The 134,133-nt window shown below is 37.9% G+C and overlaps 2 protein-coding genes across 2 annotated transcripts; both read right to left on the reverse strand.

Annotated features, from left to right (window-relative positions):
* Positions 1-22,048: 22,048 nt before the first annotated feature.
* spef1 (sperm flagellar 1) lies at positions 22,049-64,101 on the reverse strand. The gene is made up of 7 exons (XM_028795592.2): positions 63,891-64,101; positions 57,232-57,343; positions 50,159-50,327; positions 49,131-49,173; positions 27,664-27,730; positions 27,355-27,457; positions 22,049-23,031 (listed from the first exon to the last, which is right to left on the reverse strand). The coding sequence occupies exons 1-7, from the start codon at positions 63,997-63,999 to the stop codon at positions 22,924-22,926; spliced, it is 711 nt and encodes a 236-aa protein (XP_028651425.1). The 5' UTR covers positions 64,000-64,101; the 3' UTR covers positions 22,049-22,923.
* Positions 64,102-72,662: 8,561 nt separating this feature from the next.
* Positions 72,663-117,357, reverse strand: adam8a (ADAM metallopeptidase domain 8a). The gene is made up of 25 exons (XM_028795593.2): positions 117,197-117,357; positions 113,709-113,812; positions 105,109-105,185; positions 104,303-104,381; positions 103,905-103,981; positions 101,129-101,315; positions 100,541-100,606; positions 98,580-98,651; positions 98,199-98,365; positions 97,185-97,266; positions 94,382-94,512; positions 91,039-91,216; positions 90,846-90,935; positions 90,284-90,479; positions 88,927-89,029; positions 85,321-85,495; positions 82,284-82,361; positions 81,491-81,575; positions 80,413-80,533; positions 79,160-79,343; positions 78,979-79,032; positions 77,694-77,750; positions 76,091-76,141; positions 74,739-74,816; positions 72,663-74,202 (listed from the first exon to the last, which is right to left on the reverse strand). Exons 1-25 carry the CDS (start codon positions 117,252-117,254, stop codon positions 74,152-74,154), a joined length of 2,601 nt encoding a protein of 866 aa, XP_028651426.2. The 5' UTR covers positions 117,255-117,357; the 3' UTR covers positions 72,663-74,151.
* Between the last annotated feature and the right edge of the window lie 16,776 nt (positions 117,358-134,133).

Here is a 134,133-nt window from a genome sequence, read left to right on the forward strand (position 1 = left end):
TAGGGGAAATTAAATTCTAAAATGCTAAGACACACCAAAATTCCAGAACCAGAAAAACAAAAGATTCAAAAAAACTAAAACAATACCAAATAAATATCAATACCTTAAGGCAAAAAAAAAAAAACCCTTTTATTTAAAACACAAGCTAACACACATTAACACACGCAATTAGCAGAGGCCAAGAGAGCTGCTTATACTGTCCTCTCAGGTGATTGCAGCACCAGATACCGCAGCATCTGAGTATAATTTATAATTAAGAGAGCTTGTCCTTAAATACATAATTGTAGGCAAGGATTAATGATAAATTAAAAATAGAAAACCAAATGAAAACAAATCACGACCAAATAGTCAGGGGAAAAGTAACAAAACCAGCAAGAAACGAACACAAGGACTGAAGCCCAAACACATTGTGCATCAAGCACTTAAACATTTTCTGCTCATCTCTCCCTCCCTCTGCACTGCCTTCCTGCCAGTTGAGTCCTTGCCCCAACTCTAAGCTCTGTAGGCCTTTGGCAGGAAGTCACCATTCAGTCCCATCAAAAGTAATTTCTGGGATAATTCCTGGAACCTCTTTCCAGGGTCACAATGCCCTTCAGAGGTTCTTGATCCATAATTTTGGACTTCTTCTTTCCTCCCTTCCTCTCTCTCTCTCTCTCTCTCTCTCTCTCTCTCTGTACCCCAACCCCAGTAGTCCCAAATGTTCTTGCACTCCTGAGCTGCCATTTGTACACAGGGCTACTGCAGGCATCTCTCAGATTGCCTGCCATCTGTAAAATGCAGCAGGATTCCACTTGTACCATGAAAGCAGATTTCTACCATTTCTTGGGCTGAGTTCTCCTGGCCTTCCATGACTCATTTTGGTGCCTTTGGAGTAATTACATCTAAAGCAAACTTTAGAAACATAAAGAGACTTCTCTTGGCCTCGGGCACCATTTACATAAATAGGCCATAGCACCTCCTGGTTACCTCCTCTTATTCACCTCCCCAGTAACCAGTCTTGCCTTCTTGGTTCAAATACTGTTAATTGACAACCTCATGTCTTTACTTGCTAGGCAAAGTCTTTTAGTATCCACCTTTATATTCTAAACACTGACACATCAATTCAGAAACAAAATGAAGGTGACGCTCAAATGTTATTGATGAAGACCTATGACAGTAAGTGCAGCAATGGCAATCTTGCAAATACTGGATGAATTAGAGATGGCATAATATGAATAAGAACTGGAATTCCAGGGTATTCTCACAAGAAGCATCAGCTTCCAGCTATTCTGGCTTGGTGTGAGCAGTTGTGGATGTCTGCGGTGGATTGTCTCTCTGCAAACCTGAACAGAATAAGCAGGTTAGAAGAATTCCATTTGAGCAAAGGCTGTTCTTTTATTCAGTTTATTTTTATTTTTTACTTGGTAAACACATGAATGTAGATCACATGCATTTCTACAATAAATTCCACATTTAATTTCTGCGAAAAATAGAAATTAGACTCCATTCTAATGTAGGAGGATGAGGAGGTTAGGAGCACGCGCTGATACAGTGCATTGCTGCACCCACCGCATGACAAACCAACTCAGGATCCCATATTAGGACCCAAGTGCAGCCATGCAATGGGTGACACCTCAACACCACACTAGTTCAGATGGAGTGGAACAGTGTGAGGTTTTTTATGGTGGCTGGAGTGCCAATTCTGCCACCAACCCCCAGGTTTTTCCCTGCAGGTTGGAGGGCCTACATGCAGGGCTGGATGCAGATTAACGTCATACCTGGGACGGAGCAATTACAGTTTAAGGGCCTTGCTCAAGGACCCAATGAAGTGGAGTCACTTTCGGCGTTTATGGGATTTGAACCGGCAACCTTCTGATTTCCAGTGCAAATCCCTAGCCTCGGAGCCTAGTGTAGACCCCACATTATTAATTGTAGACATGTTAGCGCCTAGTGGCATGGTGGCGCAGTGGTAGCGCTGCTGCCTCTCAGTTAGCAGACCTGGGTTCACTTCCCGGGTCCTCCCCGCGTGGAGTTTGCATGTTCTCCCCGTGTCTGCGTGGGTTTCCTCCCACAGTCCAAAGACATGCAGGTTAGGTGCATTGGCAATCCTAAATTGTCACTTGGTGTGTGGGGTGTGTGTGTGCCCTGCGGTGGGCTGGTGCTCTGCCCAGGATATGTTCTCTGCCTTGCGCCCTGTGTTGGCTGGGATTGCCTCCAGCAGACCTCCTAGGGGGTTGGATAATGGATGGATGTTAGCGCCTATAACCTTCTTGCTGGTTACGTGTATATCTGTGCATAATGCTGCTAATATCGAAAATGGAAGACATATTTTTTGACACAGGGCTGCAGATAATATCAGTCAAAAGAATTTTTCAGCATGTTGGATTAAACCACATCTGCCTTCAGTGTAATGTTTAGACTTCATCGTGTCTGCAAGCGTTCATTGGACTTTCTCTCTTAATCCCAGTAAAACCTTGGATTAAGTTGTGATTCGGCTTGATTATGACTTTTAAATTGTTGTAATTATCTTTCATATTAAATAGTCCTGAGACTACCAGCTCGATATGAAAAAGCCTGACTACCGTCAATCTGCCGCGCGCCGCTTGAGCCGTATGAGTGCCGGTGGGGGCGCTGCTTAATGTAGTAACTGCCTGACCAACATGCCAACTAACATTTGAAGGACAGAGCTACCTTAGGACATGCTGCCAGCTGCCGAGGACGTGTGCAGTCAGAGACATTCTGCATTTATTCAGAATTATTGGTGAGCAGGGTGCAGCCAAAATGAGGGCATACAGTAGCTAGGACAGTCCCAAATGAGGCATCATGGGTACAAATTGTTTTTTTTTAGATAAATTTTTGGGAAGGCATCACTAGAACAGCCATGTATTCCTCCATAGATATGTAATGATGACACACTCAATTGAGCAATTTTGTATTTATCAGTTACTAAATCTGCTTAATCCAGCTCAGCGGCGCCTTGGCCAGGGGTCTTTCCAGCAACATTGGGCTCAAGGCAGGACGTCCATTCCATTACAGGGCACATTTATCCATACCAGACAGTGCCCAGGATGACATGTGAACAATAAGACAGCAGCAGCAACATCCATGGCACCAACTACCAACTTAACTAATTTACGAGAAACTGGCAATTAATTTAACTCAAAGGGGTCAGAATCACGTCTGGAGGTTCTCCCCAATACTCAACTCAGTTCATTGCTTTACTGCTTTTGCACTTGACTGCAGTACAGTCGGACTTACCAGTAACGCTTCTATGTAAAATAAAACACGACAGAAATGTTTTGTATGCTGTTCAGTCTTCTCTTTCATTTGCACCAGATAAATTCCCACAGCATTTTCTCTCTTTTATTTGTGGCCATTTTGAACTGAACGTGATAGCACATGAAAAACAGATGTCATTTAGCACACTATGGGTTGCATTATAGAATCTGTTGTTTAACAAGTAAGCTTTTGTAAGTTGAGCTCCCTCGGGACGAACTAATAAAAACAAAACAGCATCTTTAGGAATACAGCATAGCAGGCGCTAACATTAGAATAGCTTTTAGAATAGCAGCAAAGACGTCTACCAGGTGAAAGGGTGTTGAATGTCAGTTAGACTAATATTGGGACAGTGAAAGGGCAGGGGTGGTGCAGCAGTGAGAATTATACTAAAAAATAAAGGCATAAGTTTGAGTGAAGGCAGTAATGCTTAGAAAAGCTGAAAGTAGACAGAAAAGAACTTGGGCGGGTGAAATCCAGGGGTGGACTACAATGAAAAGCTAAAGTGCAGTACACTTGGATCAAGGGAGGAACGGATCCCAGTCAAGATGGAAGGCTCCCACCCTGACTGTCCATAGGATTATATGGGGCAAAGAAGAAGAAAAAGAAGCATGTAGTTATGTGAAGTGAACGTATACAACAATAATGGCAGGTCCCAAACATCAGCAGTACTAACCATCGATCCACCATGTTGTCCATTAAGCAAAACTCTATACCTAATTGTGCTGCCTCAGGGATCCAGCATCTGGAGTTCATATCCCACGCCGGTTGCACATTCTCCCTGTGCTTGCGTGGCTGGTTTTCGGGATACTCTGGTTTTCCTAATAGTATGCATGTTTGTTGAACTGGGATTCTTAAACGTGTGTGAGTGGGCCCAGTGATTATCCAGATTATGCAAATAATGGCCTGTTTTTGTTATATTTTTTATTATTTTACTGTTAGGGAATCTCATGATTGTTCCTTGAATTTATTTTTCATGGGCACCACTATTTTGGAGATTCAAGTTGCTAGGATGCTTCATGTGGCCTGACATGCAAGCACTACATAACACACACAATATCATCACGGTCGCGTTAAAACTGCATCCGAACTTTGCCTTAAACTAAAGGAACGATCTTTTAGCGATATTGACTTCAAATTTAGTGTCTTCCCCCAAACCTGACGAGCGATCATTGGACTGCTGATAGATTGACCTTGTCAGAGCCTGACCATCCTTTGTAACATCCCTTAAATCACTTCCACTCAATAAATAAATATCATTCTTTATATTATTTTATGGAAAACTCCCAACTCTCTTCACAGAGATGGACTGAGGGCCCCATCCATGTCTGGTTTGTGTCTTCCACCTGATGCTGCTAGGATTGACTCCATGACTGATTGGTCAACCATGACTGTTCATTGGATTAAGCAGGTTTTAGGATGTTATATCGTGTTATCCCCAGCTTCACTCTACACATGGGAGAAGTGTAAGCCTCACCTACAACTTCTTACGAGTCCCTAACTGTTTGCCTGGGTTCGGCCTACTTCCCTCGCTCAGCCTATTCCCTAAGTGGTGGTCAGTTGACAGCTCTGCCCCTCTTTTCACCTAATTGTCCAAAACATATGGCCTCAAGTCAGATGAACAACTACAAGGTCAATCATTGACCTTTGGTCCAAGGTTCACTTATGACTCTCCTTCAGTGTGACAATGGTGTTTGTTATGGGCAATCCATGACTAGCACAGAAAACCCATTACAGCTCTCCATTCTGGTTCAGATCCTACAGAACTTCTTCCATGTTCCGAGCAGAGCTGGACACTGTGCTCTAAAGGCAGTCAATGCTTATCGTAGCAGCAACCTTATAGGATCCAACGGTAGACTGCAGAGGTGAGAGAACCTGTCGGGTTGAAGGAAGTGACCTTCAGGGTAATGCTGTCCCTCTCTTGCTTTTTAGTCTCAGGGCCCTTGATGTCCTTGAGATGCCTACTTCCATCCAGACTGCCTCTCTCATACCGTGAATTCACAAAGTATTAAGACCCCATCACTTTCTGCACACCTTATGATGTTGTAGATTAATTTTAAATTGACACATTTCCCATTTTTGCTCATCAATCTACTGTAGACTTAATAACCTAAGATGACATGCTTTTAGAAAGATTTGCAAATTTATTAAAAATCATAAATTTCTCATTTATGTATTCAGACCATTTGAGGTGACACTCCAGATGGTAGTCAGGTGCCTCCTGTTTGCTTCAACTCTCATTAAGGTGTTTCTAGAACTTGCTTGGAGTCCAACTGTGGCAAACTGAATTGATCGGACATCGTTTAGAAAGACACACATCTGTACATATGAGGTTCCACAATTCACACAGTTAGGACAAAAACCAAGCCATAAAGTCCAAGGAGCTCTCTGTAGACCTCTGTGATCAAATTGTGCTGAGGCACTGATCAGGGCAAGGATATAAAACCATTTCTAAAGCTTCGAGTGGTCCCAGTTGCACAGTGGCCTCAGTAATTGTGAAATGGAAATTGTTTGGTTTCCACCAGGTTTCTGTCCAGTCAAACTGAGTAACCAGGCAAAAAAGACCTTAGTTCAAAACCCAATGGTAACTCTAACAAAGCTTCAGATGTCCTCTGCTAAGAAGGAAGAACCCATCAGAAGGGCGAATATCTAAACAGCATGCCATTAATCAGGCGTTTATGGTTGAGTGGTTGGACGAACGCCACTCTTGAGTAAAAGGCAGATGACAGCCAGTGTGGAGTTCGCCAAATATCATTGAAAGAGCATGAGGAAAGCGATTCTCTCGTCTGATGAGATAAAAACTGAACTCTTTGGACAGAACTCCGAGCACTATGTCTAGCTAAGACCAGGCACTGCTCACCTCCTGCCTATTACCATCCTTACAGTGAAACAAGATGGTGATGTCATGCTACTGGAGACTGGTCAGAATTAAGGGAAGGACGAATGCAATCAAATACAGACAGATCTTTAAAGAGAATCTCCTCCAGAGAGCTCGCCATCTCAGCCTGGGGCGACGGTTCACTTTTGTAACATGACAATGACCAGAAGCATCCAGCCAAAGCAACACTGGAGTGGCTTTGGGACAAGTCTCTTCACACAGACAGCACTCTGGATCTGTGACATCACTGTGCAAACCACTGTGCCACCTCCTGCAATCATTAAAAGGAGTCTCAATCCAAAAGTGGTGTACTGTTATTTGTTATGTTACTTACCGCATGTGTCTCTCCCTCTCATTCCCTGGTGAAAAGACTCCGGTCTTCAGTTCAGAAGCGTAGTCCTGAGTAAATGGCCTTCCTGCTTGTGGACTACTTTAATTTTGCAGAGGTATTTATTTAACTATATTTTAGTAAAAATAAAAAAACGTGGACTGGATGACTTGACATGCGGTTTATGCAACACGAGATTTCAGGGGATTTTCAGGGATTTTTTAAATTAAGTTTGCTGTTGCCCACCATAGATACCCATTTGATTAGAAACTTGTTTTCCATGAAAAAATTAGATTAACATTTTTTATCAGCCATCTCTACAAGCCACAGTTGGTGGAGTATTCCCTTGCAGTGTACTTTTGAAAATTTTACTCTTCTTTTAATGTTTCAAATATAAAAAAACTCATTGAACATTATAAAATTGGCACACCCACATCGAGTTTTTTTAATCCTAATGAAAAAGAATGAAAAAAATCAAATCACCTGAGTAGTCTGATCGAAATGTCCTCATCATCAGCATTTTCCAGGTGTCATCAGTGTTGCTCACATGCAGCATGTTTTCATAGTAAATTTTTGGAGCTTCTTCATAAGAGATTTCATTTTTCTTTGGGTGGCACGGTGATTAGTGCAGCTTCCCTCACAACATCTTCTTTTTTTGGCTGCTCCAAATTACAGGTCACCACAGTGGATCATCAGTTTGCATCTATCCCTGTCTTTTACATCATTTTATGCCACACCAACTGCCTTCATGTCCTCCATCATCACATCCATAGACTTTCTCTTTGGCCTTCCTGTTTTCCTTTTGCCAGGTGGTTCCATCCTCCAAATTCTTTTCCCTAAGTACCCCTCATCTCTCCTCTGCATGAGCACGAACCATCCCAATCTAGCCTCTGTCACTTGGTCACCAAATTGTTGTACCTGTGTTGTCCCTCTAATATACTCATTCTTAATCCTGTCTACCCTCACTACTCTGAGCGAAAATCATGGCATGTTCAATTCTGTCTCTTCCAGTTTTGCCTCCTGTCTTATGGTTAGTGCTACCATCTCCAGACCATACAACATAGCTTGTCCCACTACCATTTTATAGACCTTCCATTTCACTCTTGCAGGTGCTCTTCTGCCACACTCCTGCCACTGTTCTTTTCCCAGTCCACCTTGCCTGCACACACTTCTTCATATCTGCCGCACTGTCCGTTGCTTCACTGTTGAGCCCACGTATTTAAATTTGTCTACCTTCATCGCCTCTGTTCCTTGCATTTACATCATTCCCCCACCTTCCCTCTCAGTCATGCAAATGTACTCCGTCTTACTCCTACGGACTTTCATTCCACTTTGGTCCAGTGCGTACCTTCGCCTCTCCATGTTTATCTCAACCTATTGTCTATTCTCACAATGTCATCCGCGAACATCATAATCCATGGAGACTCCTGTCTGACCTCACAACTCTTGTGTTAAAATCCTGGACCACAAGCTTATATGTGAAGTTTTCTCCATATCTGTCTCCTCTTTCCCCTCAACAACTCTGAACATTTTTAAAAGCCATGGTGACATGTGAGACGGGTAAAAGCAAGTGTGTAAGGGCAGGTCTATAAGATGGTAGTGAGACCAGTTATGTTACATGGTTTGGAGACGGTGGCACTGATGAAGAAACAGGAGACAGAGCTGAAGGTGGCAGAGTTAAAGATGCTAAGATTTGCATTGGGTGTGACGAGGATGGACAGTATTAGAAATGAGTATATTAGAGGGTCAGCTCAGGTTGGATGGTTGGGAGACAAAGTCAGAGAGGTGAGATTGCGTTGGTTTGGTCATGTGCAGAGGAGAGATGCTGAGTATATTGGGAGAAGGATGCTAAGGATAGAGCTGCCAGGTAAGAGGAAAAGAGGCTTAAGAGAAGGTTTATAGATGTGGTGAGAGAGGACATGCAGGTGATGGGTGTGACAGAGCAAGATACAGAGGACAGGACGATATGGAAGAAGATGATCTGCTGTGGCAACCTTTAACAGGAGCAGCCGAAAGAAGAAGATGATGAGGGCCGGTGGGTGAGAGATTGAGCCCTGCACTGAACTACTGGACATCCCTGTGCCTGTATTAAAAACACTGCACAACAAAGTTTTTTGCTTCTTGAACACTGTTGGTTGTTTCTTATAGATTATTGGGTGCTGATCACAAATATCACATCAAAATGTACCCATCACGTACCGTTTCAGAGAAATCTTGAGTTTTGTCATGATTTTTTCTTATATTTGTATCCAAACATTTTTGCTCCCGTTAGTGACTTATCAACAACGGTTTGTGCAGCCTGGACATGTCCAGCCATGGAATCAGGCCAGGTTGGAAGCTGTTCTGTGGAAGTGGACATCTGAACGAGCTTGACGCTGTTTCAGCGTGCTATAAAGGTAGCTTGCATACACTGATCCTGCTCATTTGGTTAATATAGATAGTCAGTGTGTATGTATCGTATCAGTATAGTAAAGTATAGTATCTGGAGCAACATAACAGTAAGTAAGCTTGATGTTATAGACCAGGGGTGGCGAACTCCAGGCCTGGAGGGCCGCAGTGGCTGCAGGTTTTCATTCTAACCCTTTTCCTAATCAGTGACCAGTTTTCACTGCTAATTAACTTTTTCTCCATCACTTTAATAGCCCTGTTAAAAGGGTTCATCCCTCTGAATTGATTCCTTTTTTCATTAAATGACAGCCAAGCAGAAATGAGATGTGAAACGAACTAACAGATGACCAGCTAAACTGGGGCTTCAAACGCCAACCAATTTCACTCCAATCACTTTCTTAATGAGAAGCCAATTCTTGCTGTTAATTGAACACGTTATTTAATTCCATGGTTTGTTGCGGCTCTCATTCTGCCACAGCACACATTTCGAAAACTGTTGTTTTTCTGTTCTTTCTAAGAGCACAGTCAAAATGTTTTGGTGAAGCTCGGCTATACAAAGTACTGTTTTTTCATCTGTGAATGGGACAGCCGTGCTAAAGAGTCGCGCTATTCTCGACAGAACTTGCCCCTCCATAAAAAGTTCCAGGACAGAAAAATGTGGCACATGAATCGCTTGTCGACCCGGCAAAGATATTTTTGCCTCCTCTTCACATAAAACTGGGACTCATGAAGAATTTCGTGAAAGCACTGAACAAGCATGGCAAAGGTTTTCGTTATTTAAGACAGATGTTCCCAAGAATAACTGATGCCAAGATCAAAAAGGGCATTTTTGTTGGCCCCCAGATCAGACATGTTATGAGTGACAAGCGGTTTGAAGATCTGTTAGTTGGGCTGGAAAAAATTGCCTGGAAAGCCTTCAGAGACGTTGTTGACAATTTTCTGGGCAATTACAGAGCCCCAAACTACATTCAGCTGGTAGACAAACTTCTCAAAGCATACAAGACAATGAAGTGTGACATGTCACTCAAGATTCATTTCCTCCACTCACACTTGGATTTTTTCCCCGCAAATCTCGGTGCTGTCAGTGACGAACACGGTGAAAGGTTTCACCAGGACATTGCTACGATGGAGAAACGATACCAGGGCAACTGGAATCCGTCAATGTTTGCCGACTAGTGTTGGACACTGCAACGTGATGCACCAGATATTAAATACAAAAGAAAATCAGGAGCAAAACACTTTCAATTCTGTTGAATTTAATAGCTTATGCAAAACATAAACGTGACTAGATACGTTATTGTCAGTAAACATATAAATGTCTATTTCTCAGAGTTCCTTCGTGATGCAGTAAAACCAAAACTATATTTGTGCATAGCCAGTAGGTGCCTGTCACAATCAGCAAAAACTTTTCAGGAAGCAAGAGTTTTCAAAAAAATTGTTCATTGGAATTTGTGAGTTAAGAGAATGAATGAATTCAATGTGATTTTCTGACAGTAATTCCCTCCACACCAACAATTCATAAAACATAAGAATGGTGTTTCATTAAAGTTAAAACCAGTGGCATAAAACAGAAATGGACACACTTGGCAGCAGGGGCTGCAGGTTTTCTGTTGTGTCAGTGTGCGCGAAATGGGATCACTTCGGTTACTGCAGACTGTAAAGCGCAAATTTGAACGTAGCAGTAGCATTCTCAGACCTGCTTAATTCAATTCAGGGGGCCCAGGCCCCGGCCTAAGCCCCCTCAAATATTATGTCTAGCCCCCTGCGATCCTGTACTTGAGTTTAGAAAATGGATGGGCGATTGATTGTAAAATGCATTGCCAGTCCAAGTACGTAGCTTTCGAGTGACCTTTGTTTTCCCAATTCGTTCCGCTCAGTTATATTGTAATAGCCGGTGTTCTGACAATTTGTCCTACTTTGTCGAAGTATCCTACCGTAGTTTATTTCGACACATATATCTATCGATCGTTATAATGTATAACACTAACTAAACATCCTACCGAAAGAGACACAGCCTGATGCAAAGATTTCACAAGACGGTCATTACTCGTGCATGGATACAATGGCCTGTACAAGATTAAAAGTCACACATGCAAAATATACAACTTATAAAATGTTGACAGTAAATACCTATGCAGTAAACTGTAATAAATGCATTAATGTAGTAAGGCTAAGAAAAGCATACATATTACTGAAATACAGTTGGTAAGCTTCGAGAAAAGTTGCGTAATTTTGGTCTGCGCATGCGTAGTATCAGTGAGTAGATCATTTCGATGGGTAGGATGTTTCGTTAGAACACCGGCACTGCCACTCTAGAGATGGGCGGGCTCTCGACAGGTGATTGACAGGTGTGCCGAGCTCTGTCTTCCTGGAGCCCTTGGAACTTCCTCGTTATACCTTTCAGGTCCGAGAAGGCAGGTGGCGACTCCCATGGCATTATAAATACAGCCAGGGTGACTGGGAAAAGGGACACGGACACGACGATCGGGAACACTGCGAGAGTGGAATAATCTGCCTAGTGAAGCGACTTCTTATTTTTTACAGGGCGTTTGCGAGTTTGAGTCTGCTAGAAGCCTGCTGTTAATTATTTGTTGTGGAATAAACACGCCATTATTTGGCTTAACTTCCATCTCGGTGTTCGTTACAATACGTCAAAGGCCCGGCGAGCGCATTGATTACACGTACTAATTAATCATTTATGACTGTCCGCCGTCTGAAATCCAACGTCTTCAACGTGGCTTGAATAGGAGGCAGCAGGGCAGATCTGCGCCAAAATAAACACCGGACTGAGCAAGAGGGTCACTTTAAACGGATTAGCTGTCAAGAAAGCCTGAAGGCACCCGGCGCGGATTTGTTTTTTCCTCTATTCACGAATAGGAAGATTGTCATTAGTTTGTTGGCCTCAGCGGAACTGAGACAGCTGATGCTGGAATTCATTTCCTCACTGGACCCTTTAGCTTTTTTTTTCCTCACTCAAATGCCTAAAAAGCCCATCGCTTCCATTCGAAAGGTGATCTTTACACTCTTTAACTGGCTTGTATTTCCCCAGCAGTCCTTGCGTCTTACGGTCGCTTATTATTAAAATGTTTTTGCAAAGTCTGCAGGAATAAAGTGGGTCAACAGACCAACCCTCCCAGCAAAGCAGCGTATCTCAGCGGGCTCGTAAAGGACGAACATTTTGCCGCGATGAAGAGACCGCGAGTCGGCGGACAAACTGGTTATTAGGTCGTTAGAAAAAGTGCTGCTGCTGTGGTCGCCTCTCCTTTATATTTATAGCTGCGGGCAACGGCGAAAAAATTGCTCGAGTCTGCAGAATCGTCGCTTCAGTTTAGTCCTGAACAGGAGAGGAGGGTCACGGGGGGCTGTGAAGACTCCGACCCGTGGTGTTCTTTGATTGCGCGGACATCTGGAAGATGTTGACCGCTAATGAAATTTGCAGCTAATATAAATAACCGCTTTAGCTTGCGGAGCCGCTGCAGCTGCACGCACATTTATTTCTGCTCGCCTTCCAGCTGTCTGCACGAAAATAACGCCGAAGTGCACTCGGCAATCAAACTGAAACGCGCATCGGAGGGTCAAACAAGGATGCCATTGTTAAAGGGACTTACGAAATGAAGTTTACCCTTAAAAAGGAAGCTGCTCGTCATACACAAATGCTTTCGTGGGACAGGCAGACTGCGATTATCCGGGAGTTCATTCTCAGCCGAGGGCCGTCCCGGGGGTCAGCGGCACATCAGCCCGGGCACGCGGAGCTACACAATGCCAGTCGGGGGTCCCCAGTTAACCGGGGACTAAGCTACCAGTCATCACTGCTAGCAGTTATATTTGGAGTATATTTCACATTAAATTATGATTCATGCTTGTTTAACAAAGCTTAGGGAATGCGAGTGAAGACGTGATAGGACCCGAATTCAAAGACCTCCCGTGACTGGTCAGGCTGGCTCATAGTAGTTCAAGTACAATTACTCTTGAAGAACTACTGACTCATTTTATGCATAATATCTTTTGATGTGGGCATTGTACAATGTAACAACCGTTTGAAACATGCTTGAACAAATTTCTGGGTTGTGGGACCAGAGTCCACCCTGACAGCGCTTGGTGCAAAGCAGAAGCCCACCCTGGCAGATCTCCAGTCCAGCAGTTCATCTGCATGTCTTTGGAACTTGGGAGGAAAACTCACATCAATGCAGGGAGAACATGCAGACTCCTCTCAGATAAGATTCAGACGTGAGATCTGAACCCAGCAAACATATCTGTGGCATTATCAACACTAGCCACTGCCATGCCATGACACAGTGGTACTTTATTACATTTTGAGATAGTCACAAGAAATAGGACATTACACACAACCGGGACTACATTAGAAACAACAACAATTTATTTCTTGTATAGCCTAAAATAAGACAAGGAACGCCTCAATGTGCTTTAACAGACCCTTTTCTTGACAGCCCCCCAGTCTTAACTCTCTAAGAAGATAAGAAAAAAAAAAACCTTGTAGGGAAAAAAATGGAAGATACCTTGGGAAAGGCACTTCAGACAGAGAACCTCTTCCAGGTAGGTTGGACGTGCAATAGGTTTCCAAAAAAATGGGGTAAATACAACACACAAAACAGAACACAAGTCCTCTCCACAGACCTACTGTATATGGCCAATCTACCACTGCCACCTCAGAAATACAAAATGCAAGAAAAGATGAGAGTCCTCACTAAATACAGAACATTAAGAGCGTTGAGTCAAACTATTTCAATTTCTGAGCTACGGGTCTTGGAGAAGTGAATGCTAAATGAACTACAAGCCAGCTTCATCCTGTTATTTTGAATTACTGGTTTATAACTGATGATGTGACAAGTGAATGGGCTACACAGTGTGGCGGGGACACAATCAGTGCCACCTCCAGCTGGCAATACTACTTAGATAACAGCATAGTCTATCAAGACATTAAAGATAACAGGGCAGAGGAGTGGAGAGCTCCTCCACAACTATTAGGAATTCCTCAAATTGCTATTGTGGGGGGACTCTTCAGCTTGTCTGCACACCACCGCTACTTTCATTTGAACTCTGTTAAGGATGATGATGGATAGGTCAGGACTGACATCACAGGGCATTTTGTGACTAACGCTGTGGGCGTAAGGTGACTGCCGTCATGAGGATTGTGGGTTGTAGTTACACCAATCTCACATTTTAAGGTCTGGGAATTCAGAAGCACCTGGTGGCACTAGAGGGCGCCCTTTAGGATTAGTACCAGAGCTGCTACATTTACATTTATTTGCTTAGCAGATGCTTTTATCCAAATGACTTACAGGTTCTACATGACCTCCGTGATACCTGAAGTGGTCCTTCTAGTGCACACACCTGACAGGATTCTCGTGTTGGGCCCTTAAAAGGCAGGCAGTATGGTGTAGTGGTTAAGGCTTTGAACTTCAAACCCTGAGGTTGTTTGGTTCCATTCCCGCTACTGACACTGTGTGACCCTGAGCAACTCTCTTGACCTGCTTGTGCACCAATTGGAAAACCAAAAGAAATGTAACCAATTGTACCATAAATGTTGTAAGTCACCTTGGACAAAGGCCCCAGCCAAATAAGTAAAAGTAAGACTCATTCAGCCTGAAACCCTGAAGTTGAGTGGGGTCTTGGACGAGGACTATCTAGAGAGGAAGGATAGATTATGACCAAAAAAGCTCTCATTGTTAACATAACTGGGAGGTGGGCTGTTTAATGTACATGGTGGGTAAACAGATATGCTTCCATAACTAGGGATAGGGGCTATTGTGGCAAAGAAGCCCTACAGGCTTCTTCATTTGACCTTTTTGGCCCTTTTTCTTTTAAAGGTATATTTTTCTCAAATTATATACTGTATATATATATTTATATATTGTGATGGGTGGCCGGGTCCCATGCCCGGCCGGGATGCCCCTGCTGCATATGTTCCAGGGGGAACAACCATGGACAGCTCAGTATCTCCCCTGGAACGCTTGGTGGCAGCCTCCCTGGCCGACGGTGATCCCCCAACCTCCCGCATTGCTCCATGGGAGATGGAGTCCTCCACAGCCTGGTTGGGAGCTGGGGTGGCCGCTAGGGGGTGCTGCCTGGAATCAACAGCCCGGCTGGATGAGTCTTCAGCCCCACCCGGAAGTGCAATTGGGACCAGGTGGTCAAACACCTGGAACACTTCCAGGTGGGCTATAAATGGGGGGCCAGCCACCACTACTTGACAGCCAGAATCGTGAGGAAGAGGACGAATTTGCCTGTGTGGAGTGGTGGTGCCAGAAGAAGGGTTTTTTGATTACTGTGAGTGTTTTTAGGACTGTGTATTGGCTGTGGGGTTCACGGGGAAGACGTGCCCCACAGGTGAAGAAAAATAAAAAGCCTGTGTGTTTTTACATGTGCCTCTGCATCAGTCTGTGCCGGGTCAGGTGCTCTATAGAGCCTTATTACAATAATATATATATATATATATATATATATATTTATGTTACTTACTCCATGTAGTTTCCTATAATGGCTGAGAAATTTTTAATCTGATGTTTTCAGAGAAATAGCAGAGCTGCTGATATAACAAATTACATATGTGGACCAAACAGCATCTCAACAGCAACCTTGTGTTTCACCCAACAATGCAACAAAGTGATACGGTGAAATGTCAAATTACCAATTACAGTCAAAGCTCTGACCTTTTATACCATACAGTGTATAATCAAACAACAGATAAAAAGTGACGATAAAGAATGGCAGGGTCAGCACGAGTATAACTGGGCTAACCTAGCTAGTTATAAAAGAAAATAACAGGAGGTGTAGATCATTAATAAGAGAGAAAAGGCAGGATTACAGATGAGATTTGAGCCTCATTACTGATGAAGCTTCACAGACAGCCTTAGGCAGAGAGGACTGAATCAAGGGACCAACAGTAAAGTCAACCTCTACATGAAGACATTAGTTCAGATATAAAGTGAATGCAAAAATGATGCCCAAACAATATTCCAGATTTTTTAGCTGTTGTTTTATAATATTCATTAGGATTACTATAACAATCAGTAATGGCTGTGGATTTCTCTTTTCATCATCACATAATCACAGTTTATTTGATTTTATGTCCACAGCTTCCTAGTATTGTTCCACATACCTCAGACGTGGCAACTGTTATTATGTATTTGGGGAGGTGACTGAGTTTACACCCCCACAAGCTGCTGATTTCACCAAATTACTCAGCTTTCAGATAGCTGGTATTCATTTTTTGATAAAGCAGCCTTATTAGCTGAAGGGGCATTTGTGACATATGTGGCAGTCGTGGCATTTGTTACCACCTGTGTCAATTTATATGTGTGGCACGTGGCTGGGGGTGGTACCCAGCCGGGACGCCCAGAAGGACAGAAGGAGGGCTCATGCATCCTCCGGACCGCCAGGGGGCGTCCTTATGCCTGGAGGACTTGGGACCCCCGGCACTTCCGCCACACCAGGAAGTGCTGGGGGGAAGAAGAAAATGAGACACCCGGAGTGCTTCCGGAAAGACAGCCGGCACTTCCGCCACACAGGGGCGTGTCAGGGGAAGATTGCCGGGAACCACCTGGAGCACATCCGGGTGATTATAAAAGGGGCTGCCTCCCTTCATTCAGGGCTGGAGTCGGGTGGAAGAGGACAAGGTAGGAGACTGAGTGAGAGAGGAGAAAAGGAGGCGGCCTGAAGGCTTACTGTGGACAGAGGCCTGGACTATTGGGGTGATTGGTGCTGAGGCACTGGGTTGTGTGCATATTTAGACATTGTACTTAGGGTGAATAAACGTGTGTTGGGACATTAAAATGAAGTCTGTCTGTCTGTGTCCGGGCTATTTCCCACAATATGTTACATGGAATTTTAATAATTTGAATTCATCCTGCAAAATGCAAAATTTAGTAAGTTATTGAAAAAAAATCTGTATAAACTGGCAGCATTATGTTTTTCTTTTAAATGCCATTTAAAAACAAATACCTGCTATTGCCACTTCAAAATAATGCATTGCTTTTTCAGCTATTGTCTTTCTCCCAAAGAGGCCTCATCTTTAAAAACTGGTCTTTGAGCCAGGAGATAAGAACAAGACCACCAGAGTGCAATCTGATAGGTTTGTCACCTGCAGGTAATCAGCTCACACGAGACACCATACATTGAAATATTATAACTTTCTAGATTTCAAAATATAAAACAACACGTTACTTAATTGTGGAAGATTTTGTGAAAAATATATGAAGTATATACGATGAGCATTGTATTTGATTGCCTCCTTAGTGGGGCTGCAGGTAGGTTAAGCTCATTAATGTGTATTTTGTTTTTTAATGCAACAGATATAAACAGTTTGGTGTATCACCAGTAGTCCTGGTGTTCTAGTGGCTCCATAAGACATAAAGGTTAGCTTCACCCTTAAGGAAATGCAGACTACTAACAAGCAAAATTGTTATCTTAAGTTGTTCATTTTCTCTAGTTAAAAGAGTTTTTGGGTCTAGAAATGGAGCCCTCTGTATGCCATGATCCTGTAACAGTGTGTGTTAATTGACTAGTTATGATAAACTCACAGATGTTTCCAGTCTTTAGTGATTAAGGAATGACTAAGAAGCCTTCCTGGATAACAGCTCTCCAGGAGCGGAGGTCAGAGAAGCCTCGTCTCAGCGCTGCCAAGGTATGAGCAAGCACGATTAAACAGGCAGATGTTCTTTAACAGCAACGGATGCCATTTGTGAGCTGCTCAAACATGACCAGATATTAGCAGCTTTTATCTAGACCCTCATGAAAAGAAGTCTTGTATGCACGTTTGCCATTAGTAAGATCAATATTTAGGCTGAAACAGTTTTAGTGCTGTAAATGAATGGCAATAAAAGGAATCTTGACTTTGAACACAAAATTGTTAATATGAACAAACTACATTCATGTAGGCAGGCACTGTGGCTTAACAGCTAAGGAGTTTAAATGTGTAGCCATATGGCTCACGTGTACGCTGTCGTGTGGCTCACATTGTGACACAGTGCAAGGAAATTCAATACAGCTACAAAGTGTACACTTTCAAAAATCCTAAATTAAATTACTGTACTCACAAAATTGATGCTTCCATCTGCAGAACATCTCCAGAGCCACCTGTTATTTTCCATGTCTCACGCATTAGTTATTATCTTGGCTAACCTGTAATAGCAGATGTACATTCAACAAAAAGCTCCTTCCAGTACGGAGTGAAGAGCAGTGAATAAAAATAATTTTAACTGAAAACTAATCTCCCATCCTGCAAATTTCCTTTTCTCGCTCTTGCCTTCTGGCAAATGGTACAAGACTATTGGCACTCACACCAGCAGATTCAAGGACAGTTTCTATCCACAAGTTGCAAGGTTACTGAACAGTCAATTATCAGAACAAATACTGCAGCATTAAACATCCATCCATCCATTATCCAACCCGCTATATCCTAACTACAGGGTCACGGGGGTCTGCTGGAGTCAATCCCAGCCAACACAGGGTGCAAGGCAAGAAACAAACCTTGGGCAGGGCGCCAGCCCACCACAGGGCGTGTGCACACACACACACACACACACACACACACACACACCAAGCACACACTAAGGACAATCTAGAATAGTCAATGCACCTAACCTACATGTCTTTGGACTGTGGGAGGAAACCAGAGAACCCGGAAGAAACCCACACAGACACAGGGAGAACATGCAAACTCCACGCAGGGAGGACCTGGGAAGCGAACCCAGGTCTCCTTACAGCGAGGCAGCATTAAACAACCATATGCATATATAAAAAAAAGAGAGAAAAAAAAAACTAGCAGATACGTGTTGTCCCTAATTGTATATAAGAAAAAAAAAAAGGTTAAAGGTTATTTCCACGCTAAAATGAAAGATTAAAGACACAATGCTCTGGCTGTATTGCTGTCATCAGGTGTGCAACTGAAAAAGGAAAAGGCAGGTAACGTATAGAGAAGAGCAAGGGTTAGGCCTCCTACCCACTTCACTTAGCGTGTTCAAGCCATTAAAATCAAAGACCATACAGAGCCAATTAGAGATCACTTCCCATCCCTCAATCATTGCCATACTGAGCTCTCTATCTGTGTTCTTTTGCTGGGCTTCAAAGACACTTTTCAAGGAAACTCAATAGGAGCTAAGTACATTTTTAGTCTGAGATCACACATTTCTCCAGGTCTTCATGACTGGCTAACTTTTTCATCTCTTCCTTCATCATCCCTAATGGCAGTCTTTTCTCATTGCCTTTCACCTTTTCTTTTTTCTTACCTCGCTCCCTCCTTACCCTCTGTATAGGTGGCCTACTTTTTCCTTTTCATTTGCCCATCTGATGAAGGCAATACAGAGGAAACATTGTGTCCTTAACCTTCCTTCCTTAATATTATAGAAATATCCTTTAACCTTTTTATCCTTTGCAGATGCATGATGACACAGCCGTACGCTAATGTAATTTGGTGTACATTTTATATATATTGAGTGCTATATACTATACTATACGTGAGCGTGCGACTTTATTGGTACACACACTATGTACACTTACATACACATGACAATAAAAATAACCTTTAACTTTATGCTGCCTATTCTGTAAAGCTCTAGGCCTCTCGTGTCTAGCTATATGCCTTCCTCTTCTCTTTTTCTTAAACTGAAACACGTCCATGCGACAGTTTTCTCATTTTGATTTAGCTTTGCCTTTTGATAGATCACCTGTAAAGTCAATTGAGTATTTAATGCAAGTTGTATTACAGTTGCCTTGCACCTGTGCATCCTGTAAAAGGTGTTGTATAAAATGAGGAGTAATAATAAAACCAAATTATTAGCGACCATGAAAACATTAAAGTTGGTGTAAAAATACTACAGAGTATTACCTGTGTAAGTAAAATAAAAAAACACAGACTTGTTAGTAGAGTACACGAAAATGTTTATTTAAAAATTTCACCATTAGTTCACCTTTTTCTATTAGATATTTTTGTAATATTAATAGCAAGTACAGCTACAGTGAAAAAATATTCAATTAATGAGATAGGTTTTCCTGAATATTTTTTTTTTTTAACAAAGCAGTTAAATTATATTTTTTGCTTCTAGGGCGCTATATAGGAGGAGTGGTGGCTCTGCGGCTAGGGATCTGCGCCGGCAATCAGAAGGTTGCCGATTTGAATCTTGCAAATGCCAGAAGTGACTCTACTCCGTCGGGCCATTGAGCAGGGCTCTTAACCTGCAATTGCTCTGTCCTGGGTATGACGTTAATCTGCATCCAACCCTGCAAGCAGGTCCTGCAACTAATAAGGAAAACTCAAGGGTTGGTGGCAGGATTGGCACTCCAGCCACTGTAAAAAAAAAAAACTCGCACTTTTCAAGTGTGGTGCTGAGGTGTCACCCGCTGCACTCAGGTCCCAATCCAGGTGGTTCATCATGTGGAGGGCGTATGCTCCCAAACTCTCTAAGATGCTATTAAGCACCCTAGAAGCAAAAATGCATTTTGCTACCAAGTACAAAAATACACCTTGAGCAATGCTCTTACTTATTTCTATGAACATAGAATTTTTTCTAAACATGAGCCTTTTTTCGACTAAAAAAAAAATATATATATATATATATTTTACATCTATAGAGTCAAATATCAGAGCAAGAAAATCAGAAAAGTACAGCAGGATTGTGATTGAGAATTTGATGTGCTTTCTCATGGGCACTCGGACCCCATTCTGGTAACATCAGGTACAAGGTATGAATCAGCTCTGTGCACTTGTACATACATACATGAGCATTCTTTACCAGGCCCATTTAGATTCACCATTTTCTTAGGACAGTACACAAAGAGAGCCCACATAAGTATGGGGACAGCATACAAAATATATGAGACGTGACTCATAAAAATGATGGAGACAACTGACCGTTTGTTTAAAGAGAATTCAACAACCTCCTGGCTATGTTTCAAGAGATTACAGTATTAGTCACCCATTTATCAATTCTTACATTTACTTCACTTGTTTAAGGAAGAGTCACGAGTAACAGCAGACCATCAGACCTCAAGCACTAGACTAGAAGTGTGACGGATTCTGTCTGCTCAGTAAATTAAAACAGTGGTGTTTTTTATTGTTATAGATAAATGAGTTATATGCCTAAATCTACACTGGACAACGTACTAGGGTGTTGTACCGTGTTAGCCATTATGAATGTAGTGAAAAGTCAAGCAAAAGGACACTTTTTATTGGCTAACTAAAAAGATTACAATGTGCAAGCTTTCGAGGCAACTCAGGCCCCTTCTTCAGGCAAGAAATTAGGGTTGCTTAAAGAAGGGGCCTGAGTTGCCTTGAAAGCTTGCATATTGTAATCTTTTTAGTTAGCCAATGAAAATTGTCATTTTGCTTGACTTTTCACTACACTGGACAACGTAAACACTATCTTAAGCAGAAATAGCACATAAACATAACTTACAAAATATTTCTGCTTAGTGGAACAAAATTGTTTCACAAAAAAAATAGATGACTTTCTTACTTGTTACTTGTGTGGAACCAAGCAGGATACCAACAGCGACCCCACTGAATGCAATGAAAATGTCACAAATGGTATCTCCAAGGCCCAGACCTTTAGAACATACAGTGTATAGTCAAGAGAAAGGTAAAAAGTGACGATGAAGAATGGCAGGGTCATCATGAGTACAACCAGGCCAACATAGCTAGTTATAAAAGAAAACAAAACAGATCATCAATAAAAGAGAAAAGGCAGGTTTTCAGATGAGGTTTGATCCTTATTACTGATGGAGCTTCACAGACAGCCTTAGGCAGAGAGGACTGAATCGAGAATATGTAAGAAGTCCAACTGGACCAATACTAAAGTTAACCACAACACAGTCAACCTCTACATAAGACATTAGTTGAAATATACAGTAAAGTAGCCAGTCATTTTTTTCACCCAATTTTTTTAGCTGCTGTTTCTAATGTTAATGAGGGTGACTATAATGATCAGTAATGACTGTTAACTTACCTTTTCATTATCATATAATCACAGTTTATTTCATTTTATGTCTATAGTACCTAGTATTGTTCCACATCTCAAACATGGCAAATGTTATTGTGTATTTGGGGAGGTGGTTGATTTTACACCCCCACGAGGCTGCTGATTTCACCAAATTACTCCAATTTCTAATACTTGGTATTCATTTTTGATAAAGCAGGTTTATAACCTTAAGGGGAAGTCTAACATTTTTGACATATGGGGCAATTGCAACATGTGTTACCACCTGTGTCAATATATATGTTACACTGAATTTCAATAATTGGTATTCTTCCTACAAAATAGGCATTTTTAAATAATTGGTTTTAAAGACATTTTCAGTACAGAATTAACTTCTTAAAAATAATACAGACCATTACACAGTATGGCACTAATAGAGCTGTTATATTTCGTTTTTCTACAATGATAGCTTTAAATAAACCTAATGATCTTAAGCCTGTTTACCTTCTAATATGCAGTGTTTCCTTTAGAAATTCACTAATGTGGTGAAGGCAATGGTTTGTTTGCAGTAAGGTATAGAAAATGGCCTGTCAATTATCCGTGGTAGGCCATTTGTGTATGCGGCAGGAGTCACCAGATTTGTTTTCAGCAGCAGCAGCCTGATAATTGAATCATGAGTTTATATGTGGGAAACTGAGAATACAACACATTTTTAACTCTAAAAGATAGTTGTACATGTTCTATTTAAGACTGATATAAATTCTGTGATAGAAATGTCAATAAAAAAAAGTTTTCATTCCATAGGAAAAAGTCTAAATGTAGTTTAACTAAATGGTTGCGTTAAACATAAAAAATAAAAACACGGGTCACCTGTTACAGAACAAGGTTACTATTCTTACTGTTAACAGACGACCAGATCATAAGACATTTTTACCAGTGGTATGCGAATTTGTACCATTATGTATGATTTTTAAATAATTAATTATAATACCTGGATTTCTTTTTAATCAAGAGGTTCTACAAGTAAAACCTATTTCTTACTAAGTCCTTTTAGACTTTATCAACTGAAAATGTATTACATGGGTTGGTAAAATTATTTTTGAAATGTATAGTCATTCAGTTGTCAAAACTCTATTAATTTTTCATTTTAATCGTAATTTATACTTTTCTAAGTGCCTTGTCAAATCTTCAATTCGTAGATCTTTCAGTTGCACCAGGTGCTCTAGCCGGTGTACTTTCATCTGAAGAATCTGTAAAAAAAAATATTTAAAAAATTTACAACAATGTGACCATGCAGTTGCTGTGATACTCTTCCACTTCCTTAACATGGCTAATAAAGAATATGAATAGCCAAAAGAATCCAATGTAATCCTCACCTGAAGCTGTGTTCTGAGACTTGTATTCTGCGTCAGCCTGGAGCAATTTAAAATCTTTAATTTTCAAATAAATTGAAGCAAATCTGGGTATGATTAGATGTTGGAGATCTTACAGTCTGAATGTGAAGACCAGTCTTACAAACCTTTTCATTTACCACTTTCCCACAAACAACAACAACTAGGTCCAGGTCTTTTTTCATTACAAAACAATTGACAATGTAGATGTTAAGTGTATGTGGAATACAATAAATGTAAATAATGAATATATTAAATGCTTAACCTATATGGAAGGTATGAAAAAAATACTTATTGCACTGTTTATTGATCTTTTTGTTACTTTGTTTATATTCTTATTATGCAACATTTTCTTGGCACTGTTTTATATTCTGAAAAATTACAGTTTATAATAATAGCTTTGACATTTGAACCAAAAACAAAGCAAGTGCTCACATCAAAAATGCATTGACAAGAAGATGGCACATGCTGAAATCCAAGAATGTCACTATCACCTCATTGAAGGCACACTCAGGTCAGCACAAGGTCCCACATACTGAGCAGGAACTAAACACACCAAAAAATCTCAGGGTTATATTTAGGATATTTTGAAAAACAGGTAGTGCCAATGAAACAGGAATCACCATCAGTAAAGAAATTGAAGGATGGCCCCTGTAAAAATCAGTAAGTCTATGAACAGTATTTCTATAATTCTTCATTTTCAGCAATGCTGATTTCCTTTATTTGTGTTCTCAAGGACATTTTGCACTCCTATACTACATAAAATAAATAGTTCCCATCACCTAGAAATGTTACAGGAAGGATGTTGTATTAATACTGATGTTAGCTTGATTTGTCAACTTCCTTGAAAAAGCCACAATAAATAACAAATAAAAACTGTGAAAGTCACATCTCTGTTCCTCTGCAGGGTGTAAGAAGGGAAATGAGGACACTTCAGAGGAAGATTGACCACAGCCTGGTTCAGTGATACAACTGTAATAAACTAATGCAATAAACTGAGAACTCAGCAATTTTTAAAAAAAATATTATTTCCTTGTAACAATCTCACCCAACACAGGGCGCAAGTCAGGAACAAATCCTGGGCAAGGTGCCAGCCCACCGCGGGACACACATGCACACACACACACCCACACACCAAGCACACACTAGGGACAATTTAGGATTGCCAATGCACCTAACCTGCATGTCTTTGGACTGTGGGAAGAAACTGGAAGCGAACCCAGGTCTCCCAGCAGAACCCAGCAGTGCTACCACAGCAGCTCTCTCTGTCTCTTTCTATTATATATTAATATATATATATATATATATATATATATATATAATATATATAATATATATATATATATATATATATATATATATATATATATAGAGATAGAGAGAGAGAGAGAGAGAGAGAGAGAGAGAGAGAGAGAGAGAGAGAGAGAGAGAGAGAGAGAGAGAGAGAGAGAGAGAGAGAGAGAGAGAGAGAGAGAGAGAGAGAGAGAGAGAGAGAGAGAGAGAAAACATTGGAGCAAAACATAACTATAACTTCTCTGAGCTTCTTTCTAAGTCCAGAAAAATAAAGCAATTGTATGTTTTTAATGCTAGCATTTGTTTTGGTGCAGGGTCTAAGAATTGGAGGAAAACAACCTGGCTGTAAAAAACAGTAAAAGGACTGGCTATGTGTAACTGAGAAGGAGCTGCAAGGGTGTTCAAAGGAATAGAAGAGAAGATATGGAAGAAGAGTCTAATTGGGGAAAGACAGCATGATAGGAAACTGTATTAAGTGGGCGGCAGTGGTTTGAAATTGTTCAGGATCTCTAAAGATGTGAAAATGAGGAAGTTCATGAGCCTTTTGCTCTGGTCATTCAGGCATAATTACAAGCAAACTAACACTGATGTTCAATAGAGTAAGTAGCTCTCTTGTGGGTCACTTCAGTGTGTGGTAATCCCTATATTTGTATTGTATTGTCTATCCAACCATGACGAACACTTTAAAAAAACAAATAATCTATTTTCTAATCCTACTTTTTCCTTATTCATGTTTGGGTTTAGCATTGTGTGTTTAATACAAATGAATGAAATGGGTAACTGCTTGCTAATGTCATTGGAAAGCCAGAGGTGAGGATGGAGCTCATGGCCTCGTGGTTTGCACTTCAGTTTCTAAACCATTTAGCTATGCTACATATTCAATTGTAAGACACCAATTATCTGATATTTAAGTTGCAATCTGGTGGCATTTCTTCACAAATTCATATGCAAGGTGTTTGATTGCGCCACTAACAAAGTGTTTTGGACTGTGCTACAAAACATCAAGAAAACCAAGTCCGCTCTGATAGTGAAATATTGAGAAACATTTCAAATGCCTTCTTCTCCAAAGTATCACAAAATGTGATAGCTAGGCTGGAAATTAATTTGCAAATTAGAAAATTGCTACTTGTTGGTAGATGCTTTGAGAAAATGTGTCAACTTTAATATGACACAATATGTTTGTTTGCAGCTCGGCACTAGCAGCCAAGTATGTTGGGGTTTTCTTCTTCTGGGGAGATAACTGAACAAAAATTAGAGTTAATATAGCCTAAACATGGTGGTATAAAAAGGTTATCATTTCACAGTTGGTGGAAATTTGTGCAAATAAAAGATGTATGTTATAGTCTAATCTTAGATATATTTAAGGCCATAAAAACTACTTTCTCTAATTGATATTTGCTTGTTAAATGTTTATCAACACTCAAGCACTGGTCCTTTGAAACAGAAAGAAAACCTGTCCAATGCAGCCGGCGGTGATCCTCCTATCACAACAATGCACATATGCCATACTGAGTGAAGGCTGCTTTAGGATTATGCTTTCTGTGAAACTGTCCTTTTCATGTGTAATTATAACCACAAGAATCCATCCTTCCATTCATTTCACAACACCTGCCATGTTCATTACATGGTTGTGGGGACCAATATCTATCCCAGTGGCACTAGGTACAAAAAAAGAACCAAACAAAGATATTGGTATAGTTTTGTGGTTATTTTTTTCTAGGCATAGTTCCTACTTATGCGACCATTTTACTTTCAGATACATTAATAAGACTAAAGACCTTAATAAGTATCCTAGATGGATCTAACCCACTTTAAGATAATGTGTGCAAGATCAGGCAATACCAAATAAAATGAATTAACCGAAGGCGAACAGTTCATTCATTGTTTTAAGGAGTAATAAGGTTGACTTGGAGGACTAGGTTGGGTCTGAGTCAAAATAAAAATTTAAGTATGATGGACATTTACTCTCTGATTAAAATACATGATTTAGTGATAAAGTGGCAGATTAGGAACCTCACAAATCATACACATTCATACAGTTTAAATTATGATGCACATCATATGCAAAAAAAAAAAAAGAGTAAAACAGAAAAAAAAGGGAAATGTGCAAACTGAATGCAATGAGCAGGCCAAAGACTGAAGACTCTAGAGCTGTGATGCAGTGTAAGCAAGTTTGCAGCATTACTAGGTGAGATTTCAGAGTCTTGATGAGAGCATATTTCAGGAGAAAAAAAAACAAATCTACTGTCATGTTTATTTCATCTCCTCTGCGTAAATTCTGAATACTATGTGCTAGTGCACACGGAAATTGCATGTGTTTTGAGCAAGAGGAACAGTATTCTATTATACAATCATTTAAAAACATGTTTCTGAATGTATTCATTTTAATATTAATCCAATTATAGTCTTAAAAAACAAAATAAACATTTATCATCAACATATGTATAGGCAATATTATGTTACAAAAATTTAAAACAAAGCAGGGTCACACAGTGCTGTTTCCTTGGAACTTTCAACGTAGACGATGACTCTTACTTTCATCAATGATATCAGCATGGTACTCAAGAAAAATGTTGTGTAAAATATTAAGAAATATAAACCAAATATGTTGCTACACTTCTTCTCTAAGAGCATCCTGTGTGCTTTCACATGACTTTGGATATATTATGCTGTATTTGTATAACACATTAAAACAGGGAACTTAAAAGACATGTATAATAAGGCAATACAAAAAATCAGCTTTAAGAAAAGCTTTTGACTGGCTTTTCTTCTTTAAAATATAATCACAAATGTTTATGGTGATTCACATTATTTTTAATGTTAGGGCCTTAAAAACTCCGCTTACGTTTTCATATACTTTTCATGCCATATTGATTCTTGATGACTCACCTCAACAGTTTCCTGCAGAGCTAACAATGCTTGCTCTTTTTCTTCAATTAGCAGTCGGACAGAAGGATCCAAATGATTGTTTGGCATATTACTCTGACCGGATCTAGGACAAAATTGATTTAAATCAGTGCAGTAAGGGAAAGGTGCCGATGGCAGATAAAAAATGCATGTAAGCAATTACAGAGGGGAAACAAACATCATGGATGAAATTTGGGTAATACAGATAATGTAAAATACACAAAAACAACAATATGCAATTTAAATCCAGATTCAGAAACAGTGATCCACAGATGACTTTTCAACACTTACCTATCTGGGTACTTCCAGTCATCTGGGTGTGATTGGCCTTTCTTCTGGGTTACATTTTCCCCAGTTTCTATAGAACAATAAAGTTTTAGAAGTACTATTAACCTTTAACAAGATGGCGGATTATTTTTTTCATTCATTCATTTTCTTCATTTTTTCATTTTCATTTTATTAGCATAAATTAATCTTACCATTAATGGCTGGCATTTCTGGTTACATTTAGCATTTTAAGAATGCTCTGTTAAAGCAATGGGAAATTGGTGGCAGTGTTCATTTTGACGCATACTCTGGATTCACTTCTTAAGCTTATGTTTTGTACAGCCAGAAATTTATTTTCTATTATTAAGAACCATTGCTTTGTTTTTTTAAAATAATTATAGAATATATGATGATATATTTTTGAAAACATTGCTTAGAAGAAATAATAATAAAACACACTTTTGCAGAAATTACCTTTCTGCCTAAGGTAGGACTGATATAAGAAAGTAGAACAGTTTAAAGCTAAAAGGAAAAAAAACCTAATTAACTTTAGCAAGGGATAAGATTCAACAAATTACTGCCGTAGTTTTTATTATTTTTTAAGAACAGTCATTACTCCAGAAAAATAAACAGATATTGGCCTATTTTTCTTGTACACCACAAAAATCATACATTTAAGTGATTTATGCTGGTGAGTTATTCATGCTCATATACATATACAAATCTGAGTTACCTACTTAAGATTAACTTCAAATTTGTACACTGCAGAAATTAGAAACATATAAACTGAATATTTTCTCCAGTTGTTGTTCTATATTTTTATGAAGTTGTACAATAGTATAAACTGCCTCCATTTGTTCTGCTATCAGTGCTGTCATATAAGAAGGGTGTTTGTTAAAATAACTAGATTCAGAGCACACCTACCTGTAATTATGCATTCTTTTTGTTGAAAAAAGAGAATGTGAGTAGGATATAAATGCGATTAATATAAAGGAAAGTACACCAACCATTATGGTCCTAGATTTAATCTTTCTCATCTAACAGCTAGAAAGTGTTATGTCTCAAAACAGGATTTTTACTAGGATAACACTGCATTTCAGTTTGCAGGCGCTTTATAGTTTTGTTTTTTTTTTTGTTCTTTTTAGGATACGACTCAAGACAATGAAAATTTAGGTATAGAAACTCAAAAGAAATTGAATGCAGTCCTATAACAGGAAATAGCAAGTACCCAGAAAAATACAGAAACACTTATTGTTATTTCACTCGTTTTTTTTTCCCCAGAAGCCCACCAAACCACCAGATTTTGTGACAAACCCCTAAATAAATAATTTTATTTACAACTGTTATTGTACTGTATAGGTTTTAAATAGTTCTGCTCTTTTACATTACATAAAGGAGACAATTCTGGAATACAAGATATACTTCTGCAACAGAAGGATAACAATTTCAGTGTCATTCTATTGTGGCAAGGATGAAGGTGAAAGATTTGCAACTTGAGCAGTAACTTGCTCTCTTTTGCTCAATACTGACTACCAGCCTTGCGCACACTCTCTCCCTCTCAAGCACTTTGAACAGAAAGTATCAACAATCTGTATGAGACATCAGTGGTGTTGACAAATGTATGTTGAAAAAGAAATAGGTCCTTTGAAGGTGAGTGGAGACAGTGAGACAAAGAGAAGGCATTTAATCTCATAAAGAAGTACCTAGGGGTAAATATCACAAGTAAACATAAAGCTCTTTATCAACAAAATTTCGCCGTCTGTATGTAAAAAATTAAGCAAGACTTGGATAGAAGGTCAACCCTTCATCTCACTCTAGCTGGAAGAATTAACATTGTTAAGATGAATATCCTTCCTAAGCTTCTATTTTTATTTCAAAATATTCTAATATACATCAATAAATCATTTTTTAAGCAATCAGATTCAACCATAACCTCATATATTTGGAACTCAAAACATCCACGTATCCAAAGAGCGACCCTACAAATACCTAAGGCAGAAGGTGGCATGGCTCTACCTAAATTTCAGTTTTATTACTGGGCAGCAAACATACAAGCTATAAAAACCTGGACACAAATAGATGAACATACACAGGCTTGGTCTGCAATAGAAATAAAATCTTGCAGTACTTCTTTATATTCCCTGCTTTGTGCCCCTATTAATGCAAGTTATCGCTGATATACTAATAACCCAATTGTGCTTCACTCACTCAGAATATGGAACCAATGTAGAAAGCATTTTAAGATGGAGAATCTTTTATCTGTGGCAACTCTGCATGAGAACCACCTTTTTCAACCCTCACAAACATATGCAGTTTTTAATATCTGTAAAACATTTGGGATTAAATTGCTTAGAGATCTTTATATAGACAACATCTTTGGATCCTATGAACAATTACATTCCAAAACTAACTTTCCAGCAACACATTTCTTTCACTATCTTCAAATTAGAAAATTTTGTTAAACAGAACCTGCCCGATTTTCCTCATCTCGCACCCTCCTCTATGCTGGAAAAAATATTGCTCAGTTTTGATTTCATTTCTGCAATATATAAAATTATTTTACAGTCCCTCCCTTTCAAAGATCCAAGAGGACAATGGGAAAAGGATCTCTCACTCAACATATCAACAAACAACAACATTTATTTACAGTGTATCCGAAAAGTATTCACAGCGCATCACTTTTTCCATATTTTGTTATGTTACAGCCTTATTCCAAAATGGATTAAATTCATTTTTTTCCTTAGAATTCTACATACAACACCCCATAATGACAACGTGAAAAACGTTTACTTGAGATTTTTGCAAATTTATTAAAAATAAAAAAATTGAGAAAGCACATGTACATAAGTATTCACAGCATTTGCCATGAAGCTCAAAATGGAGCTCAGGTGCATCCTGTTTCCCCTGATAATCCTTCAGATATTTCTACAGCTTAATTGGAGTCCACCTGTGGTAAATTCAGTTGATTAGACAGGATTTGGAAAGGCACACACCTGTCTATATAAGGTCCCACAGTTGACAGTTCATGTCAGAGCACAAACCAAGCATGAAGTCAAAGGAATTGTCTGTAGACCTCTGAGACAGGATTATCTCGAGGCACAAATCTGGGAAGGTTACAGAAAAATTTCTGCTGCTTTGAAGGTCCCACTGAGCACAGTGGCCTCCATCATCCGTAAGTGGAAGAAGTTTGAAACCACCAGGATTCTTCCTAGAGCCGGCCGACCATCTAAACTGAGCAATAGGGGGAGAAGGGTCTTGGTCGGGGGAAGTGACCAAGAACCCGATGGTCACTCTGTCAGAGCTCCAGAGGTCTGCAGCAATCCACCAATCAGGCCTGTATGGTAGAGTGGCCAGACGGAAGCCACTCCTTAGGAAAAGGCACATGGCAGCCCGCCTGGAGTTTGCCAAAAGCCACCTGAAGGACTCTCAGACCTTGAGAAAGAAAATTCTCTAGTCTGATGAGACAAAGATTGAACTCTTTGGTGTGAATGTCAGGCACCGCTCATCACCAGGCCAATACCATCCCTACAGTGAAGCATGGTGATGGCAGCATCATGCTGTGGGGATGTTTTTCAGCGGCAGGAACTGGGAGACTAGTCAGGATAAAGGGAAAGATGACTGCAGCAATGTACAGAGACATCCTGGATGAAAACCTGCTCCAGAGCGCTCTTGACCTCAGACTGGGGCGACAGTTCATCTTTCAGCAGGACAACAACCCTAAGCACACAGCCAAGATATCAAAGGAGTGGCTTCAGGACAACTCTGTGAATGTCTTGAGTGGCCCAGCCAGAGCCGAGACTTGAATCCGATTGAACATCTCTGGAGAGATCTTAAAATGGCTGTGCACCGACGCTTCCCATCCAACCTGATGGAGCTTGAGGGGTGCTGCAAAGAGGAATGAGTGAAACTGGCCAAGGATAGGTGTGCCAAGCTTGTGGCATCATATTTAAAAAGACTTGAGGCTGTAATTGCTGCCAAAGGTGCATCGACAAAGTATTGAGCAAAGGCTGTGAATACTTATGTACATGTGATTTCTCAGTTTTTTTATTTTTAATAAATTTGCAAAAACCTCAAGTAAACTTTTTTCACGTTGTCATTATGGGGTGTTGTGTGTAGAATTCTGAGGAAAAATATTAATTTAATCCATTTTGGAATAAGGCTGTAACATAACAAAATGTGGAAAAAGTGATGCGTTGTGAATACTTTCCGGATGCACTGTATATAGCACATTTTCATACAAAAAGTAGCTCAAAGTGCTTTACATAATGAAGAAAATAAAATAAAAATAAAAGACAAAATAAGAAATTAAAATAAGACAACATTAGTTAACATAGAAAAAGAGTAAAGTCCAATGGCCGGGGGGACAGAAAAAACAAAAAAAAACTCCAGACGGCTGCAGAAAAAAATAAAATCTGCAGGGGTTCCAGGCCACGAGACCGCCCAGTCCCCGCTGGGCATTCTACCTAACATAAATACAAAGAGGACTATTTCATTTATCAGAAAAGGAGTGGAGGGTAGCAATGCAGAGAATTTACTCTAGCTCCATATGCGCAAAGCATACAATTATTCAACCCAAAATTATATAATCGAGCACATCTGTCTCGCTTAACTGTCCAAAATGTTTCCAGAGGCAAGATCCAACTTGCGAACACTGCAATCAAGTCCCAGCCTCACTGGGTCACATGTTTTGGGCCTGCATCTAATTAACATCATTCTGGAAAAATTTTTTTAAGTGCCTTTCAGACAGCCTTGGTGTCACAATCCCACCTAACCCACTAACAGCTGTGTTTGGTGTTCTTCCAGATGGGCTTAAAGTGGAGAAGGACAAACAAACTGTGATTGCCTTCACTACACTATTGGCACGCAGACTTTTTTTGCTAAACTGGATGAATCCTAACTCTCCTCTCTTAAGTCAGTGGGTAACTGATGTTTTATACTATTTGAAACTGGAAAAAAATCAAATTCTCAGTCAGAGGATCTGTGCAGAATTTTTTCAAAACCTGGCAGGATCTAATCAATAATATTTTAGAATAAGCTCTTAAAGCACTGAGGAAATAACTCTCTTTCCATTTCTTTTTCTTCTCCATTTATCTTTATCCGCCCTATTAAACCCATCAATTTATGTATTTTTACAAACTAAGTTTTACTCCATTGGCCATGCTCTCTTTCTTAGGGGTGGGAGTTGATTTGTTTTCTATCCTATTTTTTGTAAAAATTGATCTCTTTGTATGGAATGATTACAATAAAATCAATAAAATTATAAAAAAAAAAAGAAATACCTTCACTTTCTCAGAAACACCATTAATCTATTCACATGTTTATAAAGAAAAACAACAAACAAGTGTAAAAATGGAAATGGTAGATGCTAAGATTGTATCCCAACTCCATCCAGAAGTTTACAAAGACAACTGATCACCAAAATAACACCTTTAAATTGCACTATATGGAAAATCTGAAAGTGAAATTGAGTTTTTGTTACTACTGTACTTGTGCTACAATGGGTTATTGAGCGTGGCCAGAAGTGAAAATGGGATAGGATTTAAGCTACATCATGATCAGAGGCTAACTGAGTGCAGGGTTGGAAGATGAGCTGCAACAAACCTTTAACTGGCAGAGAAAGAGAGGCCAAAGAGAGACTGAGAAGCAAGTGATAGGAAATGGGATTCGAAGAGAGCTACATATGGGACTGTGGTGCCAAAGTGAGTCAGTTACAGACAGGAATTCAAAATGTGTCAAGGTAGGCCCTGGTGGGGCAAGTAGGTGTTTTATTATTTTTCTATTTATTTTGTACTTTGTCTCTCCATGTAATTAGCCTTGTAATTATTTAATCATTGAAAAAATAATTATTACAACACATATTTATCTTTTAGTTCCTGTGTGTTGTACTGGGTGCAAAGGGCTGCCAAGAAGGACCCTTATTATACTTACTATAATTTAAAACCAAATCATGATAGTTTAAATGACCTCAATCATAAAAAAAATTAAATAAAAAAAACATGCTAAAATTGTTTTGAATATACTGTAAGTGGCTAAAAGTGAAAATGTTGCAAGGTTAAATAACTGCTTGAAATACAATTGCTTTAACATGTTGGTTTTATTTTCTTTCTATTTTCTATATATAAAAATCTAAAAATCGTGTATTATAAATTTCACATTTTTGATTACCCCGGGGAATACAAGAACAGATCGTGGATATACTAATGGGGAAGCTGCATTTCTAATCTGTTGTATATTATATTATTCTGAGTGAAGTGCAGTGTTTCTTTTCATTGTAATGTCAGTGTCCTGTCATTCTATTCATTATTAACAAGGTTAATAAAAAAATAACAGACTTATGTTCAAAAGGAAAATGTCAATATACCAAATTCTCTACCAGCATATAAAAAGTATGTATGATACCATGGCAAGCAGAGCTTCAGACAAAATTTTAAAAGACAGAGGGTTCAATGCAGTCTATGATCAGTGAAATTACAATGGAAAGCGACTTCTGCTTTATTAGAATTCCCTCTGGTGCAAAATCATTTTCTTACCCTAACCAAAATTTGGAAGCAAAACACTCAGTACTATGGAGCAATGATCAGAAGACATGGCGTTAAATTGGCTGTATGAGCCTTAAAGAAGGCAGTCATTATCAAAAGAGATTTGTGCCAGTGCTAGCTGGATTTAACTCAATTATGAGCAGCTTTTATGAATGACATTTAAATAATCAAATACATACCATTTCATTTTCTAAGCCCGCTTAATCTTGAGTAGAGTAACAGGGGACTGAAGCTTATTGCAAGGAAGGAGCAAACCATGAAAAGGGTGCCAGTCCATCGCAGGGTAAAGACACACACACAGCAGTGTCAATTAAATGTCACCAATCCACCCAACCTGCATGTCTTTGGGACTGTGGGAGGAAAGTGGAACACCCAGAGGAAACCCAAGCAGACACGGGAAAAACATGCACACTCCACATAGTTATCACTTTGCCAACATGCTGCACTAATCAAATGCAAATTATTTCATTTTGATCAGTGTAATAATGACAGTTTGTTAAAAAATAATACAATGCAGTATAAAACACTTGCTGTGTAAACTATGTTGCTGAAAAAATATGAAACATATATTTCTAATGCTGCGGTGGGTTGGCACCCTGCCCGGGACTGGTTCCTGCCTTGTGCCCTGTGTTGGCTGGGATTGGCTCCAGCAGACCCCCGTGACCCTGTGTTCAGATTCAGCGGGTTGGAAAATGGATGGATGGATATTTCTAGAGTTTTAAACAACAACTAACTCTGTATGATTCTGTTCATAATGAGTTTTAACTCATACTGCCAGACTTAGTGCATAAAGAACCAATGGATTCTCCTTCTGTCCTAACAGACAGAAATTGCCCCAAAACATTACACTATTGAAAACTGTTAGCAATTTCCTTTCACTTCCTTTTCACACTTTCCTGTCTATCTTCCTCTTTCAGGGGGTACTTGCTTCTACTTTCTACCTAACCCTGAGAACACTCGGCGTTCCACTATTGTGGACTGGTGATTACTTAAATCTGCGACTAAAGTCAACTCGATAGGCCTCAGAACATATGGTGCTACCACTAATGATTCTAATTACTAAGAAAAGCACCCAGGAAAAAAATAAATATGCAAAGACCTGGAGAAATCTGTGATCTCAGACTAAAAATGTACTTAGCTCCTTTTGAGTTTCTTTGAAAAGTGTCTTTGAAGCCCAGCAAAAGAACACAGATAGAGAGCTCAGTATGGCAATGATTGAGGGATGGGAAGTGTTCTCCAATTGGCTCTGTATGGTCTTTGATTTTAATGGCTTGAACGCACAAAGTGAAGTGGGTAGGAGGCCTAACCCTTGCTCTTCTCTATACGTTACCTGCTTTTTCCTTTTTCAGTTGCACACCTGATGACAGCAATACAGCCAGAGCATTGTGCCTTTAATCTTTCATTTTAACGTGGAAATAACCTTTAACCTTTTTTTTTCTTTATACAATTAGGGACAACACATATCTGCTGGTTTTTTTTTCTCCCTTTTTTTATATATGCATATGGTTGTTTAATGCTGCCTTGCCGTAAGGAGACCTGTGTTCGCTTCCTGGGTCCTCCCTTCATGGAGTTTTGCATGTTCTCCCTATATCTGTGTGGGTTTCTTCCGTGTTCTCTGGTTTTCCTCCCACAGTCCAAAGACATGTAGGTTAGGTGCATTGGCTATTCTAGATTGTCCTTAGTGTGTGCTTGGTGTGTGGGTGTGTGTGTGTGTACGCGCCCTGTGGTGGGCTGGCACCCTGCCCAGGGTTTGTTTCCTGCCTTGCGCCCTGTGTTAGGCTGGGATTGGCTCCAGCAGACCCCCGTGACCCTGTAGTTAGGATATAGCGGGTTGGATAATGGATGGATGGATGGAAATACCACTCCTGGAAAATATGCAATCTTCCAGAGAGTGGATTGATATGGAGGCCAAGAGATATTTTTGTTATCTTTACCAGCATCCTTAATAACATTTTTTCTGTAATCATCAGAAACTTTTATAGGGAAGGAATTCGCTCACTTTATTATTGCTTCTCTGATTGAAGTATTAATCTCTGATTACTTAATTCTTAAGAAATTGTCTAAGAAGAAGATCAGATCATGTTTTAGATAACTAATAAAAAATGTTATAAATGAGAGAAGACCATTCAGTCCAGCAAGCTTGTTTGAACAATTCAAGCAAATGTTTTAAAATGTCATCAGAGCCTCTGCTTCAACTACATAGTTTGGTAGTTTGATCTAGATTGGCTGTTGTACTTCAGTCTGCCTTTTATGAATTCCATAGATCTGGATTGTGTCACCAAGACTAAAGAAGTTGACTTTTCTAACCCATTAGAATACAATATGCACCCTTTATCCCAGGGAGGTACTTGGTTATCTTTGCTGCACAGCTTCATGAGCTGCTATGTCTTTTTTTGAAGTAGGAATCAGAATCACAGTTTATGCTTACTAAGAACAGTGGCACACTACTCTGCTTCTAGTCGGACAGCATATCAAACATAACAGTCACAATTGTTGGGTCTTGTTGACTTGAGAATGTCAAATTACATGAATAGATATTTCAGTGGGAGACAGATTATGTGACTTCCTCACAATATTTCAGGGCAGTTTAAAATTTTAAAAGAATTATGAGTTCGCTGCATTCTAATAGCCCATTAGCATGCTGTCTAGCAGCATCAGTACCTGTGCAAATACTTTCCAAGTATGGTGCGTTCAGCTGAAATCTTGGCCCTTTCTTTTTCTTTTTTTAATTCTCTCATGGCATGGCAAACACAAGACATCTGACAGGTAAGCTTTTCTTCCATTTGTGTGGTCAAAAAACACTCGCTTTTCTTCTTTTATTATTACAGCAGCATTGCATTTCCTAGTGAACACTTACTGGTTGTCAGATCTTGCACACACACAAGCCTGCCCCTGTGACTTGAGACCAGGGTGAGTAGCAGACTGGAATAACTGAGTTGCTGGGGATGCTGAACTACAAGACTGGCAGTTACAGAAGTGTGCCATGTCTGTCTCTGATTTTCTAAGATTATGCAATGAAATTTATGACTGAACATCTCTGGAAAGATCGTGTAGTTTGATGTTGGCTTATAAAAGCAGTTTCACCACTATATAATACAAAAGAATAGTTTATTTTTGGAAAAGCATTAGGTGTTTTTGTCTGTATCTACCTGGTCAGTTCCATCTACTGTTACATAACACCTATGACATATATTTTACCCTTAAAATGTTATCAATTACACTTGAGTTATTATAAGCTAAGAGTTTATCTTAAATTGATCTTCCAAATGGACAGCTCAGTTCCAAGCACTAGTTCTTTACAGCTCCAGGATCCTTGGTATGAATGTGAGTTTGGACACTGTCTGTGCAGAGTCTGCACATTTTCGTCATGTCCATGTGGGCCTCAGTACTACAGAACTCTTCCTGAAGATGTGAAAATTAGAATAATGGCCTTGTATGAGTGGTGGGTATGTGTTTATGTGGTGCCCTGCAATGGATTGGCATCTAATGCTGTCACATAGGTTCTGACCTTTATAAAACTTAAAACGCATTAATCATAGTGTAAAATGGCTATATGGATAAACTTTTTATAATTGTCAAATGAGTTGCTGCTTTATTTAGTGCAAGTTTATCTGGTTTACACTGATTTGGATAGATTAAAAAAAGGAGAGTATTGTTCTTTTCAAATAGAAAAAAATGATCTTCAAATAATATCATGAGTAGAATGTCAATTCATTTCAAAGGGTGTTATCTTAAGAAGTTGGCAGACTAATATATTCAATTCTAAATTATTGTAAGAAATCATTTGAGAATTTGGGCCACTGAAACATGTTTGATATTGTTGTAGGGAAAAATGAGACCATTTCTTACTGACCTAAATTCCTTAACTTTATAACATAAAACACATGGTCTCAGATGGTTCAAAGTTGAGTCAGTATGTAAACATTCACTTTCAAAAGCTGAATAATGTCTGTCTCTTATTGTTGGAACAAGTTTAACACAGAAAAGCATATTATGAGGTCTATTATAGTTGGCAATAACAATAAAGCAGTTCTTCTCTCTTAGCAGAAAAAAACGTTTCTTTTATTGTTTAAATAATGAAGATATTCTCAAACTGTCCCTGAGTTTAAAATGTTGCAAAACAGTTATTATCTGAAATGTTTGGGGAAACTAATGAAAAATCTTTTTATTAAAAGTATTAAATGGGCCAGACAGCCAGACATGAGCTACATTAACTAGCATTTAAAAAACTTGGTTGACTGAAGCAAGCTGATGACAAAGATGGTATACTGTGAAAAATTGCTTTAAATTTGTTAAATGGAGATCTGTCCCTTATGCAAAATAGACTTACTGAAAGCTATCCATAAAAAGTGTGAAGTTCTAATTCGTATAGTAAGAGAATACAGACTTTCCTTTGATGACTTTAATGGCAAAGATACAGAGTTAAAACAGATGTTAACTTTATAATTTTGGCTTGAAAATTGTTTTTTTAAACCTAATGTTGCCTAAAATAGTAATGACATGTTGCAAATTAATTAATGTATATATAGTGTGAATATGAGGGTGTGGGCCTGTACTAACCCTAAAGTCTCATAAAATGTAAAATGGGGAAAGTTATTATTTTTTTCCATTAATTTAAATTGAAAGATCTGCTAGTCCTTTTTTGGCTATGCTGCTGTCATTTTGATAACACTATAGGTCATGTAGACATTAAAATTGCACGGGACTGCAACATATTCACATGGATTTTACAGGGTGAATGTTTAGGTTTCAGCAATACACTATTTAACCAGATATAGTATTAGCTACAGCTTGGCATAGTAGAGTACATTTGCTGTTAATAGATGCATGGCCAGCTTTTAGTAAAATTAAGGCAGACAAACTGGGCCAAAGGTCAATGCACTTGCAGACAGAAATTCACTGATATGGCAGCACGATCAGAATCCATTGTTCCTTAAGATGCAGTATGTGGAAAGACACAAGGAGAAACTCAATACATACTAGAGGTCTTGTGCTCTTTTAGCAAGAGGCAACAACAAACTGATTGGCTATCTGTAGAAATGCCGTAAGGTAAATTAAATGCATGCTATACAATGTGGGAATTTGCCACCGATGATTGTCACAAGCAGGTGCCCCATTGCATGTGGCAGTGTACAGTGACTGTATGATGATGGCTGATCATTTCCACAAAACTATCTATTGTAACTGTGTGTTTGCAAAAGGGTTGGGGGATGGGACACACAGAGTTCTACTATAGGCCAAAATATTCAAGTTTACTTTATATGGTTAAATGCACAGAACACTTATTTCAAACTAAATTAGCCCTCATGTGCACTATGAGCAATGTTTATGCAATGCTGGATTGTCAGGGTCCACAGATTTATTAAGACTCAATTCTAACACTCCGATTCATCTCTCTCTCTCTCTCTCTCATTGTTTTGAATCTTGGATAGCAAAAGCAAACTTTTAGCTTAGAAAAACAAACAAAAAAGGTCTGCTATATATGCTAACTCACAAACTACATGCAAATTGGGGTGATTATAAGCAGATCATGGACATATGCTAATTTATTATCTAAAATGGGGGACAGCTTTATGCAAATTGCCTGTGGTAATATGGTAGTGATGCCATAATGGTGATAGGGAATCTCTCGGCTCCAGCATTTAACATCACACATCAGCTGTCAGTCAGTTTTGCTAGTGTGTACATATTGTAAATGCTCTCAGCGATAGACCTGTGCTAAATGTAAAAATTCATGTTTCACTTTTTTATCCTTCTAATTTTTTTTTCATATGTTTAGTTACATTATGGAATCATAGTATACTATTTTGGGTTTTTTCCCCCGTTTATCATTAAAAAATGTTTTTCTGAATGTCAAAGTAAAAGTACAGCTCCCCATAAATTTGTAATGAATGAAACATGGAAAAGTATTTTGAAAACAACAGTAATCCCTTAAGACACAGTCCATTCAAAATGAATGAAGAAATTTACCACACTAATAATCTTTGTAAAAAAAGGTAGTACTGCTGAAAATCGAGCATCTGGGAAAGGACGGCATTACTCAGGCACACCACCAACAGGTCTATAGAAATTCTAAAGAAATTTCAGGTTTCCAAGAACATGATTCAAATAATGTATGCAACAAGAACTGCCTGATATTTTGCACATCCTGGCTTAATGAGATAGTGGCAAGCTGCAAAACTATTACTGCAAACTGGTAACATTATATCAGGTTTGCAGATCACATAAGGTGTGTAGATGACTTTGAGTTAAAGATTTTGTGGTTTGCTGGAAATTACACTGATGTTTTATAACTCAGTGTAAAGTGTTACATTTGGTGAAACTGCAGCAACACCCTTATCCTGAGGACATGATATTACAAAGATGAAGGTCAGAGCATAATGCTGTAATAATATTTTTCTGAGTCACAGCTTTTAAAGATTGTTGCATGTATTTTCCAGTCTTAACTACAAATAAATCCTGGATGAAGCTTGGAATAGGCTGCAAAAGACTTTGAACTTCGGAAAAAGTGTACTTTTATTCTAGGCAATGACTTGAAAACTTAAATGCAAAAAACATTGGAATAGCTGTAATGCAAAAGGTCAGTCCTCAAGCATGGCCCCATCAATGTCCAGGTCTCAGTCAGGCTAAGTATTTCATAATGTTCAAATTTACAAATCTGGTAGAAACTAATCCTAAAAGTCTTGTGATTGCAATTTCTAGATTTAGCAGTCCAATTTCATACAGACTGAAGGGGATAATTACTTAACTTGTTATTGTTTTTTTTACCAATTATTTTGAGAATTGTGCAGTATTTTAGTTATATTATTGGTTATGTTTAATTTAGCTGCATCAAGAAATTTTAATATTTTAATAACAATAGTGACAATCACTATGGAAAGAAAATGCAGGGTGAGCCAAAATGAAGTACCACATTTCTCAAGGTCAATTTGCGAGGTAGAAGCAGCCGAGTGTGTTGGGGTGGGGGTCCTTTGATAATAGCGATCCCTTGTAGTTTTTAGTCGGCAACATGCCTTGATCCGGTGCGCACCATGCTTTTGCTGTCAAGGCGTTCTTCAAAAACAACGAATCCATCATCACTATGCAACACGCCTTCTGATAGCACTTCAGCATTCCTCCTAATAGTGACGTCCCAAATCGGAAAACAATTCTTCAGTGGGTGGCTAAATTTAGACAGATGGATACAACGTTGAACAAAAAAACTCCAGGCTGTCCTCGGACTGTATGAACAGCTGAAAACATCTAACCTGTAAGGGCATCAATTTTGCAGTTTCCTAGACGTTCAGTGCGCAAACATGCTTTTGCCTTAGGCATTTCCAACATGTATTTGAGGAGGATTTTGCATGAGGACCTTAAGTTCCATCCATACAAAAATGATGATAGTGCAGGAACTCACTGAGAGAGAGACTGGGAGAGCTGTAGAGAGTGTGAGTGAACATTCTGCAAACCGTTCATCCAGATGCCATCATCATGTGCAGAGACGAGGCACATTTCCATTTGAATGGTATGCATAAATAAGCAAAACTTTCACTTTTGGGCTGAAACCAATTCTCGTGAACTTCAGAGACCCCTGCATAGTAAGCGTGTGACAGTTTGGTGCGCTGTTGCAGAATTTGGCATTATAGGCCCTTACTTTTCTGAGGAGGGTGGAACAACAGTCACCGTCACTTAAGAATATTACATTGAAATGCTAGAGAACTTTATGTGGCCCCAACTGGAATTAATGGATGTAGTGGATGCCTAGTTTCAACAGGATGGAGCAACAGCTCATATAGCGCAGAGATCCATGCAAGTTTTGCGGGGAAGCTGATCTCCCTGTGTGGCGATGTCAGCTGGCCTTCACGTTGGCCTGATCTTACTCTGTGTGATTTCTTCTTCTTGGGCTATCTCAAGTCGAAGGTATACACACACCAACCTCAAAACACTGAAGCCCTCAAGGATGCTAATCGCCACGAACTTGCAGCTATTCCCCTTGATATGGCAGAATGAGTCATGCGAGCGTTCAGAAATTGTCTCAAAGAATGTATCACTAATGATGGCCACCACCTTCAAGACATCATTTTTAAAACACAGTGAAAAAAATCTATTTTGTATACCCTTTCTTGTGTTGTAATGAAATTTATTTTATCTTGTTGCGTTTTTGTAGAATAAACATTTGAAATGTGGTATTTCTTTTTGGCTCACCCTGTACTTTCACAAAGCATATTTCTACAGTACATCTTTTTCAATATAACTACAAAGCCTAAGTCTTGTCAGTGCCTTTTCCATGAAAGTCTTTGAATAGTGGGGTGAACACTGCTTCATTCCAAGTCCAGTTGTTTCCACTGGTAACTTGAAAAACAGGTGCCATACTTTTAACTACATCGTGTGACTGGATCATCATTCACTTTAAAATAAGAACTGTTACTGTATGTATATTATTGCACTTGCTTACTTCTTGTCATGATAGGAGTTTTAAATTTCCGAAAAATAAAAGTAAAGTTACACAAACTGCTTTTTCATGTAAAAAAAGGAAATTAAAGAGGAGTAATGTCACAACAGCAACATCCTGTTTTGACATATATCACGGTGACTCACCAGCATCACATTTTTTATCTTAACTTTTTTATTCTATGATGAAACTCACCATATAAATTGTCAGTCAACAAGGGTTTGTAATTTACCTAAACATTTTGAACAAAGAACAATATATTGATGTAATCACATTTGAAAAAGCCAAGATGAAAGTCAAAATAATATCCAAGCTGGGGCCTATTCCAACATCATCAGGTACGGAGAAGGAATAATCTCTGGACAGGGAACCAATCCATTGTATGGCTCACTAACACCAGACCAATTTAGAAAAAACTAGTTACCTAACATGTATGTCTTAGGATGTGGAAGGAACCGAAGTACCAGGAGAGCATGCAAACTCCACATAGATAATGACCAGGTGTGGGATTTGAGCACAGGACGCTGATTGTGTGTCTTAAAAATGCCTAAACACTGAGCCACTGTGCTACTCAGATGAAAATTAGTTTTAAACTTATGATGCAGTCAGAAATGTTTGAGCCTAAATTAAATTTAAAGAACTACAAATGAAAAAAAATATTGTGCATCAATAATTACTTAATTAGTTTATGCTGTATATAAACTGTACCGGCTTATTGTATCTTACAAAATATTAATTAAATATGTAATGCTAAAACTACATCTTGTCTCTTATTTGTCTTTGTATGAATGCTTACTTTTTCTTTTACTATCTTAATAATAACCACAACATTAGGTATTATCATGGAGTGTTTGGAGCAGTCACAGCCATGTGGCTGGGTCATTTCTACAGCTAGAACAGCTATAAGTTAGCATGTACACTTGCCATTGATATACTCTACCTGACTAAAAGTGGAGATTAACCTATTTAGCTGGACTGTAAAATGTAATGAGTTTTTTCAGGTACAGAAGACAGAAGTTTCAAGGTAAGGTCTGTTTTGCTCACTAATCATGACAATGAAGAGTAGCAACATGTTGTATGTTCATTAGCAAATGCAAACAAAAAATTCACTGCATTCTAAACACTTGAAAATAATGACCCTATAAATCTACATTAAATAAAATACAACACTTAATTTTTGGAATTACATGCATTCTCATAGCACATCTGACATATATTTGGATTGTTAATCTTTTATTTGGGAAAAATATACATATTAACAGAGTGATAATTTATTGGAAGAAAAAACAATCAATGAGTCCATTCTTACTTCAATTTATATTACACTTTTTTCAAGATATTGGGTGCACAACCTACAGCATATGTGAACATGAAATTATGAATAAGAAATAGCTTTAATTATGTGCAAGCCTAGTACAGTACAAAAATGTTAATTTTTTTAAATGAGGATAGAAAATAATTGTATAGTTAATTCTTGAAAAAAAGACATAAGACTTAGTCATTTGTCACACTGAGATATTACAGTAACCCGTATGAAACTGGAATCCAGATGGTTTTGATCACTTGTAGAAACATCAACAGAAAGGGAGACATGTGTTTGATAATGGCCTCAGTACAGGACTACTAGGGGCAACAGACAGGTATTGTGTGAAATAGTGAAGGACAGTAGGCCATTTAGGGTTATTCATGCATGAGGAGTGAAATGACTAAGGCCTGACTGGAGGCTGTCATACATACTACCAGAGAGAATTTTTAACCAGATCTTCATTCCTGAAGGAATTTGAGTAAAGACACAGATTGATCACTAAAAGATTATAAGTGGCCACACTTAGTCGCAAGAGTTGTAAAAAAGTAAATAAAATTAAGATGGAAGATTATATATGGAGCTAGGATACCTGCTTTCACTGTTAGGGAGACTTATAAAAATCTTCTTTAGTAAGGCATAAAGTTGACGAACAAATATGTTGTTTTCTATTTTTGAGGATCCTGTGAGCCAGATAATCCTCGGGGAATCGCGCCACATGGTCATGGTGCAGTAACTGACACTCCCTCACAATGCAGGTAATGTGCCTCATTCAGGACTCCATGAGCAACCGCTCAATCGACACAAAGTCATACCAACAGTACCCAAGGATTCTTCGAAGAGACACAGTACCAAAGGAATTCTGTCTTCGTCTCAGAACACTGGATAGCGTCCATGTCTCGTAACCATATAGCAAGACGGGAAGCACCAGGATTCTAAAGACTTGGACCTTCGTCCTTTTGCATAGATATAAGGAGTGCCACACACCCTTTTCCAGCGACCTCATGACCCCCCATACTTGTCCAATCCATCTACTGACCTCATAGGAAGAGTCACCAGAGACATGAATGTCACTCCCGAGGTAAGTAAACCTCTCGACAAGTTCAACACTCTCTCCGCAGACAGACACACTGCTGATGGCTGTGCCTAAGAGGTCATTAATGGCCTGGATCTTGCTCTTTATCCAGAACACTCACAAGCCAAGACACTCAGATTCCTTGCTCAGTCTCTCGAAAGCCCCGATCAGAACCTCCTTTGACTCTGCGAAGATCAGAGCATTGTCAGCAAAGTCAAGATTAGTGAATCTTTCTTCGCCAACAGATGCCCCACAGCCATTGGACCCCATGACCCTGCCCAACACCGAGTCCATGCAAGCACTGAACAGAGTAGGAGCAAGAACACACCCCTGACAAATCCCAGAATCAACTTGGAAAAACAGAGGTTCTGCTTCCACTCTGCACAGCACTCACAGTACCAGTGTACAGGCTGGCCATGATATCCAGCAACCTTGAGGGGATTCCACAAAGTCTTATGATGTCCCACAGAGCAGCTCGATCAACTGAATTGAATGCTTTACAAAAGTTGACAAAGGCTGCAAAGAAACTCCACCAATATTTACATCTGCGCTCCATGAGAACCCACAGTGCCAGGATGCAGTCGATGGTAGACTTCTTAGGTGTAAAACCAAACTGTTCCGGTAGCTGGTAGGTGAGCAAGTGATCATGGATCCTATTGAGGACGACTCTATCAAGGACCTTACCCGGCACCAACAGCAGTGTTATCCCCTTGTAGCTGCCGCAATCCAGGCAATCACCCTCCCTTTCCAGATAGGGACGTCCCATTTTCCAGTCAGTTGGGATGATGCCAGTTTCCCTAATGGAAGCAAAGATTGCTTGCAATACCAGGACACCCTTACCACCAGCCTGGAGAAGTTCACCCCGGATACCACAGATTCCTGCAGCCTTCCCTACCCTCAGATGGTTCACCACCTGTCATTCTCACTGAGATTGGGTGGTTCACAGCTAATTGGTGGATCAACTTCAAGAACCATGGACCCAGAGATATCCAACGTCCTAGCCTAGCCAGAGGATCAACTTTAAACAGCTGCTCAAAGTAGCCAGCCTAGCAGGTCACAACTGCAGTTTTCTTAAGGACAGTTCCATCAGCCGCCCTGACTATGACTGTCCAAGGAACAGATTCAGATGTGCGTAATGCTTCAATTCCTCTGTAAGCAGGATGTGGATCACTAGACCATAGATGGTGTGTCACTTGTTCACAGATTCCTCTAACAAACAAATCCTTATCTGCCCTCAGAGCCCTTGCAACCGTCTTTCTCAGTTCCCAGTACAGACCGGAGTTGCCATCAAGCCACACACTGCGACTCCTCTCAGTGATATCCAGAGTGCCCTGTGAGATGAAACACCTCCTTCTGGGAACACTGGTAATACCAACACGACACTCAGCAACCTTGAAGGTCTTGACACGGAAGTTTCTCCCCATCATATTAGGATAGACAGTTGCACCCAAATCTAAGTTCTTCATACAAAATGTGTGCAAACTCATCAGAAACAGCCTGATGTTGGAGTCTGGCCAGGTCCAGCCTCATTTTCCTAATAGGTGGTAACCTAATGGGCCTAAGCTGGATCTTCAATGTAACAATAACAAGTCTGTGGTGAAAATTCACAAACTGGGCACTTCTGTAGACCCTACAGTTTTATAAAAGCCTCCAGTGTCTGCCCACAAGGATGTGATCGACCTCCTTCACCACATCACCAGTATTGGAGTACCAAGTCCAACGATGCGACTCAGGGCACTGGAACCAGGATCCAACAATTCGTAGCCCCTGACCTTTTGGAAAGTCAAGGAACATGGAGCCACTTTTACCATGGTCACCAGACCCTTGGGGACTGAGACAATCCTCATAGTCAGCCCTGTCAGTGCCAGTGGTTGCATTGAAGTCACCCATGACCAGAGTAGTGTCACCTCGCGGGCACCCATCAACCGCTGAGCGAAGTTGCGAATAAAATATCTCCCTCACCAAGACATCATTCACCGCGGTCAGAGAATACAATGAGACAACAGACAAGGTACCCAGAGAGTGCCATAATCCGAATCTCATAAAACGCTTGATGAAAGGAGTGACATCGGATACCATCAGAAGGAGCCAATCCACTACAGCAACAATACGCTCACTGAGATGGGCTGCCTCAAATTGGGACCCGACAGCTGCCGTGCAGCAGGCAATGCCTCAACACCACACCAGTTCTGATCCCTGATAAGCCTGACCTCATTGGCTCTCTGACAGTTTTGGCTTTTCTGGGAATGGGGCTCCCAAGGGCTTTCCCCCATCCCCTTAATAATGCGAGCAGCCTTCCTAAGGGAGGCTACAGCAGAGCTACTTGTTTCTCCGTTCTATCTGTCGCCTCAGAGCTGCGTGAAGTTTTTTTTTTTTTTCCCCGTGTCTGGAGTGCCAATCCTGCCACCAACCCCCATTATTTCATTGCAAGCTGGAGGACTGCTTGCACAGCCAGATGCAGTTTAACATACTGTATAGAAATATTATATATATATATATATATATATATATATATATATATATATATATATATATATATATATATATATATATATATATATATATATATATATATATATATATATATACCCTAAGCCTAACCCTAACCTGAAGGACTTATTAAACCTTCCATCTATTATCTGAACAAGATTATCCAATTCCTTCTTAGGGGAAGCCACAGGTTATTCTGGCATCAATGGGGCAAGGCAGTAACCAGCTGGACAGGGTGTCAGTCTACCGCAGGTTTCACTCAAAAACCCATTTTCATTCAAACTGCACCAATTTCAAATGACCAATTAACCCTTGTTCTTGTGATGTAGAGGAAAACTGGAATGAAGGACATGCAAACCCCATATAGAATGTGACCAATTCATTATTGAAACCCAGTTTCTTATAGCTTTTTTTAATAGATTTTACAAAAAGAATTACAATACTTCTTAATTACTAATCCCACAAACACTTTTTAAGTGTTATGACTACTTTGTAAGAGGAAGATTAAAACACTTTTAAGAAGTTTTACTTCTCATGGTCCAGTGACCATCAAGGAAAGACTCTGATGATTATTCACTGCTTGATCAGGCATGCATCATGTTCCTCGGTGAACCTGTGCATTTTCAAACCTGTGGAAGGCTAAGATGACCAACTTCTGTGCTATTAATCTCTTCTGGTCCACCAAACCATTTTGCCATTGTTTTTTGTCTCCCTCTTTTTTTTTTTTTTTTTTAAACCAGTAGTGTATTTTCCATTGCATTGAACTCTCCTGATTTTGTAAGAATGGGGTATGAATTCAGAAATATTTACACACATAACCTTACCTCCTTTCTTTTAAGAAGTTAACAAAACCCTTAACTCGGACCAAGGCAGCAAATAACGAAACTAGGTGAAAAAAAGATTATAAGATAAAGGGTAGAAAGTAGAAGGAAATAAATGAGCCATCTTTAGTTTCATAACTAGCAAAAGTTTCTGCAAATTAAATTTAGGGCATGTGTGGAATTTTTTTGATAGGAGAGTTTAATTGTTCATATATTATAAAACCAAATGTTTGGAGTGGACCAATATTGTTTAAAATGAAAGGAACATAAGGTCGCTTATAAAATATGTTGGTTTATAATAAGTTATTTACAAAAAAGAATAACCAGAGACCATTTGCATTAATTAGAATTACTCATGCCTGCACCACATGGGGCCAATGAATGGAATAAGGACAAAGCCTAAAACGTCATGTAAAGCAGCCTACATAAAAGGTTCATTTGATGTTTGTCTCTTTGAAGTGTACATCTCTGTTATACAGTATATATACAATCAGTAAGTTTATTAAATAATAAAGATGACTGCTATGGGCTGCATAGACATAAATGTTCTTCATGGAAACTAGCATACTCTAAGATAAAAACATCAAAGTGAAACAGTGCAGAGGACAAAGAAATATTGTTCAAAAGACCCACTGTACATACAATCAGACAGATGTCATTAAACCAAAATATTTTATACAGTGATAAAGACTTAATTAAATCCCTCTTTCAATTTTATTTAAAGAAGCATTTCTTTCACCAATACCAATTCTAGACAGACTGAGATCTTTACCTTGCATGCTGAATTATTCATAACTTTTCACTTAAGAGCTGTGTTTTCATGTTATCTTACCTGCTATTGCTTTTTCATCAAAAATGGTGTAATATTCCAAGTCCTATAGAGAACGGAAATTAACAAAGGAGAAGCTTACTTTACACCAAAAAATATATACATATCTTATTTTAGATCAGTAATTTTCCCCATCTAACACATTTAATACATTGCCACATAAATTGAGGAGCTAACTGAAAACATTCAAAACAATAATATAAAAAACTGATATCTCATAGCAGATTTTTAAAATTGCTTGCACTTATAGCAACAACAATGCATCATTCTTTGAACCAGGTTATTTGTATTGAAGTCAGATAAGATAAAATGATAGTAAAAACAACATATAGAGATCTTACTTTTGCACCTACGTTTTGCATTACTAGATTACGAGAAGCCTTCTGGCAGTAACAGGCAAAAACCAAAAACCATCTCAGGATGGCACATCAATCCACCATAGTGCAGGCATACTTGTGTACACACTCACATATTCATTCACCCATCTCCCCCCAGGGAGCTATTCCAACAGCAGCAGTTGCAAGGCAAGATCTAACTAGCACAGTGTTCCAATCAATCTCTAAGTACACACACATTCATTTCAGCTGGGCCATTTTGAGTTTAACACAGATAACTTTGGGATGTGGGAGGAAAACTGGAGTATCTTGGACAGATGCACCTGCAGACAGTGGAAGAACAAACATACTCCACATAGACAATAACTTGGCCAAAATTTGAAACTAATCTCCCAGCACTATGGCAATGGCACTGAATATTTTGGGCAAATTTAAACTTGAGAATCAATCTAATATGCACATCTTTTAGATATGGGAGGAAACTAGAATAAATAAAAAATTAAAAAGACACATTAAGAATGTGCAATGGCCAGGCCTAGAATTCATACCCCGGTGTTGCAAGATGGCAACACTAACCCCTGCAAGATCAGACTGTCTTAAATAAAATATGATAAAAAGTATTACTCTTTTATTCACTTTTTGTTAAGAGCCAAGTTAGAAAACTGTTTAAAAAAACAAAACCAATGACATACTGACCTGTGGAAGTACTTTATTATATCTCTTACTTATGCACTTTCCTGTGCGCTTTTCTTCAAGTCTCTCTCTCAGTACACAAAGCACAGATTCAATAATGCCATTTGTGCAGTTAATTATCTTTTTTATTGTTTCTTCAGTAATGTGAAAGTTTAACTTGGAAAAGACCTTCCTTTAAGAGAGAAAAAACAATTTACATTATAGCTGATATAACAATGCCTGTTGCAGACAGTGGTAAACTAAATGAGCTGAGTTGAAGTGCATTTAATGTAAGGATGACAGATTAAATCACTATAGTAAGGGAACTACATGGGCCCAATGCAAGGAGCTTAGATGGGTTGTTTCAAAACCTCATTGCAAAACACCTGGGCTAATTGCAATGAGACAGATTTCACAGTCATGCAAGCTCTTTTTCAAGAATAATCTGGATTTTTTTTATATTTCTGAACCATGGTTGGTCAAAATTATGGATGCCAAACCTGCGTATAAGGCAGTGTATTTATATATGCAGCATAAGCACACACATAATTATATAAAATGCATTCAGACACATCACACACACACACATTATATATATTATATATATATATATATATATATATATATATATATATATATACACACATATCCATCCATCATCCAACCCGCTATATCCTAACTATATGGTCACGGGGGTCTGCTGGAGCCAATCTCAGCCAACACAGGATGCCAGGCAGGAAACAAACCCCGGGCAGGGCACCAGCCAACCGCAGGGCAATCTACCTATATCTAAATTTCTAATAGTCTCTTTCAGTAAAAGCCTATTTCTGACAAAACTGACGAGATGTTTTAGGTGGTGGCTCATTTCGGACACTGTCACAGATAAAACCATCAAAAGGGTTACTGTTAGTCAAATAAGCTTGCCAGCATGCCAATTACCCACTATAATACTTCCATTTAAAAGCTTTAAATCTTTAGTCTAGTCTATTCTCATTCTGAACTGCAACAAATGCACAATCAATTCATGTCTGATAATATGATTTAAATAATATTCTAGGCGGGCAGCACGGTGTCACAGTGGTAGCGCTGCTGCCTCGCAGCAAGGAGACCTGGGTTCACTTCCCGGGTCCTCCCTGCATGGAGTCTGCATGTTCTCCCAGTGTCTGCATGGGTTTCCTCCCACAATCAAAAGACATGCTGGTTAGGTGCATTGGCAATTCTAAATTGTCCCTAGTGTGTGCTTGGTGTGTGGGTGCGTGTGTGTGCCCTGCGGTGGGCTGGCACCATACCCGGGATTTGCTCCTGCTTTGCACCCTGTGCTGGCTGGGATTGGCTCCAGCAGACCCCCGTGACCCTGTGTTAGGATGTAGCAGGTTGGACAATGACTGACTGACTGACTGACTAATATTCTAGGCATATACAGTACAGTGCCTTCAGAAAATATTCAGTCCCCTTCAATTTTTACATTTCATTATGTAGCAGCCCTGAGCCAAAATCATTTAAATTCATTTTTTCCCTCATTAAGCAACACTCAATACCCAAGATGGATAAAGCGAAAACAAAATTTAGAAATTTTTGTAAATTTATTAAAAACAAAAAACTGAAATATCACATTACCACAAGTATTTAGACTTTATTCTCACTACTTAGTTAAAGGGCCTTTGGCAGCGATTATGGCTTGGAGTCTGCATGCATATGATGCAACAAGCTTTACACGCCTGAATTTGAGGATTTTCTGCCATTCATCTCTGCAGATGCCCTCACTCTCTGACTATGTCAGATTGGAGACCATCAAAAGACAGATGTTTTGAGGTCTTTCCAGAGATGTTTGATTAGGGTTTAAGTCTGGGCTCTATAGCAAGCCACTCATGGACATTCACAGAGTGGACCCTAAGCCACTGATGTGTTACCTTTACTTTGTGCTTATGGTATTGTCCTGTTGGAAGGTGAACCTTTGGCCCAGTCTTAGGTTCAGAGCACTCTGAAGCAGGTTTTTATTAACAATATCTTTGTACTTTGCTCCATTCAGACTTCTCTCATTTCTGACTAGTCTCCCAGGGCTGGCTGCCTATAAGCAATCCCAAGGTTTTATGCTGCCACCACCATGCTAACTGTTGGAATGGTATTGTATAAGTGATGAGTGGTGCCTGGTTTCCTCCAGATGCAAAGCTAATCTTGGCTTCATCAGACCAGACAAACTTGTTTCTTATAAGCCGAGAGTCTTTTAGGTGTTTTTAGCAAACTCCAAGTCATCTTTCATGCATTGCCTCGCCACTGTGCCACAAAACTCAGATTAGTGGAGGCCTGCAGTGATGGTTGTCCTTTTACAAGTTAATTTCACCTCCATGCAGGTTTCATGGAACTCATCCAAAGTGACCATTGGGTTCTTGGTCACCTCTCTTACCAAGGCCCTTCTCCTATCATTAATACATTTGGCCAGGTAGATACAGTAGCTCTAGGAAGAGTCATGGTTGTTCCAAACGTATTCCATTTAAGAATTATGGAAGCCATTGTGCTCTTGGGAACCTTCAATGCTGCAGATTTTTTTGTAGCCTTTCCCAAATCTGTCCCCCAACATGACTCTGTCTCCTTCTCTAGGCTCTACAAGCAATTAATTTGATCCATGGCTTGGTTTTTCCTCTGATACACAATGTCAGCCTTGGGATCTAATATAGACAGGTGTGTGCCTTTCTCGATCATATACAATCAATTAAATTGACTATAGATAGATGGACTAAATACAAGGTATAGAAACATCTAAATGATGATTAATTGAACGGGATGCACCTTACCCAGATTTCAGGTGTCATACAAAAGAGTCTGAAAGTTTTGTCAATATGATATTTCAGTTTTTTATTCTAATACATTCACAAAAATGTTTAAAATCCTGCTTTTGGCAAATTTTGCTTTGCCATTCTCAAGTATTGAGTGTTATTTGATGAGGGAAAAAATTAATTTAAATGATTTTAGGATAAGGATAGCAAAATCTGAAAAAATTGAAGGGCTCTGAATACTAGATAGAACTGTATAATGCTTTCACTGACTAAGCAGCTAATTACAACTGAAGGGTAATTTCATGTAGTAAAGTGGCCACTCACTGAGTGTGTCCAACTTTAAAATTATAATCCATGCCCTTTTAATTAATACAACCTTTTTATATTAGACTTAAGTATCCGTTTTAATTATCACAATTTATTTTGCTTAAAAATAGTGTCATATTTCACTATGTGATAATTTGGAATCTACGGCCAATCCATTTTGTTAACCTGCTTATTCCAATTTAGGGGAATTAGTATTTATCCAATCCACACTGGGCAAAAGACAGGAACTAAAGGTGTTGATTGAAGCATTCTATTCCAAGGTACACTCAAACAAATATCACCTCTCACGCCGAGTCAATTTAGAGTTCCTTATTCTACTGTGCATGACCTTTGTGGTGAAGAAGGATGCCAGAGTACATTGGAGAAAACTCACCCAGACGCAAGAAGAATGCATAAACTTCACACAGAAAGTGCTTTGGCTGGAAATTAAATCAGGACTGTGGAAAAGTGAGACATTGCTTTTCAATTTGCATTTTTAGTTTATTTAGCCTGAACTTATTGCCACTGATAAAACATTTTTTAAAAATAGTCTGCTCCTCCAAATAGCTACTCATGTGGCTGCAACTGAATACTGCACTCATAAATGGCGAAGAGGTATAGTTGTTGATTCACCAAACATCAGAATGGTCGAGACCTGTGTTGCCAGATGTTGTGGCTCCAGCATTTTAGAAACAGCTGTCCTCCTAAGATTTTCATACACTACAGTCTCTAGAGTTTCTAGAGAATGGTACAATAAACAAAACATATAGTGAGCAGCAATTCTCTGAACAAAAACACCTTGTTAGTTAATGACAGACTTTCTCATGCTAAAAAAAAAAAAAAAAAAAAAAAAAAAAAAAAAAAAAAAAGAGTAAAAATATTTAAATAGCAGCATTCCCTGAAAGTAGTGCGCAGAAGACTATCTCTGAATGTACAAAATGTTAGATCTTGAAGAAAATGGATACAGCAGCATTAAACCACACTGGCTTCAACTAATCTCAGCTAAGAACTGTAAGATAAGTGTACCATGGACTCTTAATCACCAAGCAGATGGTAGTGTCTGCTTTTGGCATATTTTTGGCATATATATAGAATCCATAAATTCTTCATGACTAGTTTTAAAAATTAGGACTGCTAGAGTTAGACCATGTACTGTTGGATTGGTACGAAAATTTTGACTTCAGTATTGTTCTAACTTTTGGTTCTCAGGACTGTATCGGAAACAGTTCCACAGGAAATAAAGGAAGCTTTGTCTTACTTCAGAATTCCTGAGATATGGCACAATTGCTCTCCTTCCTGGTGCACTATGCACTGCTTCCCTCTTGAAAGTCCTGATCATGATGAAGCAATAAAGGATTGAGGTCAACATAAAATCCTGATTGTTTTGAAGCAATAATAAAACCATGTGAAGTCCAATTCGCTTCAAAGCAATAATAAGACCTCTTAAAATCCTAACCACATCAAAGCAATAAGAGAAGGTCCTGTATAAAGTCCCAATTGTGTCAAAGCAATAATAAATTCCCTGTGAAATCCAAATCACTTTGAGGCAATGGTGGTGGGCTATGTGTGTGTGGGGAAATGGAGAAATTCCCTCATGATGTTCTGATACTGTCCAAGTGTTTAGTTTTGTTTTGTGAAACCTACAAAATGGACACTTTCCACAATAGCGAGTGTCAATGGAAGGAGGAGTGGAGGATTGAGAGAACAGCTGACATACTTACTTACTTACAGTACAGAAAATCATGAAATGCTACTACTGTGCTGTTTTAAAATTTTGATTCTTCGGCACTTATCCCAATACCAGTATATCGCTCATACAGTGGTGTGGAGAATGTTTTCCTGGCAGACATTAGACCTCCTAATATTAGCTGAACATCATACGAATTCCACACTGTACCTAACCATTGTTGTTGACCATGTGTTTCTCTTTATGGGTACACTCTATTCCTTTTGAAATTGATACTTCAGCAAGATAAAATTCCATGCCACATTAACTAATACTGCCTCCATGTCAGTATAATTTCTAGACAGATGCATGTAATATTCTCTACTTAAAGTTGTCATAGTTTGATTCTACCCTTTGGAATATCTCAGCTAGGAGCACAGGTATAAACCTGTGGATTTCACAAGGAATGTCAGATACCTCAAGGCATGTTTTTCTCAGGTTTGGTCCCAAGAATGAAGTACACTGGAAATACAAGGGAGAAGGTTTATCCACTAAAGGTTAAACAAATATACAAAAGACCAACACCTTCCATCATATGACTTTAGAATCTAGTGAGGGCCATGCAGAACATTATAGAAGGAAACCTGAGATTCAGAACTCTTGAAAGCCTTTTTTTGCTGATTGATTGTGTTAGTATCAGGTAAAATTAATATATTTATATGTAAAGTGAAACTTGGAAAAGTTATTTCCTGGCTGACTAAGCACCTACCCTGGATAAAATGCTATACTATGAAGTACTTATGGTTAACAATGGAATGAAAACAAGCCAAAGCATCAAACATGATAGAATGGTAAGGTTGATTTACCATTGATTTAATTAAATTTGGGTCAACTTCTACCTGAATTATGCATATTTTAGTCAAGAACTCTGGATTTCTCACTAACTACAAACACCTTCTGTTAGTTAACAAGCACTTATGTAATCCATCTTGAAAGCGTGGATGACCACCACAAGCCACAAACCACTTCCATGAGCGTTTAGAAAATGTGAAACTGCATTTTGATGCCACGCTTCCATAAGAAATTCCATTATTTGGGGATTTCATGATGATAGTAGAAACGCTGTCTGAGATGCTACCCCAGGATCTTCTGCTAAATCCTCAAATGACCTGATATCTGGATGCTGGTGTATGGTATTTACTTTATATTATTGTCATGTTCTCATGTCCTCACAGGTGGCGCAGTGGTAGTGCTGCTGCTTTGCAGTAAGGAGACTGTGGAAGATTGTGGGTTCGCTTCCCAGTTCCTCCCTGTGTGGATAGCGCTTTGAGTACTGAGAAAAGCACTATATAAATGTAATGAATTATTATTATTATGTTCCTCAAACTATTCACTGACCACTCCTACTCTGTGTATGTGCTATCAAATTGGATGATTACACCACTGACTCTGTATAAGAATACTAATGGATGTATTTATTGGCATTTAAATCCTGTCCTTCAAAGAAATCAGTGGAGCTAAACCATGCCAAGAAAGCATACCCCTCACCATAAAAAAGCTACTAGAATTTTTCACTTTTGAATAAATCATTCAAGTCTATACTGTGTATCACATGCATTTTTCCCCAATTCTAAACAACAAGGTTAAGTAAAGTTTATCTGACCTGATGATTTTTCTCTATTTAACAGTACATCCCTGCTTGAGTTCTCTGTAGCACTTTTCTCACAACTTTGAATTTTTAGCTGCAAGAAGGAATATACACTCTCAAAGCTAACCACATAATCCCTCTATATGAAGTTCTGGATGGACTGTTCTTGATGAATGTTCCAGAACCTACCTTTGATTCAATTTGGAATCATGTGATCTATAGCTACTGCCTTATTTTTCCATACATATCCACAATCCATTTATGAAGTTATTGGTAGAAGAGTTTGTGCTTTTATTCACAGCACCAATTTGAACAGTCATCAAAGTGTCTTGTTGATCTCTTCTTTGTGCAATGACAGACACCATAATGAACAACTGTGTCGTCCAAGGATGTTATACATTTCCTTAAGCATGTGGAGATGTCAATTTCTTAATTAATTTAAAGACTACACGACTGTAGAAGGAACTACTTCACCTTATATCCCTCATTTGCTCAGCTGTTTCTTTTACGTGTTCAGTTGCCTTTATGTCTAATACACAACTGTTTGTACCTAAAATATACATCACATATATTCTTACTCTCAGCAAAACCAACTAGAACATTATGTACAGTAGTTAAAAAAACATAATTCTAATAAAAAAGGTGAGTAAGCAGATGCTAGAAATACCCATGGAATGAAGTAACAAATTAAAGATAAACTTACCTGTTAAGAGTTGCCCAGTTTGATAGTTTTTGATGAGTTGAATTTGCTGGTATGTAGTTATGCAGCTCTACAAGTTTAGGGTAAAAATGCTTCACCACTTCTGCTGCCATCACTAAAATGGAAAGGGAAAGAAGGCTTATTTTATTCTGAAAGAGGAATAGCACGTTATGCATTCACTATAAATAATTAACTACCCAGATGTCATTCTCACTCCATCCATCCATTTTCTGAATTCACTTAATCCAATTCAGAATAATGGGGCATCTAGAGATACTAGTAACACCATGCATACAGCAGAGGTTAAACCCGTAGAAAAAGCTTGTATATAGGTGGGTACGCACTACCCACACTAACACACTAACTTGAGATTTGAATCCAGTACCCTAGAGCTGTAAGGAAACAGCACTAACTATGAGGTTTTATGGCTCTGGAACTCCTCTTCAGTATTCTTGCAAGCTGTTTTTGTTTTCCTCTCCTCTCTGGCCATCTGATCACAGCATGTTTCTAACATTACCAAACACTAACTTTAACTAGTTTAACAATTAGAGACTTACAAACTAGGGGTTTATTGTTCACTCTTTTATAATTTTAGTTGCTATTTTATTACAGTACTTGGAAACACTATGAGAAACATTTCTACTTAAAAATGTGTGATGTGTTGTTGTTGTAGTTATCATTTATATCATTAGCAATATGTAAAAAATTAAGCGTTCCCTACCAAAGCATATTTCAAGCAGGCTTGTGTAAGAAAATAATTTTAAATTATTTGCTAATAAACATTTTTCAATTTCTATTATTTTAAAGACCACTTACCATGTGATACTATGTCTACCTTTTTTATGATGTGCACTTTTATGTAAGTATTCAACTTTTAAGCATTTTTATGCTGCAGTTTGTTGAAAAATGAGAAACTGTACATTAGGCTTCATGCAATAAACATAACATGAAAATGAAATGTGTTTTTGTATAGCACTTTCACCAAGCACAGGTTCAGACCGCATGCAAAAATGTAGAACTACATTGCATTAATAGCAAATTACTGAATCAAAAAATATTTACAAATAAAAACAATATACACATACAATTAACGACATGGTGAACAGAGCAATGTCGACTTGGTTGACATAAAATTTCACGACAATGTAAAGTTTATTAAAATTACAGGTAAGATATAACCAGGTGACAATAAAGGAGTAGAAAAGAAAAACTGGAGACAACAGCATTACTGGAGAAAATAAAAACCTGGAGGATCTGCATACAATTATAACAGACAGTTTTATCAGATAAAGTCACTGTTCTGATGGCTGAGAACAAATGAGTACATGTCACATAGTTTAAAAATATTAATAAATCATTTCATCATTGAATCTGAGGGCTGCTAATAAGTCTAGTACCATATCCCATAGACAAGAGTAAACAGCCTGGCATTGTAGCAGTGGCACCAAGTAGCCCAGCAGGATACTGTTATAAAATTCAAGTTAAATTGCTTTAAGGTTATATTTATTGTGGTTATGGACCTTTTTTAAATAATACTGAATGATACTTATAGGCAGGCAGTGTGGCAGGGAGGATATTGCACCAGGCATTAAACCATAAGGTTGCAAGTTCAATTTACTTGTTAGATACAAGTTACTCAACCTGACAATACTCTAACTCTTAAAACACGAATATCAACACCCGTATCAAGCATCTGTACTCATAAAGTGCCTTGGGATGGTGTTTGCTGTAGAATATTGTTACAGAAAGGCTGTTTGTTTGCAAAATTGTGGCAGAGTGGTTAGCACTGCTATGTAACAATTCCTGACAACTTCATTCAGATCCTGGATTTTCTGGTTCCTCGGTGTGTGTGTGTGTGTGTGTGTGTGTATATATATAAGACTCTATGTACAACTCTGACTGGCATCCTGACCACAGCTGGTTTTCAGACAGAGACTCCAGTGCAAAATGCTTATAAAAAGACAAACAAAGAAATTCAAAAAATGATGTTCTTAATTTTTAACACTTACATGTCATTGTCAGAATCAGTGCTTGGTTCAATCCATGTAACGTTATGCTTGCTTTAATATGCCACTTTATTTATTCTCAAATAGAGTGGTGAGTTATCTATGTAGTCTTCCTTACAAAGATGATCAAATTGTTAATTAGATGGACTGTACATCAGAAATATTAAAATGCTCAGTCTCTCAGGTTAACAGATTTAAACTTAATCACCGTGATACTCTGGACATAGTGCATACTGTGTTATGTAGTTATGCGGCTCTACAAGTTTAATTTGGTAAATATACAAGTATACAAATATATAAGTTTGCCAGTTTGATAAATATACAGCTCTGTAAATTGCACTATGTACTGTAAGGCAGTGTACTAGGTAACTGCGCAAAATGAATAGTGAAATTTAAAATTAAACATTTTCATTGCATTGTTTTGTGTTGTATCCTTAGTTTGCTTTGTAATAGTACTCACTGTGAATGCTTATATATATATCTTATATATAAACGTCTACGCATGGAAGTGTGTGTGTCTGTCTGTTTGGCCCAGAAGTGAGAGGTGGAGTTGGGGTAAGGGCTCCACCTCCGAGGATATACAAGCGAGGCCAGCATGTCAGCAAAACAAAACCTCTGAAGAAAGAGTCACTCGCTTAGCCGTTAATACAGAAGCGAGGTGAGCACATCAGCAAAAGAAAACCTCCGAAGAAAGACAAAGTCGCTTAGCCACTAATGCACAAGCGATGCAAGCACGTCGACATAACTAAACCTCCTAGGAGAGAGATGCCCAGAGTAGTTCATTTCAATTACCTAAAATCTCTACATTTCAGTTTTTTTTCTGACGATTTCAATAGTTTCTAGGTCCCTGTGCTTTTTACAGCACGGGCTTACACAGCTAGTATATACAGTGCATCCGGTAAGTATTCACAGCGCATCACTTTTTCCACATTTTGTTATGTTACAGCCTTATTCCAAAATGGATTAAATTCATTTTTTTCCTCAGAATTCTACAAACAACACCCCATAATGACAACGTGAAAAAAGTTTACTTGAGATTTTTGCAAATTTATTAAAAATAAAAAAATTGAGAAAGCACATGTACATAAGTATTCACAGCCTTTGCCATGAAGCTCAAAATTGAGCTCAGGAGCATCCTGTTTCCCCTGATCATCCTTGAGATGTTTCTGCAGCTTAATTGGAGTCCACCTGTGGTAAATTCAGTTGATTGGACATGATTTGGAAAGGCACACACCTGTCTATATAAGGTCCCACAGTTGACAGTTCATGTCAGCGCACAAACCAAGCATGAAGTCAAAGGAATTGTCTGTAGACCTCCGAGACAGGATTGTCTCGAGGCACAAATCTGGGGAAGGTTACAGAAAAATGTCTGCTGCTTTGAAGGTCCCAATGAGCACAGTGGCCTCCATCATCCGTAAGTGGAAGAAGTTTGAAACCACCAGGACTCTTCCTAGAGCTGGCCGGCCATCTAAACTGAGCGATTGGGGGAGAAGGGCCTTAGTCAGGGAGGTGACCAAGAACCCGATGGTCACTCTGTCAGAGCTCCAGAGGTCCTCTGTGGAGAGAGGAGAACCTTCCAGAAGGACAACCATCTCTGCAGCAATCCACCAATCAGGCCTGTATGGTAGAGTGGCCAGACGGAAGCCACTCCTTAGTAAAAGGCACATGGCAGCCCGCCTGGAGTTTGCCAAAAGGCACCTGAAGGACTCTCAGACCATGAGAAAGAAAATTCTCTGGTCTGATGAGACAAAGATTGAACTCTTTGGTTTGAGTACGAGGCGTCACGTTTGGAGGAAACCAGGCACCGCTCATCACCAGGGCAATACCATCCCTACAGTGAAGCATGGTGGTGGCAGCATCATGTTGTGGGGATGTTTTTCAGCAGCAGGGACTGGGAGACTAGTCAGGCTAAAGGGAAAGATGACTGCAGCAATATACAGAGACATCCTGGATGAAAACCTGCTCCAGAGCGCTCTTGACTTCAGACTCGGGTGACGGTTCATCTTTCAGCAGGACAACGAACCTAAGCACACAGGCAAGATATCAAAGGAGTGGCTTCTGGACAACTCTGTGAATGTCCTTGAGTGGTCCAGTCAGAGCCCAGACTTGAATCCGATTGAACATCTCTGGAGAGATCTTAAAATGGCTGTGCACTGACGCTTCCCATCCAGCCTGATGGAGCTTGAGAGGTGCTGCAAAGAGGAATGGGCGAAACTGGCCAAGGATAGGTGTGCCAAGCTTGTGGCATCATATTCAAAAAGACTTGAGGCTGTAATTGCTGCCAAAGGTGCATCGACAAAGTATTGAGCAAAGGCTGTGAATACTTATGTACATGTGATTTCTCAGTTTTTTTTATTTTTAATAAAACCTCAAGTAAACGTTTTTCACGTTGTCATTATGGGGTGTTGTGTGTAGAATTCTGAGGAAAAAAATTAATTTAATCCATTTTGGAATAAGGCTGTAACATAACAAAATATGGAAAAAGTGATGCGCTGTATATATCCATCCATCCATTATCCAACCTGCTATATCCAAACTACTGGGTCATGGGGGTCTGCTGGAGTCAATCCCAGCCAACACAGGGCACAAGGCAGGAATCGAACACCAGGCAGGGCGCCAGCAAACCGCAGGGCACACACACCCACACACAAAGGACAATTTCGGATCACCAATGCACCTAACATGCATGTCTTTGGACTGTGGGAGGAAACCAGGGCACCCGGAGGAAACCCACACAGACACTTGGAGAACACGCAAACTCCACGTAGGAAGGACCCGGGAAGTGAACTCAGGTCTCCTTACTGTGAGGCAGCAGCGCTACCACTGTGCCACCCGTATATACTGACTTGGCTGCAACAGCTCTGTCCCATAAACCATTCATTCACATGTTTTCTGCTAAAATACACACACCAGAACATATTGTAAGTATTCTGAATGTATTAAACTCTCCATCAAGCACTACAGACTAATCATGAATGCCTTCAACGGCCTTGCTCTACCAATAATTCAATTGTGACTACTCTTCTCGTTCTAAGGCCAACAATGCTCAAGTAGTTGACATATCACAGTCTTTTCAAAACAAAAGCTTTTCTCAATGCAGTACAACATCTTCTCAGCAGGGCCAGCAATTGCATTACAGTTTCATTCTTCCATTCATTTACTAAAGTATATATCACAAAACATGCTTTGCCCAACTAAAGGTCACAGAGGCTGGAAATGATCCTGGTAGCACAGGGTACAAAAGGAGTTATTAACCATTGTCAAAGTCTGCACAACTCTAGAAGCAACTATAGGCAGAACTTGTTCTTATGGGATTTATTGCTTTTACAAGCTGGTCAGAATAGATCTGGAAAAGGGAACTGATTAAGAATATACTAAACTTTCATTTGGTAAATATGAAAAATATATTTTTGCAAGTGTATGGTTCTTTTACCACACAAACCAATGCCTATTCTTAAACACACCTGTGGCACTTTGGCAGTGTGATTGATAAATTACATCAATATTAACAATCTGTCATGAATAATAATTTAAACCAGGTAACTTTTGCTTGTAAGACATATGATTTCCAGGAATCTGGTACTTAGGTCATAAAAAGTGACTTCTATATACTAACCACACAGCTATGGAAACTGGTTTAAACATTAAAGTACAGGACAAACCAAAAGCACTACTGACACTGCATATATACGAAATACCACACAAAAAAAATACATTACATAATAATAGGCCCTTGCAGGCATAACCAACCAACCTAGGTCAAGCCGCGCATAACTAACTCAGCATCTTTCCTATCCATTTTTGCTTATTAAAATTCTCTTGAATTTGGGAAAGGTGCAAAAAAAAAAAAAAAAAAAAAAAAAAAAAAAAAAAAGTATGATGGAAGTTTCACAAAAAACAGATCCATTCAGCTCCTTTAAGTTTTTGCATTGGTAGGGCAGACAACAAGGTAAAGATATGCACTGTAAAATACACTTTTTACTGGTTTAATTACCACCCACTACATACAGTATATATAGTACAGTTTATGTGTAAAACACCATAGGATTGTGCGGATTATAAAAAGTTACTATATTAAACAGCTTGTTTTATTATTATCTTACATGGAAATATTCATGACACATGGTCACAGGCATAATAAAAAAGTATGGATTCTTTAAAATAACACTTGAAGCTACCCAGTAATGACAAAACCACAAAGAGGAAATTGCATGCAAATTCATTAATAAAAACATCCAATTTAAGACTGAAAAATAGAAAAATTCAGACCTTTACATCGAAAGTAATATTTTAAAAAGGGAGGATGAGAGAATAAAGCGACTCCCCTCCTTACTCTTTAATTTTTCACAGCTTATTTAGTAATGCAAAATTTAACACTGATAAAAATAAAGTGGACGCCAAAACTGACAGTAAACGAGTCTTGGACGTGGCACAAACGTGAAAGACATGCAAGTCTCGGTTAAGGCTTTGTAGCTAGTGCATAAGCAACAGGTGTTTTTCGGAGCTTTCTACTTTTTGTCTGTTTTTATCGTTAGGCAAAAATGAAAATGAAGCACAAAAAGAAGAACACGGTGAACGTACTAAAAGCCATATATTGTTACTTTAATATGACAGGTAGAGTGGCGTCACTTCACTTGTCAACAACACATATCGTACCTCCATCACTAAAGTCTCTCGTTATGTTCCGCTTAGGTCTGGAAAGAGGGATTTGGTCGATCCAAGCATAAAGCTCTTGCAAAGACTCCTCCTTAAGTTCTTCATTCATTGTTTACAAACATAAACACAAACCGTTATTACCGCAAAAATACTATTGTCGTCTACGACCTCCTGAGCAAACCTGGCACTTTAAGGATTTGTTAATTTCGTGTTGCTATGCGACCGATTAATTGTCTCGTCGACTACGGAAAGTGAGTAGGGACAAACACTCTGGCGCCCGGAGAGTTTTAAAACAAAAGCCCTGCAGACGATTTAACTCAATTGTAACTGTATGCTTGTATGTCATACAGTTAACTTTTTAGATGTGTCGAAGTAAAAGTTCCATCTGCATTTTTTCAGTATATAGCCTGGTTAAATAATAACCGACTTAATTCCAGAGATGATGGAAAAGATGAAAAAAAATCTCGTAGGTGAGTAATGTAATGTTTAAATGAGTCTTATTTTATGATATAAAACTAGCGGAATTGGAAGCCTATAGCGTACGTGTGCAGATAGTTTAAGAATGCATTCTGGATCGATGCCTACAGTTATTTGTTACTCCACCTCAGTCGCCTCTGTAGGGCGAAGTGCGCTATAGCCTGTCTCAGCAGCACTAGGTGCAGGTCAGGAAATGGCCGTGGACAGAACACCAGTCTACTGCATGGCCCATTCACTCAAACGCCCACAGTCACTCTCACACAGGGGCCATTAGGAATTGTCAGTTAACCTGACATATACGTCTTTTGCGGAGTTGGTGGAAACCACAGTACCAGGGGGAAAAAAATCAAACGGTACACAAGGCGAATGGGCTGATTCCACATGGACAATGACTCTGTAGGATTTAAACCAAGGATGCTGGGTGAATGAAATAGAAGTACTAACCACCACTCTAAAATGGCAGCCAATTACTGAGCCAACTGGATTCAAATTTTTGGGTTTGGGGAACTTATTCCTATACCTTTTAAATGCAGGAAACAACTGTAGTTGGACACACACACCTTCATTACAACTGGGACAATTTAAATTAACTAATCAACCTAACATGTATGTCTTTGCGATGTGGGTGGAAAACCAGTTCAGACGTGGGGAAAATATGCAAATTCTATGTAGATAATGGCCAGTCTGGGATTCAAAGCTTATCTCCTGGAATTTGAATGCTAAGCAATTTGCCTCAATATAACCCATTAGAGCTTATTTTACATAGTGTCGTTAATGACATGAACTTTCACAAGAGTAAGCAAAATTGTAACACATTATCAGACTGAAACTCATGAATAAAATATATGTGTTGTGTAAGTGGATATACTAGGTGCTATAGCACAATTCAATTTATTGTTTATGCTGCATCATGTCATAAATAATATTCATTGTTACACGTGTAACAAACATTACAATAGAGTGTTTTAAATTGAAACTCATAGAAAAATATTCAAACATTAGAACATTAAAAGAGCTGTGACAAGAACAGGCCATTTAGCCCAACAAGCTAATTGTTCCTATTCATTTAGATTGTACGAAATAACACCAAATGGAGATCTGAAAGTCCTTGAAGTCCCACTCTCCAAAACACTACTTCATAATTTTTTCCCAATGTCTGTGGTGCTTTGCATGAAAAAAAACATTTCTAACATTTATGCAAAATCTGCCCTTAACAAGTTTCCAACAGATTCTCTGTGTTTTTGTTACAGAATTTATATTAAAGTAATAAGTGGAATCTACTCAACTCATAATTGTAAACACTTCAGTCATGTCCCCTGTTAATCTTTGTTTGCTTAAGATGAAAAGACTTATCTCCTTCAATCTCTCCGCATAGCTCATACCTAGCCGCTCTTCTCTGAAGCTTCTCAAGTGCTGCTGTAATGTAACATAACATAATAGAGCATTCTTACTGTATACCAACTTTAGGCAAACAGGAACAACTGGGCACAAGCAAACACAGACTTATAATCACTCACACAGAAATTAATACGGAATCGCCAATTAACCTAACTTGATCATCTTTAGGAATGTGTGAGGTATGAAAACAACAGTTTAGTTTTGGTAGACATCTCATTTTAAAATGTTATGTTTTGTAATATAAAATGAGCTTGGAAAATACAACAGAACAAATAGTGCACTTTAGAGTTGAATGAAAAGAGCATATATTATAGTGAAGCACAACAGAATAAATTTATTATGAGTGATCTGTAATTTTGATTTACATGAAGTATTCTAGTTGTTGCAGCCTTATGCCTGGATTTAGGTAGGGTGCTTAAAGTAAGGGAGTCAAAATTGAGTTAATATATTACCCAAGAGTTGAGTGGCAAGGATTTGGGACACTGAAAATACTGCATTAGAAAAATGTTATCTCTGGGATATGTGTGGAATAAGGACTGCAAACTGTTTTCTAAATCAATAGCAGAGTTTTATAGATGATTCTTCATTTGGCAGGAAGCCACTGAATAATATGATCACTGCATTTGCTCTGAGTCATTATGAAATCATTATATTTTGTTTATACATTATGAAGTTTGACGAGAATATTGGAGTGTTCTAATCCAGATGAGAATTTACGAAGGTGTGGCGGACAATTTCAGCTTCTCACAAGTAGAAATAAGAATGGCCACTGGATATGTTATTAACTGAAACCATGGACACAACAGCTAAGATGTGTGAATCAGAACTTGGGTTACAACAAAGGATTCTTGTATGGTTTACTAAAAACAATATTGAACATGAAGAAGAAGGACAAATTAAAAATTTTACTTTGCTTTGCTATGGATGGTCTTGGAACTCATGATCTCTGCTTTGCCCTGAATGTCTTCAACAACACCACTACTTGTTGATACTTCCTTACTACACAGAGCCTGTTTCCAAACTATTGGTCAGCTTTACCCTTGTGTTCAAAAATTATGAAAAAGTTGTTATAGTTGTTCTAGCCGATTTCATTCAGCTAGATGGTGAACGATGTTGGAGTAGAGACCAAAGCTTGAAGTCACATAGGTGAAGAAAAAAACTCTTATAGCTTTTACAATATTTCTAGATTAGCCATTAAGATAATGTAACTATTAGGTAACAAAAAATGTTATGAACTAAATTGTTTCCTCTCATTTGTAAACGTTTCACATCTTCACCAGACCAAGAGATATTTTTATCCAAAGTGATGTTCCAAATCTGAACTGGTTGGATGAATGGATGCTGCTTGAATGAAGTTGCAAGGGAATTATTCAAACACTGAACTGTAAATTCTGTTTGAAGTGGTAGTTGACAAAGTGAGGAAAGCCATGAAAAAACAATTTATCATTGACACATCTATTATAGGAAATACAATGAATTACAATGTATTTCAACAATATTTTAAAAAGAAGCAAACAGATAAGTGCAACATTTCATACAGATGGCTTTAAGGTGTTAGTGTTTACATGTTAAATAGATAATTATTTGGAAAACTATAGATAACTCCATAACTCCAGTACAGTGACTGTAAAGTGTAAATAGATTTTCAGCCTTGCACGGTTGACGTCTGAGCTCTGGCTAGTATATGGAATATCACACAACTGTTGTCTTGAGTGTGGTACACAGGGCCAAATCTCCTAGCAGTCTGAAAACAAAATCAGGTATATGACTAGCTGTGTGCTTAAGGAGGAGTAACAAAGTCAAAACATTTTTATGAGGAATAAATTAAATCTAAAGAGGAAAACATCTGTGCAAATTTATGTTTAACTGTCTCAAAAGATATAGGTTGTGTATAGCATTTTTTCATGGTGGACACCTTCCAATTTAATTTTATATTATAGGGTTTTCATGCTTGTATATTGAGAGAACTTGTTGGTTGAGTGACATATTCATCCTGGTAGCTTTGTCATTTACAATCAAATGCATTAATCATCAATTCCAATTACAGTTTTGATTCTCATTCTGCTTTTGACCTAATTTTATATACCTTTTCAGAGACTAAAATAGAAGATTAGCCTTGTTGCTACATAATCATCAGCAGCACTAACTGGCAGAGCTGAAGAATGTGTGCACTTCATACCCAAAATAAAAAGAATAAATATGAAGAGAAATTAACATTTTCTAGAACATCAAACAAAAGAAGATATGATAAAAAAGTTTAAAACATTTTTATACAATCTGGTTCAGTTTGACTTTATATTTTCTGTTGAAGAGTAAAAGAATGATTAAGAATAAGGTCATACAGAATTAAGTTCCTGATGAATTTGTCATCTAACCAATTTCTAAACAAAACAGTTTAGACAATTTCAGCATTGGTCAAAGGCTAGACACAGACCAGGATGGGATTCCCTACCCATCTTACTCTCACATACTAATTAAATGACATCAGTTGGTGTCTACTTCTTGTATTTGGGATGGATACAAATTTTGGGAGAACATGAAAACTCCATATAGACAGTGACCAAGATGAAATTTGATCTCAAGATTCTGGAATTTTGAGCCAGCGTAATTAAAAACTACACCACCATACCAGTTATAAAGAAAGATGCAAAGAATCACATGAAGACTTCATGTGGGAATGAAACCTTTGTGTTGTTTTGGTAAAGTATAAGTGAAAAAATTACTTTATCAGTCCTCTGTGTTGGTGAGACATTGACTGATGCCATTCTGATGGCTGTGAGGGATGTTATCTTGTAGAAGCTGAAAGAGGTGGAGTGGAGAGTGGTGCTTGGATGAGGTTACAATTTATATTCAACATCTTAAACTTAAAGTCTAAAGAAGAAAAATAAAGGCACTTGAACCACTGTGCATCCGCTAAGTCTTCTACATATCTCTTTTCATTAAGTCGTAACTATCATGCATATTTGCACTGATAGAGAAACATTTTAAGGTAGTTGCAACTAATATTAAAATATGCAAGTTCATGATGGTATGAATAGAAATAAAACTATGTATACATACTATTTATCTAAAATGCAGTGATTTTTCATCATATCTAAATTTGGTTCCTGCCTTGCTTTCATTGTTGTTGGAGTGTGTTCTGGCTCTTCATGACTTTGTAATGGAGATTTTAAAATGGATGAATAAAAATATTTGTAAAATCTGTTACATTCTCTGTTTTATTTAAATACAAATTAAAATCATATGGTAGGCATACTTAAATCATTAATGGCATAAAATGATTACTATTTATTAGTCAAAGGGTTGTAAGCCAATACAAATTTCCAATGACTGAGTGCACTAAAGTATGTGCTAGTTTGTTGCCTATTTCTCAGCTTTTCCATTAGTAATGATTTTAAAATCTCCGAGGCAGGGACACCTGGGTTTTAGCCTGAAAGGTCTGGCATTTTATGTGTCTTGGTGTGGACTGTGAAAGTCCAGAGCTCACAATGATGCAAGTTGCTATTATATATCTGGATCACATCTTTATCCAAGGAAATGTAGATGATCAGGTTATGTTAGAACTGTTTATGGATATTTTTACCAGTTGAACTCATTATATGGAAGGAAGGCTTGGGATCAATGAATAAAAATGGTGAATTATTGACAGTCTTTGGTCAACAGCATAATCTGAGAATGGTGGCAGTTTTTCCACACCACAGTATAAAAAGTGGTCTGGTTATTACCCAGCCAGTCTTCAGAAGACTATATTGACCATTTGATGATCTTATGAGAACAGAGAAGGGCTTTGCAGAACATCACAGCTTATTGGGGTGCAGAAGTAGGATCAGATCATGTGTTACAGATAAGAGAGTGAGGATCCAATGCAACAAAAAGACTGGATGTGCAGAAATACAAAAGTTGACATCGCTAAACTCAAAACATCAGTGCAGCATTACAAGTTCACCATTATCCTCTGCAGCTGATTTCAGGACCTGTTGAATCAAGAAGACTAATCCTTAGATAAAAAGTAAAAACATATTGATTTTTGCAGCAGAAGTTCACAGTAGATGGGAATATAAAAACATGAATTCAAGAGCTGGCTCTCAAATAACGTCAAGATTGGAGAAATTCAAACCCTCAAACAGGAACTTTGACAAGCAAGAGCAAGGACCCAGAAATAACAGTTCAATCAGGAGTACAAACTAAACAACATCATTGTCATGAGAAGTGCCAAGAGACATAAGTGAGAATTAGTGGACAATCTTGCATAAGAAGCTACAGAGAGGAATGACAAAAGGAAGCTACATGACATTACCAGAAAGCTGTCAGAAAGGAAGACAAACATAAAAGAACTTTATGAGGAACAAATGGCAATATTTTAGGCAAACTGACTGATCAATTGGAGAAATTGAAGGAACACCTGTTTTAAATCTGCCATTGAGGTAGGAGAGGATCTTAATATCAATCTGGTACACATTACAAAATATGAAGTCACCCTGGAAGCCAGAAAGAATACGTTGGAAAGCATCAGAAGCTGATAACACCCCACCTTAGGCTTTGAAAACAGATGCTGGTGTCACTGCGGACATCATTATCTCCCTCACACAATAAATATGGGGAAATCAAAAAGTACTGCAGGGGCTGAACATATGCCATATTAATAAACCTCCTAAGAAAGGAGATCTGAGTGATTGTTAGCATTGAAGAGGAATGTCTCTCGTACCACTCCCAGGGAAAACCTTTGCCAGGACACTGGTGATATAACCAGAGATACTATAGGGGGAATATTACTAGAAAAACTTGGAATAACAATGGACATTGAACAGAGAGAACAGCAAGCTAGATTCACGACTGGGAGATCCAGTATGTCATCATCAAACAATTGCCAGAGTGGCAGTCACTGCTGAATGCCTTTTTTGTAGATTTCAAGAAGGTGTTCAACATCAAGGAAAATACTATCAGCCAGAGAATTATGAGGCACTATGGCATTCCACAGCAAATTGTGGACATTAATTGGAGCCTCATGGGGACACATATTGATCCCAATTTCTAACCTGTCACCACCATTTACAGTCCATAGTTGGTAAGACAAGGGTATCTAATATTACCATTGATCATTTTTTTTATTGATTGACTGGAGGAAGAACACAGCCATGAATCAGCCAAGATGAATTTCTTGATCTCTCATTCAGAAGCTTGAGGATCAGAATTTTGTTGCCAAAATCTGCCTAATGTCACACTACCAGGAACACATGCAGATGAAGGGGCTGTACACTGTTACCATGTTAACAGGTCTAGAGGTCAACGACATTAAAACCAAGTGCCTATAAGTGATCTTCAGGTGGTATATACAACCCATTTGATAGGCTTAAAAATATTCCTAAATTCTTTCCTGAAAAAAGTGAAAATATACTGATATTAAATACCATGTGTGTCTGGTATAGTACGTATAATAGCACAAATTTCTAAAGAATATTGGGACCACTTTTTGTTACATTCTGTTTGCATTCTCATGGTTTATGTGTTATGTTCAGCTCATGCCAACCATTCAGCTAGCATCACTCATTATCCTCATCATTTGCCTTTTGTACTGCAACCTCACATGATGACTCAACACCACTTTTTTTTTGTCATGAGTAACTCTTTTAGGCCTTCATCATTATAGCTATAAAGATTATTGATGTCCATAATCCCTTTCACCATTATTTATCAATCAAGTAGTCTGTCTCTGCCCTTATCTGTGACCATGTGCTATGGATAGTGACTAAAAGAGTGAGGTTACAGGTACAAGTGGCCATAGTGAGTTTCTTTTGCTGGGTTTGCTCTCTATGATCAGATGAGGAGCTTCTCAATCTGGGAGGACCTTGAAGTAGAACTGTTCCCTATATGGATTAAGAGGAGACAGTTGAAGTGGTTTAGGTATCTAGTGAGAATGATCACTGGGTGCCTTCTATGGGAGATGTACAAGGTTTGACCCACAGTTCTGGGACACATCAAAGTGATTATATATTTTCTGTGTGACCTGGGAGCACCTGGGATTTCCTTGTCAAGAACAGCTGGAAACTGTGGCGTTAAAACAAATCTAGTGTGATGGACTCGGGCTGTTCCCACGATGACCAACATTAAAAAAAAGCTAAACTGAGCAGAGAAATAGAATGAAAACAAAAACAGATAATAATTCAAAAGAAAACACAGCAGCCTGAAATATGATATGAAATATTTTAGCTCATAAAAGGAAAAGGTCTTTTGATTTGCCTTGCATTTAATTAAAATAAAAATTTTCATGGAGCTGGTGGCTAGGTATAGCATATAGGACATGGTACCTAGACTTCAGCCTATGCAGACGAGAGGCTTTTTCTTTTCTCTACCAAATGAATGTGTTTACATGAATGCCCCATAGTCAGGTGATCTCATGATAATCTAATATGGACAGATGCAGTGCAGTTTTACAAATGGGCCAGATTTGAAATTGGACAGTGACATTCTAATTGGGTGGAATTGGACAGCACCTAATCAATTCTTTCTTCCTCTTATTCTTTTGGCTGCTCCCATTAGGGGTTGCCACAGCAGATCATCTTTTTCCATATCTTTCTGTCCTCTGCATCTTCTTCTGTTACACCCATCACCTGCATGACCTCTCTCACCACATCCATAAACCTTTGCTTAGGTCTTCCTCTTTTCCTCTTCCCTGGCAGCCTTAGCATCCTTCTCCCAATATACTCAGTATCTCTCCCCTGCACATGTCCAAACCAATGCAATCTCGCCTCTCTGACTCAATGTGAATGTTAATTAGAGAACATTTCCAGCAAGTTTTTGTAGAGGTCCAAGCTGGTAAAAAATGACTACAGCACAGAGAAAGATTGAGATCTTTACATAGTTATAGTAATCACAAGTTAATAATGTTTGCGTCATTTATTTCTTGATAAATAAGCAAAAAACAAAAACAAAATGAACAGTTTTAAGCTGATACCCTGTAAAAGTGTCAAAGTCCTAAGAAAAGATTTCTGAAGCTGAAACAGTTTGTCAAAAGATGGTAACATTTCATTGTATTGCAAGTAACATAAATACTTCTAATAATTTAATATTAAAATGGAACAGTTAACCTAATTCTTAAAAACTGACATCGTTTTCAGTTCAGCCCTGCTGAACATCCAGTCATTAAATAAGTAGCAAATATGGTAATGTTCACAACGTTATTCACCTTCTTGTGACTTCAGTGCAAAAAATCAATGTAACGTTTTTCAAGTTAAGATTTCCTGTTAAAAAACACAATTTATCCTTCAAGGAGGAATGGTGTTCATATCAGATGCACACTTTTTGTAATAACACTACAACATACGGAAATCTCTGTGCTGTAACAAAGAATAAAAAAATGATATTCTCCCATTTTAAGACATACTATACAGTACAAAATTGTATAAAACATTTGTTGGTCTTTCCTCAAAAACACCCAAGTGTAATTTAAGTTACCGATATTGGATTACATTGTTTAAGAGGCATGTTGGGTGCCTTGCATTTCCATTCGCTCTTTAGTGTCTTTAATTTTTTGGCTGATTCAGATGTGTGACACATAGAGTTAGGAATGTTTTGTGGTTGTTTAACAATATCCAGGCAAATGAATTTACATTTTCAGGCAGTGTCTAGGGCCAAAAAAGGCAGCATGTGTTGCCACCAGGTGATGGGTTTAATGAAATCCCGTGACTGGCTCATTGTTGTAACCATGGATCAATCCTTTAGCATATAACAGCTTTCACTGTTAAAAAGAGACTAAATGAACACATTTCCCTGCAAGTTTGATTTACAGTTAAAGTTCATGTGATTTTTTTGTGTTTTCCATACATAGTGATCTATAATTCTTTTTTTTAATAACCAATAGTTATTTCACCACAAAACTTCTTAGTGCACGAGTCAAATCCCAGTCCTATGTTCAGTCTCTGACAAAAACGACTAAAATTTTTCTTGCCCAAAAACTGACTCTCAGGAATAATACGCCACTTGCTTGAGATTGTGCAGACAGCATCTTTCAGAGTAGCTCAGCAAAGTCCACATACACAAACGTTCTTTGTTTAACTCCTGAAAACAACAACTTTGAAAATGCAAGCCAAACTGCAGAACAGGAAAAGTGAGCAGTGATGAATCTTTGGTGGACAAAAACGTACAAAATGGTTTGAAATGTTTCCTGAATGTTATGATTTCTGTTTCTAGTTTCCCTTTTCAGATACAAAACAGCCTTCATCCTGTATAGTCTGCAGAGGTTCATTTAATGATGTGTCCATCCTCTATGTAATCGGTCTCTTTCTTTCTCTCTCTTTTTCTCTCCTTCTTGAGCATAATGACAAGCAGACACATCCAGGCTTTGTTCTGACTCATTCAGTAGCGCCCTTATGACTCTTCTATTTCCTGATCATCTTGGATGACTGGGGGGTAACAAGGCAACCTTCGGCCTTGTTCCTGCCTGAAAAAGAGACAAGCAATAAATCAATCAGTGTGAAGCATGTTTGCTTTTCTGCATGGAAGGAAGATACTATGATGTCACATTATTATTTTTAAGCAAACAAATCTACAGAGTTAGCTCTGTTTTGTTCACTCCTTGAAACCCAAGGCATGTTATACAGTGTTATCTGTATCAATATTGTATTAAGTGAACATGTTCTATTGATCACTATCTCATTTTAAATGTGAGCCATGCTCAGTAATATGTAAATTGACTGTAAGGTATGGAATATATAAGCTAGAGAGCAGCACAATATTTAAATGCAAACTTTCCATTTCTTTTCCTTTTAGCATTTCTCTTACATTACCAGAATCCAATACCTAGTCATTTCACTATCTGCCTGAAGTTTGCCTGTTCTCCCAATAATCACATGGGCAAAAATAAAACTTGGTTTGTTTGTTAGTTAATTCCTTATTTTTGAAAATGAAGTGCTTAATAAGTCAATTGGTATTTTATCATGAATGACTGACATAAGCAACAAGCATTCACTTCTTTACCTGAGTCTGATTCCACTGATGGGAGACAACTGATGGTTTCACTGGTGGAACTGGAGGACATGGGTTAGGCTTGGACGACTGTTGAAAAATCATATCATTAATCAGTTGTTGTAACTTCTTTACAGCTCTTCTGATCATGCAGTATCACTTAAAAGCATCTAGGTTACTGATAACTGTCAGTGGCAGTATGTGTATATTACAGCCTATACAAGACATGAAATGGAAAAGCTGCATTGTAAAGAATGTCAACGTTGTCACATTGCAGGTAGATTTATGGTATATACATACTTGTGAATATTTGAGAAAAAAAAAAACACAAAAAAAGTCACTTAAATAAACACCACACTTGCTAGAATTTCTGAATCCTCCCTGAAATTTTTTACGGGATGGTATTTACAATTATATTCAGTTCACTTTACTTTTGTATACTGCCCTTCACTGAGGCTTAAAGCACTGAAACGAGTTCACAGGTGAAATGCAATTACCATTTTATTGATTACAATGATACAATATCAATAAAAGAACACCTGGGTGCTTGATTGTGAGGGTATGTTTTAGTGATGTGGGAGATAAAATTTGGGTTATATAAAGATGACTAATAGATACCCTTTTACCCATCGTAATTACCTACCACCCGCAGTCTTAAGTAGTGTTGAAATTAAAGGTGCCACATACTTGTAAAGCTTGGCTGACTAATAGACACTCCTCTACCTACAAACAAACATCCCCAATGTTCCAGAGATACCTGGAAAGAACCTGGAGCTGAACTGCTGATGTTTTGATGGACAATTTGCTGAAAATACCAAAATCAGATGTTTTTATGCTTGCTTGGCACTATTCACATAACCTAGCGAAGGATTCATTGGCATGTTTCTGGCTGATCAGAATTACATGTAGATTTGTACTTTGGTTGTGATTTTTAATTTGATCTTTTTCTGAGCTCATTAATTGCTGTAACTAGTGTAAAGGAATACCCTGCTTCAAATGAAGAGATGTAAAATATTTCTATACTAAGGTTCATAAATTACTTAGTCATCACAACCATCAAATAATAGTTAAGGAAAAATGTAGTGGGTCCCCCTAATAATGTGCTGTTTTCTGATTATCATTTTCATCTTATTGTGTTCATTTTCACTTTTTTAAGTATGCAGTATGATGCATAATGCCATGACACACATATATGAATTTGCCCACTTTCTTTCTGATTTTTTTCTTTAATGCAATACCCAATTCTCCTCCCTTACGCAGAGTTCTGTTTCACTTAACAAAATAAATATTTAGCATGAGTTAGAAGAAGGATGTGGAAATAGAGCAGAAAACAAAATAGTATACTGCATATGACAAAAACTAACCGTTTTGGGCTTTAGAGTTGGCAGAGGCTTTGTTGGAGGGCTTGGCTTTTTCTGCAAAACAACAAAAAAAAAACAAGCAAGTGACACAAACTGCAGATGTAATTTAAATAATAGGCAATGCTTTCTTGTTGACGTTTTCTGCTGTTTGATTTATGTTAACAAAACATTACCATCCTCCAGGCAATGTGTGGAAGCAATTTAAAAAGGCAACAAAAATGTTAATTATGTTGTACAAATTGTGAAATGTATGTGAAGGGTCCCTATTCTAAATGTCTATGATGTGTTAGTGGTGTTCTGTATGCAATTCTTTTCACCATTCTACAAAAAATTAGAAAAACAAATAAGCCACTAAACAAAGATCTCTAGACTAAAGATCTTCTCATGATAATACAGTAATAGACTTAAACCAGACCTTTAATATTCTCACAAACATTGATAAACCTGATCCAGGATAATCCCTTCATTTGAATAGCATGTACATCAGAAATTAAGATAAAATGCATTCAAGAGTGAAGCAGTTTTTCACACAAAGAATTGTTGGAATCTGAAATGAATTTCAGTCATTTATTTTAAGCACAAACACCAGTGGCTTTTAGAACTATCTGGATGAAATATTAAGAAAATGAAGCCATTAACTATCTGAATGAAATTATGAAAATAAACAGTGTTAGGTTGTATTGTAAAAATGTTTAATATACAGTAAATGAAGCAATGTTTTGTTGTGTATAACATACAAATGAAACTGTCTAGAGTCTGTGTGCAGTTCTGGTAACAGTGGTACAAAAAAGACATACTGTAGTTGTTCTAGAAGCTGTGCAAAAAGACCATTGAAATTCATCTTAAGACTAATTGTTATATCTACTATAATAGGCAAAGGGAATGTAAAAACCTGATTCAGGTTTTCAAAATTTCAAAGACATCAATAAAATTGATCAAGCAGCATTCATTCAATTAAACAGTGGATCACACAGTGCATCCGGAAAGTATTCACAGCGCATCACTTTTTCCACATTTTGTTATGTTACAGCCTTATTCCAAAATGGATTAAATTCATTTTTTTCCTCAGAATTCTACACACAACACCCCATAATGACAACGTGAAAAAAGTTTAGTTGAGGTTTTAGCAAATTTATTAAAAATATTGAGAAAGCAAAAAAACAAAACACCTCAGGTGTAAGAGTGAGGACGATATACTATGTTCATTATGTGATGAGCTTGTAAAAGCAAGCATTTAATCCAATAAGTCTAATTAGAATCATTATAACCATTCAGTTTTACTTGAGGTTATCTGAGGATATTTATAATAGAGAGCTGATGTAGAGAATAAACTGTGTACAGCAAAGAGATACTTAGCTTACAGGTATGGAACACTGTAGTGTGCGTCTTACTCCGACAGCTAACTCAGTCTCATTTGTACTGTCCTACTTACATCTAAATGAACTAAACAATATTATCCTGTAACTAATCTTTCATACTATATGTTCTTAGTCACTTATGTTCATTTTTTAAACCAGAACGTAAAGGACAAATGAACATGGCAGTTCCTAAATGTACTAGTGTCAAGGAAATAAAAACATGACAGATAATTTAAAGTTGACTTTACCTCTGAAGAGTTTGGTTTGGCAGGAGGCACTGGAGGTGGCATATTGGGTTTTACAATCTGAAAAAAAGTGGTAAAAAAACACAGTTTTAATAAGACAGCAAAATATGCTGGACCCATAGAAACACATTAAGTAAACTGGTTAAGTACTTTTATCATTCTTACTAACTAGCTTTCAGAAGTATTCTTCTGGGAAAAAGTATAGAAATTTTCTCAATTTTGTGATGGCCGGATAAGACCAAAACCTTTAATTGTGGATCATAGTCTGGAAAGATATATAATTTAACTGATCCTTGGTTAAGGCAGTGTAAGTGGTGAGGTGGCACACAGATGGGATAAGACAGATGCACTGCCCAACTGTATTGGGGCAAAGAAAAGTTCTAAGCATTATGGTAGACAAATAGCCACAGCAACAAAAATGCTTCCCCACCTCCACAATCAATTATTTAAGTCTTGTAATACTAATGCTTCTTTTGTGCTACAACACTTGTGCACATCAACAAATATCAGCAAGAAGAAGTTGAAATACACATGCACACATATTTATAATAGTGTATAAATGTCTTCAGTCATTTGCAAAAAACTGCTTCATTGTTTTGTCCCAGAATCAACATTCTGATGTTCTTGTGGACGTTTTATTGGACCAAAATTGCAGTATTTTTGGGATTAAAGTTTGTGGATGGACAATTGTTAGAATATGAAGGCTCATTGAATTACAGCATTAATTTTGTGTTGTTTTACTTATAACAACAACAACTAGAATATATGGGTGTGTAAAATTAAATAAACTGATTGATAAATATCTTAATTTTCCAAACCTGTGTAGTCCCATTGCTGGATTACAGGGAGTTGAGGACAATTTCAAGAACATTAGACACAAGTCAGAATTAAACCCTATTTTGGGTGACAGTCCAATGTAGCATGCACTCTTGCATGCACCTACATTTACTCACACTGGACAAATGTAGAGTTGACAGTGAACTGAACACACTCATTTTTGGGATGTGATAACAAACCATGGGGGAAATGCTGTATCAAATAAAGTTACAAGCACAGATACTCCAAAAAAAGAGGTTAATTAATGCAAGCTGATTGAAAGGAGCAATGAAGGAATGAGAAAAAAGAAAGCAGATAAAAATGCACTTGTTCTTGCAATGCACCTTATGATAGTGTTTGTTAATCCTTCATGATGGAATGAACCAAACAAGAATAAAGAAAGACTTGCTTTTAAGAACCTGTAGTTGAATGTGACAGTAAGAGTCAATATGAATCAAAGTTAGATCATTACCTGTCCTCCTGAGTTTGTATTTGTACTCTTGTGAGATAGCTGTGACTTTGGAGGCTGCAGAAAAAGAACACAATTTAAAAACTTATTGACTACATCTCTATCCATTCAAATTTATTTATAATAATTTTATTTGTCTAACACCCCCTGATCCCACCCTTCCAAAACTAAAAGAGTAAGTCACCTCAGGAGGTAGGCGGCTGGGAATAACCGTTACTTGAAGTGGCCGGCACTCTTCTGGAAGTGATGATGCCTCTACAAAAACAGGCCTGCTGATTTCAGGTGTAGAAACCTGAGGTTTGCCTTTGTTCTGACTGTCGTGGAACAGTGGATTTGTCAGTCCAGAATTACAGGCTGATTTAACATTCCTGGAAAAATTTAGTAAAAAAATATTTAAATCATATAATTCCTTATTTTACAGAATTATTTTCATTTACTGATTTCACACTGCCTGAAAATCTCTCCTAAAGTATTATTATATTGTTTAATTTAAAACATAAGATTTTAGATGCAGGGGTTGAACTGTTAATACCGTAGTACACAAAGGGGATACTGTCCACCTAAATAGTGAACCATAAACCTGCCACATATAATTTTTTGGCAATTTGTCTCAAATAACAAGTTTGCAAATAACTAAAAATGTTCAGTTTCTGAAAATGCATAGTAATGTTTCAGGGTGTGTTGTACAGTGGAGTTGGAATCAATGTTGGCTTGGCATTGCAATAATTCAGAATCTGGTGCAACATTGCGATTGATGGTAATGCTAGAGTGAGTATGGGGTTACCTTCTAAACTGAGGAGTGAAGTTGGGTATGAATATATAATAATTAGAAATTTTACTTGCCTAAACGAGGATACGTTTTCATTTACATTTTTAATGAGGAAGGTTCAATTCTGATTTTTTTAAACACATGAAACGGTATCAACCACATCCAGTCTCAGAAAAACAACGGGTTAAAGTTTTATGTATAAGAAAAAATATTATTTTTATTTGATAAAACCTGTCTTAATTAAGAATTAAACACTATAACCTGACTTATAAAATGAGACTTATTCATGGGATCATTTTAACTAAAAGACTGACCATGGCTACTCTGTTGCACTAAGACCTCTTCTTCCTATAGAACACAGAAAAACATAACAGTGTGTTCAACTTTGGTGTTTTACCTTGTATCTAATTAAAAGGTGTATATCATAAATTAAAATCTTATGAATAATTCACCCATTTTTATGTTTGTAGTATAATATGAATTTCACTTTATTTCTTAAAGTATGGTAGCTATCCTTTCTTGATTATGTGACTAGGATAAATCTTTGAGATCTAAGCAATACACTACTAAAATGAACAAAATACACAATCAACACATCTCATTTAACTAAGTATCACACTTGCATTGTAAAGAAAACAGAACCATAATAAAAGAAACTATATACTAACTTTTTACATGGGTAAGTAATTTTTGGACTTTGCTTCCGATACACCAGGAATCCAGCAATTAGAAGAAACATTATTATCAATGCCACAGCAATGGATATATATATGATAAGGTTAACTGGGCCTAAAAAGCAAATAAAGTTGTTAATAGTTAGAAGAAATGACAATAATAAAGCCAGAAAGAAAAGGTTTGTTTGAAGAATACACAGGCCATGACACTATACTGTAAAACTGACCCAGGTGCATAGCATTTTTGTTAAAATAGCATGTACTGTATTTGTGCTCTTCTGTTACATTTGTGTGAAATCTATCTGTACACAGACCTTTTAATCAAGGACTAATGCCTGCCAGCATCTTACCATGTATGCGTAACAATCTTTATATAGCGAATATTACATCTTACCCTTGATTTTTTTCTCATTTCATCAACTTACTTTCTTGTGGCAATGACAAATTATCTCATTCCCACCATTCATTATGTTTTTTCTGTTGTTTTTTTTCCCCTGTGACCTGCCAGTTGCCTTTGTCCTAGTAGCCTTGGTTATAATCTTTTAAACAAGACATAATTCCTAGTAGCCATGACTTCTGATGTCACTTCTAAAACTTAAAATTTTAGGTGTCTTACACCCAACTTTTACTACTATGGCTGCCATTAACTTATTCTCACTGTTAAGTATTTTTTTCATTCTCATACTTTCCCAAATAAAACAACAATATACAACCTCACTTAACTGTCACTCAAACCTTATTTTCTACATGCAACATTAATTGTCTCATACCCATGACTTAACCCTGAAATTACTACTCTATATCCATAATATATTGTCTAATTTCAGACTTATAGTCTTGATGCATCATCCGCTTTTAGATTTAAGACTTATTGTTGGACTCTCAAAACTTAATGTTTACTATACACAACTTATTTTGAGTTTCTCACAACCTGCTATCCCCAGATATTAAATTGTGTGCAAGATAAATAGTTAATGTGCTCCCTCATAGCTACTTATTGTTTTGTGACAATATGCATTTTGAAAAGGAGTAAATAAGACAATAATATTTTATGCCATTTTGGTAAACTCACTTTTTGCCACATTTACTAGCTTAATATCACAGTATGGGGGTGCCCAGCCTGCATCACAGTGACATTCCATTTTATGATTGCAGACCTGTAAAATAGGAAACAGTTGTTAGATAATTCACCTACAAGAAAGGTTTAAGAATCTTTACTAATTGTTTAGAGTTACTTTTTAAAAGTATGAAAAAGATATTTAACATATTTGCTGGCTCTAGTGTATATGGCTTACGGACAAGTTTCTGTGAGAGTCTTTTAATCAAGTCAATACCAGGTCTCAAATACAGACATTGAGAGTCAGACATAAGGTTTGTGTTTATAAGAAAAGCATGTAATACATGTGACTTTAGAGATTATAGGGCAGGTCTTATACAAGGAGAGTTTGTATGGTTCAAAGTCAGGTCTAAAATTAAATTTTAATGGCACATCTTATGTAAAATGTATGCCAAACAAAGCATATACAAGCAGCTGACCTCAAATAAATACAGGTTGATGTTTACATGGACTGAAATGGGCTTTTTAAATAAAATCTATGAAGTTTAAATTTCCATTCACTGCTAATGACTTGAAGGCAGATATTACTGTATATGACTTTCATGTGACTTAGAGTGTGCTGCTTTGCAAACTGAATATGATCTGTAGGCATTTGTATATGAATCTCCATGTGACCCAAGGGCCACTTTCAAGTGATATACAGTAGTTGGCCCCTGAAAAAAATGTGTCAGTGAAATGAATGTCCAAGGCATGGATTTGAATATAGACTTGCAAACACGGTGTCTCAGTGACTAAAATTACAGCTTACCCCTCGGTTGTTGCATTTATCAGAGCATCCTTTTATTCTGTCTATATCCAGACTTACACACTTGCTGTTGCTGCAGACCTGTGAGTGTGAAAAAGTGAAAATGGGAACATTTAAAAAGTTGAAAAAAAACTTTTTTTTTTTTTAACTTTTTCACCTGATTGCTTCCTCCCCCCAAACCCCCCCCCCCCAACATATCACTGGGATTCAGCCGTAAGAAGGGAAACACACTATGCAGGCACAGTATTCGTGGCTCCAGCTGTCTGCTGAATCATTGATGGGTTTACAACCACAAGCTGTGGGAGGGAAGCTGAAATGTCTGATATTTTCCAGCTGTTTGAATTTGAAAAGTCAACAAAAAATAAAAGAAAATCAAAAACTGCATTGAGGTTAAGGTTAGCTTGGTTCATTTTACTTGTAAATGAGGTGAAGGTCAACTTGGCTTTTTCACATGTATTTTTATGCAGATAAATCATGGTCCCCCACCACTAGACCTTTAACTTTTAGGACGCTGGACTATTCCAAAAGATATAACAGATTCCAAAAGTATAACAGACATATCTGTTTTCATTACACACTGTCATAATATGAGGACTGGATCATGTATCGTGTATGTTTTTTTGTTTGCACAAATACAGAAAGCTTGTTGCTTTTACCATATTTTTTATATCCATTATCTATTACATTGCCATTTCCTGCTTGTGACATAAAGCCACAGACATGCTGACATGTTCTTTTATTCCTTTTATGCAGGAATGGAAGCTCAGTGAGTGCTTGATATCTTATTTACAACGACTACAGACATTGCAGCCTGAAGGGCAGGAATAAAATCAATAGAGATAAGTGGCATTACCTCAATGTATAACTCTGTATGATCAGAAATAAGCTTTTGAGACCTGACTGTCTGCTGTAGAATGCCACAATGGAGCCTACGCATATTCTCTTTTTCACAATATGCATACACGTATATATAACTCTCTCTTTCTTTCCCCCTCTCTCCCTCCCTGTTGTAACCAGATTGATAAGCTTACTTCATGCTTAGTGTTTAGTCTGGAATTTGATGTAGCAGGTCAAATATGTGGTGCTTTTTTGCAGCCTTCAACACAGTCTCAATGTACCAGACAAAGGTTAACCAAACCATTGTCTTTATTTGATATATTATATATATATATATATATATATATATATATATATATATATATATATATATATATATATATATATATATATATATATATATATATATATAGAGGACAAAGGACAAAAACATGATAAAACCAACATTTTTTCTCTATGAGGACTACCATCTTTCTTTTCTCTTCTATACTTGTTTGCTACTGTTCATGCATTTATGGCCACCACAGGCCCTTGCTCTAAATCATTCACCAATGTTAGCATTGCTTTTATTGCTTCCTGTATGGTTATAAAATTCCAGGGTCAGGAGCTCCCCAAAACTGGAGGAGCAGAAGCAGCTCTGCATATATGCCCATAAAAGATGTTTGCTCTAGCCATGACCTAGACCAGGGGTGGGCAGATTCAGTCCTGGAGGGCCGCAGTGGTTGCAGGTTTTTGTTCCAACCCAGTTGCTTAATTAAAAACCAATCCTTGTCAATTATTTAATTGCATGGCTTGCTAGTGCTTTAACTCTGCCATGTCAGGTCATTCTCATATCCTAGATTTATTTTCCTTTGTAAGGATATCATCCAAATGATTTGAAGTCTAAAACAGATGAGTTATTCTCAGTCCTTCACTTTTTTCTCTTCACTTTCCTTCCAAGTATTTAATTAAACCAAATAGTGCATGATAAATGCACAGAGGTGTAAATGAAAATAAGCTAAATGGAGAAATGTTGGTCTCTTTTGTCATTTGCATGTTATTGCTAATTAGGAGCAATTAAAAACCAAGAATACAGCAGTTTAAGACTAAAATAAGCAATAAGGTTTCAAAATCTTAACAAGGAAGACAACTAAAGTAAAGCAGAAGTGTTACTTGAGCAATAAGGGCTTCTTATTAAGCAACTGGGTTGGAGCAAAAACCTGCAGCCACTGCGGTCCTCCAGGACTGAATTTGCCCACCCCTGACCTAGACAAATCAACTTTTTACCATAAGTACTTTTCTGGATTATTAGCAAAGCTTTCTAAAACCACCCAGACACAATTATAAAACTTGTAGGTCATAACAAATGCATAAAGTCTCATAGCATCTTGAGGTTTCCTCCTTTAGCCAAGTGTCATTGTCATTCTATCAGGTTTTAAAGAACAACCGGCTGAAGCACATACTCCTATAATTGATGTGCAGGAATTATTTATTTACATATTCTGGGTGAGCGAGACAGTGAGTTTCAGGCATGGTGGTCTCTCACTCTTCCAGAGGAATGGATTTCAGCCCTGGCCTGATAACTTTGTGGAGATTGCACTTTGAACTTCCTCCAAGGCTTTTTTCTGTGGACACTCCAGTTTTCCTTATACATCTCAAAGAAATGCTATTGAGTTATTTGGGAAACTGAACATTGGCCTGGCATCACTGAGCGAGGCACGTGGTAGACCTGTGCCCAATCTGGATTTTGGCCCATTCCTTTTGCCTGATGCTGCCAGGATATACTCTGGCTGCCCATAACTTTAAATTGTTGATGGACAGACAGAGATTCAATAGTAAACTTTAAGCCTAACACATCATGCTTTTATATCAGATTACCCTTGGCCTTTTTATCATTAATCACAATGTAGACACACACTTTTCATTTGTTAAGTTATTCCTACTGCATCTAGAATTGCAAGTATCTCTAAGAATGTTAATTGTGAAAGGTGTTATATACAATAAAGATTAAATGATTAGTTAGATTGGATGATTCTCAGCTAATACAAGGTTGTTTCCTGACCTTTTTTAAATCGTGATTCCATATGACATGGTCTATGCAAAAGACAGTTAATCTGATTAAAATCTGTTAGTATAAATGACACCACTTTAAGAAGATTTAGAAAGCATCGGGGATGATACAAAATTAAATTTTAACACACACACACAAAAAAAAAATCAATACCTTATTATCCCCACATTTAGTTCCTGTGGGAACCAGTCCTGGATCTTCAAGATCATTTGATGTTGCTACATTGCACTTGATTTCTCCAGCGTAGCCTATGGTTTGGATGTATTTGGAGTTTGTGATGGGGTAGACATTTCCTCCCACACAATGTATCTTTCCACATTTAACATCCCTGCAGAAAAATATGTGTTGTTAACTTAGTGACCCATGTAGAGGAAACAAGTCTATAAGCAACACAAATGTCACTGTAATGAAACCTTTGCTATACTGACATTAAAATCAGATGCTGCATGTCAAGGTTTGGATTATATTTGTTTAATTGCTAAAAAAAAAAAGAGGATATGAACTAGTCTTCACAGCAATATTCATGAAGCCTGTAATGTTAGTGAGGGTTTCTGCCTTGAACACTTTCATGGGCCACATTACAGAGCTGTAATACATTCATTTACTGTACTTATATTTTATACAACTGGAGTGTATGCAGATTAATTGAGTGAGGAGAGTGAATAAAAAGTATGTTTTAAAATCTAATGTAAACCTATGGATAAACAGAATACCCTAACGTGTGATTTGATGTTATATGGCTTCTGTATATGCCAGTCTTTTTTATATAGTGCCTGCTTAATATTGCTAGCAGCTGATACATGTCAAACAGGTTCAGATTCTTGCGAATGCAGAATTTTTGATATAAGTGGCTAGCTCAGGGTCTCAGAAAAGTGGGAAGTGACTCTACAAATGTAACTTTTAGTGAAACTCCTTAGGCACTGCCTGGTGTTCAAATACAAAACTAAATTCAATGGAGAACTGCCCTTCCTGTTGTTTTAAGGGTGATCTCAAATTTGGCAGTCTATATATTTGTATCATCTGTTTAGAAACAAGCTACTGATGATGACGAAAGAAATCTTAATCTACAAGGGTTTCCTGGTCCCTGTTTTGTTTATGATAGGTGGTGAATTGTTATCTTGAATTACTTAGAAAAAGGATGTTACCAGTGTTATGCTTACTAGTGTAATTGCCACATAACATTCAAGTCCCGGATTTGATTCTCTTTCAAAACAACTATTTTTGTGCAGTTTACTTCCTCTGTGACAATTAGGTGAAATGTGGGGTAGTGTGGCCTAACAGTTAAGCAGTTGGACAAAAGAACACAAAGTACAGGTTCACACCTTCACTCACTTTTTCTTCTTTTATATCACAGTTTTTTTTATGTGCCATACCTGTGCCAGAAGAGAGCCAGTATTTTACACTGTCACAATTATGATTCAGCTTCTACCCATACATGTTTTCAAGGAGAACACATTAGTACCTTCCCTTACTCCAGGACCAAGGGCCTGTCACTGCAAATGTCATATGCTTCTTGCTAAGAGAGTTACATACACCAATTGTTTTAAAAAAGTGTAAAGGATAATGAAGGAAATCAAAAATGAACCCAAAAACCTAAAAAGATGCCTTTATGTGAGGTAAAACTGGCAAATTCCTGAACTGGTAAACATTTTCCAAAATGTGCAACCCCAGCTCCACTGCAGATTGATTTGGGAAGTAGAAATAATTGAACTTCTCCAAACTCTACATGTCTGTTGCATGACAAATCCTTACAGATAAACATTCTAAATCAGTACAGACATAGAAACAAATACTTAGCAGGCATAGAATACAATGGCCACAACTAATTCTAGTTTCCTGGATTTAACTTTAATATTACTCAGTATCTATTTGAAAAACATTATATTTGACATTTTATACTTTTGTGATGCTTGTGATTTGGAATTATTTCAACAAACTCTATAAGTAAATAAAACAGAAGTCCAGAAAAAAGTTTTCAAGCTAAAGAAGGGCATAAAACAAAATGTCCAGGGATTCCTAGGGAATGACATTTGCTAGTAAAAAATTATAATTGTGATATGATACAGTGGAACCTCGGTTTGCAAGCATAATTTGTTCCGGAAACGTGCTTTTAATCCAAAGCACTCATATATCAAAGCGAATTTCCCCATAAGAAATAATGGAAACTCAGATAATTCGTTTCACAACCCACAAATATTTATATAAAAATGATTAATACAAAATATAAAGTAAAAATACCTAAAACAAATTAACCTGTACTTTGCCTTTGAAAAGAATTGTGGCTGGTGTGAGGGAGACGAGAAAGGAGGAAGAGGGTTATTGTGTAGGACAACTTTCACTCTAACTAACGGAATCACTGCTATCTGTTGGCTCACTGGAATCTTTTTCTTTTTTTTTGCGACTTTAACAAGGAACCTCTCCAATGACAGTTGCTTTTGCCTGAAGAGTCACTACACTTGGACACAAACTTAAAAAAATGCTTTACGCACTGTAAGGTTTCTAAACTCTTTTGGGACCCCCCCCACCCACCTATGGGACAACACACGGAAGAGCGTCCCGAAGCAACCGCAGGCTCCCAGCACTGTAGCAGTTCGCCGTAAAAGTGAATCAGAAAAGATTGTGGTCAAGCTATAAGCGCCTGCCATCGATGGATGATGCAAGGAACATTATAAATGCAAGAGCACAGTATTACTTAGCCACTAACCTGGTCACGACCCTACCTGATTGCTGTGTCTTTGTATAGGAGAGTGGTAGATCCCGATACAATAAATAACCGTGCTGCTTCTGTTTCACGCTGAATAAAGTTGGTGTTGCTAAAGTACTGAGACTCAGCCTCGTGTTTTGGGGTGCATGACAGGGACTCGCACGTTACAGCACACACACGTAGTCACAATCCTATAGTAAACAGTATATGCTCATACGGATGTTAACTATATGAGTGAGGCACACCGACTGAGAACAAGCATGGGAGACGATTACCCACAATCCCCATGTGACGCTCGGTGGACAAAGTGTATACATACTACTCGTATTGCAAGACCTCGCTCGTTTATCAAGTTAAAATTTATTAAAAATTTTAGCTTGTCTTGGAAAACACTTGTAGACCAAGTTAATCGCAATCCAAGGTTTTACTGTACTTGCCTTTTGCACCAATGTAAAGGCTGTTTGCTAATGCTGTATTCTTTCACTTTAATTATGTTATGTAGGAACAGGTTACTTTTGTAAAAAAGCACATTTTTGCTTAGTGTTATGTTGGCAAAGTGGTAAAGTTGCCCCCTCATAGCCGTCAGAGAATGCTTTTCAATCTTGACCGTCACTGTGTGTTAGGAATTTGCACTTTCTCTAAACCAGATCTGATGTACAGAAGAAAATGTGGCCAAATTGAAAGAGGATTTTTCCCTCACCTATGTTGGTGCAGTAAAGATATTTGCTGTAGTTCATCAGACATGCAACCCAGTGCTTTAAACAAAGACTAAGTTTTAATTGCCCACATTCAGTGTTTAGTGTTTAGTTTTACTTAAAGCAGACCACCAAGGCTGTACTTCTGATTGTATCTATTGGAGTTGCATATGCCACATGAGTGGCTCAAATAAAAATTAATTGATAACTTAAAGGAAAAACGTGTTTTTAACTAAACTGATGCTGTCTTTATATGCCATTATTAAACAGAGGTGAAGAAAGTATGTTTCTTATATATTTATGAATTACAGTGATAGTAAAGCTAGGTGACAGAAACACTATTGACAAAGGTGCACTTACTCTGGGTCACATCTTTGATACCCGGTTGATGTTCTTTTGCAGTGAAGATTCTTGTTGCCAAGAATGTTTTGCTGAAAACAGGAATTTGAAGCAACACGTGCACCTAGAAAAAAAACAAAAAAACTTGTAAAGTACAACCTTCATATCAGGCTGTCCCAGTGCATCAGGAAATGATAGAGCATTTCAAATACCCAGCCTAACATTATCAAAGTAAAACAAAATGAGTGTCCACCCCATTCTTGTTTGTCACAATTGTGGTGATATGACCTCTCTGGTTATAAGTTCCTAATAAGACTACGGTTCACATAAAATATTAGATGACATATAGAATATGTCTGTCATGTGTTGCCAGGACTAAAAAAACACCTAAAAAACAAGTTCTCTTGCTTCTATTTTCACATAAGAATCACGGTTGCATTTCTGTCTCTCTGGTTTCACATCAAATTCTGGCTTGGTCAGTGTGAAGCCTATAAAGTGCCCCTATTCCTAAGAGTTTTCTCCACGTATTCCAGTTATCCTCTACAAAACCCAAAAATGTCCAGGTGAGGTTAAGTAAGTGTTGCTATGTGCATGTGTGTGCACCGTGATGGACTGGTTCCTGTAATGTGTTCACTGCTGACTGGCACAAACGGCAGCTCTACATTAGCTCTGTGTGAGGCGTGTTGGTGTGTGAAAGAATGAATGAATGAATGAATGTATTGGCCTCTTGGAGAAAAGTGTATTCATATGTCAAGAGTGTCATCCTATCACTCTTAATCTTTTATTATTAGTAATGATTTAATGCTTTTGGAATAGTTACAGTCAGATATCAGAGGCTTTAATTGGCAGAGAGCTTGCACATAACTCAGGTTTAATGGATTTAGCCAACTGCAGCCACAAATTGCCTCTACTTTGGGATGCAAGCAAGTAAAATCTCATAAGTAAATGCATTATTATTATTATTATTATTATAAGTGTTGTACTTCATCTTTTCAGCCCTACAAACGTTTTAAATGGTTAGACTAAATGAATGGAAGTTCTTTCATATTCAGAGTACTGTAATTAATGAAAAACAAGAACTCTCCCATTTGTGAATGAAAGAAAATATCTATCCATACATTGTTAGAAGTTGCTTTTGCCATTACAGACTCACTAATACCAGACCATTTTAGAGTTTCCACTTAACCTAACATTCATGTCTTTAGGATGTCAGATGTAACTGGATTAATGGGAGAAAGTCCCGATGGATAAATACAAATTTTATTTGGACAGTAACCAGAATTTGAACCCCAGTCCCCACAGCTTTATTGCAACAGCAGCACTGACCACTGCACAACTATGCTGCCGAAAAAAAACAGTGCCTTATATAAAGAAGTACCTGGTCCCCATAATGTAATACAATGTTGCTGGTGTGTGGGACACTCTCCATTGAAGCAGTAACCCTGTCCAGATTTGCAGGGATTGCCATTCATCTGGAAAGCATTTTCTGGACAAAGTGGTGATTCACCATTGCAGTATTCTGGCAGGTCACAGTCACCAGAACTTGGTCTGCACATGTCTCCGGCAGCTTTAATCTAATATAAAAACATTAAGTAAAATCAATTAGTACATAATCTGGAAATTAGATACAGACAGGATTCTGCAAATTAGGAATCTGAGCTTTGTTCACATCTGATAAAACAATCCTACAATGGCAAAGCTATAAAAATCGTTTAGTTGTATTTGCTGTAGAGGATCCTTTTTAAAACAAAGCATTACTTTTTAAATAAATAGAAATGGGTTAGACAGCAATGGGACCTCAACCAATAACCATATCATTTATACTCCTTAGCCAGATGGCCACAAATATGCTGACTTAAAGTCTCTTCTCATAAAGGCATTGGGACCATCTCTGGTTTCAGTCCTGCACTGAGCTATTGAGCTGAGTAAAGAAGTCTTGCCTTGCAGTCTTGGCAGCACTCCCCATGCGCACACTGAACTCCTTCTTTCAGCCGGCAAGTGGTTGCATTGCAACATGGGTTCTTGCATTCCTAAAACACATAGGATGCAAAACAAGAAACAATGTATAGTCACAGCTATAAAGATTTAGAAGAGTGTACTTTCAGAGAAACAGATGGCTTCATCCTCCCTTACCTCTGGGCTGCCGCAGTCACACTCTTCTCCTTTCTCTACAAATTCATTTCCACACACAGGGCCTCCATACAATTCATCAGAGTTGGGAGCATTCAGTAGGCAAGTGGGGCTGTACTGAATCAAGAACTGCTGCAGTTCATTGTAACTGCAGCTGCTAAATGTTGATGGGAAGTCCGACCTGAATGAAAAATAAACACCAGTGAGTCATTTTGTACAGATGCTAATTAATGTAAGGGATAGTACAGTGTGGCCTAGTGGCTAGGCCTAAGGTGCTGGACTTCATAATACATGTTCATCAGTTCACTGTGTATGTAACTGAGAAAAGTTACGTAACCTCCCAGTGTTTCAATAGATGTTTTGTTTTTGGGAGGGTGTTTTCAAAGCTAAAAAAATAAAGGAACATTTTTCATGTGATAAACAACATAATTGTTTAGTCATACTTCACCCATTTGACTTCAGATTATAACTCATTCAGTGAGCTTACTTGGTAGAAATGTTGATTTTCAATCTCCTGAACCAGGAGTTCCCAAAATGCAGTTCTACTGTACCACTGTGGTGGCCATAGACTTTCCAAGCAGTTTCACTAGTCAGTGGGCCACTCTTATGTCTCTTCAATCTAATCATTTAGATGTTTTTTTTCTTTCTTTTCTTATTCTGCACCTTATTTCTGTGGAGTTTGCTCCTGAAATTGTATTCAAATACTGACAATGACGAGCAGTGCAAATGGAACTGAATTATAAAACAAAGCTACTATTTCAATTTTGGCATTATCAATCATTACTAATCTCTGCTTTTTTCTACTTTTCTTTTATGGTTTTTCTGTGATGATCGAATGAAAGCGGCTTCCCAACTACCCACAAAATCCACTGCATCAAGTCTTCTAGGACAAAGCCTAAAAACAGTAAGGGGTTGGGAGGTCCTTTGGCCTTGAAACCCCTGCAGATTTTGTTTTTCTTTTCTGTCTCCAGCTTATCTTTTTTTTCTTCATTTTTTCTGTTCTTCCCAGCCATCTGACTTTATCATTAGACTAATCTTTACAGAATTAAAAAAATTATACTATATAAGGACTGTACTGTTGTATGAAAATGTGCTATAGAAATAAATAATGTTGTTTTGTTGTGTGTACTACTTAGTAATAAAAGGCTAAACTAAGTGGTCCTAAAGTTCAGTCATGCAGACCACTTTAACTTCAGGTGTTCATCAATGTAGCAAGCAGTTGTGTTTGTGATAATTATTGTTCTTTTTCTTTCTTTTTAATATTTTGTTCTTGTTTATATTCTGATCATTAAGGCCTTTCCTTGTTAATAAACTGACAAGTGAATTTTAAACTGAAGTAGCTGCTTCCCTTCAGTCTTTAGTGTCACTTGCACCTTTGTCTGCACTGGTTGGATACAATTATTGCAGTAAAATCCACAGGAGATGGTGAAATAAAAAGAATATGGTAACAGGAAGTTAACATTTAAAGATATGGCAAAAAATGCAAATTTCTGAATTTTCTTTACATGTTAAATATACTAATACATACTTCTGAATGCAAAAGAATGGAAGAAAAAGGCTAATTAAACAATAACTTAATTTAGAAGTAAAACTGAACCACTTATTTTTCGAGTTGTTTGAAATGAAAACCTGCAGCCACAGTGGTACCCCAGGACTGAACTTGGGAGCCCATGTTACTCAACCATATTGCCTTACCCCTTACACTATGTACAGCATGATTGTCAAAGTGTATTCATTTTCTTGTTTATTACTAAGAGAGGCTATAGAGAAGAAGAAACCAGTCTGATTTTGTCAAATTGAAGAATGCTTGTGATAGTCTTTTCATTATTAAAGTATGTACAATCATTATATAACTGTTATCCTAAATGAATGCTTTCAAAAGAAAAGACCTCTTGTCATACTTTTGCATCATTATTATAATAATAGTTCATTCATTTTCTAAAATGGATTACTCTATGGCCAAGATTATCCTGCAAAGCAGCAACCACCCCTAAAAGGGGTGCCAGTTAACTCCATACCCACACATACAAGGCCTAGTTAAAGTCACATTTTATCTTGACACACACATCATGCATGATGGAGAAAAAACGGAATGCCTGGAGGTGAAAAGCAATTAGAATATGTGGAGAACATACAAACTCCACACAGCATTGCCCAGGCAATGATTTAAACTGAGGACATTGGAAATATGAACTATGCCACTCTGGTTATTTGTTAAAGCTAATTACATTGCGCAAACTATGAGCCATATAACTTGTTTTAATTATGTGTGGTTATTTTTATGGAGAACATAAAAAAGATAAATGGTCTTTCAAAATGAAGCATTAACAAGGATACATTTCAGCAGAACCATGCTAAAGGCAAGCAGATGTTTTGCATTTTCAAATGACGCCAGTTATCAAAGAATCTTCCAGCAGGCCGGAGAGTTCTAACTAATATTTCCTGATTACAGTAAAAATGATGAAAAGAATGCTGTCTACATTAAAAACTGCATTTTAAAACAATTCACCCAAAATTAATTAAATACATACTGAGTAAAAATTAACACAAGAAAGGTTTGTATTTAATAATTAACCAGCTTGCTTTCCCCATGTGAGTATGAATTGGTTGCTTTGGGAAAGAATTCAGTTTGATGGTTAATGTCATACACATTTTTTATTGTGTGTGATAACTTAGTTGTTAGTTTAATAAATTTATAACTTCTCAGAAATTTTCTATGTTAAAAATCAGATTGCTTAATTATAATAATAATAATAATAATAATAAGTAAAACATAATCACACATTTATTAAAGATTACATATTAAAATATTTTTTAAAAGACGAATGGAAGATATTTCAGCCTTTTTGAGCTTTGTACTACACAAACTCCCTTCATTTTGAAGTTTCATAGACTCCTTTGTGAATATACTGTTCTTATTAACAAGACAAGTCGGTGCTTAGCCAAGATCAGCTTTTGCACATTGTTTTATCTGTCAAAGTTATTTTCTCAGTTACATTTTTAAATGACTCTGTAAGAAAAATTGAGATTACAAATACGGTATTTAATCCTATACTATCAGATATTGCCCACTGCCAAAAAGATACAAATGATACTGAATTTGGAATGGATGATTTATGTTTTTACTGTCCCAGCTGTTGGTGAATATGGGAGAACAGAGACATTCTTTAAGTTTGTTTGTTTTTTATTTTTACCACAAGCTTATCAATTACAAATTTATTTTCTCATCATTTATGTTGAATTTAAGTTAAAACATTTTGAATGCAATGGACTGCAACACAAAACCATAAGTGACTGTCTGTATTTAGAATTCTATTAGACATGTGAAAATGAATGAATATCTTACCCAACTTTATCTGCCATAATACAGCCTTTGTGTTGACAGTAGCATTGTGCCTGATCATGGGACATTCCCAGATTATGACCCATTTCATGCGCAATTGTGGATGCCACCCCAAGGGGACTGTCATGATGATCCTGTAAACAAGAAAAAGAAAAAGAAGAAAAACTTAATCTTTGTATGTCCACTCTTTTTTGCATTAGAGTGTCACAATTCACCAGAAATAATGGTCTGTTGGGTTTGTAGTGCAGAGTAATATTGAATTAGCTGTTGGTTACTGAAGGAAAATTGTTCATCAACAACTTTACTTATTAACTTTGTTAATAACTGATTATAGAGAAAAGCCAAGCAAAATGACACCTTTTATTGGCTAACTAGAAAGATTACAATATGCAAGCTTTCGAGGCAACTCAGGCCCCTTCTTCAGGCAAGATGTAATCAATAACTGATTATAAATAAAGACCACCTTTTTATTTCTAAGGCAGTCTAATGGTGCATGGGTGAGGCCTGTAGGCTCACAAGTTTCATCCTGGTTACTATGTGTTGAGTTTGCTTAGTCTCCCTGTAAGTGTGTTTTCCTCCATAGAGTTTGATCTGCAGCTATGTCATGGTATTTTTATAATTCAGTTTTATAAAGTAAAAATGAACATCCAATAGAGAACAATGTGTGATAATTAGTGTAAAAGGTACTAAATGGTCTAAATAACAAAGGCTGAGTGATTGCCAGAAATTAAACAGATTCCAAAATACTTCAGTTGTAGTCATAAAGACTGGCTTTTAATGATTACTAATACACTTCTCCCACACACATAATCCAGTTCAGGTTCATGGAGGTGTCAGAGCAATGGTGTCAGTCCATTACAGAATCTACTCACACACATACCTGGCCGATTTGGAATCACCAGTCAACCTGACACAAATTTATTTGGGGATGTGGAAAGAAAACCAGTGGACCTAAAGGGGAATTTACACAGCGGGATACAGTCAAAGTAAAAAGTATGTGAACCCTTTGGAATTATCTGATTTACTGCATGAATTGGTCATAAAAAGTGATCTGATCTTCATCTAAGCCACAGGTACTGATATACACAATGAGCTAAAGCCAATGACACACAAAAAATTCTACTCTTTCGTGTCTTTATTTTACAAATGCATTCAACGTTCACATTGGTAGTGGAAAAAGTAAGTGAACCTTGGGATTTAATAACTGGTTGACCCTCCTTTGGCAGCAATGACCTCAACCAGGCGCTTCCTGTAACTGCAGATCAGACCTGCACATCGTGCAGGGGGAATTTTAGCCCATTCTTTCCTGCAGAACTGCCTTAACTCTTCCATATTCTTTGGTTGTCTTCTGTGTATAGCTCTCTTCAAGTCATTCCACAGCATCTCAATAGGATTGAGATCCGGGCTCTGACTGGGCCACTCCAAAAGGCGGATTTTGTTCTTCTGAAGCCATTGTGCTGTGGATTTGCTGCGATGTTTGGGGTCATTGTCCTGTTGCATCAACCAGCCTTTTCTGAGCTTAAGTAGACAGACAGACACCCTCACATTATCCTTGAGAATTTTTTGATAAACTTATGAATTAATTTTCCCCTCAAGGATGGTAAGTTGTCCAGGCCCTAATGCAGCAAAGCAGGCCCAAATCATGATGTTCCCTCCACCATAGTTTACTGTAGGGATGATGTTTTGATGTTGATATGCAGAGCCCTTTTTACGCCAAATTATGTTCTGTTTGTTCCTCCCAAATAGTTCAATTTTGATTTCATCACTTCACAAAACATTTTCCCAGTACTGTTGTGGAGTGTCCAAGTGCTCTTTCGCAAACTTCAGGCATTCAGCAATGTTCTTTTTTGATAGCAGTGGCTTCCTTCTTGGTGTTCTGCCATGGACTCATTTCTTGTTCAACGTTTTGCGTATAGTTGACTCATGAACAGAGATGTTAGTCAGTTGTAATGACTTCTTCAAGTTCTTTGCTGTCACTCTAGGGTTCTTCTTTTACTCATTGCTGACTTTGCGTTGTGCTGTTGAGGACACCTTGGCAGGGCGCCCACTTCTAGGCAGAGTAGCCACAATACCAAATTGTCTCCATTTATAGACAACTTGCCAAACAATAGACTGATGAATATCTAAAATCTTTGAGTTGACTTTGTAACCCTTTCCAGCCTTATGTAGATTAACAATTCTCGATCGTAGCTCTTCAGACAGCTCTTTTGTGCGAGGCATGATTCCCATCTGGATATGCTTCTTGTCAAAAGCTCAAACTTTATAGTGTTTTGTATCAATTAAAGTAATTCTAGGCCACACCTCTGAACTCCTTTCATTAAATGGACTCCAGGTGTGCTAAATTCTGACTGCAGTGAGCTTTTTAAAAAGCCATTATCTTAGGGTTCACTTACTTTTTCCAACCTTCAGTTTCACAGTTTGATTGATTTATTCAATATGGTCAAGAATTCTCTGAAAATCTGTGTATCTTTAGTTATAGGAGACTGCGTTTGTTCATTATTGTGACTGACATGAAGATACGACCATGTTTTATATGGGAATTAGACATAAATATATATAATTCCTAGGGGTTCACATACTTTTACTTTGACTTGATTACATGCGTAATCTACACACTCAACATCTATATGTGGGATTTGAGCTTAGGACATTAGATTTTTGAGGACGCAGATCAAACCACTATGTCAATCTAAGATTATCATGTATCAAAATCTAAACTATATTTTAATGTAAGTTGTATTGTTTTAGTCATAAAACTAATAAAATGGTTTGTTTTTTTCATGACAAGATTATTATGCCAACATACCTCATTAACTGCACCAGAATCACCAAGGCACATAGCAAATTTTGTTGCTAATCCAACAGTGCTGCCTTCAAAGTTAACTCCCCTAAAAAAACAGGAAATTAGTCTTCATCAGCTCATGATGTTGTTAGAGAAACATAGGAACTGAAGAGGAGCGCAGTACAATTACAGTGGGCTATCACATGCCTTTACAGGTACGCGTCTAGAGATGCATTCACTATTCCACCACATATAAACATTTATCAGGCTGATTACACCATTCAGGATCAAAATAAACCATTCAGAATCATGTGGTCAGTGAAATAAATGAGTACCAAAGTATTTTAGGTAAATTACACACATTGCATTATGTATATTGTAATTTTTAAAAAATGTGTAAATGCCATTTAATGTTCCTTTTTTTGTGCATTCAGGCAAACAGAATGTTAGGTTATATAGCATGATGTGTAGAGTACAAGTCCAATGAGGTTATGCTCAAGCTTTATAAGACACTGGTGATGCATCATCTTGAGTACTGTGTGCAGGTTTGGTCTCCAGTCTACAAAAAGGATTTAACAGCACTAGAAAAGGTTTAGAGATGGGCAACTAGGCTGATTCCAGGGCTACAGGGGTTGAATTATGAGGAAGTATGAACCTTTTAAGTTTAAGCAAAAGAAGATTAAAAGGTGACATGATTGAAGTGTTTAAAATTATGAAGAGAATTAGTACAGTGGAATGAGACTTTTATTTTAAAAAGAGTTCATCAAGAACACGGGGATACAGTTGGAAACTTGTTAAGGGTAAATTTTGCAAACATTAGGAAGTTTTTCTTTTTACAAAGAACGATAGACACTTGGAATACGCTACCAAGTAGTGTGGTAGACAATAAGACTTTATGGACTTTCAAAACTCAACTTGATGTTATTTGGAAGAAATAAGTGGATAGGACTGGCGAGCTTTGTTGGGCTTAATGGCCTGATCTCGTCTAGATTGTTCTAATGCACTGTATTTGCCTTCTGTGCATTCACACCTACTTACGTCACAAACTGAGCATTATCATGCTTCTTCCTTGGAAGCAGTTCTGACTTTCGCCAGCTGAGAAAATTGTTGAGGGTGATGTCTGGGTCTCTATTGACAACAATTTTGTCATTTTGCCACACTTCCAGTCCAACCAGTACAACACGAATGTTAACAGTCCGATAAAGCTGAACAGAAAAGTATAAATAGAATTTTAGAAAAGGCAGCAAAAATAAGGGAAAACATTTTAAATTTGACTAATGCAACAATACTAAAAATATGTATTTTTTTTAAAGTAAAAAGATTATTTGAGTTAAGTATAAATATAGCACAAGTCAGTCTATCTGATCAAATAAGTGAATAATACTTAAACCAATTTTAGGCCATCCGTTTGTCATTTACCTTATCAACGTGGTTTACCACTTCCAGCATTCGATTGCGAACCTTGTTAAAGTCCATTTTGAATTTTGCGTACTGAAACAAAAAAAAAACTCAGCATATCAGAATCATACATCTTCCATCCATTCCTTTTCCAACCCGCTGAATCCGAACACAAGGTCACGGGGGTCTGCTGGAGCCAATCCCAGCCAACACAAGGCACAAGGCAGGAACCAATCCCGTGTAGGGTGCCCACCCACCGCAGATCATACATCTTGAAAGATGCAATTTTTTACTGTAATCAGTGTAGCATGAATTCATTTCAGTGCCCGTGTGGGAATTTTACACAATGCCATCAATATGAATGTGTTTACTGTCAACAATTTCAGTATAACATAGAAAAACTGTAAATTGCTCAAGTGTGGCTTAATGATGCACATAGCTACCCCTGTATCTTTAAAATACAAACATCTTCTTGTCTTTGGTGGCAGATAACTTAGTTTTAATTTTTACAATGGTAAGAGCAACCCCTTGACCTCACATACAATATGTCTGTCCCTTTTTTGGTTTCTACTGTATATTTTTAACTCTCACTATAAATTACACACTCCGAAGAAGCAGGTAAAAACTAGCATTGTATAACTGCTAAGTTACTTTGGATAAAGCATAAGCTACATAAACTACATACATACAAATTAAGGTTTTAAGGAGTCAGTGCATATCCTAGCAGCCCTGTGTTGCAATTCAGGAAACAGCTTTGTACAGGATAACAGTCCACTATGGGGTATACATCTACACTTAATTACAGTGGGGACAGTTCAGAGTAACCAATTAAAGTAACCTGCAAATCTTTGGGAAAACTGGAATAGCCACAGAAAAATCCATGCAGACATCGGAAGACCATGCAAACTCTACACAGACAGCGCCCAAGCATTGGGATGCTGAATTGTGATGTAGTACTACTGTACCTGAACATTAAAATGTTGAATGGTGAATATGATGTCAGTATGAGTGACTTTTCTCAACCAACATGCTTTTCATTCAAAGTTACATGACACAGCAAGTATTGTTCAGCATGGAGAAACTAATGGGCAGTTAGTTTTAAGTCTTTATTAAACAACAGTAAAAATGATCAGAGAACACCTCCAGCACTGGAGAGGATGGTAGTGGATTCCACTTTCACCTTCTGAATTCACAGCTAACTGACTGGACGACTGAAGTCTGCAAAACTGGGGAACTCTGTCTCTGGGACAGTAGTAAGCAACATTGAGGTCCCACAAGGGACTGTTCTGGCCCCTTTCCTGTTCACATTCACAGCAGACTTTAAATAAAAGTTGAACTTTTGCCACATTCAGAAGTACTCTGATGGTGCAGCTATTGTGGCGTGTATAAGGAATGTGCAATAGCAGTCACCCACTCCACAACATTTTGGCGGGTCAGAGAAATAAATGTAACAGTCGTCTTCTCTCACTGCGACGTAGAAGAGAATGCTTCAGAACATCATTTGTTCCTACTGCTGTGACATTTTATAATGCTGTTGTCAATACAAGTGAATCATAGCCTGGTCACCACTCTACCTTTCAATACTGTAACAAATGACCCCTTTGTTCATTTTACTATTTATTTATTTATGCTTGTTCTCCAAGCTCCTATAATAATTTTTAACATTTTTTACTGATGTGTTTGCGCTACTGGATGCCTGAATTTCCCTGTGGGGATGAGTAAAGTATCTATCTATCCCATCCATCCATCTAATCAATTTCTGAAATTACCTGTAATGCTAAGATGCTTTTTAGCCTCATGATTGTATTTGCCCCCTTCATGTGTTGTGTGCAAAGCTCTGCAATTAACTAGAGTTGACTGTGTGTGCCTCTGAACTATCTTAAATTTGCCATGAAAGATGGCTGCACCGTTAGTAGACATGGAAAGGAAACCTGTCAAAAGATACTGCACCCATAAACAACACAAAAATGAATCATTCTTACCTCAGCTTTGTCAGCAACAAGGTACATTTCCACATATTTTTTTGCTTTGTCAAGGCCAGATGATTTCTGAAGAAAGAATTGGTTTATTAGAATATTTTACAAATATGCTATAAACACTGTGGTTAATGCATTTATACTTGCCATTTTAATAATCTGTATGTTTAACACACTATGGTGACTGTAAATAATATGGGAAGTAAATATATAAGTAAGTTAGTTATGGGCACATTTTACAAGAGAGGGATATCTATACCATATGCAGCCAGAGGCAATGCCTGCCCCCTTCTGACTGTAATTAAGTGGGTCTGTTATCTTGTCACATCCCAGAGGGGGTTTAGAGACTCCCTGCAGTGACACTTCATTAATATATAAAAATACACCATGATAAACCAGGCATTTAGGCCAAAAGGAGTGTATAACCCAGCAGGATCACTGCAGTCATGTCATTAATGTAATCATTATCAAAAAGAACCATCACTAGATTTGCATATCTTGTTTATCATGAATTTCAAAAGCTTCTGACAGCCTTCTAAGAAATTAAGGGGGAGCTCAAGATAAGTTGTTATCTCTAATCCAAATTAAACTCACCGAGTATTGCGGCTTAAAAATTGAAGAAAGCTTTGGTTCTTGGTCATAAAAGGTAATATTTGAATCCCCACAGGTTGCTCGTTTCATCCTCAAATGTTCTTGCCTATAAACAGCATGTTCTCCGTCTTTAGCTCCTATTAGTGGCTCAATTAAGAATGCATTCTGCTGCTCGGCAATGAGCAATCCGCTGGAAAAAATGGTTATCCAATCAATACAAATCGAATTTTTGTACATTAGACAGACTCAATTGCATAACAGCAAAGCAAGGAAAACAACAATCCATGTCTCAAAAACAAGGCTGTAAAACAGTTAAATAACAGCATTATTTAATAAAAATTGATTTTCCTTGACTCGGCACTTGCAGTTACATGTGGAGCACCATTTATTATCTGAATTAAGTGATTCGCTTTTCACAGTTTGTTCTATTTCTGTTTTTCAGTTGGACACTTTGTCCTTTTATATATCGCCCTGTTAGGCTGGACAATATTTAAATATGAAAAAGTTGTTTTTTCTAAAAAACAAACTAAGGTTGATTCATTTGATTTAAGTAACAAATCAGCTCTTATTTTTTCACTCTGGGAGTTCAATGGTTAGCGCCCTGACTTTAAACCTTGTGCAAAGTTGCTGTCTGTGTGAGTTTGTTTGTTCTCCCCATGTCCATGCAGGGTTTTCTCTAGGTACCCAAGCTTTCCTCCCACATCTCAAAGACGTGCAATAAAATAATTGCAAATTCTGAACGGGTCCTGTGTGCGCATCAGTGGGCCCTGTGATAAACTGGAACCCATACCTATTATCTGATTCTGCTGGGACGGGCTTATACCACCAACACCCCTGAACTGGATTAAGCAGGTTTAGGAATGTTGTGTCATTTCACTGTACTAGATTTGGTGGCGATATTAAAAACATTCTGAATGTTGTTAAGAAGAAGTGATGTTTTCAAAACTGGATTTTTTAATCAAGAGCAAAATATTATAACATTGTGTTTCCATTACACACCCCAAAGATATGCATCTTAGATTGGCTTTGGGTTAATACGTGTAAGGAAGAGAGTGTGTGTGTTTGTGTGCGTGTGTGTGTGTGATTTGCCTTGCAATGTACTGGTGTCCAGTCCCGGTTTAATTCCTGCCTTGCATCCAGTCCAATCTGGTTTCCTATAATTGGAGTAAGTGAGTTTAAAAATGGATGGAGATGTACTTAAATATGGTCATTAATTGCCTTATATGCTTTCCCAGGAAGCAGTACAGTTTATCTACTAACTGTGCTAAATATTTCTAATTAGCCTGAAAACTGATAATTGCTAAAGGCATGTTGGTTATTAGGGCTAATTATAGGCTTTGTGAGCACAACTTGGCAAACTTCTGTTTCAAATAAAAATATTGGGAAATGGAGGGAAAACTGAGGAGAAGAGAAGAGGTGTCTAAGAAAAGTATGAGTGAAAATGAAAGTGGCTGCAGGCAAGTGGCTCCACCATTATTTCAGAGAAGGTCTGTACTCATCTAAGGATCCTTCTAGTTGGGCGCATGAATCAGCAACTACAAAGGCAACATAGAAACTCCTAGTAAAAAAAGAACCACACTTCCAATTAATAAACACTAAAGCTCTTTAGAAGAAGGTTGCAAATCCCATGGTACTGAAGATGTATCTAGCCATTCATTTTCTGATCATTCCAGTTCTCCTAAAGGGCTGTGTACCCACTTCCACTAGCACAATTCTGAGTCCCTGATCACCCCAACAGAAGTTCACCAAAGCACCTGGACAAAACCCAAATGAGCACAGGGAAAGCATGGGCACACTCGACACAGACAGTGACCACAACTTAATTTGAACCCAGATCCGTACACCTTTCAGGCAGCAGTGCTAACCACTGAAGCAGGCACCTAACTCCAGCCATTGTTCTGGATTTGCACAAGCATCTAGGTACCAACCACAGGTATAATTTGTAGTGGCAGTTTATTGCATAAAGACTTCTGGAATGACATTCTCAAACCATTCTCAAGTCCATCTCAGAATTGTACAGGCCATAGCCTATCCCAGCAGCACTGGGCACAAGGCAGGAACCAGTTCTGAACAGTTTACTAGTCCACTGCAGGGTACAGTCATGTACACACCAACACAGGGACTGTTTACAATCATCATTCAACCTAACATGTACATCAATAAGAATGTTAGAGGAAACATTAGATACTAGGAGAAAGACACAGGCAGAAACATGCACACACTACACTGGGAGTAGCTGGGCACTGGATTTACACCCAGGACAGTGAATCTACGAGGCAGTAGTACTTGCCATTGTACTACCCTAAACACCAGAGTGTATGTAGTAATTTCTTATCAATGTTGAGTTTTGACTTTCCTCATATGCTATTTACTTAGAATATATTACTGCATGAGCTGCCAAAGTTGAATATGTGGCATATGTTAGCAATGCTGGCAAAAATAAGACATTGCAATATCCTCAAGAACTAACAGAAGTAAATAAATGCAGTACTTGGAATTATTCGCTGTTGTAATGTGCTATGAAGTCCAGGCTGTGTTAGCATATTTTGATTCTTTAAATACTTTCACAATTTGCGTATTTTGCACAGAGAAATGCTCAGTTACAGGAAGTGTAAAAACCTTCCAACTATAGAAAAGGAAATATCATGATGATGCATAAAATAAACATAAAAACTTTCAACAGCTGAGTCTAACGTGTGAGAAGGAAACATTTGCCAAATTAAACTCCAATATTTTAGGCTGGACAGAATTTAGATTTGCAGAGAGAAAAATCATTTACCTCATTCCTTGACAAAGGCTTACACTAACTGAAGAGCCCTTTACACCCACAATGTGGCCCTGATAGAAACAGTGTTCCTGTATAGGAAAATGCAGAGATCACTTAATAAAAATGTATTCAGACATTAATGGATCTTTATTCTACACAGTACCCATAGGGAGCACTGCCACATGGCATTTTGTAGAGCAAATAATAAGATTAAAAGATTAAAGAAATGCACTTTAAACTGTAATACAATATATGCCATACAGAGCACTGCTCTACAGTATAGTCATAGTAGATAAAGAGCACCTTAAACATCTAATACTGCACTGGCATTTTTTCTATTCATGTATATAATAAAACTTTAAAAAAGTAAATATAAAAATATCAGGATCTATGCTGTACCACACACCCACCTTGCTGTCTGGAGATCTGGTTACTTCAGTACCGTCTGGTAAGTAGTATGTCTCAGTGTAATCTTTTGATAAGAGATTTCTGCAATATATTTATGTTATTTATTAAAAAACATAAATCAAATGCATTGGCCAGAAGTATTAGGTAATAATGCACGCGACACCCCCTCCCCCCCAATCATTTAGAAGCTGTTACTGTATATGGTGCAGTTGGTGGATAGGGCTTTTCTATTAAATCCATTTATGAAAATATTATCACCACTCTCTAAGAAAATGATGATCCAGAAAGCAAACATTAACAGAAAATAAAAACTCTACTAAATCTGAGCACTACACATTATTAACATATTCGTGCTGTTCATTTAATCAGTGTAGACACTACTATTATACATGCTAAAAGTGTAACACACTCAGATGTTAAGTATGCATATACATCTATGCTGTTAACAAAACAGATCCACTGGCCCTATAGGCAGGAGCTGACTATCCTCATAGGTCTGAATTCTGCACTTTTAGCCATGTGGACTTGATGGTGCTGTTTAATTGCAGAATAAACCTGGAACATCCTGGGGGGGCACTATTGGCTTTCTCCCATTCACCCATCTCTGCAAGCAAGTATATGGTCATAATTGAGAATAATGGAAGCACTTTATATTTTATTGGAAAGAATGCAGGTACTTCAATGCTGTGTTCAGAATAAGGTTAAATGTACATGTTATAGTATGGTGATTTTTAAAAAACACCTCAGACATTTTATCTATTTCATTGTATTTGCTTATGAGTGAAAGTGAGAAACAGTAAAACAGTACCTGTTTTTTTGAAGATGGACAGTGTAATTTTTCCCCTCTATTCTTAAGGCATATCTCATTTTCTCTGGATATGGATTCTGGGAAAGATAAAAATTTTCCTGAGTAAGAATGCAAGAATGCCAGTATTTTGGCAGAATACATATAATGTCTAACAGTTAACTGACTGGTTTACAAAATTCTTTCCATTTCTAACAATACCTCATTCCTCCTCCCATTATTGCACCCATTTCTCATTATGGGACCACAGAGAGCTGGATACAATTTATTAGGATGAAAGCAACCTCACTATTTCAGAGAGAGAGTGTGTGTACCATCTGAAAATCATCAATTAACCTAATCTACACGTATTTGGAATAGGGAACAGTGGAGAGAATCCACACTGGCACACAAGGAACATATCTGTACCACACAGTTACTACTAATTCAGTCCAGGTCCCTGGAGATATGAGGCAGCAGCACTAGCCACCAGACTGTCAAGCACTCCATCACTACTTCAGAACACTTTAAATACACACTATAACACAATATACATAATCATACATTGCATATTTTAAAATAGGCTGGTTAAGTGGCCTGCTCAGAGTCACATGAAATAGCAAACTTAGGATTGTTAAGTCTGTATACCTGTAACTTCTTGAGATCCACAGTCCCAAATATCCATTGCCTGTTTAGTCAGATCAGATGCCCTACACTGCTACACCAGCACAAGTTTAAAAAAAAAAACATTTTAAGAAGTTTAGGCAAGTAAACTCAACAATTGGTCAGTGTTCATAAAAGAACAACAACCATTAGTGACAATTAACTCTGCCTTCTTTTTTGTCCATTTTCTGTTACTTTGATTTAACTGGCTCTAACTTTATCATGCTTCACTCAATATCCAAGTTCTGTCCCTCCAAATAAAGGTCAGTTTTTCTCTTTCAGAATTTTTACACTTCGAGAATATAGATATGCTGTATCAATTTGAAGAGTAGATCTTACTGTCAGAATATACTGCATATAGTTGGTAAAGAAAGTATATGGTGCCTCCAAATCACAACACTAATAGTTGAAAGACTCAAAAACATCTTCACAAAAAAAATCTGAAATATAGAAAATGGACTGTGTTGTCATTTGAAAGTTGACGCACCCCTTTCATTTGGTAGATAATTTGTGCATCAAATTGTACACATTTGAATCAGAATGTTCAAGAAAGCCTTTGGGAGTTGTTGGGGACAGGTGTCACTGAGATACCGCAATTCTGCCATCTTTGAGGGAAAAGATAAAAAATTACAAATGGTATTGGTGTATGCTAAGTCATTTTAACAGCAAAACACTGCACTTTAATTATAGCGATGAGGAAATTCATGATTGTATGCAGTTTTTAAAAAACTCTAAATCATTTCGGCCTTAGCAGGCGAGTCCAAAACAGTGGGGCCGAGTTAAAGGGTTAGTTACCATATTATTTAGATCTCTATTATGATTCCTTTTAAAGGGTTAATAAGCAATGAATCATTTTGAAATTATTAGGAAAGTACCTGCTAAAAAAAAAAAAAAAGTGAGAAAACACTGATGCATCAGCAAAAGTCCTTAATGGTAAAAGCGCAAAAGTGTTTCAGTCAATTAAAATCAAGTTTTTGCAAGCCGCATGTAAGCAGAGCATTAGCTTACAAAATCCAACACTTCATAAGTAACATGCACGTTATAAATGTTCAGTTTTGACACCAACCCTCTCAGATCTGATACTCAAGATCATTTCCTGTATCTTTTGCTTTGTGCTTACTCTATACTCTTGGGTAACTGGATTTTGGAACAAAAAACACACAAATATACTAAGTTAAAGAAAAAACATGTAAGGAAACCCAGAAAAATTTATAATATTTGAAAATAATAACACTATAACATAAGTTAGCAAAGCTGAGTCAAAGCTGAGGTACAATTTCTGGTCCTGTCACAGCTTGGATGTCTTCGAGTTTTGTGAAGATACTTGCAGGCAGAGTACCTAGAAATGTAAACTGCACCTGTGAGTGTAGGAGTTCATGCACAAGTAAGCCCTGTGACCGCAGGCTTTGTTGTTTTGATGATCTGGTAACTCTACAGGCCATGCATTTGTAATGTACGACAAAGAAATAATAATTGTGTTCCTCATCTGCACCTGGAATATCTCTACTTACCATCACCACAATATTTGTGTTATATGTTTATATTTTTGGTACCATGGTGGTATCATGAGATACCAAGATAAGATGAGCTCACACAATGGATGAAGTAAAGCATGTGCACTTTCCCAGAATGCATTGTTTTGGTTGAACGGCTTGTCTTCTTTAAATGGGAATTCATTTCTGTTGGTTATTATCTTTTTGATATTATGGTAAGTTGGCATTTCTTATTGTATATACAGTATGTGTACTCATGCTCAGTATGAAACCTGCTAAATAAAGACAGTAGAACTGAGACTTTAAATACTACTACCTATCTAAGCACAGTGCTGAATATGTTAGTTCCTGATCAATTTCTAATAAAAAATACATAAAAACCACATCCAAAATAAGGAGCTATAGTAAAATGAATACATTTATTTTCCAAATATGCCTATTCCAGTGTATGGTCATGTGAAGCTGTTTTAAATATACAGTATATATGGTTTGGGAGTAAGGTGAAAGACTCCACATTGTTTTGTGTTTGAGGAATGGCAGAGCTTTAGTGAGTTGTGGTCAGCACACATAAACAAAAGCCTAAAACAGTCTCAAATGGCTTTGTATGAAAGGTGAATTTTGAAGACTCACTTACACAGAAAGGAAAAAACTTATTTGGCGAATCACAGACCTTGTCAATGTGCAGGTCATTCTCACTTAAGATTGCTGCTTCCCTGATAAGCTCTTACAGAGAAAAGACAGTGGCTTCTTTTTCTTACCCATGACAAATTCACCAATTGGCTAAATGTACCACAGATAATAACAATCAAGCCACCCCAAGTAGTTGACAGCCATACAGTACATGCCCATATTCACAAATGCCTTATGAAATAAATAGACCATAAAAAAACAGTCTGTCAGTGTAGTACGCACTTTACTAAACAGCAATTTTACAATTAGATAAGTACTGTATACATAAAAATCTAACAATTAATAGTTTTAAACAGTACAATAAATACTTTCTAAATAGCACAGTAAAACAAAGAAGACAGTATACTGAGTGGGTGATTACAAAACATTACTGAGGTAAGTGAAGATCCAAGAAGCAAAATGTCATGGATTACGTGTAAAACAAAGAAACTATTACTTCTTTATGACAGGATCTTGAAAATGATTCAGAAGGTAGAATCAGCTAAAAGCTTTCATGGACATAGCTTTTGGTACATGTTATGAGACGTTTTGTCACATGATTTCATCTTGATTGAACTACGGTCTAACTAGCACACAAACAAACTTTTATGGAATGGATTCCTGAATAAAGAGTAAATAACACCAGTCAACAGTGACAGACATCAGAAAATGACCAATCTCTGCTGATTCCTCACTCCTGTTATGACTGATTTTTTCATTTAGTTTTTATCATGCCTCCTTGTAGCATTAGAAACACTTTACGCATCTTTTATGGGTTTTTTACACCTAAGGAATTCAATTCTGATATTTCTCATATTTGCTATTGTCCCAAAATACTATTTTGTTTTTCTTATGGGCAGCACCATTTTCTGTCAGCCACATTGATAGTTGTCATAGTAATGCATCCCAGAATTCTTCATTGTTGCACTACTTGTGACATTATTAATGTCACTTTATAAAGATTGCTGCATCCATTATGTTGTATCCAAGACTGGATAAACTGTGTTGCTTTCCAGCAATCATTTCTTTGGTGATTTTTCTGGTAAACACTTAATTTCAGAACCCTTGACTTCAATTTTTGTTTCACTCCTTGTTCTCTTCTAACACTGCTTTGGTTTATGGCCTTCTGCTTAGACAGAACAATTCTTTGTCTGTAACCCTTATTAAAATCCTTCCCCAAAATTACAATTTAAAAAGAAGCTTCAACACATGGAGATGTTCAGCCAGAAGTACAGGATCATGAGTGTTTATTTTATCTTTCTTCTTGAGTCTTTTTTTGGAATATATAGTATAATGCTACTTAAGAAGATAAAAAACAAGCCAATAAAAATATTAAAATCGCACACTAATTATGTCACCAAGAGTGCTTTTCTTTCTTTTTTCCAAAGTTAGCTTTCATACAAGATGAACGAGGTTAACTCATTTTGTTTCCTTTCATAGACTACTGTAACACAACATTTAATGAACTACCATAAAATTCTATTAACAGAGTTCAAGTGGTGCAAAATGCAGGAGCAGAACTATTAATATGAGCTTAGACAAGTGAGCATGTTACATCGATTTTAGCATCTCTACTACGGTTACAAGTTTCTTTTGGGATATGTATTTTAATAGTCTTCAGTTTGTTTTCAGAGTAATTACTGGTTTAGCTTCTGAGCACATTTCAGAGTTCTCACTTAATATGTACCAAATAATAGTGGTTTTTTTGAACATCTTCTTCAGAGTTCTTAAATGTCTCAAGGGTGAAATATAAAAGAAACAGCAACAATGCTTTCTGTTTTAAATAACTCTAAGATATGGAACTCCTTACTACGAGAACTTTGTCAGGTACCCTCTATTAGTGATTTTAGGAAGCAGTTTAAAACTTTCTTTTATGTTTAAGTAAAATCTTTAATGTATTATTATTCAATGTCCTTCTTCTTTTAACCTTGTGTATAACAATTTCCACTACATTTTTAATTATGAATGGTGCTATTTAAAAAGTTTATTAGTATTTTTATATGTCCAATAAAAAAGAAAATCTAACGGTAAATGTGGAAACAGTGGAAAATATTGTGTAATGTTTTAGACAACCATATATCAGTTCAAATTTGTCTGAATGATGTAACCACATCTGAGGTTTTCATTTAGTCAAAACCCTTGCTGGCCAATAGGCCAGCCTGATTAAAATCAGAGGGTGTGGGAATCTGTCTGCACTCCTAGCCCGCTCTCACACTCTTATCAAAGCTGCTGTTTCTGCAGAGGTGGCAATGAGGCTATGAATTGGGGTTTGTTTACATTTAAATTGTTAATATTTATTTCATAGTAAGATAATGTTTTTCTTGAACCTCTCTTTAATGTAAAAAAAATCTTAACTCATTTACCATTTTTTTCTCTTGTGATAATAACTTTTAAAGCTACACAGCAAATGAATTCCTGAACCAAATTGACGTTTTTTCACAATTCCAAACACCAGTTGTCCATTCTCTGCTGATTACTAACATATAAATGCTGGCACTTATAGTTTCATATTTGTGCATTAATCAGAAAAATAGGTATGCACAAAGCAGAGCATATAACATTCCATAGTACCCATTTACATTTCTGACCATTTCTGGACTGATTGTACCACTGCCTTCGGGAAAGCGGTACAGAAACATAAAAACACGTACCAGCAGACTGAAAGACAGCGCTTTTCCCCAGAGCTGTGAAGTCCATCTGCCCCTGCTGATACACACACATACATCTAACCCTAACCTGCCCCCCCTGTAGACATGCACACGCACTTTCCATCCATCCATTATCCAACCTGCTATATCCTAACTACAGGGTCACAGGGGTCTGCTGGAGCCAATTCCAGCCAACACAGGGTGCAAGGCAGGAAACAAACCCTGGGCAGGGCGCCAGCCCACCACAGGGCGCACACACACACAAACATATCCTCACAGGTGGCACAGTGGTAGTGCTGCTGCTTTGCAGTAAGGAGACTGTGGAAGATTGTGGGTTCGCTTCCCGGTTCCTCCCTGTGTGGATAGCGCTTTGAGTACTGAGAAAAGCTCTATATAAATGTAATGAATTATTTTATTATTAAACACACACCCACACACCAAGCACACGCTAGGGACAATTTAGAATCGCCAATGCACCTAACCTGCATGTCTTTGGAGGAAACCGGAGTACCCAGAGGAAACCACGCACTTTCCCCTCGTAATCAAACGCACACATTCGTATTCCTCCCCTGCATACCCACGCACACAGATCACTGGTCTCTGCAGGTGTGCTACCTCAGGAAAAGTCTGGACTTGATGATGTTTTATTACTGCTGTCTTTTATACTTATTATGTTTATTTTATTATTTATAGTGTATTATGTATTTTAAGTATTCTGTCTTGAAGCCGAGTCCTACCAACAAAAAATTTCATTATGTGTATGCATAATAACAATAAAGAATTCTATCTATCTATCTATGTATAAATAACTGAAATTTACTAAAATCAACATTCACAATGGCCCTCAGCTTCAAAACGCTATTTTCTAATATGTTTTGTAATTCCCGCCCTCACCTTACATGCCAACATTTAAATCCAAACTGCAAATCTGTTTTCTGTATTCAAAAACTGGCATTCTCACAAAGTCAAGTTTCTGGCACCAAACTATTGCCGTTATTTCTGTCAACACCCTCTTTATTGTGCTGTACTAATTTATTCCATTTCTAACGGTCAATTTTAGTTCAATTTATTACTTTAATAATGATCTTTCCATTAAACATACAGAGAGCACATGCACAGATTGCAGTAAAATGTCCATCCATTTCCCGTGCATTTTATCCAGTTTAAGGTCACTAGAAATTATAAACTGGCAACCAAAGAACACAACTACATGAACTTTGCTTACTTAAATATATATGCATGTCTGCATAAAAAGACTAACAAATACAAAGTTCTATGGTTATTCAGCTTTCTTTTTCTACTGTTGAAAAGTTTTTCATCCATACATCAATTTTCAACCCAGTTAATCCATTTTTGGGTTGTGACTATCCCAACAACATGGGCACAAGGCAGGGACCATTATATAATAATCCACACAGTGCCCAATCCCAGAATTGATCATATGGAGTGAATTTAGATTGTCCACTAGTTCTAACATGACACCTTTCACATATGCTAATAAGGCAGAGTACCTACAGGAAAACTCCACACAGACTGCAACTGGGATGAGATTTGAACTGAGTCTTTTGGGGCTGTGAGGCATCTAAGACAACCAATATGCCACATCAGCTGCAAAGTCTAAACGCTTCAGTGGAACAGCTGTAAATTGGTGATCTGACTGGTCTAGTTTTGAGCTCGTGGAAAAACTTAAATCCCAGGATTTTGAGTTCTTCAACCAGCTCAATACTAGACCAGTTACATCACTAGCCCTCTCTTTTCATTGCATAGTTTTACTCCGCAATTACCTCAAAGCTCCCATGGGAAAAAGTTCTTTTTGGTATTAAAAAATAGAAAAATATGAATGTTCCCTTTTAAATTAAGCTAGCTTAAGATATGGCAATAGAGAAGAGAAAAACAAAAATGCTATTTGGCCAATGTATACATAATACAAACATGGCCATTGTTTCTGCTATTATTCCACAATTAGCTTTACATGCTGTGTATGTTCTTTTTTTAGACTAACTGCAGAGGTTTACATTTTTTTTATTGCATTTAATACATGTAAGTCTTTTTTTAATTTTCTTCTGTAATCACTTTTTCTGTGAAGTTTACTTCATTCATTAAATGCGACTACATAATGACAAGCAGGCACTGGCAAATGTCAAGAAAAGGTAAAGAGCAGCAACTACTTCTATAGTATTTCCGCTTACATGCCGATCATTAACTAGAAGTGGTTTTAATAAACAGTCAGTCAGTCATTATCCAACCCGTTATATCCTAACTACTGGGTCACGGGGGTCTGCTGGAGCCAATCCCAGCCAACACAGGGCGCAAGGCAGGAAACAAACCCCGGGCAAGGCGCCAGCCCACCTCAGGGCACACACACCCACACACCAAGCACACACTAGGGACAATTTAGGATCGCCAATGCACCTAACCTGCATGTCTTTGGACTGTGGGAGGAAACTCATGCAGACACGGGGAGAACATGCAAACTCCATGCAGGGGGGACCCGGGAAGCGAACCCAGGTATCCATACTGCAAGGCAGCAGCACTACGACTGCGCCACCGTGCCACCCTTTTAATAAACAAACACTACAAAATAAGTAATTGTTCCTAATCTTGACACACAAGATCTGGAAAAAATATTTATTAAGTATATAATAAAACATATTGCCAGTATAAAACTGTAGACAACCAGTTTAAAGTACCATAGGGGCTGACAGGCAGTTTGGCATAGTGGGTTTAAATCCTGCTACTGACACTGTGTGACCATGAGGAAGTCACTTCAGCTGCCTGTACTGCAATTGGAAAAACACAAGAAATAGCTAATTGTATTGTATATCAAATGTTGTAATTCACCTTAGTTAAAGGCAACAAAATAAGTAAATAAAAATATGGGCCCCTCAGGATAGAAATTAAGAAATATTTCATTAAAACAATAACTAAAATACACAACCGAACTAACCTGAATCAGGGCAGCGCTTGCAGACACGGAACTGCCATATGAATTCTTTAAGTACCATGCACTTTTTTCCAGTACCGATTAAAATTGTGTGTATTCAGATGAGAACAATAAGAAGCAATAGAAATGCCCCCATTTACAAATTTTACATGCACACATTTGATCCATTCACAGGACCTACAAAAAGTGTGACCACAATTCACTCACCTCTGCCGATGAAGCATCCCTTTTTGTTTTGGTCAGCCTATGTAGGGTAGTGACTTCATATTTTTCAACATGGGCAAGGTGGGGGTTTCCATTAGTACCTGCAGCTGAAGAAAGGAAAGAAGCAGGGTGAATTTAATCTTGAATGTATCAAAAAAAAATGTAGTGCCATAATTTTGAAAATTATGACTACTGATGACTGGCCAACTTACATTTGCAGGATCTTAAGTATAGATAGAGGCCTGAAGTGTGCATGTTTTCCCTGTGCTCATGTAGGTTTCCTTTGGTTGTTCTGGTTTACTCCCATATTCAACTTGCATCTGTGAGTTTAGATGTGAGTTTAGTCTCACATCTAAAAGGTTTGCAGGTTAGACAAACGATCCCTGTGTGAGTGTGGGTGGGTGGCACATGAATGATGGACATCCTGTCTAATGGAAGTCCTGTCTTACACCCAATGCAGATGGGATAGGATTCACCTCCAGATAACCATGTAATGAATGGATGGAGGGATGAACAAACATTTACATACAAATTTGGAAATAAACTTGACAATAAATGCTCCACCCTGCCCACAGAGATAATCCTTCTTTGACTGTGCACTGGCATCTTATGAAAGCTCCTTAGATATGGGATATCTGTAGTGGCTGGCTGCACATCACTTCCTTTTTTGCTTGGGAGAAAATGCTTAGCCAAGCATAAAACTGAAAAGCCGATTAAGCACAGGGCAGCTAGTACATGGAAAGGAAGCTTGTAAAACAATAATGACTTTTGAAAATATGCTATCTTTTATTGCATTTGTTGCTGCCAGCTGCAAAATAGCACTAGAGAGCAATTAATAAGGACTCTGCTGATTTCCTGTTAAGTTGCATGAATAACTTTTTCCTGAAAGTCATAAATTTCAAGGTAAGAGCAGGGGGGCAAAATTAAAAAAAAAAAAAGAAGTGTTTGGAGACAGTGGCATTTTTAACAATAACTGTACTTACTGTTAAAACTTTGCTCAGCTAAAAACAAAAGAAAAGACAACTGAGTTGAAAGTAGGATAGCAGCAGAACTCGTGGGGAGTGACGTCTGCCACTTCTGCTTCATTAGTTTCTTTTCTTCACTTAGTGTCCATAATCAGATGTTTGGGGCAAAACTGCATTAGAAAAAGCCAACTGGACCAGTCTTAGATAATAAGATTTCACGTTTTACTAAAAGTGAAGCACTTGGGAATTTATTGTTAAGTGGGTGAAAATCATTGATGTCACCATAACTGATTATAGTGTGATTCCTTTGAATGTTAACAGAGTCTGATTTTAAACAAAGAATGTGAAAGTTCAGAAAGGAGTTTTGGAAGCTTTACGTTTTTATTTAGAGTAACATTCTTAACCCCACCTTATCAAATCCAGGATCAGCAGGAGTGGACCCTATCACAGCAGCATTGGGTGCAAGGCAGGAAATTACCCCAGATGGGGTGCAAGTCCCACAGGCCCCATACCAGCTTATGTGGCCAATTTGGAGTCTTCAATTAATCTAACCTGCACGTATTTGCAGACATGGGAGGAAATCTGGGGCGAACATGTAAACAACAACAACAATATTTATTTCTAGAGCACATTTTCATATAAAGGCTGTGACTCAAAGTGTTTTATGAGATGTCAAAGAAATAGTTACAAGCAGGGAAAATTTTTCAAATAAGATAACAAAATCAATAAGTAGCACACAAAAAAATAGTAATTCACACTTACATATAGATATATAATTAATAGAGAACTAGAGTCCTTATATATAGCAACCAGTTTTTAAGTCTCTAAAGAAGAAAACAAAATTCCAGCTGGAGAAAAAAAAAACAAAATCTGCAGGGGTTCCAAGGCTAAAGACCACCCAGTCCCCACTGGGCATTCTGTCTAACAGAAATGTTCTTAAGTCGTTGCTTATTGTTTTTTCATGCTTCATTTTAGAGTAAACTCACAAGAACAATGACCCTGCATGAGATTCAAACCCAGGACGATGGCCGTGTGCAGCAGCAGTGCTAACTAACCACTGTTCTTCTGTGCCAGCCATTTATTGTTTAGGCATAACACAAATACGAGTCACTGAATAAAAACTATGTAACTTTCAGAAGAAAAAGCAAATCAACTGCACTGATGTAAATTTTTCAATATACAAGATATGTTTCACAGATAAAGCATACAGTTCAACAGTTTATTTAAAATGCAGACCTCTAACCCTTGGCTGCGTGAACTTCTTTCTGGGACCTTTCATAAATTATTCCCCACTTTCTTTATGGTAGTCTCCTTAATGCTAAAACAGTTGGTTTACTTTTATTATAAACTGTTAAATGTATCATTAATAAATAAATCTGAATAAGGACATGGGTCTGTTGAAGACTTCTTAGCACTATTACACCCTGAGCAGTTTTCCCAATAAACAGCTATGCGTTTAATTTGCCGTGATTTGATCACAGTCTATACGTGTCTAGAAAAAAATGCAGTACTGTATCTTTTTAAACATAGTTACATTTTCTCCTGAATTTTAATGTTGTCCATTCATTGTTTTTTCCTTTAGAGGGTACTCGGTTAATTCTTTTATGTGGTGCGTCTTTCTGTCTAAAACAAAGAGTGATTAACAAAATCCTTGGCAGTGAAGTGGCTGCCTGACAGCCCCCAGGACCCTTATTCGATTCCCCCGCAGGGGTGCCGTTTACTTGTGTGTGAGTTTCCTTGAGGGCTCCAGAGTCCCTCAGATTGTCGACTCTAAATTGATGGGAGTATGTTTGAGTTAAGTGACAGACAGGCGGCCCATTCACGTTTGCCTTACAGGTCTGGCACCGGCAACCTGCAGCCACGTGCTGGACAAAGTTGCTTCAGATAATGGATGGACGGGAATACCCGTGGTACATACTGTAGCACAGTTTACAAGATACCAGTTCATTAGATTTTGTTCAATCAAGACTGTAGCATTTCCTATATATATATATATACACACATAGTAACATCTAATCTCATTTTAGCCGTAGTCAAGCTAACCTTGCTGATTTCCTACACTCCGAATTTCCTGTCGTCATCCGTTTCATGCTAATCTGATTAAGCTGTTCCACTGTAATCCCTTTTAACTTTATTATCTAATGAATATCCTCGTGGGTCATCAAGAGATGATTGTCTGGGTAAAAGACCGGACTTCTGTTACTCGCCGAACTGTGCAAAATGCACAACGAAGTGTGTAAAAAGACACAGAAAACGTGTTACTTGTAAACTATGAACGGTTTTCTATACGCCTTCTTATTGACATATATTAACATTTTCATAATAAACAAATCAGAATGTGTTTTTCATGTTCTATCCGTGCTCTCAATAACAAATTCACACACGCGTTTACTTGATCGTATACCTTTAACTGCTAATAAATAAATAAATAAATAAATAAATTTAGACGTTGCGTCGATAGGATAAACTACACGCAGTCTCTATAGGCACGAAAGAAAGAAACGTAAAGCTCTGCGAAGTGCTTACCGTAAGTTAAAAGGTAAAGGTAAATCCCAAGGCACCCAGTCAATACGATCCAGCGCATGTTTACCGCCCAGGATTTTAGTAAATTATGCGCTTTCTCTTCAGTCCATAACCCTTAAAACCTTAAGAGGAAGTGCTAAACCCTCCCTGCGCCGGCAGAGAACGGCTAGCATTGGCCCGAAGGCGCCTTGGGCGGAGGTTTAATTTCTTTACGATTCAGCAATATTCTCTTCAGTCAGTTTTAATGACTCAGTCAGTGGCCGGACGTAATACACCTTTTACTGGAAGAGCCGTTTGGTGCGAACGCTAAAGGAGGGCTGGGCCAAGTGGCGCGTGTGAAGTGCCGGGGCGCTGTGTGTATTGGGGGGTCATTCGGTGGAGGGGATGGCTATAAATGTTGTGTTTTTAGCTGTCCTATATGATAATCATTTCGCGACCTACCATTAGCACTTTTTGTACAAAAAATGTTTTTATTTAATTCGGTGATATGTTGGGAAGCGCATTTGAATTAAAAAGTAAAAATTCAAATCAAAGAATGTTCTCCACCCTGTTATCTCGTTCAGGTAATATCCTGTGTCTTTTGACTAACTTTAGCTTCGTCTTGGACAGTGAATTGCGTTTGTGAATGTGGGGCGAGTACACGAAGTGGCACTGGTTAGATGGGTGTGCCAGGATTTGATCAGCTGCCCAAATGAATGGACGGGTGGAGAAATAAAGAAGCGTTAACTGCCAGAGCTATCTTGCTTGAATCGTGCAGGTTAAGCTGCACTCTTTCTGGAGGAGGGGGTGACAGGCTTTGCATTTAGTTGGATTCTGATTCGTACCACCTTGTGATAGGTGGACTGCCACCAGAGCACATGAACAAAATATGCAGAAATGCACGTTCGTGTTTGTTTTTCTGTTAAATCATAGCATGCCCTAAGTCACCATAAAAAAGGCAGGGCAATGTGTTGTGTAATGACTGTGCCACTTAGGAGAATGAAGGATTGCGTCAAAAGGGAACTGTCTCTGGGGTAATCAGTATGTTTTACGCAGTAGAAGTCCCTCCTTTAACTGTAACCTAATATTACAGTTTGCACATATCGATTAGGTAACCACTGTTAGCTTACATCATTGATTTGCATGAGCCAAGCAATTTCCGCGGTACACGGTGCTTGTTTTTTTATTTTTATGTTTTACTCAAATCGCAATACAAAGTAAACTATAAACGGTGCAGCTGTATAGGGGCAAATACAATGCATGTTGCTGCTAGCGCAAAATAATTTATTATCGGGGATCAAAAGTGCTGTCAATCGAAATATCCAACACACACTTGAAATTGTGTTTCATCCAGTCGAGGCAGAATATGTGTCTCGTGGCTTAAGCACTCGTTAAGAGTTTAAATATAAAATTAATCTATTTTCATTTTATGTTATCTCCACAGTCGAAAAAGTGTTACAGTTTCCATTTATCCATCTGTTTCTCAGTCTTATGCAGTCCTAAACAGCGTTTGGAGGTGACATACTTGCTAGACAGGACCCAACGCAGGACAAGGGCCCCAGCCTATCGAAGGACTTACGCCAGACTGAGAAAATCCAGTTAACGTAAGAACGCTTTTGTGATGCGGAAAGAAATCCCGAGTACCCAACAAAATTATTTAGAATTGTAGTCCATCCTGAAGTTAGTGTCCGCTTTCTGAGCTCACATATTACATCGCACGCAAAACAGGGACCAACACTGGACGGGATGCCGGTCAATAAACAGACACACTCACTCAACTTGGGAACAATTATTGAAGTCAATTAACATGAACCATTTTCAGACATTTCAGTTATTACCATTTACACTAGGCCCATCTTTACTCGAATTGCTACTGTTACAGTTCACGTTTCACATTTGCAATATTTATGTGTATTCGTATTCACAGTTTTCTTTTCTTCAATTTTTTACAGTGATTAGCATTATTCTGTTTTAGATTGTTAGCGCAGCAAGTCTGTCTGATGAGACAGGCGCAATATAACGACGAATTTAATCGATGACTACTAAGATTATATATTTATATACAAATGTATGCACGTATGGGATTATCATGTATCATCGTGCCTCCTATATCCTCACAGACGTGTACATTAAGTTAGTTGTAGATTTCAAACTGATCCCGTTGCGATTGTGGGTGTGTGTGGACCCCGTAATGGACTGTTGCTGGGAAAGGCTCCTACAAACTCCCGCAACCCCGCTGTACAAAAATGAAATCTCTGTAGGGGTGATTAATTATTATTATTATTTTTATTAAGCCATTAAATCGTGCTTTATTTATTGTAAGATTTATTGACTTATCAAAAATAGTATTTTGCCCCTTTTAAGTAAATGTTGCTTGCCCCATTAGACGATTTTCTGCTAGATAAAAAATCAAAACAACTCCCGTTTCAATTTTGGTTCCTAATTTTTGAATATGCATTTTTGCAGTGCCCAGACGCCCCCGATCCTCAACCGTTAATTAGTTTAAATTAGTCTGAGAAAGTTTTGTTATGTGGAACTCGAGGTGCAGACTTCCCGTATGGTTCTTTGAGGGCGGGGTTTATTTGGAATTGAGCCAATTACTACAGACGGTTCTTGCTATCAGACGCTGTGATTGGCAGTTGACTGGACTCGTTCTTTTGCATCTATACTGGTAGAATTCGCAAACTCTATACACAGAAAGGTCAGATGAAGCCAAACTTCTTAAAGTCAGTTTATACGTTTTATCACGCGCCGCTTTATATTTAATTTCCAGCTGCTCGTTATACAACGTCAAGTGTGTATTGCCCAGGCTTCGATATCGAAATCTCTTGGTGACCCCCAAACAATGTAATCTTGTGGTAAAGTGTCCAAAATCCCATCTGCTCTGATCAATCGAAGCATTGTTAACTAACGATGAGGTGCTAAAGACCTCAAGGGGTGACGCGAACTGTCCCCTAGTTGGAAGAAATCTGACATCCGTCCAACAAAAAAGTTCAGGGACGCGTTAATAAAGACAGAAGACTTTTTCTCCCGTTTCCAGGTCTGTGCGCTGCTTTCTAGTATTTTTCTTTTTTCCCCCGACGTGAGTAGCTGACATGCATGGAATGATTTAAAAATCCTTCTCGAATATCTTCCTGGGTCTTGAACGAGGGGGCAAACCAATTAGCTCAGGAAACCGGCGATTACAGTGAATCACCCCGCTGGGATTTTGTACGCCGCGTTTTCTTGTTGTGCTCCGGATATATTCCCATTCTGAGAGTGAGAATGAGAAGGGCGGTCTGTGTGCTTAACGTCCCAGAGGGAGTGTTCAACGAATCCCACTATTCAGGGAAGCGAAATGGCCGGGCGAGTTGGGGAGCCAGGGGGTTATCGCAAAACCCCAGTTGTAGTCGGCATGAGATTTCGAGGTGACTCTAAACCACACATTCTATGCATGGAATTGGCCCTAAAAAGTGTACAGAGGCCAATTGGCTTTCCATTTTAGCCACTCAGTACTTGGATAGCAGTTCAATTCACTTTTTAAAGGTGCCTTTAATGTATAGATGGCATGTAGTCTCCGCCAGGATGCAGCATTAAGAAAATGTGTGGAGCTGCCATATAAACCCAAGGTGAAGTGCGAGGGTCAATAAAGAGTGCAATGCAGCGTGGTAAGGGCCGGGAAGAATACCAAACTAATGGGACATCAAATACAATCTAATAATATCATTATACTATCTGAGTAGAGAGCACATATTGCTTAATTTAGACAGGATTCATTTGCATTTGGATTAGTGTGTTTTACATGTAGGGCTGGCATATTAAATAACTAGCAAAATACCCGCGCTTCGCAGCGGAGAAGTAGTGTGTTAAAGAGGTTATGTAAACATATATATACATAAACATATATACTTATATATACATATCTACATATACACATATCTACATATATACATATATATATATACATATACACATCCACATATATATACATATATCAACATATATATATACACATACATATACACACATACATACATACATACATATATATATATATATATATATATATATATATATATATATATATATATATATATATATATATACACATACAGGCACACATATATACATATACATATTTACATATCTACATATATATACACATATATACATATCTACATACATACACATATATCTATCTATCTATCTATATATATATATATATATATCTCTATCTATCTATCTATCTATCTATCTATCTATCTATCTATCTATCTATCTATCTATCTATCTATATATATATCTGTATCTATCTATTGTCGGTTCAGCACTCCGGTTGGAATATGACCAAGCCGTGCAAGCTTACTGTTAAGAATGCAACGTATAGTTGTACAGGAGAAAAGCAATCTTGCCTCAAATCAATGGCAACCTTTTGTAGGTCTATGAACTTAATTTAAACTTTAGGTTTACACGGTGCTCTGTTTCCATAGTACCTGCACTCATGAATATATCTGTATGTGTCAGTCGCTGAAATCCCCGCGCTTGGCACCGGCGAAGTACTGCTTTTAAATTTTTATTAAGAAGAAAAGAAAACCTTTTTAAATTGAGGTAAAATATACCACTAACAATTTGTTAAGGATCTGTTTTTTTGTGTAGCTGACTTCACACAGCCTCTCCGCTGTTTTATAAACGAACGTCATATAAGGTCTTCCTTTTTCGTTGCTTCGCCAATGGAAGCAGCCTTTTTATTTAATCCTGTTTTTACGATTGTTCTGTTTGTATACCAGTTTGTCCTTTCAGCACTCCGGTTGTAATATGACCAAGCTGTGCAAGCACACTCTTGAGAATGCAACGTATAGTTGTACAGGAGAAAAGCAATCTTGCCTGAAATCAATGGCAACCTTTTGTAGGTCTATGAACTTAATTTAAACTTTAGGTTTACACGGTGCTTTCTTTCCGAAGTACCTGCACTCATGAATATGTCTGTATGCGTCAGTCGCTGAAATCCCCGCGGTTTGCACCGGCGAAGTTCTGCTTTTAAATTTTTATTAAGAAGAAAAGAAAACCTTTTAAAATTGAGGTAAAATATACCAATAACAGTTTGTTAAGGATCTGTTTTTTTGTGAAGCTGCCTTCACTCGAGTGATCACTTCGAGCTTTAAGCCTGAGAAATCACCCCGTAAATGCACACGTTTAATTGCACATCTGTTAATATGTATGCTTACACAGTATTAAAAGACACTCAATAATTAACGTCATTTACCTTCGTTCCCGTGTTTGACTCGTGCTGTAAATCTCTTCCTTGTTTTCACTTCACGTGATTACGTAGGAGGCGTAATACGTGATGACGCGATACGTGACTCTGCCTCCTACATTAGAGTATATGGACAAAAAACAGGTTCCAGTTATGACCATTACGCGTAGAATTTCGAAATGAAACCTGCCTAACTTTTGTAAGTAAGTTGTAAGGAATGAGCCTGCCAAATTTCAGCCTTCTACCTACACGGGAAGTTGGACAATTAGTGATGAGTGAGTCAGTCAGTCAGTGAGTCAGTCAGTCAGTGAGGGCTTTGCCTTTTATTAGTATAGATACCATGTGAGACAAGGCATGTTTTTGCCATAACCTCACTAAGCTTGAGATGATATACTTAATCCACATGGGGGAGCAGTTTGATTTTTGCCAGGGAGAGGAATAACTGATGCAGTCTTTGCGTTAAGAGAGATTATAGAGAAGCATCAAGAAAAACAGAAAGGTTTCCATATGGTGTTCATTGATTTGGAAAAGGCTTACGGTAGCGTGCCATATCAAGAGGTCTGGCGGTGCATGTGAGAGAAAGGAGGACAAGAGAAGTGTGTGAATCAGGGGACCCCAACTCCGGTGCTGGAGGGCCCCAGTGGCTGCAGGTTTTCATTCTAACCCTTTTCTTAATTAGTGACCTGTTTTTGCTCTCAATTAACTTCTTTTGAATTAATTTTATTTGAATTACTCTTGAAGACTCAGACCCCTTGTTTCTTTTTCCTTAATTAGCAGCTAAACAATAATGAGCTACAAAACATAACTAGCAGACTGTGTCCATCATATACTATCTGATAATAAAGAAAGATGAAGGTCCCAGGAATGTTGATCTGCTCAGGTCCACAAAATATTTGAACAGTGCTCTTAGAAAAGAGAAAATCAATAATTTCAGAGATGTCTGTTATTGCACAATGAGAGCAGCAACAAGCCATGGAATTAAAGAACGGGTTTAATTAACAACAAGAGTCAGCACCGAATTAACACACTAGCTGGAGTGAAATTGGTTGGAGTTTCAGGCCCTGACTTAGTTGGTCTTCTGTTGGCTCACTCACTTCACATTTCATTTCTGTTTGGGTGCCATTTAAGGTAAGAAATGAAGCAATTCAGAGGAACGATGAAGAAATTCAGGGGAACAAATTGTTAAAAAAAAACCAAGTCAATTAAAATGAATTCAAAAGAAGTTAATTAACAGCAAAAACAGGTCACTAATTAAGAAAAGTGTTATGATGAAAACCTGCAGCCAGAGAGGCCCTCCTGAACTGGAGTTGGGGACCCCTGGTCCGGGATATGTATGTGGGAGTGAGGACTCAGGTTAAAAGCACTTTTGGGGGTAAAAGACGAGATCAATACTTAGTGTTCATCAGGGATCTTCTTTTAACTCCTTAGATCTTTGATCTGGTTATGGATGTGTTGAGACATGGGATAAAAGACCACTCACCCTAGTGCATGCTTTCTGGTGATGATATTGTGTGGTGTAGTACCAGGAAAGATGAAGTGGAGAGGAAGCTGGAAGAATGGAGAAGGGCTTTAAAACAAAGAGGGTTGAAGATAAATAGGAAGAAGGTGGTATATATGAGATTTAATGATGATCAGGATTCAGAATTTAACCTGCAGGGAGAGCTATTATGCAGAGATAACCTGTAGAGTGCAGTGTGATTGGAACAACAGGAAGAAGGTATCAGGAGTATTGTGTGGTCAAAGAATTAAGGTGAAGGTTAAAGGTAAGGATTTTAAGACAGTGGCGAGTCCAGCAGTTACAGTATGTATAGATGTGAGAAATGGATAGTTAATGGAGCACAGGAGAAGAAGTTAGATGTGGCAGAATTTGAAATGAGAATGTTGAGATGGATGTGTGGAGTTACAAAAAAGAACAGAATAAGAAATGAGACAATCAGAGGTACAATAAAAGGGGGAGAAACATTTAGGAAAGTGCAGGAAACTAGGTTAACTTGCTGTGGACATGTGATGAGGAGAGACAATGAATATGTGGGCAAAAGAGTGATAGGAATGGAAGTACAGCGGAAGAGAAAGTGAAGGAGGACAAAGCAGAGGTGGATGGATAAAGTAAAAGACGATCTGCAGGAAAAGGGCTTGATTGGGGAGAAGGTGCAGGACAGAGCAGTTTGGAGAAGGTCGATCAACCACATCAACTCCCCATACAAGTGTAAATAGCACTTACGGTGGATTCACTTTCTGCAAACTTTGTGCTGTGGAATTCATTTTAAATGGATAAATGTGCTATTTTTGCCTATCAACCTACACTCAATAACTCATAATGACAAAGTGAAAACATGTTTTTTAGAGAGTTTTGCAAATGTATTAAAAATCAAAAACTGGAATCCCTCATGCATAGAAGGATTCAGACTCGTAATTCAGTACTTTGTAGAAGTGCCTTTGGTAGCAATTCCAGCTTTTGAGTCTTCTTGGGTAAGTCCCTGCAGGCTTTGCACAACTGGATTTGGGCAGTTTATGCCAATCTTCCTTGTATATCTTCTGAAGCTCCGTTAGTTTGGATGTACTGGAAATCATCTGAAAACCTCTATCTTTAGGCCTCTCCACAGATGTTCTATGCGATTTAAGTCTGGGCTTTGTCTGAACCTCTCAATTACTGTCTGAGACTTGTCCTGAAGCCACTCCAGCATTGTCTTAGCTGAATGCAAGGGCCACTCTTGTGCAGAAAGGTGAACCGTCACCCCAGTCTAAGGTCATGTGCATATGGAGCAGGTTTTCTTCAAGCAGTTTTCTCTGTTTGGCTGCATTCATCCATCTCCCTGAATTCTGTGCAGTCTCCCCATACCTGCTGCTGAGAAGCACCCCCATAGCATGATGCTGCCACCACCATGTTTCACTGTATGGATGGTAGTAAGCAGGTGATGAACAATGACAGGTCTTCACTAGACATAGTGCTTGAAGATCTACCCAAAGATTTTATTCTTAACTCATTAAACCAGAGAATCATTTTCCTCATACTCTCAGAATCTTTAAAACGCTGTTTACCAAACTCCAAGCAGGCCACCATATGCACCTCATTGACGGAGTGCTGCTCCTGACCAATAAGTTTCTTGCCTGGTTACTCATTTTGGCCAGGTGGCTCCAAACGTCTTCCATTTCACAATTGTTGATGCCATTGTGCCCCTGGGAGCACACAAAGCTTTAGAAATGGCTTGTCTTCCTTGCCCTGGTCTGTGCCTCATCACACCTTCATTGTAGAGGTGTACAGAGAATTCTTTGAACTTCATGACTTGGTTTTTGGCTTGATGTGTGCTGTGAGTTATGGGACATCATGTACACAGGGGTTTGCCCTGAACAAAAACATGTCCATTCAATTCAGTTTGTCACAGGTGGACTCCAATCAAGTTCTAGTAACATCTTAATGAGAAGTAAAGCAAACAGGATGCACAGGACCACAATTTGCAAACCTTTCTGAAAACGTTTTCATTATGGGTGATTGAGTGTAGACTAATGGGCAACAATTGATAATTTATCTATTTAAAATAATATCTACAGCGCAATAAAGTGTGGAGAAAGTAAATTGGTCTGAATACTTTTCTGAATCCACTGTATTTCACAGAAAACTAACCCGGGAATGTAAGAATGTCTGAATATATTCAAGTTTTCTTAATTGCATTACATAGTAAGCAGTCAGTATAATACGTGAATGTTACAACATTAAATGTCTGCTTTTTAGAAAATTCACCAGAAGCTTCATTCATGCCAAGTGTTGCTCCAGAATTACAAGATCCTTCTTTCTGTCATGGAGATGTCATAACCACCATGACTTGGACAGAAGACTCACATCAAGAAGACCTGCAAACGCATCTTTGTACTCTTGTAGGAGTTTGCTGTCAGCATCAGCCGGGCGCTCTATCGGCAATGCTGGTTTGGCAACAGGCATTTCATTGTTCTGCTCATTTTTGACCCCTCCAGCCAGACCACACAGATGCACAAACAACTCGGTATCAAGATTACTGTAAGTTAGCAAGTATGACAGGACTCACCTTGCATCCACATTCTTATCTGAAATCTGACTCTCTGTCTCTGATGAAATCTTGTCTGAAATGCTCAATATTTGTCACCTGACATTTGATGTGTGAGATGTTCAGCCTCTTCTTGCCCTGGAGCTGCTAATATTACAGAGTCTACAGTAACTGTCCTCTAGTGTTTCGGAACAGGCTTCAGAATTAATGTGTCAGTACAGTACTTTAGTAATTCCACCTCACCCTCTGTTAAATCCTTCAGTGCATCAATAGAGGACCGTAGACAGGACCATCTTAATGTATGGGCACTGGCCGGGGGCCTCAGGAGCCTAGGGGCCCATGATGTTTCTGTAGTATGTTTCGGTTTTGTTGTTTTGCCAACACACAACTTTGCTTTGTTTAGATGGTCTTGTATACCTCAGCTGCACTCCACAGATCAACATGCTAAGACTCAAAAATAGTGACTGATGGGTTCAGAATGCCGAGAAGGTGAATTTGAAATTGGCCATCTTTAAAAAAATAATGTTGTGTTAGCTGACAAATTATCTATAAAGCCTGTTTTGCTTGATCAAATGAGGCATTATCATCTTCAGAAACCCTTAAAAGAATGTCAAGAATGACTTTTTAATTTTCCACCTGTCACACATGCACATCAGAGGAACACCTTCCTGGCTCAGCTCTATCCCCTTGGGGCAAGTGGGGGCGCAGTCACTAAAAACCTTGTCTCTTTTCTCCTCCTTTTGCAGCAGTGAGAAGATGTCTTACACATTACTTTAACATGGCCTTCTCATAACTTCACTTTAATTTAATCCTGATACTCTGTATATTCAGTTCATTATAATAACTATTCATGGTGGCTCTAAAATCCGTACTAAACCCTACTCTCTCTTCTGTTTCTTTTCCCGTTTTTTTGTGGTGGCGACCTGCACCACCACCACCACCACCACCTCTTCAAAGCACCATGATGTTCCTACATCGATGGATTAGAAGCCAGAAGTCTACATGACCATCATCATCAGGTCCTTCCAGTGGGAACCCTAAATACAAAGAGGACTGTTCATTTATGTTAGGTAGAATGCCCAGAGGGGGCTGGGCAGTCTCATGGTCTGGAACCCCTGCAAATTTTATTTTTTCTTTCCAGCCGGGTTTTTCTGTCCCCCCTGGCCATTGGACCTTACTCTATGTTAATTAATGTTGTCTTATTTTAATTCTTACTTTGTCTTTTATTTTTCTTTTCTTCATCATGTAAAGCAGTTTGAGGTACATTATTTGTATGAAAATGTACTATATAAATAAATGTTGTTGTTGAGGGAAAGTAACCTCTGCCACTTCCTGCCATAGGGCTATAAAGGTTCAACATCTCCTGACGTCGGCATCTCATTTGGACAAGGACTTGGTGACAGGACCTGCTGTCAAGAGCCAAACCTTTCAATGAAGCCAGGAAGGCTGCTTTATACAGTTTCTGTTGCTGTACCCTTGAGCACTGCTTGTGAGTTATATTATTTGAGATTTAAAAGGGACCAACACTTTTAATCCTCTTCCTGCAAGTATTCACCCATCCACAAACATGACATCATGGTGACTTGTCCAGTTCTTTTTGTAACCATCTCTTCAAAGTGGAGCAGTTAATATTTCTGAGAGACATGATGATCTAAAAAAAAAACTTTAATGAATCAAAAATGTGAATAAAATTTTGTACACTTATTGATTCCTTGACTTATTTTTAATTTGTCATTGTTTATTTGTTCTATGCTTCGATTTCTTGTCACATTGACTTTAAACTGCATGCATTTCCATAAAAACTGAAAAAACTGAAGTGTTGTACAACTTTTGACCGGTTATTTAATTAGGAGGCCATCATTTCATGTATGCCAGCTCATTTTCTTCCAGTGGTCTGTTGCACAAATTCATTTATAACAAATACCAGAGCCAATAATCCATTGTATGCAATATAATCTTAAATATATACATGATTTTTTTATTTGCTTATAATTATATTATTATTCATTTGTGCTATATGAATCAGGCTACAGCCCTTAAAATCATAAAACGGTTAACTATGCTATTCTGGTTTTCTAAATATAGGTCCAGTATGGACAATCTGGCACAGGTGACCTGGGGCCTCATGTATAAACGGTGCGTACGCACAGAAATGTTGCGTACGAACCTTTCCACGCTCAAATCGCGATGTATAAAACCTAAACTTGGCGTAAAGCCACGCACATTTCCACGGTAACTCATTCCTTGTCGTACGCAATTTATCCGCCCGGTTTTGCAGACTGGCGGCACCCAGCGTCAAAGCAGTGCTACTGTTCCTGTGTGGTTACCCTTTCTTAGATCCACATCCACGGCGGCGGCTTTATCAAATACACTGAAATTAACCGCATATCGTTCATAAATTTAATGCATCTGATTGTAATTAACCTGTAACAATATAATGGTCCACAGAATGGTCAAACTACTGTTCCTGTGTGCTCATCCTTTCTTTCTTAGCTCCACATTCCTGACGCGGCTTTATAAATATACTGAAATTAACTGCATATTGTTTATTAGTGTAATACATCTGATTGTAATTAACCTGCTGCAATATAATGGGCCAGGGAATAGCCATAGTATTCCAAATACCAGAACTGCTTTAGCGTTGTTACGCTCACTGCATCTTGTTCTTCTTTTTGCTGTTCCCGTTAAGGGTTGCCACTGCGGATCATTTTTTTTCCATATTACTCTCACTGCACCACTCGGAGTATTTATATCACTGTATCTGAGTGTGAATCACAGCAGCAGATGATCGGAAAGAGAATTATCGGTATACAGTTTCAAGTACACACTACCTCAACCACGGCAAAAAGCGTCAAACCCTTTCCTGTACGGACCTCGCGTTTCAGAAACAGTTTCATCCCAAGAACTATAAACGCACTCAATCACCTCACTGTAAACTTGCACTACAGTTTTAATATTGCACAACCTGCGCTACTTTATAAAGCGCGTATGATGACAATATCATTTTTAAGATGAAATGCAGCAAAATATGTTGCTTATAGTATACAGATAAAACTTTAACTTCATTTAAATAATCTGTATTGCTAATAATTAAACATGTGAGGACACGGTGCCGCAGCGCTAGCTAGTTCACGGATAGCTCCTGCCTTGCGCTGTATTCTTGCTGGTGCTGACGCGACACTGGAAGGATAGACGAATAGAATAATTAAACATGTACTACGAAGATATTTCAATGTTCCTTAAAAGTTTTGAAGAATCGGCGTTCTAAGTTTACAAATGGCTTCACGTCTATTACAGAGCTGATTGTGTGGCGATTGGAGAAAGAAAAGTATGGACAGGAATTGGAGGTTAGTACGTTTGAAAGAGACAGTACTTCTGTAATAAATTATTTCATCGAAGGTCACACATGGTACAACAAGCCTCTTGCGTGAGATATGAACAATCACTGCGCCACCGTGTTCCCATGTTTAATAACATGCTTTCATTCCTATCATCATGAAAATGATATCACGTATACATCTCAGTATTTTAATTATTCAGAGAGCTGTAATATCTCGAATGTAATGCATTCTGTGTCCTGTCGGAGAAAGAGAAAGAACGGAAGCACGTAGTGATTCACACACATAGAGCACATAGAAGATCAAACACAGAAAAAAGCATTTAACATGCTACTTGAGAAACTAGTAAAATAAACGATTTTAAGAAATTTCGAGATTAAAGTTGACATTTCGTGCTTTTTTCCCACTGTGTGCCTATGTTTTTTGTTTGTACCCTAATACGCTTTCATATGACACTCAGACGGTGGGCTACAACTCGCCTTTTCACAGCGACTTTGATATGTGATTTCTTTATTTCGGGCACTGTGCGACTTTGTGAATTTGATCTTTCGAGTTTTTCCGACACTCTGTCACTCGATCAACTTTCTTTTGTTGATTATACCACTGTTTAAATCAACAAATAGCATGTTTTTCCTTTGCCTCCACTTGGTATTCGCTGAAATTCTTATATTTTCCCCTGTGCTTTTCCCATTGTCTTTTCATAGAAGGCTATTTATATTGATTTGCATATTCAAAGAGGCGTAATTCTGGGAGGAGTTGGGGCGGGACAGAAGGCGCGTGCACGTGCGTTACTTTTCACGCAAATCGGGATTTATGTAGTGGAAGAACGTGAAAGTATGCGTGCGCACAGATTCCTGCATCTGGATTTTTCTGTGCGTACGCACAATCCCGCTTTTGTGCTTACGCCATGTTATAGTGTGAGTTCTACGCACGGCGTTATACATGAGGCCCCTGAAGACTGGAGTTCAAGGGCTGGGCTGATGTCTGAGTGGGATTAAAGGGTAAATATGAATGGAAGTGAAGCCCACCTAAGGACTGAATTTCCAAAACTACTTTTACACAGCATAAAACAAGGGCAAAACATTCAAGGTCTGCAAACTTGCAATGCACTCAATTTATTAGAAATTTTTAAACTTAGTTAAGAAAACAAAAATGTAATTTAATTAAATGCAGCTTGCAGATGGATTTTGTGACACTATACTTATACTGTATAATAAGAATTAAACAGATTATACTCTAGGAATTTAAAACACATTCACCCTGCCAGTATACATGATCAGTTATTTCTCTATACATGATCAGTTAAACCTCTATATTGTAAATGCACTTGCATCCTCTGAACTATCATGCTCCAGATGTAATCTTCCAGCACCAAACTATTTCTTAAACCCATACATATTGGAAACCTAGTCAAAAGCAACCTACTGAGCTTCAATCACTACTAGTTAGCGCAGATAATGATGCAGACAGCACCTTCAGGTTATATGATAATAGTTACATTGTTATCCCTTGAAGATCTTGGGGAATGAAGGGAAAGGGATCTTCATTTTAAATTTAATAAAATCACAGAATTTAACCATTCACAAAATACATTCCAGCTTAGTATGTATCAAGCTTTTCAGAATTCAAGTATACATGTTATTTTATTTGCATGCTGTATATCTTGTCTAAGATCCAAACTATGAGTAATGTCATCAAGAATCCACACTGTTAGGTCCTGTTTTGGGAATGTCAAACGGCCTTGGGTCTAAAATCACTCCTAATTCTTTAACTACAGTATTTGGAGTAGCTGCAGATGGGATACAAGTGTGCTATATCTCAAACTACTTGCATAAAGACTCATTTTGCTCAATTTGAAGAATATTAATCCAGTCGGAAATTCTATAGGAAAGCAATGTTCTGTATATTATTTCAATTTGGGAAATAAATTAGAATCTTTTCAGAGCTTGGCCAGCATTCATTAATGTAACTGTAAAGCATACATGCCAGGCTTTTGCTGAACTTGCCTGTTTTACTCTCTATGAAGAGACACTTTAGCTGGGGCCCTCATATGGTATTGCTCTCTGTATGGAGTTGGGGTTGAGCAGTGAGTTTCATGGATTGACCTCAGAACATATTATAGTATTTGATTTTCTTTGATTAGATTCTGTTTAGTACTTGTATTTTTAATAAAATAAAAATATAAATAACTTGGAACAAAACCACTCTAGATCTCCACAAATCCATATATTCAACATGACCTATACAGTTAGGCTCTGTTGAATTATAAATCATCAAAACTCTCAGCAAATGTGAGTCTTTAGTTAATTTATAAAAGCTTGACAGTTTCGTTTTAGTTAAAATTGCCATACAAAAGACTAAAAGGTATTACACAAAATGAACTGACTCGCTCTGGGTCACCCAGTAAGATGCAGTCAGGGATTGATTGAGCCAGTAACCTGCCGTATAGATATGGGTATGACACCCGGGATGATGGATAGGTCCAGTACTATCCCAATATTAACTTCTGCTTCAGACCATTAATTTACTACAGTCTCAGAATACTTTATTATGAATTCTGGTATTATCTTGGGGGACATAAAGGAAAAGTAAATAATCTGTTTTTACAAAAGGACAATATTCTTTCACATTTTTGTTAATTCTATTTATTCTTACATAACACACTTTCCAGTAGGGGGCAGTCTTTGTTCACAAACATAACAGTTAACAGCAAAACACAATGCAGTTTACTCATATATATTCATAAAAATATTTCTCTTAATTACTTGAAATCCCTTAAGGCTCCTAAAGGTGATACTATAAAGTGGAATAAAGATCAGGTAAGCTAAGGCCATTTATAAATAAGTCCAACAAAAACACACAAGATACAGCAAGTAAACAGGAACACGTTTGTTATTAACTACAGTGCATAACTAATTAAGCAATGTCATTTATTTTAACAAAGTAGAAGAGACGTGTCATCTTCTCAAATGCTTATCCTTTCAACTTAAACATTTTATAACGCATCAATCTTTAACTTATATAATGCGACATAGGACAAGTGAATTTACTGAGATGTATAATGAGAGCACAGACAGGTAAAATATTTGACCACATGAAGTCTGCCAGGTGAAGGACTTGAACTAGGAAAGTTTTGGGTTTGAGGTCCATTCCTTAGTCAAACAGTAAAGAGATTGGAAGAATACAGAAAAAAGTGCAAAGACTGACCCATCGATCCATCTATAATTGAAAACCATTTAGCTAAAACAAGAAATTATCTCAGCAGCATTAGACTGGGTGTAGGACAGGCATATTCATAACTGGTCAATTTAAAGTTACCAAACAACCTAAGAATGGAACACCTGGAGAAAAGCCCACTGGAGTCACAAGAACATGTAAACTCCACACAGACAATGGTCAAGCTGAGTAACTACCTGAAATAATGATCAAATATGTTATTTTGAATACAAATCTCACAGGCTTAGAAATACATTGCACAGGGTAGAAGTCTCACCTGTATGATGGGGTCCGAATGTAAATACTTTATCTTAGTTTAGCCATGCATAAATCAAATGAGAGTGTTAAAATAATATAGAATCCTTTCTTGGTTGATACCAACCAGATACATTGGGGGAAGCCACACAAAAGCCTGTTGTGATTGAAATACTATAAAAGCTTTATCACTCCAAAGGCTACAAACAAGCAAAATGTACAGGAAAATAATATGAACTGGAAGAAACCTGATCCATTTGTCTTGCAGTCCCACAGTGCTCCAAAGATACAGCAGATGTATGTGGTCTTCAAACGGCAGCTGCTGGAGTGAGACAAGATGCAGGTTACAGGCATAAAGTAAAGGTGTATGGAGCTACATGATCATCTACTATGTGAAATTTTGTTTATGAACTTATAAAACCATGTCTTAATATTGCACTATAACTTCCCATTGTTACATTCTGTATTATTTTCTAATTTATTTTTTTAGTTGTGATGTTTTCAAATCAATAAATGTGCTTCACAATATAAACATGCAGAATTAATAAGATCAATACACGTCAGTGTTTCTGAATTCAGAATATATATAATTATTAAAAAAAATAAGTCTTTCTTCGTGGTTATTTGGGCATATATATGAGTTGATACAACAGGTTGAGATTTGTGACATTTTTTCATTTTAAAAGACATCATGTATTCTGTTGATTTACTATAGATATGCCATTTTCTATTGCCAACAAATAATGAATCATAACTTAACATTCTCAAACCAGCTTAATCCAGTTCATTATTGCCTGCACCTAGTGCCTACTCCAGCGGTGCAGGGCATAAAGCTGGAACCAGACCCTGAATAGCCAGTCCATTACTAAAGCATAATGAATCATGGTATATATGTCATTG

This window comes from Erpetoichthys calabaricus, chromosome 2 (genome assembly GCF_900747795.2).
Source record: "Erpetoichthys calabaricus chromosome 2, fErpCal1.3, whole genome shotgun sequence".
NCBI classification, from domain to species: domain Eukaryota; kingdom Metazoa; phylum Chordata; class Cladistia; order Polypteriformes; family Polypteridae; genus Erpetoichthys; species Erpetoichthys calabaricus.

Bases quoted from the DNA above. Each gene is read 5' to 3' on its own strand.
- spef1 (XM_028795592.2), bottom strand. From the start codon at position 63,999: ATGAATGAAGAACTTAAGGAGGAGTCTTTGCAAGAGCTTTATGCTTGG. The intron at 50,328-57,231 runs GTAAGTTTATCT...TCTCTCTTAAAG, and splicing joins AACTGGGCAACTCTTAACAG to GAAGGTCTTTTCCAAGTTAA. The intron at 27,731-49,130 runs GTAAGATAACAT...ATTGTTCTATAG, and splicing joins TGATGAAAAAGCAATAGCAG to AAACTGGGGAAAATGTAACC.
- adam8a (XM_028795593.2), bottom strand. From the start codon at position 117,254: ATGCGCTGGATCGTATTGACTGGGTGCCTTGGGATTTACCTTTACCTT. The intron at 94,513-97,184 runs GTATGTTGGCAT...TCTTGTTTACAG, and splicing joins ATTCTGGTGCAGTTAATGAG to GATCATCATGACAGTCCCCT. The intron at 77,751-78,978 runs GTAATGATCTAA...ACTTTTTTTCAG, and splicing joins ATACAAACTCAGGAGGACAG to ATTGTAAAACCCAATATGCC.